At 34.7% G+C, this 144,179-nt stretch overlaps 3 protein-coding genes across 7 annotated transcripts; all 3 read left to right on the top strand.

Annotated features, from left to right (window-relative positions):
- The first annotated feature begins 13,559 nt into the window (after nucleotides 1–13,559).
- LOC138705963 (leucine-rich repeat protein SHOC-2-like) lies at nucleotides 13,560–48,104 on the top strand. 3 transcript variants are annotated; one of them, XM_069834779.1, is made up of 5 exons: nucleotides 13,560–14,011; nucleotides 18,384–19,772; nucleotides 35,041–35,344; nucleotides 38,167–38,295; nucleotides 47,758–48,104. In XM_069834779.1, the coding sequence occupies exons 2-5, from the start codon at nucleotides 18,384–18,386 to the stop codon at nucleotides 47,955–47,957; spliced, it is 2,022 nt and encodes a 673-aa protein (XP_069690880.1). In that variant the 5' UTR covers nucleotides 13,560–14,011; the 3' UTR covers nucleotides 47,958–48,104. The 3 variants fall into 3 exon arrangements, with proteins under 3 accessions (XP_069690880.1, XP_069690882.1, XP_069690883.1); XM_069834781.1 differs by having other exon boundaries at nucleotides 13,573–14,011; nucleotides 35,041–35,329; XM_069834782.1 differs by lacking the exons at nucleotides 13,560–14,011; nucleotides 18,384–19,772 and adding an exon at nucleotides 25,987–27,615.
- A 19,991-nt stretch (nucleotides 48,105–68,095) lies between these two features.
- LOC138705962 (probable enoyl-CoA hydratase, mitochondrial) lies at nucleotides 68,096–104,524 on the top strand. Of its 3 annotated transcripts, XM_069834776.1 has the most exons (8): nucleotides 68,101–68,296; nucleotides 83,995–84,195; nucleotides 87,825–87,949; nucleotides 89,903–90,107; nucleotides 94,099–94,218; nucleotides 95,489–95,556; nucleotides 98,949–99,058; nucleotides 104,383–104,524. In XM_069834776.1, the coding sequence occupies exons 1-7, from the start codon at nucleotides 68,206–68,208 to the stop codon at nucleotides 99,012–99,014; spliced, it is 876 nt and encodes a 291-aa protein (XP_069690877.1). In that variant the 5' UTR covers nucleotides 68,101–68,205; the 3' UTR covers nucleotides 99,015–99,058; nucleotides 104,383–104,524. The 3 variants fall into 3 exon arrangements, with proteins under 3 accessions (XP_069690878.1, XP_069690879.1, XP_069690877.1); XM_069834777.1 differs by lacking the exon at nucleotides 94,099–94,218 and having other exon boundaries at nucleotides 68,096–68,296; XM_069834778.1 differs by lacking the exon at nucleotides 83,995–84,195 and having other exon boundaries at nucleotides 68,097–68,296.
- Nucleotides 104,525–107,949: 3,425 nt separating this feature from the next.
- Nucleotides 107,950–143,548, top strand: LOC138705961 (probable enoyl-CoA hydratase, mitochondrial). The gene is made up of 8 exons (XM_069834775.1): nucleotides 107,950–108,183; nucleotides 122,488–122,688; nucleotides 126,058–126,182; nucleotides 127,300–127,504; nucleotides 130,947–131,066; nucleotides 135,537–135,604; nucleotides 137,400–137,509; nucleotides 143,402–143,548. The coding sequence occupies exons 1-7, from the start codon at nucleotides 108,093–108,095 to the stop codon at nucleotides 137,463–137,465; spliced, it is 876 nt and encodes a 291-aa protein (XP_069690876.1). The 5' UTR covers nucleotides 107,950–108,092; the 3' UTR covers nucleotides 137,466–137,509; nucleotides 143,402–143,548.
- The last annotated feature ends 631 nt before the right edge of the window (nucleotides 143,549–144,179 follow it).

The following is a 144,179-nucleotide window of genomic DNA, read 5'->3' as shown; positions in this document are numbered from 1 at the left end:
AAAGTAATGGGTAATTTCATAAGAAGATGCCAGAAATGTGTTGAAAATGAAGGCAGGCAATTCCAGCATCTCCTTTAATAACGAGTGAGTACATAACTATTAAAGTGCATTAGAATTTATTAGGCAGTTACTAGCTTGCTAAACATTGGGCTCTTGTATTGTCCGGCCAGCGGGAAGCGATAGCTTATTGGCAGAGTGAGACCCTGCCTCAGCTGTGGTGCCACGATATATGGATGACCCAGTATTGGCCTAAAACAGCACACACATATGGTATTATACAGCTAATGTTTATGAATGACATTTATGACTCAACAAATTCGATCTGTGAAGTTCAAAGATAACATCGGGAAAACCTTCCAGATATTAACATTCGAAATTATTCTTTCAATTTCTCCTGCAGGAAGAAGCTTTGGCTTTTCATTTCATTTCTGATTGGCGTATTATTTGTTGCAATTTTCATGGTCATAATGGGTATTAATTTCACTCCTCTTATGAGTTTAAATGCCTGGTTTTGTACTATTTTGTCATTCTGTGTAAGAGTGGCTGAAATAGATGCCTCATTTCCAAGCAGCAAAATCGATTTTCTTTAGGTTCTGTATCTAATTTGTATTTAGTGTACCTTCCATCAGGGGCGGCTGGTCCTTAGGGTTCACCAGGGCCATGCCCCACCAATATTTCGTCCCCCAGAAATTTTCTTTTCACATTTAAAATGAGTAAATTTTGTTCACGATAGTGTACTGGATTCATAATTGTTTCAGTAAATTTCGGCACTTGACGCGATGTGTCCCAGTAAAATGTGAAAGATTGTATGACACTAATTATTGTGAGCTTGGGCCCGCGTCAAATGGCCCCACAACTTGAATCACTTTAGCACTCAATTGCCATGGTGTGCGGTGTGCAATATCGCGTTTACTACCAATGGAAATTCACGAAGTGTTACGAAGTTACCATTACGAGTATATGCTTGGCATGGGCTGAATTCGTTGGCTTTCTGTTCTATTCATAAGAAGGATCTCCATCAAATTCCAAACTTTAAGAACAGGGCCATCAAAAAGTTTTCCAACCAGTAGGACAGACAAGCACATCTTCTTTATAAATAATTCTGCAAATTGGTAAGTTTAATGTTGAATTTGCATTATCATGTAGTTGGCAGTTTTAGTTGTATTGTGCTGAAGTAATTTTTAAGCAGAAATAATTAACTAAAATGATATAAAAAAATCTTGGTGCATTATTTAACGTATACTGCAAAATTTGTGAAATATCTGGCCCCACCAACAAAATTGATCACGAGCCACCACTGCCTTCTATTGCATTCCCATTTACTATTGACGGTCTTTCAAGTGTTGTAGGCCTTTGTGTTGCCTTCTGTTGTGATTCTGTCGCAGTGATTCCATGTTAATTTGGAGTCCTGCATTGGTCCAAGATATTTATATTCATATATTATCTGTTAAAGAAATAAATAATTGATTAAATGGCGATCTTACTCGTGTTAATTATGTAAGCATATGCGGCTTACAGCTGTTACAGCTGCTTACATTGGACAGACAGGCAGATCATTCCAAACTCGATACAAAGAACACATTAAAGCAATAACCAGAGGACACAATACTTCTACATATGCCGAACACATAACTAATGCTAACCACACATATAATAACATAAATACAGACATGGAAATCCTACACATACAACCCAAAAACCAAAAGCTCAACACACTAGAACAATATGAAATATACAGACACAGTAAAACACACCCCAGTCAAATTCTCAACACACAGATCAATTTCAGAACACACACTATTTGATACAACTCTTCATCACACGAACGCACCCACACAACAGGCAGTGAAGTTGAGATAGCGCCGAGATCTAGTAGGCTCTGAGGATGGTGTCGAATAGCACCGAAACAGCTGTAAGCCGCACATGCTTACATAATTAACACGAGTAAGATCGCCAGTTAATCAATTATTTATATTCAAGTGTTAAAAGTAGTGTACGAAAGATTCAACATTGATGTTAAAGAAATGTTTGGTTTAGTGTAATTTAGGATAAAATTTAGTAGTCGGTTTTTGAAATATTTACTTACATTTTATATTCATTGCACCATTCTGATAGATTTTCTAATGCTTCATACATCCGAGATGTTAGCTCACTTTATTTTTCCCTTGCTTGCTAAGTCTGCATAATGCATGTAACACATTCTTGATACCTTTACCGTATATTTATCTGATAGGTATAATAATCATAATCATAAATAAAATTTATCATAACAGTGAATAAAGTAGGACTTAATGCTAATCTTTGAGACAGGTCTCTATGGGGTTGTTTATATTTCGAGAATTTTTATGGAATCTCTATTTGAATCATTTCATCATTTTTTTTGGGGGGGTTTCGGTCAAAATCATTTTAAGGAGAAGTTTCATTTGGTTTACATAATCACAGGCTCTTTTAAAATCAATAAACACTTCAAGAAGGATTTATTTTTTGTCAAAGCAAACCTTGACATTCTGGCTCTGTGTGACCATTTTTTGAAATATTGACTGATCTTTTCAAAATCCCAGTTGAGAATATGATACAATGTTCTTTGTCTCCAAATACGTACCAAATTAGACGAGTACAAACCATTCTTTCATTAAGTTAGACTGAAAGGTCAGCAACTATAATTTATCTGCATTCCCCCCCCCCCCCCCCAAGATAAACAGTATGATAGCTTTCCTTCAGATTGCTGAGACTGTAGTACCTCCAACACAGGTTGAAAAGTTTCAGTATAACTTTGTGTGCACTAGGTCCTACTGCTTGAACATTTCTTTTGAGGTACGGTATTTGTTGTCTGGTCAAGAAATCTTATGTGATTTGAGTTGTGATATGGCTTGTTTTATTTCACGTATTTAAAAATTTTTATTGAAAAATTCGTGAGAGTTGATTGACTGGTAATTCTTTTGTAGTTTTCTATATTCATGTTTCTTTTGTTTTGGGATACAGTACTAGAAGGTGATGATATCATCTAAGACTGCTGCAATTTTTTGCGATTTGTTAGTAGTTTGTTTTTGTAAGTAATTGGCTCTTTTATTTTGTATTGATTTCTTATCTATCAAAATGTTGATGAATTTACGAACATTCCAACTGTCTTTTCTATAGTCTTAGTTATCTACTTTTAGCCTTGCTTCTTCTCTTGTTTCTTTTCTCTTATTAGTGAAGAAAGTTTTTTCATACCTATCAAAAAGTAATTATATTTTGGGATTTCTCTTAGTTGTGCCTTGCAGTTGTCAGGATTATGTTGTAGAATATCTCTGAAATATTGCTATTTATTTACCTTTAGGGAGGAGGTTGAATGGTAGTCTTTGAGTTGAAAAATATTGCTCATTTTCTGGTGATAATTTGACCTCGTGTATGAAGACAGCATCAATGTTGTTGTCACATACCAGTACTATTGGTTTCAGTACCGTAAAATGGGGTGAATAGGGCCGAAGTTTTATTCTTTTTTATTTCTTTGTGTCAAAGATTAAATATAATAATAAGAGTGTTTATGCTTTCATTCATAATGAGTGAACAAATAAACACTCTTATTATTATATTTACTCTTTGACATAAAAAATAAAGAATAATAAAACTTCGTACCTATTCACCCCCTGCGGTTCTATTCACCCCATTTTACGGTATTTCTGCCTTCGTGAAAACTCATCAGCATTCAATTACAAAAACTTCAGGGACATCCCGCACGAAACAGCACCCAGCCAAAGATCTGATTGTGAAGCTATTTTGTCTCTGAAATTAAATTTTACTTTGGGATTCTTTATGATTTTTGATGTAGGTCATTTAGTATTGCTGGTACCCAGGATGCACCACTAGGAGTCAATCTACAATCACTAAAATAAATATAAGCAGGAGCGTATATTGCGGGTGTTCAAGGTGTGAGCTGTACACCCTGTAAATTCGGTAATCTCTTTTTTTTTTTTAAGTTGTTTTATATAATGCAACAACAATTTTAATTTATCACAATTTAAATGCGTGGTAATCTCATTGAAAGTTGACATATATAGTTCAAGACTAATTTTAATTTATTACCATTTAAATATTTTAAATGCCTGCTGGTTGAATGTGCACACTATCCTCAGAACGGCTACGCTCTGCCTGATGAAGTGGAATGAGGTTTAGTCTGGTCGTTCTGCCCGTACAAAAGAACATCCTTGGTTGAGAGTTACTGCTATAATTCTCTGTGCGTGCACAGTGGAGTGGTGGGGATACTTGCTTCTCTCAAGCTCGCAGGTCGTCCTGTATACAGGCAGCTCAACTTATCAATTGTAGCCTTATAAAATATTGTGTTTGATTGCTTGTGTGAATGAATTTACTGTGTTTAGATTTCATTAGAGTTCATAGTTTTGTGCCAGCGCAGGTGAACAATTTAAATTACTTATTTAATGATAATAGCACTTGGAAATGTATACTGTAAAATATCTTGCAAAAATCATTCTCTTCTCGCCCACTAGAAGAGAAATAATTACATATAGTGAATAAGGGTAGACCTACCCCGCCACTTCCGAATTTAGTGCAACAATATAAAACAAAAAGCGGACAATACACTAAACATTTTTCTATTTCACAATATGAAAATTAGAATGGTTAGTGGGTTGTAAAATTTCAAACAGATTATTTTGCTGGCCATGCTTATTGTTTTCTAACAAAAAATGAGGTTTGGAGTAAATATGGATTTCCTGACTTAAATCACTTGTGTAGTGCACAGCAAAAACATTCAAAATCTCAAACTCACGTACAATTTTTCCTGAAATCAAAACTTTTCGGCAACCAGTGAATTGATATGCAAATCTGACTTTCAGGTAGAAGCTCCCTGTGAAGCAGGCTTGAATAATTTCAAAGTACAAATTGTTCTGAGGCCGGGAATCGATCCTGGGACCCTTTGCTTAGCGCACAAATGCTCTACCAACAGAGCTACCCCAGGAACCATACACAACACCGTCACAATTCTTCCCTTTATATCCACACAAATTAAATGGGGATGAGATGCTAGGCGAAGGGATCCAGACGGTGGTGGTGTTGTCACAACAGAAGGAATGAGGCGAATACGTGACCCACCAGCCAATCTTCTGTGTGTATTATTACAATGTGACAGTGGTTATTCAGTTCCAGTGTTTGAGAGTTTTCCTTTATTGTATTGCAGCATATTAAAAAAAGCTGCTATATTAAGGTAAGATGGGTAAGATAGTGATTATGTATTGTTTTAAAAGCAAGAATTATACCAATCGTAACCATCAGTAAACAGTAACAGGTTAATGTAGTGATTATGCAATATCTGTATAAAATTATTTTAGTATTCAGAGAAATGCATCTTTCATTTCCAGTTGTTTTCGAATGCGTGAACTATTTGTATGACGGAACTTACGAGCTGCTAGCATTGGCCAATTGCACGCACGCTCAGCTTGCTGTGAGATGGAGCCACACAGCGAAGAAATCCGCAATGAGAATTCTTTTCTTTATTTTATTTTCCACCCTTATCCAAAGACAATTTTGGATCTGTAAACTGTGTTTTATTCTATATTAAGTCACCTATATTGTCGTATTTTTATTTTTTTGCTAATTTGTCAAGGAAAAAAGTAATATAAATAAGTAATATATCAAGTGAATAAGAATTAAAAAAAGATCCCTCCAAAGTTATTATATTACTCTCTGAGTCTGCTTTAAAAAGAGATGCCGTTGAAAATCCTGTCACTAAATGTCTCTGAGCAATGTTCTTCCAAACTAAGAATTTTACGAAAGTACGATAAATTTGACGCTCTGTAAAATGAAAAGTAATACTAATTGAGAATATTTTAACCCACCATTAGGCTAGTCCAGTGAAGGTCTTTCAATGACAGAAGCACCTTTCTTTTTTTTTTTTCTTCTTAATGCGAGGTCAAATTTTCTGAAATTTTGTCCGATTTCATATGGAACAGCCCATATACTAGACTATGGTAGCACTGTGATAGTAGGCCTACTTTCCATTTCCATGCCAGTCATCTTACTCATATACTTGTACTACAATACAAGACTTTCTGTATCTTACAATATTATCAGGAGCATGATTGCATTGTAGATCTGCGTTTTTGCTTTAATACTGATCTCAGTTTTCCTACAATCTTGTTAATTTCGTAATAATCTGAGATTGTACTTTTAGTCCTATTTAACATCTTTCGTTCAATTTTTCCAACAGTATTTAGTGTGGTACCAAGATACTCAAAATGTTCTTCTTTCTCAAAAGGTTTTCCATTACATACTATGAGAAACTCTTCTTCCTGTCTATCCTGTTTCGAAACACACAACTTCCTTTCCTTTTCAGTTCTTCAATCCATTTCACTACTGCCTGCTGGAGTCTCTCAGGTGTATCAGCTATCAAAATGATATCTGACCTGACTTGTATTTGCTTGTAGCCCTGTAATCAAGGCTAGCATATGTATGTATGTATGTATGTATGTATGTATGTATGTATGTATGTATTCACACTGCAAATGGGCATATACCTGGTGGCAGTGGTAACTAATTACACTCAGTAATGACAATAATAAACACAACTAGTAAAAAACATTAATAATTAATAATAATGATAAATAGTAATAATAATAATAATAATAATAATAATAATAGTCATAATAGTAGTAATAATAATAATAATAATAATAATAATAACAACAAGGAGCATCCTAAATTAAATGAAGCACGATCACTTAAAATAACATTTAAAGTAACTTAAATCTAATTTGTATCTTAGCCCTAAGTTCGAACTAAGACCCACGAGAGTGATAGGTTCATACCTGCACAAGTACCTTTCGGCACTACACTTATTTCGCTGTCAACTCACTCACTGCACTGATTCTATCCTGATTTCACTAACACTTCAAAACCATTTCACTGTTCAAATACTTTGCACAGCCACTATGAACTATAGAACTTCACTGACACAAACATACTTCACTTACACAATAGACTTCACTGGCACTACACACTTCACTGACACAACACACTTCCTCACTGATACAACACTTCAAATAACAAAATATCAATTATACCCTTTAAATAGTGTGTATAATATACTACCGTCTCTTAGTAAAGTCCTTAAGCCTATTTTTAAATAAATTTTTGGTTATTGGTAAAGAATTTAGTACAGGGGTCGTTAGCACAGAGCACGCTGGGGCTAGCCTCTCTTACCCGCGGAAAACGCAGTGCACTATAGTGCTCTCGTAGCTGCTAGCGGGTATGCTCTCTATCTCTCCCTGTTGCACGACAGTGCACACAGGACAGCACCGCGTACCCATTGCACATTTCAGCGAGTGCTGACGACCACTGCTTTAGTAAGTCTGTAGGTAAAGCATTCCAGTCCCTGATAGTACAATTGAGAATAGAAAACTTTCCAGTGTCCGTCCTCTGTCTTCTTTCCCTCAATTTATATGAGTGATCGTTCCTTGAAGAGTAACTTGGCGGCTGCAACCTATTTTTTATTTCTCTCTGGGCAGGCTCACCTCTGTATATTTTGAACATTGCACATAATCGAATTCGTGTTCTCCGGTCCATGAGTGTGTCCCATTTTAATGGTGAATTATTACAACACTTGAGAGCCTGTTTTTTAATTTTTTCCAGTGTCTTAATAGCCTATGTCCTAATCTGTAAGGGTCCCAACATGCAGCATCATATTCCATTACTGGACAAACTAGTGATTTATATGCAATCTCTTTGGATTTATCAGAGCCTTTTTTTTAGTACCCTCATCACAGTCTACTATATACAGTCGCGAAGCTCAATATGTAGTAAAAATGCAAACATGGGTAGTTGCCCACCACTAGGATCGCTACTATCGCCTCATCATCGCAGATCTCTCTCCTACCAGCCGACAAAATATGTTACACTTTCGTTGTCGTGTTCTTTTGGAAAAATTAACACCTTCCTTCCATTATTGAAATATTAAATGCATAAGTTAATTTATTATCTTAATGAAGTATATTAAATTCCACCATAAACTCGAAGATACTTGCAAGAAATAGGCTAATATAATTTTTGTTTGTGCAAAACGAACTGAAATTTACTATAATAGCTTCACTCATTCAAGATTATAGCGATAATCAACTATGAAACCAATAAATATTAATTTGCATTTCTCTTTACAACAATAATAATAGAAATATGAATTAATGGAGTAACTTACGTGTATCGGTACTTGTAGTGTAGGCTTACGTAGTTAACAAAGTGGGATGAGGTTAAGCAATAATAATCACACCAGAATTGGAAATGAAACGTGATCTATGTTTTATTGTAACAGACTTTTTCTACGTCTCTAGTAAAGCAACAAATAAAAATAACAACAAAATTAACAGCTATAATTAAAAAACATATCCTTTGAAGAAAAAAGTAGGCCTAAGCAATAATAATCCCACCAGAATTGAAAATAAAACGTGATAAATAAATTTCATTAAAACAAACTTAATTTTTCTACGTCTTTAGTAAAATAACACATAAAAATAATAACAAAATTAATAGCTACAATTAAAAATATATCCTCTGAAAAAAAAAAAAAAAGTAGACCTAACCTTTATTTCTCTGGAAATTTAGCAGCCTAAGTGACAGAACTTTAACCGGTATCTAATCTCCTTTCGGTTAGACTGAAACATTTCATTGTGAAATTTAAGGATATAATGTATTATAACAGTCACAAAGAACTTCAAATTGACAGTTTTGTTTCTGCACAGCATTCTTGTGGAAACCCAGGAACCCTTCTGAATCTTTCGGAAATCGGAAAAAGGATAACTCTGGCCTATTTCTCTTACTGTTGCTACAATTTATAGCACTACAAACGTCTCCTCCTTGTCCCATATTATTCCAATTATTATATTTTAGCCATTAACATTTTCATTATAACCAATAACGAACATTTCACAAGCATCAATGTGAAATACGCAACGAGCTAGCACTCGATAGAAATACGACACAGTCCAAAGCACAGTCTAAGACATACAGTCACGCAACTCATACGTATAAAATATGCCAACATTTGACAGCTGGCGCGACAGTAGCCCTCTAGCGGCAGGCAAGTTAAAAGTGTGCACACGACATATGATAACATATCAGAAAACGGGTTTTGCGTAATTTGTTTTATATTTTTATGCTATACAGTAAGTGTATATGATTCTTATTAATTTTAATTTAGAATCCTAGAAGAATTTCACACGCAGTTAATCTACAAGTTTCAGAAGCTGAGAATAAACGTAATTCTTTCTGCTCCTTACAACTGAATCATGGAACTGTTCACGTATCATGGTTTGAAATAATATAATTGTTCGTACGTGGATGGTTAATTAAATTCATTCCTGAATATATTTATGAATCATTAGAACTCTATATTTCCTGTGAGAAGAGTCAAAATTAGTAGCTTCAAAATTGTAGGTTACATTGCGTGGTGAACTCCTCTCCCTATTTCCTGAGAAATTAACTATTTTCCATACCGCAAATTCGGGTAAACTCGGCCGCTAAGGTAAACTTGAAAATAAAAAAGGGGAAGATTTAAACCTTAATATGACAGACATTGATTTATGAAGTTTATTATTTTTCATTTCTTAAGAACCGGTATTTCCTTTATTATTTTGAGTGACAAATAGTGCTGATATTATGGTTTAAATGTTTATGGCAAGTTTACCGCATTTTACATTACATTTCCAGTTTTCACACATAATGCCTAATTTTAACTTATCCTACCTATATAATACGTAATTTACATGCCCTTACTTTTAATATGACGCAGGTGAAAACAAATAAATGAACACACAATTTTGTTGAAAAAATTGTGACTTCAATTAACTCAGAAAATGTAGGCCTAATTTTATTTTCAGAGCAGAAGTGGTGTAAGTCAAAATGGGTAATGAGGGTTAAAGTAAACATTCTTTAAAATACAGCGCAAAGTAGCAGTTAATATTGAATTTATTTAAACTATTAGTAGTCAGTGAATAGCACGAAGGATATATTAATTGCTACTTTGCGCTGTATTTTACAGAATATTTACTTTAAATCTCATTACCTAATTTTGACTTACACCACTTCTGCTCTGAACAGTTCAAATAATCACTGGGAATGTAAAATCAACACCAATAGCAGTCATACAAATTATTACAGAAAAGATTGCTTTTTATATTAAATTTAAAAAGGCTCTTGAGAACTTAATACGTCTGCCACATGAATCTACACCAACACATCAGAAATCTATCGACACAATCTGGATTTATTAAAGAAGTGAATATTTTGCAAAAGGATTACAATAATCCATGAATTCTTGAAAAATTAACACCATGATCCCTACTTGAATGCAATATAACGTTCAACTTTTGAAAAATATATAGAAAAAAAAACACGAATACAAAAATTATGGAATTACTTGCATTAAAAACTGTAGATATATTATCCAAAATCGGAATGGTTACACATTTACACATATGATTTCTACAAAAAAATAATATACTGTAACAGGTATTTACTTTGTTTTTATTTAAACTCTCCTTCCTGACATACAAATAGGTAACTGATAAGTAATAATAATGTTTTATAGAACACAATACGTAGGCTACCTACAACGTGGATTATTGGTTATTCCTGAGTTATGATTTTCTCATGGTCTTTAGGGAATCTGAAGAACGACAAATTCGGAGATTTAAACTTGTTGTTACTGCAATTTTCGTCATTGCACACATTGCCTTTATTCCGATGCATGATTAAAACGTTATTATAACATCTCGCATCCCTTTAAAGCACGTGCTGGCTGCCGCTTGGGCGCTAGTGTCGCGAACGTTGGCAGAAAAAGTGTTGAAGTTTCGTGACTGTATGTCTTAGACTGTGGTCCAAAGTCGACCATGGACAGTCTATTGTTTCTAGTTGCTAACCGCTTGGAGCGCATTATCACGAGATTTGCAAAAAAACACCTCAAGCTTCGCGACTGTATATAGTAGACTGTGCCCTCATCACAAAGAGTAACGCCCTCCATGCCTTTCTCGCTGTGTCAGTAACGTGTTCCCCCCAGTCGAGATGGCTGCTAATTGTTATTCCTAGGTATTTACATTTGTTAACTTCCGGAATGGTTTCACCCCCTAACATATACGATGCGATTATTTTATTTCTTTTTCTTGTAAAGCTAATGACTTTGCTATTTAGAGAAATTATTTTCATTTTGTTCGCCATTGCCCAAATGTTTATTCTATTGAGGTCATTCTGAAGAAGAGTAGTATCTTCATGACTTTTTATTTCCCTAAATACGATATAGTCATCCGCGAATAAGCGAACCCTGGACGAGATGTTAATTGGCAGATCATTTATAAAAGCAAGGAATAGAAGGGGCCCCAAGACACTCCCCTGCGGGACCCCGGAAGTAATTTATATTGGGCTCGATAATTCCTCCCCCACTCGTACTCTCTGAGTGCGACAAGTTAAAAATTCCTTGATCCACTGGCGTACTCTGAAGTCAACCCCCGTTGATTGTAGTTTAACCAGTATAGACAGGTCGAAGACGAGCCCCTACCACGCCGTAGCGGAGAAGTGAGAAACATGTTCCCAAACTGAAGCAGCTGAAAGCCGCCATTTGTTGGTAGAAAACGCGCGGGATTTCGAAACCGCTATTTGAATACGCGTTGTATTGCGTATCCGAAAGCTAAATGATTTTATTTACAAGAACAAAACTTCCTTTGCGATTTACCTTTAATACCGTGTTTCTGCTATCAGCAGAGTTGCTACGTTTTCTGCGAGAGAAATCGGGTTATCAGAAGCTGACTTAAGACATTAGACTGATCATCACTTTATAGTTGTTTTCTGCAAAGTAGGGTTCGCGTGCTTATAATGTAATATTCGCCTCCTTGAGAAACGCTAAAATACGAAGGACACAATAGAGTGAATACTACAGGCTAATCGTTTTCTCTTTTAATAACCACGCGTATGTTTTAACCTTTCGCTACTAAATTAACTTTTCTTTATCGGAACCGGTATTGCAAGAGTATATCTGACGATGAATCCATGTTTAAACATAGTTCACTAAACTATACAACGCAGGAATTGTATGTGTCTGTTATTAGTTTAAAATACCATATCAAAACGCTATCTTTTTTGCCACTCAACGCACCTAAAATATACAATGGTGATTAATTGCGAGAGCAGTAACTAAAAGTAACTATAAGTACCGAAAAGGATTAATCAACAAAGAGGTAGAACTAGCGGAACTATTATCTTGCGAGTAGAGTTGCCTTACGGCAATCAGCTGGGTTACCTCACAGACTTACTAAATTTCCGCGGGTTACCTCTATGCTTACAATGCTAAATTTGAATAAATAAAAATATGGGATAATAGAAAATGCAGACTAACTTGTTTAAATAACGTTGTAGGCTGTTATCGCTCAAATCGGGATTTTTTTTATCAATCTGGACTCTCTTTATCGGGATTCAATTAGGCTGTCAGGCTTTCATCATTTTCGTAGGAACTCTGAATGTGAATATTCATAACCACGGTTAATACAAGAATTAATGTTTACTTTTTGCCGTAGGTTAAACTGCTGTATGAAATTAAAAGAAGCAGCAGCACTAGTAGTGGTAGTGGTAGTAGTGGCAGTAGTAGTAGTAGCAGTAGCAGTAGCAGTAGCAGTAGCAGTAGCAGGAGCAGCAGCTGTATAAGAAACTGTTTCATTAATCCGTAACTAAGTCACTTTCAATCACTCAAATTAAATAATTAACGTTTTCTAATTTATACAGTTTCTGTACCTTCAAATTCAGCGAATAATTATTCATGTATGCACTGAAACATCAAATGTCTGAAGAAAATGAAGGATATGAAGTGGATGAAGAACAATAGCAATGTACATTGTAATAACGTAGTTTCAAGGTAACAACTATCTTCGAAATGAGTTGAAAAACTGAGTGACTCATTGTAGGGTAGAAATTTTCTCTTCGGATTGCACCTATCCACTTTCGGTTAAGGGAATCTCTACTCAGAGGAAACCTGAAGCACAAACAGTCATATAAGTATAATAGTTTGTCTTCTGTAACATAATTCGGGGCAAAAATCGTAGTAGAAATTAAAAATTAACTAATAAGTGAAATGTAACATTTCTTCCTTCTTTATCTTTACATCCTTGTTCATTGCTGCAATTAAAAAACAGCACACGAACGAACCTGTACTTATTCAGCTCAACCAAACAAATGGCCGCCCGTCGGCTGTTCAATTTGGGAGCATAACACTAGCGCCAGTGAGCAGTCTAGCGGTTATTTAGTAAGTCTATGGTCGAAGACTCCACATACCCGAACTTCGTTGACGTCATGGATAAACAATGTCGCCGTCTTCAGACATTTGACTGAGTTGTAGCACGAGTCCGTAGATTCAGTTATAGATTCAGTAGCCCTCTTGCTCTGAACTTAGACGAGTAGCGCGGTATCTAGCGAAGAAACTGAGCAACATAAAGATCTCTCATTTTGTCTCTTTATATCTAACTCGTTGCTTGGCGCTACCGTACTCGTTGGTGTTAGTCAAGTGCAGGATGGTCATTGAATAAAATAATTTACCATTTGTACTGTTCTTTATGTGCAAAATTGTTACTTTCTTTTTTACTTGAATCTTTCTCATGTACGAGAAAGTAAAATTTAAAACTCCGAAATTATGTTAGCACGATTGCTATTTGGTTGAAAAGAAGTTCAATTTTTTTCTCATCTCAAACATCAATTTAAAGGATATTTGAAACCTAACTATTTCTCACACTGAAGTTGCTGCAGAGCATAAAGTAGTAGTATACCTTTTGTTTGAAAATCTTGAGATTGTTGTACGTGTGTGTTGTACAGTAATTGTTGACGTATGTTGTGATACAGTATTTAATGTGATATTCTTACTGAAGTAAGAAATTCTCTTTTTCATAAACAAATGCAAATGTTGCCCAAAGGTTTTAAATTGAACTGACGTGTATGTAAAGGAGTGGAACGATAAATATTTTATGTATAACCTCAATTGTGTTTTAAGGTAAGTTTTGCTATATGGAACAAGATACTTTACAGATTTCTTCTGATATATTATTTAGTCAACAATCCGAAGATTGGTTGGAACTTCACAAGTTACATCAATAAGGCAACACTCATGAGGCAACTAAGCCAGGAGATAATGGGTAATGTGCCAGTTCCTTTCCTCCAATAACGTCATAGAACAGATACCGCCCATTTTCCTGAATATTTTTTTCTGCTTTCGACTTTTGTATTGTCCCTTTTTGCATATTTTATCTTAGTGGCATGTAAGTAACACGTCACAGTGTAACAGTTTTTATTGTACAACTCAATGAAACCTGATCACCTGAGTTTGTTGATGAATAGTCTACTTGTTAGTCCGTTCACAGCCTAATAGGATTGAAAATGAAAACTCAGTATATTTGATGCCGTCAACAGATTACTGCAACCCTGCAACTTTACACAATTACGGTTTCAACAAATGCATATACAGTCCGTGTGCGAAGAGAAAGTACTTGACATTTAACTCGTGAGATAAACTCCAGAACATGGATTGCACCCTTTCCCTCTTACTTCAAAATTCCAACCTTGTGCACACAAAATAAATTATTGGCACTGAAAAGTGCCTTTTCGTAAATATAATGATGCGCATTCGACAAACGCAGACAAATCTGCTCTTTTTAGTATTTTAAGACATAATTTGGTAGGTGCAATCCGTGTTCTAAAATTGTCCCCTTAATGTTGTCTATCATCTGATATCTTCTTCCCCGAACTGTTTTCAGTAGACAGTTTCTTCTTAGCCAGTGAGCCAGCCAATTTATTTTTCTTTTCCTAGTCAGTTTCAGCATTTATTCTTTCTTTACCCATTCATTATAGCACTAGCACAGTTTCATTTCTTATTTAGTCTGTCCATTTCACATGCTCAATTCTCCTCCATCTCCACATATCATATAGCCTAATAGGTAATTTTGCAACAGATGTTTGCACAGTTAATGCAAAAGTCTATTGCACTAAAGGTTCATGGTTCGAATCTCGACTCCACCATTACTTTTGAAGTATTTGTTTATCATAAAATAACTTCGCCCATGGCCGAGTGGTTAACTTCTCTGTCTTAAAATGTGGCGACCCAGGTTCGATCCCCATCTGGATCATGAAGAAATTTGTGTCAGACAAAGCAAGCACAACGGGTTTTTCTCGGGTTCTCCAATTTCTCCACGCTATTATCACCATTCCACCAATAGCCTATACTACAATCATTCTCATGCTACAAGGTCCAGAGTCAGGCCTTCATAACAATTGAAAAAGCTCTGAAAATTGTACATAACTTTTAATTGTGTTTAATAAAGATTATAAATATCTTAAAATAATATATTATGAAGTATAAGTGGTGTTAAATGATGTTAAAATAGTAGATCTAATAAGTGAAATAGCATATGAGAGTATAAGAGGAGAAGGAGCACTCTAAATCGATGTAAATTTATCTTCATTTCGTTAGTAACCGTTTGCTTTTTCCTCCTACTCTAAATCCCCAACTTCAAGGCATTCCCATTTAAAATGTTATATTGGCAACAAGCATATAATTTCGAGAATACCAATAAAATAAATGTTTTTGAAAGTTCCCCCCCTCCCCCATAAATCTGCTAAGTTTTATAGTAGGCTAATTGTGCTGATGGAATTATACATTTTCTATAATAAAATTTTTTTCTTAGGCCTATTAAGGAACATTTTTTAGCTTTATAATTTTGTACTCATATACTGATTGATTTAGCTAAGTTTCATAATTTTGTAACGTAAAAAAAAATTCCGTAATTAGAGGAAAATTTATAATTATTAGGCTCATCAATACTGATACAATTACAAAACTTGGCAAAATCATTCATTCAGCTTCACACATGGAAAGGTGCCCATAAAAGTATTCTCATACAAACTTATCACTGATTTGAAGTAAAAGCCCCCTTGTGTTAAGGAGCTGACATTTTGTTCTTATCACTGTACATCTCAATTTAAATACAAGTTCACCTTACCCAACTTGTGTTCTATGCAGAAGAATTCTGAATTTGATATCAACTGGTTATTTTTTGCCACATCTCATGGAAAATACGTTGTAGATGCTATTGGTGGTTTAATAAAGAGAAGAGTTTAGAACCAGATGAAATGCAGATGAGCCCACGCCAGTTGTACGGGAGATTTTTGTGAATGTGCTAAATGCCAGATACAAGCAACGATCATATTTCATATTCCTAAAGAAGAAATACTTTCTGAATTGCCCATTCTCAACGAGGCTTGTGTTAATGTGAAATCTGGCCCACAGATTAAAAAAGTCATTATTTTCTGCCTTTTGATGATCAGAGCATTCTTGTTGCAACAACATCAAAATCTGAAATGACTAAATATGTTGTAAATGTTTAGTCGTCCATTCAGAAATGTCTCGTATTCCGAAGGTTGCACTGTTTGTTCAGAGAAGTCTGATTCAGCAAATGAAGACCCATCTGACTGAGAAACTGAGGATCAACCATGCATAGAAATTTTAAGTGAAAGCTTGTAAAACATAATTTCTGTTGTGTCTGTAAAAGTGGAGATGAAAATGGGGAACTCTTTTTAAATAAGTTTTAAAAAAAGAGACTTTATTTAAGCTTATGCCAAATGAAAGTGACATTTCTATAGTTAGAATTGATCAAGTTTTGAAAGTAAAAAATCGGCCAAAGATTGTTCAGGAAGGCGTGGGATGTTATTACAAATTTGTTTGAACTACTGAGACCTTTGCACTTCTGTAAAAGGTATATATTTTCCCTTAATATACTGGTATCATTATAGAATTAACTTACATTTTTAAAGCTTCATAGCATCTGAAAATATGAATATTATAAAAAAAATTAAGAGTTTTCACAATCTAATACAAAAATGTCTCATATATGTATAGTTGTAATTTTATATAATTAAAAACATCCTGAAGAGACACTGGCAATTAGTGGTGGGGTATAACAGCATTTTGTTGTTGATTTGGAACTGTGACAGCTCTGGAAAAATTGCTGTGACAGATAATGGCGATTTTGTCACAGTGTGATTTTTACAACTTATTCTTGGTAATTGCGATTGTTACGCGTAGTCATATAATCACAGTCACCATCATTTCTATGAGTCACGTGTTGGGGGGGAGATATGATCTCTTTTGCTGTGACAGGTAATGGCGATTTTGTCACACTGTGATTTTTGTGTTCAGTTGATTCATGGCAACTGGAATGTTGCCAAGTTATCCCAAACTATGTATATGGCGACACTTGGTTTGCAACCATGAGACAATAAGTTAGATGTTTAGGTTTGTCGCTATTTTACGAATTGGCATACTGGTACCATACATATTATAAATGAAGAATGACAGTGATGCTGATTGTCGAACATATGGTGAGTGGCATATGCTTGAGTAGCTAAGAGTAGAGTGGGACAATAATAAATCCCAGTTATCTTGTCATTCAAGTTAGTATGAATCTTCTGATTTGGGAGTTGTTGGAGCAGTCACATATAATCACAGTCAACATCAGCAACAAAACCATATCCACCACTACTAATAGTTTACATGAGTCCGGTACAGAACTTTGAGTGTTCCATATGGAACTTGAATTTCTCATATTTTCCTGTATGTTGATTCTGATTATGAGTTTAATTATTGCATTACAAAAACGTTTGACTATTTAGGTATTTGGTTTAAAAAAAGCTGATACCAGTATGCAACACAAATAATTTCAGACAATTTCAGTAATCTGTAGATAGATGTTTTTTTAGGGTACTTTTTTGTCCCATACGAAACTGTTCATTTTCTGATTAAAAATGATTTGAATAAGACATTTCAATTGTGAGATGTTTCATGGCAATAAAACGACAGTTTTCTTGCAGTATTTGTTTTTAATAAGTAGTGACTCTGGTTGTTCTGTATAGAACTTGGAATGGCTGATTTACAGCATTTTGCTGTTCAGCGCAGAGCATTAATGTAATCAGTTGTCGTATGCTTTCCAGCATGCATACTCTCTAATAAAATACTATCAATTGTACAGATAAAAGGAGTCATTTCGTAGAGTTTTGAAGAGAGGCTAAACTCTTTTTTTTTTTTCAAAGCCTTAAGGAATGCAATTTTATGAGTAATGATTTAATTATTTGTTTAGTTACCTGTGTACAGTTTGTATTTCATCTCTTGAAAGCTGAAATATTTTAAGACATTGTCATTTATATGAGTTTGCTTGGATCTTTAGCATATTATCTTTTTAAACATTGCTATTTAAATTGTGACATGCTAAAGGTACAGTAAGTTTGAATTGCAGCTATTTTGAGGGTAAAAAGTTCTAGCCATAAACAAGAACTGTCATAATACACTATTAAAAATCTAGCATCTCTGTTCACAGATGACTTCTTGCAGCATCATGGGTGAAAATGAAGTGTCGTCTTCTAATCATGAAGATGCAGAGTCTGCTCGATCAGGATCAAAAAATGGAATGTCTGTATTACCGTGTGTAGTAAACTGTACTCTTAAACTTGAATCGCAAAATGTGGAATATCTGCAAAACATTGTGTTCAATAATGAAGACGTAAAGAAAATCAAGGAACTAATTCTTACTCACACCAAATTACAAAGCTTGCCAAACAGCTTCTCGCAAAATTTGGGAAATTTACTTCATCTGAATCTTGAAGAAAATAAACTTGATCAGTTGCCTCCCAACATGAGTAATCTCTTAAAATTGCAGCATTTAAACTTATCTCACAACTGTTTGAAATCTTTGTCACAGGACATAGGAATGATAACAACATTGAAAACGCTTCGGCTAGAAAATAACAAACTAAGTGAACTACCAGGTAATTTTTGCTATCTCATAAATCTCCAGCAGCTTTGTGTAGCTGACAACAACCTGAGATATTTGCCGACTGATATTGGCAGACTTGTAAATCTGGAGAAGTTGGATGTTTCAGGGAACAAGATAGAAGATTTGCCAGATTCTGTATCTCAACTAACGAATTTGACATCATTTAATGCTGCAAGTAATAAATTATCATATCTTTCTGAAGGTTTCACTCTTTTGAATAAACTGACAGTATTAAATCTTTCTCATAACATGATGTATGAAGTGCCATACTGCTTATTTACTGGGTTACCAAATGTGTCAATGTTAGATCTATCACATAATTACATAGACAATTTTAGTCAAACACCAAACTGTGTCAACAAGCTAAGATGTCTCAGACTTGACCATAATACATTGTTCAGTATCCCAAAATGGCTCTTTCGAGATTCGTGTAAGCATATATTAGAACTTACCGTTTCACATAACAGATATATGAGTGGTACCAATAACGAAATCTTTATATCAGCAAGTACTCTCAAGAAGTTGGATCTTTCAAATTGTAGCCTTACAACCACAAGTGTTAATTTTTTACAAGTACTACAAAACCTAGAACATCTAAATCTGGGAAATGAGATTGATACAATCAGTAAACAGTCGTCAAAATCAGGAAATGTTTTCTGGGACCTTCCAATGCGTGAACTGAAGAACAGTAACAATCTCAGAAACTTAATTATGTGCCAGGTAGGTCTGGCAACTTTACCAGAAGACTTTGTCCAGTTAAGTGCTTTACAGTATTTGGATCTTTGTTTCAATAACCTCAATTGGCTGCCAGATTCTTTCTGCGACCTGATGAATTTGAAAGAGTGTCATCTTTCAAATAATGAATTGGCATTGTTGCCAGTACAGATGGGAAAACTGAAGAACTTGGAAGTTCTTAGCATGGATGAAAATAAGGTATGTAATAGGCAATTACAAAAAATATAGCTGTTAGGCAGTTTTATAGGTAATTGGTTTTTTAAGTTCACATATTTATATGGTCTATGTTATACCCCGTGTTCAGTTTTGAATTGGAGTTTCCAGCACTTGTTTTAATGTTCACGACGTCAAACCTAACCAATTACAGACAATTTTACTGATTTAATAATTTGTGGTACTTTCGAATGTTTGGGTTTCGCGATTATTATTTAAATTTTTTAAATTATGTCCTTTTGATATATATATTATTTTGTTACGTGAACGAGAAAGTGTTGAAGTTATCTGTTAACAATTCCAGGAAGTTCGATTCCCAATCGGGGCAAGTTATCTGGTTGAGGTTTTTTCCAGGGTTTTCCCTCAATCCAATATGAGCAAATGCTGGGTAACTTTCGGTGTTGGACCCCGGACTCATTTCACTGGCATCACCTTCATCTCATTCAGACGCTAAATAACTTGAGATGTTGATAAAGCGTCGTAAAATAACCTACTAAAATAAAATAAAAAAAATAATAATTCCAGGAAGTTTTGTGGAAGAAGTTGTTGATATTATGGACAATTGGCCAGAAATTCATTCACGCAATGATCAGCATCATAATCATACTGCTCTCCAATTAAATCTCCTATGCAGAAGCAAGTTTCAAGAATAAATTGTAATGCTCTGTTGTAACATTCATTTTGCCCTTAAGAAATATTTTTAAAAATTAAATGAAGTTTGGTTGTAATGATAACATGGATGACATTTATTTCTTGTTAAGATAAAGATCACAAAACAAAAAAAAAGAAAAGTACCCAATATTGGGAACAGACATAGCCTACATTGTTTATCTATGCCAACTCGCTCCGTGGTGATGACCTCATGGATATATATAGAAACAAGTGCTGGAAGCAAGTCCAGTTTTGGACAGTGCCTGGTTCATACGAGGAAAAATCTGTTTTATTTATAACCATTAAAGTAGACGATTTTTATGTTGCACCTAATTTACTCCTTGTATAGGCCTATATCTTTGTTATAAATTATTTATAAGTTTAAATAACAATTGATCTATAAATAGAAAACAAAACAAAAAAGAAACGAAGCAGAGCAGTGCACAGCCTTGACCTAGTAACTTTCGTTTGTAGTAAACGAATTACAAAGTTACAAGTTCAAAGCAACATAACTTGAAACATTTGGCAACAATCAACTGGAATCATCTGAAGGGGACTTAGTGTATGGCAGTTTTTTTTTTTTTTTTTTTTTTTTTTTTACCTAAGATGCAATTACGCAAAAAAGATTGAATATGTTCTTGATAGCGTGTATTTCTTAATAAACTCTCAGTCCCTGTGTTTCTTTCAATTTTGAGAGATTATTCCTAACAGAAAATTTTAGAACATTAGTATTTACGTCATTATTTAATAAGTGAAACTGTCAGGTATTTCTTTTGACCTGGGATAAAAACAAATCTAATTCGTTGTGCAACAGTTTATGGAGGGCCAAGGCCTACCAGCTGACTGCTGACCTCAGCAAAGGTGAAAGATCATCCAACCAGTATGGGGGTAATTTGTGGTTAGCACATGGTTCCATAAGAAATGGGACAGGTCATTTTGATTTGAATCAAGACCTGTGTTGTGGGTAGAGTCGGGCAAACAGCCTCTTACTCCCGCTCGTTCTCGTAGGCGAGACTAGCTGGCCGATAATGCCAGTTCCGAGAATCGTATTCTCGAGATTGGCACTCTCGGGAACGAGGAATACCGGGTCCCGGCCTGTTATCGCACGGCCGACTTGTCGTTATGAAATGTGTACACTGACTGCTGGCTTAATTGCCGCTCATCACTGCAATTCGTGACTCTTTCTGAAATATTAATGTTCATAAAGTAATTTAAGAAGGCACAGCAGTGTGGTATGCAATAAATAATACAGAACATTATGATTGTCGACATTCTTACAGAAGTCACACTATTTTAATGAACTATTTATTGCCTTTCCGGAGAAGCAAAATAATGCAGCACTTTCAGCCGTTACCTAATCCTAAGCTAGTCTAAAACAATAACAAGTTATGGTTGGAGCTATGATATACTTTCTCGCTATCAGCATTTTGTTGACATTCCATATTTAATCATTCGATAGTGTTTTGTATACGCTATAGTAATGGATATCACACGACTGTATTATTATTATATTGCGCGTTCACATCTGGATGTTTCTTTGTAATGCAAGGGCATCTTCATCAACATGGGTAATTATTGCGCTGTGTAAGGACGAAATAAAATAATGCTTATTTATATTATTGTAAAGGACCAAAGGCTCTGACAAAAGATATTTTTGTTTTCCAACTGATAAACTGCTGAATGTGAAATGGAAACACTTTTGCAAGGGGAAGGACAGAATTACGAAATAGAGTAGATCCTTTCACAAATTGATCATAATTACTTACAAATGCGTTTTAAGGAACCCGGAGGTTCATTGCCGCTCTCACATAAGCCCGCCATCGGTCTCTATCCTGAGCAAGATTAATTCAGTCTCTACCATCATATCCATTTTTATATTAGCTTCCCATCTACGTCTCTGCCTCTCCAAACGTCCTTTCCCTCCGGCCATCCAACTAACACTCTATATCCATTTCTGGATTCGCCCATACATGCTAGATGTTCTGCCCATTTCAAACCTCTGAATTTAATATTTCTAATTATGTCAGGTGAAGAGTACAATGCGTGCAGTTCTACGTTGTGCAACTTCCTCCATTCTCCATCCCTCTTAGCCCCAAATATCTTCCTAAGAATCTTATTCTCGAACACCCTTAACCTCTGTTACTCAAAGTGAGAGTCCAAATTTCACAACCATACAGAACAATCGGTAATATAACTGTTTTATAAATTCTAACTTTCAAGTTTTTTGAGAGCAGGCTGGATGACAAAAGCTTCTCAACCGAATAATAACAGGCATTTCCCCCCCCCCCCATATTTATTCTGCGTTTCTTCCTGAGTGTCATTTATATTTGCTTTATCATAACAACAGAGAATAAAAGAGGGTTATTATTATTATTATTATTATTATTATTATTATTATTATTATTATTATTAAATTACCTAGTTACTTTACGACGCTTTATGAACTGCTATAGCTATCTTGCGTCTGAATGAGATGATAATGCCAGCGAAATGAGTCCAGGGTCAGCGCCGAAAGTTACCCAGCATTTTCTCTCAATGGGTTGAGGCGAGAAACCTCAGCCAGGTAAAGGCTGGTTCACAATAAACCGGGAACGGAAACAACGAGAAATAATGTTAAAATAAATATATATAAATGTGAACATTCACAATTAACGAGAAGATTGCCGGAGCCCGGAAACGGGAACGTGAAAGTTAATTGTGAATGCTCACATTTAAATGTATTTATTGTAACAATATTTCCGTTATCGTTGTCGTTTCCGTTCTCGGTTTATTGTGAACCAGTCTTAACTTGTCCCAACCAAGATTCGAACCGGAAGCCGATTGTTTCACAGTCAGGTGTGCTAACCGTTACTCTACAGCGATTATTATTATTATTATTATTATTATTATTATTATCATCATTATTATTATTAGCACTGTTATCATCATTATCGTAATCATTAGGATGATTAAGATTATGATTATCAGGATTATTATGATGGTTATTATTTATTACTGTCTTGTAAGTTATCATTAGGTACCGGTACAAGTATTAGAAATCTGATTAAATCTTAATTTGTTATTCTCGTTCCTATAACATATAGGATAATTATTATAAACCATATAGGCCTATATAATTTTATATTGTAACATGGCTAGAATACAATAATGATTGTTCTGTAACAATAATTTATAACGTGCACACCAATAGAAAGTGTAGTTTTCTATAGTATAGGCTGGTTCACAATAAACCGGGAACGGAAACGAGAACGGAAATAATGTTAAAATAAATGTACAGTATTTAAATGTGAGCATTCAGAATAGTTAATTGTGAATGCTTATCTTTAAATACATTTATTTTAACAATATTTCCGTTCTAGTTCTCGTTGCCGTTTCCGTTCTCGGTTTATTGTGAACCAGCTTTTAATATTTTCATGTTTCATATCATTGTGTTACAAACTATTTTTTTATTTAGTTGTTATAAAAAATAGCTTAATTACTGTAAAGTGTAAACCATCTTGGACTATACGAGTATAGCCTCATTTTCAACTACCTGTATTAAAATACCATTTAATACCATCCGTACAATAACGAGTTTTCAAGCGTTGAAGGGTTCCGTACAAATTCTACGGAACAAACGTTTGAGTCATGAGTCCCGCGCTAACAGGTTAACTCGCCGTTATTCGAGAACCAGTAAAAATTTTGAGTTGCCATCACTTTTAAAAGTAATTTCCATCCTTTCTCAACATTTCTCTCGCTTTCACCCCCCATCTAACGTGAAAAACAAAAAAGTTTGCCTCTTACAAGCGGTGAAGTCTGAACAGATCAATCTCCGTCGAAGTTAATATATTTTTTTTCACTTTCCAAAAAAGATTTTCAGTTCGATTTGTTTTTCTATGCTTTCCTTAGACATTGAGCTATCAATCCAAAAAATTACAGCGCGATTGATTAAGTATTATAGGAGCTACGACATGATATAAGAACCGGGAAGTGTATAAGCCAATGCTTCCTATAGAAGGACGGCCCGAGCGATACTGCTTTCTTATCATTACTACAGTCCAGCATAGACGTCCGAGACTGTCGGGAATAACCTAGTATCGGTAATCTCGGGACCAAGAGAATCTCGTGTTCTCTATCAATGAGTCATTTGGCTACGTTAGGTACTCGCGCACTGGGCGAGACTGCGGTGATTACGCAACCGAGAACGGGCGATAATATGAGGCAGTCTGCCCGACTCTAGTTGTGGGACAAGACAGTTGAAATTTTTAAGGACAAAAATGGAAACACGGAAGGCCTGGAAAGAAGTTTGTGGAAGGCTTACAAAGGAATTTAGAGAATTCAGTAATAATAAAAAGAATGAATTTGGTATTGTAATTTGTTAAAAAAGATAAAAAATTCGTTTAGGAACAACATATTGTAGAAATTCTGTTCCTTAAAGAGACTTCCTACAGTACCAGTGCAACATGAAGTTGAGAATTCACAAAATAATGCATAAGTTAACTAAACTATAATTTTTGGAAAATATTCAATTTTCAACACACTAATACAGCAAATGTAGTACATTTAGAACTTGTAGAAAGCGAATTTTCAACCTCATTGTTACCGCACCTGCAGGGTTTGCTGACATTCTTCAGTGTACTCGTGTAGTTACCAGCATAGTGATGGGTTAATAAAAAAAACATCTCTTTCAAAGGAAGTAAATGAATTGAAGGCAAGGAAGTATTATTTCCATAAGAAATGGGAAAAATAATACTTTTTTACGACGAAGGGGGGAACATTAGATGTTTGCTGTGGCAAAAAGTGTTACTAGCATGGTGAAATAAGAAATGTGCAGCAGCATTATGAAAATACGCATCGTGTGCATAGCTATATCAAAGGTTAAATGTTTAAGTTTTTAAGGTTCAATGAAATTAAATTAAATTCTCTTTTCTGAAACATGCAACTCTTCTTTTTTAAATTATAATCTTAATTTTAATCAATCCATATTAATTTCGACATAATATATGGTATTAAACTTTATCCCTTGACAGATGCTGATTGTAAAGGAAGCACAAGAAAAGCTTGCCCATTTGGCTGATGCTCAGAGAACGATATTTGGTCATCATGCCGTCATGCTCATTACAGGGCTACTGTGAACCACCTATTGCTGATTAGAGGGCTCATTCAAAAGTGCAGTCTTAAACTGTTCGTATCATGGAGTGTATTGTCCAGAGCGGGTAGAATCCAGCATGTGCATTAAATATTCTGCATTTTATTTAGTTCAAAGTGCGTTTGTTGGAAATATAATTCTTTATACTTAATAATGCCTCCATTTCACTGTAAATTAGGAAGTGCTAAAACATTACACAGTCAAACTAGGGAAGTTATTTATAATGTTTATAAATTTACTCAGAACGAAACAGGTCCCGCTTGTAACATAGGGATATATAGAAAATAAAGTGGCTGAAGCAACTGGTGTGTTTGAAAGGTGCGTGCGGAATGTGATACAAGAACAAAAAAAAAAATTTGAAAATGGCGACATGAACTCATTTTCAACACCAGGAAGGAGAAGTCCGAAATCTGTTGAGAAGTGTGAATTAGACGATTTTGATAAATGTGTGATAAAGTGTATGATTCACAATTTTCACATTACCAATGATGAAAGACCAACACTAGAAAAGATCCGTAGGAAACTGGTTGAAGACATACAGTTTAAAGGTTGTGTAAGAACATTAAGCAAGATAGTTCGAGGTCTAGGTTTTCGATGGAGGAAGACAGAAGACATGAGGAGAGTACTGATGGAGAAGCATGACATAAGACTGCCACAAAATATTGTAACTGTTCTACATGGTTATTTAATGACGCTGTATCAACTACGAGGGTATTTAGCATCGGTAGAATTGGTGATAGCGAGATGATATTTGGCAAGATGAGACCGAGGATTCACTATAGATTACCTGACACTTGCCTTATGGTTGGGGGAAACCTCGGAAAAAACCCAACCAGGTAATCAGCCCAAGCGGGAATCGAACCCGCGCCCAAACGCAACTCCGGATCGGCAGGCAAGCGCCTTAGTCGACTGAGCTATGCCGGTGGCCTTATACTTCATATTCTTATAGGCAACATAGTGTTAAAATTTTATTTTATCTTATTATTTTATTAATTTCTTATTATTTAAATATTTTATTGTAATTTTTTATTCACTCTCATACCCTGTACACCTTCTAGGTTGACTAATCAGGTGTTAGGACATTAGGAAGTTTAATAATTTCCATAGCGCATACTGTAAACATATCAATAGAAAACAGTTTTCAGTTATGATATCCTTTAAATGATTCAGACTAACTGGTCGACCATGATGCTTCATCTGGTGTTTTGCATTCTGCGAATTCTGCCACCAGCCTCCTGCATATACAGTAGTATGGAGTAGCCGACTGACCGCACGTGTATATCATGACTCTTAGTTGGTCGTTTGTGTTGAAATGTAGAGCTCTAATAGTGGTACATGCAGGTTTCATCCCAAATGCTTTGTTGGTTTTCAAATCCAATCAAACAGTTGAGGAGTACCACAATGAGATGAATTATAGGAACTATGAAAAATATCTGACAGAGAAATTAGTTCCTAATTTTACATCCAACTCTGTAATCCTGATTTATAATGCCTCGTACCATAATGTCCAATGTGAGCATGCACCCATATCACCTTCCTGGAAAACAGTAATGCAGAACTGGTTGACTGATAAGGATATTCTATTTTCTGCCGACGTGATAAAACCTGAATTGTATGCTTTGGTTAAAGCCTACAAACCCTGCTACATTTATCAAATTGACAGACTTGTTGCCAGTTATGGCCACATGGTTCTCCGACTACCACCATACCATCCAGACTTGAACCCAATTAAAATGATTTGGAATCATATAAAGAATGTTACTTCAAGCTTGATGATGCAAGAAAGTTGCTGACTGAAAAAGTCGCGTCAATAGAAGGAGAAGAATTGTCGACTCAATGTAGGCACGTAATAGACATTGAAGACAAGTACATTGAGAGTGATCTCAGAATGGATGAAACATCTGACCGCATTGTCATTAACCTGTGGGATGAAAGCAGCAGTGAGAGTGTTAGTGATGCCAACACCAGCATGGATGACAGTGAAGACGAAGACGAAATGGGTGGCTTTCACCTTCTTCCAGAAGATTCGGACTGGAAACAGGACCACAGGTAAGACTATTGTTTAAAAAAAATAAAGCTACATTATATCTCCTTTACAAGCTGTGCCATAGGAGGCATGGAGGTAGAGCTCCGTGCTTTCATGACTTCAGCACTAGAATGAGATGGTATGGTCGGCATCATGCTCTGATAGCATTTTATCCCCGGGAAAGACATGAGACTGTTTGATAGGAGACTAAGTGTACCTAGTGGTTCTTTGGAATTCTGTTGTATGAAATCTTTCTTGTTCTTTGGTATAGATATTGTTCATTGATATGTAGGCCTAATTTTATGCAATTAACACCAGTTTAGCACTAAACTTGTCTAAAGGAGCCTATGTTATGGGTATGACATACAATTAATGTAATTCTTAATTGTCCACACCTGTGGAGTAACGGTTAGTGCGGCTGGCCGCAAAACGAGATGGCCTGGGCTCGAATCCTGTTTGGGGCAAGTTACCTGGTTGAGGTTTTTTTCCGGGGTTTTCCCTCAACCCAATTTGAGCAAATGCTGGATAACTTTCGGTGCTGGACCCCAGACTCATTTCACTGGTATTATCACCTTCATATCATTCAGACGCTAAATAACCTAAGATGTTGATACAGCGTCGTAAAATAACCTACTTAAAAAATTTCCTAATTAGAAACCACAGGACGGTAGGAGACTTCAAGACTTCATTGTCGTTACTCTGTAGTCTATATAATACAACAAAGATGATTTCATACTACAGATTAAGGTAAACTGATCATACTACCCCAGTTATCGGAATATTTTAAATAATATTACACAATAATAGTGTTTTATTACATAGTCACATATCAATTATTACACGATTACATATTTCTTATAATATCTTTGTTATTTCGTTCAGTCTTTTCATATGTAAAAAAATTGTGCTTCTGTATTTTCAACAGTGTTATCTTATTGGTCACTGTGCAACAAGGTTTATGTTACATTACACGCTCTCTGATAAATCTCACTCGAAACATTGTCGAAGTCTGAGCCCAGCCAGCAGACGACTGAGAACTGTCGACAGCTTACCAATCGAAGCAGGGCCAAGAGCACCCGAACGTTGCCGAAAGTTTGCACAGATTTCTGCAGGAAGCTCTTCTTGCGCCTCCTTTATTAAACTGGTAGAACTAAAAGCAAGTTTTATGGTAGAAATAAATTGCATACAACCAAGAATAAATCAAATACAGCAACCAGGCCGAAATTCACGAGAAAAAACATTCTTGAGGCAAGCTGTGAAGTTGCGTGAGAAATTGCTAAGGGCAATACATATACATATGAAAGAAGAATTATTAAAAATTGCCTCATTGAAGTAACACAACATGTATGTTCTCAAGAAGAGACGAATTTTTTAAAAGATCATCCATATAAATGATACGTTAAAATTTCTAGTGAGCTTATTATTAAGAAAATACTATTTTGACTTCATAAATTTGAGTTTTTAATTCCTGTTTGTAATAAATGGACTAGTTCTGTTTTCATTAAAATAGCAATGAATTTGTACTGTTGCATTTACGAGCCACCTTTGAGAGGATTTGAGATGGTCTGGTGTTCAAGATGAATGAGCTAGGCAGATTTGCTGCGGTCACTGTAGATTGGCTAAAGATATAAAAATGCCTACCACTGCACTAAAAACTGACAGTAAAGACTACCATTTTCCGCAGAAGTTTTTTTTTTCTTTCCATAAGAGCTATATTATTTTAAGTCACTTTTATGTTAGGCCTACACTACAGTATAAACACAATATATACTGAAATGTTAATCTGAATGTATATACAATATACACATTCCCACAATAAGGATATCCATAACTTTGCTACATATTCCTTGGGATTATCTTGAGTAATAAATTCCAAATCATTCTGTACATTAATTTTTTTAAATAAAACTCTATGAAGAATTTCAGAGGTTAAACCAAAATTAACCTCATAGTTGTTATAAGGTTATGAATACATTTTTTCTTTTACAAAAAAAAAGGTAGAAGAAAATCATTATTTAACATAATTAATGTGTAATTTGAAAACTTTATAATTGTAATCTAATCAAAGTTGTTCAACATTTGGAAGCAATTGTTACAAAACAAATGTAAAGAACCTGAAACAGACTGGATAGTAATATTTCATAATTATATATATAGAAATAATTTTGTCCCACATCATAGCTTCGTGGTCTAAGGTGTTATGTCTCAACTACCATTACAGAAAGATGGCTGATTCGAGCTTTGATAGGGAAAGAAATTTTCTCATGAAATTGAGCCAGCACATGGGATGGATGCCCATCCAGTATTGTAATGAATTTGGGAAGCTATAATAATAGCAAAACCGGTTCTGCAAACCAGTTATAATGGCTGGGGCAGTGGCGGTTTCTCGGGGGAGGGAAGGGAGGAACGTCCTCCTCACATTTTTTTTCTTTTGAAAGTAAATATCAAATTAAATATATGCCTTGAAATTCGAGGAAGATTCGATAATTTTTAAGTTCACAGCTATAAGAAAACCTCGGTTGATCGAGTTTTAAACGACGTGCACTCATGTGCCGCTAGAAAACTGTGAGAAAGATGCGAGATTGTTTGTGTTGAGGAAAGCAAATCCTTTCCTCCTTTCCTGCAGTTAACGCACATAGACAACAGCGCACTAACGGCCAGAGAAAGAAGCAGAGTTTTAAAGCAACCGAATGAACAGTAAGGGAGGAGATCCTCCTCTGAATCAGTGCATGGGCGGGAAATAGAAACCAACTGGTCTTGCAGCAAACTCGCTACCGCTGCCATCTAACGATGCTGCATTCAACCAGACTATAACACATCTAGGAGGAGGCACAATATAACAGTTTTAACGCAAAGCTATGAAAGACACCATATAAACTTTTTTAAACTCATAAATCAAAATATATTATTCATTGCATTTTATATAAGCTACTACTCATGATTTGAAACTTTCGAGGATATCTGAAAGCTGAAGTTAGATTTATATAAAACAAAGAGGAAGTAGTTCTATGTTAGTATCGCAGATCTTTTTGGCCCCTGAAATTCACTTCCATTCATTGTCTACTAGATAGGACAACAGCCAAGTTGTCAGTTTTGTACAAATATATTTGAAATTGAAAGTACTCCAAACTACGTTATTTTTAACACAAAAAAATTAATCAGCCACCTGCAGTTTTGAGCAATAATGGTAGTATGACTTTACAAGAACTGACATTCTTCAAAAGCATGTGATACTGAACTTGTAAAATGTGGCAACACAGACCATGTTAGTGGGTGCAGCGTTCTCGCTTCCATAACAGATTATTTCTCATTCCCACTTCCGTAAAATGGTTCTGGTTATATGTCAGTAGCTAGTCTCTACCAACATGTGTGATGCTGTAGTGTACGCTAAAAATGCTGCGAGTTTGTGAATTTCCTTGTAATTGTTAATTTGTGCAATTATCCACCAATGAATGGAAGTGAAAACATATTTGGACAATTTAGGAAACTCAGTTTACAAGATTATTGCTATACGAAAGAGAAGGCCAACCCTAACACTACCTGGTGTTACATGTATGCATGTAGGCTAATTTGTAGCATGTTTCTCTCAAGAAGGTGTCATTTTGCGCTGTTAACTTCTTTCCTCCTCTTAAATAATATGCAGGAGCCGTCACTGGGCTGGGGGGGAGGGATCATTGTGCTAACCACATATTATTCCTGTAAATGTGTTAATGGTGGCACCATACACGAGGAATGTAAGGTACACCATTACATATAAAGAAATACTGTTGACATAAATATGTATATATCATATCATGTCTCCTGTACTGGTTGGATGATCGTTCACCTTTGCTGAGGTATGTGGATGTGCGGCCAGCAGTCAGTTGGTTGACCTTAGCCCTCTATGGACTGTCTCACTCAGGATTGTTATTACTACTCTTACTACTACTATTATTATTATTATTATTATTATTATTATTATTATTATTATTATTATTATTATTATTATTATAGAAATAATTTAGTAATTTTTTTTGCCTCTTCCCACTTCAAGTAACTTGTAAAATGGCCTGACTTCCTCTTATCTTTATTTACTGCATTAACCCAATGAATTCTCTGATTCCTCCTCTTTCGGCAACATTTGTACAACAACCACATCACAGTAATGTGCAATGAAAAATCCATTTTGAAATAAAAGTAGTGACCAATGAAGTTACAGCATTAATCGGAGTATTGGAAAAGTGAAAGCAAATTGGTCAATTAATTATCAGCTGATTAGGATCAGTGCATACAAAGTTGCCCAAAGTGACTACATTTCAAGAGGACATTGAGAGAGAGATAATTATATCGACAGGTCAGAGGAACTACATAGTAGCACCAATAGTGGTAGTTATAATAGTATTGCTCTGAACTACCAATATATTGAATATAGTGTGTTTTCAATATACAGTACAAGAAGCAGAAGCATTATTTACAGGGCTGAATAGATAATATAGGAAATACTTTTAATCCTCGAAAATAGTAGTTACCCACTTGCTAGTGTTTTGACCGTGAGGGGGAGGGGAGAAAGAGGAAAATGGAAAAATTAGAATGTAAACTGGCCTAATAAATACTATATATAGCAGTACATATAGCATATTATGCTGATGTTAAATAACAAACATTTTCGCCTCCCCCTTATCCCACAGCTGTGTCTGGTGAGTGGGAAATGCCAACAATTTTTTAGAGTTGATGCCTGTATATGTAGCCATTTTTTCAAGAGTAAATTTCACCACTGCAGCACAAATGAACATAAATATTGCATTCACAGAATTCTGGAAAGCTAAACCACAACAATTCTAATGTCCTATACTCTGGAAGTATAGATAAGCTTAGTGTACCATCGAGCAATTGGCTAAACCTTCTACAGATCTTGGTGTTAAAGCAGATCACTTCATATCTGCAAACAGTAACAAGAAAACTATAAAATAGAGGTATTAAAATAGAGTATGACAGACAAATACCACTTGCAGATGACAAATGAGAGAGGTTGCATACCATTGGATCAATATCCAGTAATTACCATTTGTTTGAACCAGTAAGAGCAGACCGTTTGGACCAAGGACAGATTTAGGATGTCCAAGGCGTGATTAGAAATATCATTAAACTTCAAAGCCTTTAAAATTTGTCAGAAATAAAATAAAATCTCAAGATTTCATTTGTTCAGTCATGCCAGCATATTTAATATACTGCAGCTGAGTTGTATTTTCCTTCCACATATTCAGTTAATAGGAATTGATTATGTTTAGTTTTTCTCTGGTTTCCTTTCTTACGATATTTTGTTTGCCTCTCTTAACTGAGACTAACTTTGTGAATGGCATAGTTTGGAATGTTTTTAACACTTCACTCACATTATATTATATATTTGAGTTGGCATGGTATAATTGAGTATCATAGAAAGAATGAAATGATTCTGAGCCGTTCTTTATATATGGATCATCGGCAACTTTAGCAGCCCACAAATATGGTGGAAAGGTGGAGTTTTCTACCTCATATACATGGCTAAGAAGTGATATCTCGTATCTCTGAATTTGCAAGCAAATCAGAAAACTGTTTTAAAAATTAATTTCTCTCAAAATAGATCAATTTTTACCTGCGAGTTCTTCTATTCGAGGACAAAATCTTAGTTAAGTGTGCAATTTATATGAAAATAATAATAATTTAGTTAAACTAAATAACCATTCTTGTAGATATGAGGTATCACTTCTTAGTCATCAATATGTTTTTAACATAGTCAGGCAATGTCATGTCAGTTGTGGGAGTGATTGATACTAGGTCAGGAAATGCAATGATAAGGTAGATATGCTAGCCTATACAACTATTTTATCCACTTCCTAATCTCAGAACCTTTATTAAGATATTTGTTAAAAAGAGACCTATGGCATTGAATTTTACAATAAAAACGTTGAGCTAAGTGGTACGTGCAACATAGCACCTTAATATTTGGAAATTACAATCTTGCAGTAGAATGCACAGCACATTCAAAGTCCATGTACAAACTGTCAGTATTAAGTTCGCGTCCTATTAGCTTGATATATAAAATCTTAACTTCGGACCACATACAGTATTAAGGTAGCATTGGGTTGATTTTGATTCCAGACAGCAATAGATTACAGGAATGTAGAAACTGTTTGTTTATACATGAATTGTATATAACTGAGTGAAGAAAGAAGGCGAATAACAAAATGTACCATCTGCAAAAACAATGTTACTATTGTCAGTGCATTTCAAACTGGCGGATCAAGGCCAAGCAACGGACTCCATTTGCTAGGCGTGCTTACTCCATTCCTGGATCATTCTCCTCAACTAAACTCAGCTGGGATTACCATGCTTCAGTTCACAGTTTTAAGTTCAGTGACTCATGCGTGGATTGTACGTTTGTACGGACCTTGATTCGCCAGTTCGAAATGTGCTGAGTATAACACAAAGTTGACTCAAGTTATCTTTACACATAAACAGAATTATTCTCTTTTCAACATTAACAAAACAAAACTGCTAACCTTTGTGTACAGTGTTACTCTGGTCAATATATAATTGAGAGAGAAGCAAAGGAGCACATGTGACATTAAAAAAATGAGTTAAGTGCATCAAGGTTAAGCTAAAGCATAAAATACTTTAGTGGCCAAGGGATTTATCTCTTAACGACACCGCACATCAAAATTTAAAATTATAACTACACGGAATTATGGAAGTCTTAAACGTTTTCAATCCCATTTTCTCAAAAGTTATTTATTTTCAAATTTATTTATTTAATACACTAGGTTTATACTACATTAAGCATTGTAGCCTGAAAGAACAGAAGCTCGTACTTGGGCGCAGTTCAATTTAGTTATGCAAAATTGAAGTGTGTTCAGTCAGCACAATAATATTAATATATAGTAAAATACAGACCATGTAATAACATATACAAATATAGAAAATACAAAGTACACGAGTATTAGATTACAATTTTAAACCCAGTTAGCTTAAGAAGAGACAAAACAATTAAATAATTAATCTAATTTGTTTCCTAAATCTGTGTAACTAAAGAGCACTTATACCCCTTTGCTTCTGACCCCATCAATTGATTTAGGGTCTCTTCAATATGACGTAGGAAAATTATGTCTTCAAATGGCATACATAGACTTCCTCAGAAGTTGAATATGTTCATGTCCAGTGTCTCGCGCAAGTCCATTTTCTTCAATAGTTTTTTAAAATCACTTTGTTCGGTTTAGCATGCAAACCAACTGACAGATGGCATACCAGAAACCACTCTCTGTGACAGTCATGCTAAAATATATTATGTATTCTCTAAAAATATCGAAATCTATTTTTTGGAATATCACAGCACTTTTTCTTTACCCACAGTGAGAAATCAAAATTGACCATTTTTTTACAGTAAGTTTATGAACATTCACAAATCTAAAATTTGTCATTTTCTTTGCTTATAGCTTCATTTTTTGCCAGAGAGTATGACCAGGCTTCAGCTTCTTAAGTACTTGGATCTATATAGCAATATATTTGAAGAAGTACCAGTGATCTTGAAAGACATGACCAGTCTTGAAGGATTAGATTTGGAGTACAATTGCTTTAATGTACTAGACTCTCTTAAGAATGATAATTTCTTGGAAACTTACATCCATATGAAAGTTAATATAAGATCTCGACTGGCTGGAAAGTCACAGACAAGAATAGACAGCAAACGGCCACTGGAAGTTGAAAATGTGCATCCTTCACCAGGTTTGTATAATATAGGTCAGTGAACATATTACTTGCTTACTTATTTACATATTTACAAATGGCTTTTAGAGAATCCGGAAATTTATTGCCGCATTCATATAAGCCCACCATAGGCGGAGTTATGGGGGGGCACTGCCCCCCCAGACTTGTCTGAACTCTTTTTTTTTTTCTATTAATGTTACAAAATATTGAATTAAAAAGATTTTCTGTTTTTAATGATCAGGTTTCTGTTGTTAAATTGACGAATTAATGTCTCCAGATCATGTGCCTGGACTATAATATTTATTTTAAATTTCTGAATGTATAAGAATTTCTATACCCCATTTGAGGAATGGAAGCACTGTAATGTTTCTTTTGTAACAGCCTACTCATGTGTTAGAAGTCTGCATGTAAAGCAGTCACTTGGAGAAATATGAATAACATACTGCAGATCAATGCAGAAAAAAGAAAAGTGATCCCGGTATAATATATAAACTTAAAGACGAGAGATTAAGTAAAATAATTAGAATTTACATTTCATATGATATCTTCAGGAAGGTATGCTTCAGATAAGTTTCTGTTAGCCCTGTTACATAATGTTATTGATGTATGCATGTGTTTGTGTATGACAAAAAAAAATAGGGAGATTGTTTTAAGTTATGCCCTGTTATAATTTGTAGTAGACCTACAGTTCAAGCCCTATACAACTTGGTCCGAAACATCGCGGATATGGATGTAACATTGTAAGAAATATGCCCCCCCCCCCCCCGAAAATGCCTTTATTAAATGATCATATTCCGATATACTGTTACCACAGTCAAGCTATAACGAGAGGAGAAGATAAATAATATCCCCCATAACATTATTATATCGGGATTCTATGTTTTGCTTTGTCCCCCCAAGGAAACTGTTCTCTCTCTGCCTTTGAAGTCCACTATCGGTCCCTACCCTGAGCAAAATTAATCCAGTCCCTACCATCATATCCCACCTCCCTCAAATCCATTTTAATATTATCCTCCCATCTAAGTCTCGACCTCCCTAAAGGTCATTTTCCCTCAGGCCTCCCAATTAACAGTATATGCATTTCTGGATTCACCCTTATGTGCTACATGTCCTGTCCATCCCAAACTTCTGGATTTAATGTTCCTAATTATGTTAGGTGAAGAATACAATGTGTGTAGTTCTGTGTTGTGCAACTTTTTCCATTTTTCTGTAAATTCATCTCTCTTAGCCCAAAATATTTTCCTAAGCACCTTATTCTCGAACACTCTTAATCTCTGTTCCTCTCTCAAAGTGAGAGTCCAAGTTTCACAATCATGCAGAACAACTGGTAATATAACTGTTTTATAAATTCTGACTTTCAGTTTCTTCAAAAGCAGACTAGATGACAAAAGCTTCTCAACCGAATAATAGATCAAATTCATGATTATAAGAAACCACTTTTTTTTTTAATTTAAAACATATCATATTTCCTTGTGTATAAGATGCTCCATTGTATATGACATGCTGTTAAAATAAGGAAATGTTAACAAATAATTAAATTGAAAACCAAAGAATTCTTCACTGTGTGAATCTTCCATCTCCACCTCTTCAGCAGGCTCTAAGTCACGTTACAATTCATTGTTTTTATATAGAGCATCAAGAGCTTTACTGATCTAATCACAATGATTTGCACAGTGACGCTAGCAGAAATTACACAACTCATAAATGGAAAAGCTAGTGGAAATAAGGAAATCAGTTTGTTTATAACTTGCATAAGACAAATAATGCAAGCACTATATAAAAAAGAAGTACAATATGTATGTTAATACTAATTGAGTATTTCAATAGATTAAATTCTCGAGTTATAAATCTGTCTTTGGTGTATAAGACGCATCCTGACTTTGAACCACATTTTCCCAAGTAAAAAGTGTCTCTTATACACCAGAAAATGCGATAAGTACAATTTATTGTATCCATTCCAGGAATGTCATATGGTTCCTCTGAAGAATCCTTTGGAATATATGAAGCACACTTTCGGAAACACTAGTTAGAACATTTCTGAAGACAGGAGCTTAAAACATTTTGGCAGATTCTGCTCTCATTAAATTATTAGACAAAAATGAAAAGCATATCTTTGGATTTTCTTTCTTTGCTGAACCAGGGCCAGACAGAATTGATCAACATTTGTGAAATATAACAGTCATGAGTAGCCAATTTTTCTCTCTTTTTATCCTCTCTCCTCCCTACAACAGTCTTATCTTGCTACCAAATTTAATCCCTGCTTTTAATTTTTTTTTTTTTTTTTTTTTTTTTTTGCCTTTAATCCAGCTGGTTTCATAAAGGTAAATATCACCCATACAAACAGCCCATTTTAAAATAAATTATTTAAACATTGTTCATTTATGTCATTGTTTAAGTTAACCTTCAGCAATGCACAATCCTAAAATTGTAGTTAACCATTGTTTATTTTATTAAATATGGGTCAGTTTCAATTCACGTCTCAAAACAGGCTACATTGTACTTTATGTGCAAGATTTGGCAACATTGTCTTCTTCCATCTTCCATCCTTTTCTAGTAGAAATTCAAGTTACACAGATTAATCATGTTCGGCTAATCCTTAGAAACCAAACCACTGTAGACTACTTCAATCTTTTCAGTTTTATCACTTTTAAAAATAAATCCATGTCTCTCTTGAATAGAAACACACACTTGGATGACTATCATATTTATGATGATTGTCTCCTTTCAGCAACCACAATCAAAATAATGTTTTACTGTTTGTATAGTCTTGTTGAAACATTCGAATTCTTTTCCATATCAATTATATTAAATAAATGCAACTGATGTGAAGTTAGAAAGGTTTTGATTTGTTTCAGATGAAGGTAACTCTAGTGATTGTGCGGAAACAGACAGTATCCCCCAAGAAACTTTCTATGTGAGTAGAGAAGAAGAAGAAGAAAACTGGGATTCAGCAGACGAATTCAATGATAATTTTGACCCAACATGTAAGTTTAAGCGTGTTCATTTTTCCTGTGTTGAAGTTAGCAAAATATAATTTTTATCGAGTCTCATTAAAATATTATTACCTTGAACTTTTAATTTATGTCTACTGCCTTTTTAGTATATTTACTTAGCTAATTTAACTTTTTTAGATTGAGATAACTGATGTATAGTGAAACCTTGTGAAACATACAGTAAGATATTTTATTTTGGTACTGAATGTTTGGATCGGATCTACACAATGAACTTATTTTAGTTTAGCATTTATTTATGTATTTATTTATATTTTTCTCTGTCTGTCTGTTTGTTTGTTCATTTATTTATTTGTTCATGTATTTATTAATCTATTTATTTATTGATTTAATGATTTATTCATTCATTTAGTTATTTATTTATTCATTTATTTAACACATTTTAAGAATGCGTAATGTTTGTTGTTTAGTAAACTGTCCAAAGACAGGTCTGAACCTCACAAGTGATACCAACAAGGCACCACTTATGAGGCAGTTATGTAGGCCAGGACTGTAATGTTGTCACAAGTGTTAGTACTTTTATGAAGGAGTATAGAATCTTATACCAATGATCATTATTAATTGATCATCTTCACTGAAGTGTTCTACTCCGGGAAAAAAAACCAAAGCCATGCATCACTTTACTATGTCTGTTGTGCACTACATGGAGATGTATCTACAGTGCGTTCATAGCTCAGCCGGACTGTTCTGCAGCAGCCTTGGACTGGGTGAAGATTGGCGTGCCTACCACCAGAGTTACACGTAAACGACCGGCAAGTCATGGTACGGAACACTAACTACTCTGCTAACATTAGGCTTACCTGCATCACAACAGATGTTGAAAGTGATGAACGCAGAACGGTCCGGCCAAGCTACAAACGCACTGTATTTCGTACTAGTATGATAAAATTCATTAATGGCGAAAATGTGGAATGATGGTAGTGAAAACGGGACTATCCTGCAAAATTCTGCTCAATATACCATCTTTGACTGACCACAAATTCCACTTGCACTTGCCAAAATTTTAACCCAGATCCCTATTGTGGAAAACCAATACTTTAGCTGCTAGATGATCCAGAATGTATATCCACCTAAATTAATTTAACTGTTTGGAGAACAGTACAGAGATTTGTACTACAAAATTTACATTTGCTTTCCAGTACACTGTGTTTGACACATTGCTATGCTTATCAGATCTTTAGTTGCGAATTGAAATGCATCAAACAAGTGAATTTTTTAAAATGACTGTTACACTTTTACTACGTCATACTACTTTAAAACGGTACGAAAGGATGTGTTTCAACCAATCATGGCTGTTTATTGCTACAATTTTATCATTTCCCTAGCATTTGTTTGTTTTTATCACTTCCCTAGCATTTGTTTCTTTGTTTGCCAATATTTCAAACTGCAAATTCTTTATGGTACTATAAAACATGCTTTGCGATTGTCGTTTGTTTCCCGCATAGATAGTCAACTGAAAATGGCGTCTCCGTTCAAATGTTTTGGTGAAGCTAACATTAGTGAAATAGAATTTTAGTAAGCAATTAATATATATTTTATTGTATTAGAGTACTTTATTTTTTCTAATCTTTATATACTTTCTTCTGATAGTGTAATAATCAATTAAATCCCACTCAAGTTTTGATTTTCTCTAGATAATATTATTATGGTTTATTTAACGATGCTCGCAACTGCCGAGGTTATATCAGCATTACCGGTGTGCCAGAATTTTGTCCCACAGTAGTTCTTTTACATGCCAGTAAATTACTGACATGAATATTTTTTTTCAAATATTGATGTTAAATTTTAGCCCAAATACTTGTGGAATTTAAAAAAAATTATAGCTTAACTCCTGCTAACATGCTTCGATTTGTAGTAGGTATTATTAGAGATGAAGATTGTAAAAACATTCCCTGAAGATCTTGTCTAGACATCTGTAAGTTTTTTAGTAATGTACGCCCAAACTTCATGAAATTAACATTGTCAAGATAGTCAGTACCTTCTCACTTTAACTAGTCATCAATGTCATCTATGTTTCTATTATCAGAAATTGAATTTTTCGCAATGACAGACTAGAGTTCAAAAAATTCTTAATCAACTATATCAGGAGGTTACAACCAACCAGATTTTCCATTATTGTTTGTACGATAGATAACATAGAGAATTTCCAAGCCTTGGTTAAGAGCATTATCTAATTGTACCTGTGCACAGTGATCCAAAACGTAAATTTAGTGGGACAAAACTAAAACTTCTCTCCTCTCTCAACAGATTTTTATGAAACTTTGTACAGTAGTTACAGGTAGCATATTTGTTTTATATGTAAACTCTCATTGTGTTTATGTAAAAGAAACTATCCCATTATAGGAGATGAATTTGGACAAAATTATCAACTTTTCTCCTATCCAAAAGATTTTAATTAAAATTATACAGTTGTTACAGGTAACATTTTTTTTTTTTGTATACAAGCTATCATTACATTTGTGTAAAAGAAACTACCCAATTATAGGGAGTGAATTTAGACAAAATTAAAGTCCACACCTGTGGAGTAACGGTCAGCGCGTCTGGCCGTGAAACCAGGTGGCCCGGGTTCAATTCCCGGTCGGGGCAAGTTACATGGTTGAGGTTTTTTCCGGGGTTTTCCCTCAATCCAATATGAGCAAATGCTGGGTAACTTTCGGTGCTGGACCCCGGACTCATTTCACCGGCATTATCACCTTCGTCTCATTCAGACGCTAAATATCCTAAGATGTTGATAAAGCGTCGTAAAATAACCTACTAAAAAAAAAATAGACAAAATTAATAACTTTTCTTCTATGTAACATATTTTCATTAAACTTTGTCCAGTAGCTACAGATAACATACATTATTTATACTGCATACAAACTATTATTATTTGTAAGAGAAACTATCCCATTGCAGGCAGTGACAAAGTTAATAACTTGGCTTCTATGTAACAGATTTTCAGATATTATATTGCTGTTTAATGAGTTTATAATCTAATTAAATGACAGTACTTCAGATATGTATGGTATTGGCAGTGAACATGTTGAAAAATATACTTTTTTTTATATTTTGTTGTCCTTTTCGGAGTGGTTTCTTTTCTATTTTTTTTATTATAGATGTAGCATCCCTGCACTCCTCAATGAAAGTTGACTTGCAAGATGCACTTCTTCTTTTGGTCTCTCCATCACCAGTGACTGTACTAATCTACACCTTGTTTTTAAACTGACTTCCAAAAATTATTTTCTTGATCTCCCAACAGATAATGCAGTCAGTATTGCTAGGCTCTAGTACTACATGAACATAATAATCTCCTGGGAAATTTATTTCTGAATTGAAACGTTTTCGGTATTTTAGCACAAGCCTATCACATTTTCTACTACATTGCCTCCAAAATAACTGAAAGTCAGATCTCCGTTTTCGTAATTTTTCTTGCAATAGTATCACTACAGTTCTGTAGTATTCTAATTTCTCCTTCACGTAGTAATTACATAAATCATACTGTAAACCTTTTCTTCTGGAAGAGTTCCATATGAGTCACTATCTGTAATTCCACTCCTGTTTGAGACATCGTGGTTTTCTCTAGAAATAAAAACTAAAGGACTGTTCTGAATTTTTATATAATAGTAAATAATAATTGTTTAATATATGTTATGAATGCATTAAAATTACTTTCGTTGAGCAAACGAATTTAACTCAAGGAATTTAACTTTTATTTCAAGACTAATTCTGTAAGATCGACACATGAAATTATTATAAATTAAGTTCAATTTATTGTTTAATTTGTTTAATATCTTTAAATTAACATCCTATTTACTTTTTTATTGTGGTTTTGGTCCATTTGTGTCGATTTGGTATGGTACCAACTGACATTTTCTTTTGGAATGAGACAGGTCCTGGTTGGAGGATTTTTTTTTGGAAGAAATGACAAATATCTTAAAAGGCGCAAGTGTCGCACTTTGCGGTTCAAAGCCTCTTTATAGCCCTTAAATTTCTCTACAATATACTAAATCTTTATTGATATTTTTTAAGTCTGTTTAAAGTTTTAGAATACCGGTAAAAATAATAATTGAATTTTTCCCCCTAAAGAATACTAGTTAATATCACAGACACACAGCTCTCAGTATATGTATAATTATTATACCAAAAAGTTGCACATACTTTTTACCTTTAAAATCCAGTAGGAGTGGGAGCTTGCTCTTGTTCACATTTCCTCGTTGCCACTAATTAATCTCACAATGACAGTAACAGTTTGATGCCAGACAGCTAAGTCAGCATCTAAACATTCAACTTTGAGAAATGAAATATTATGTTTTATTTAATGATGCTCGCAACTACAGAGGTTATATCAGCATTGCCGGATGTGCCAGAATTTTGTCCCGCAGGAGTTCTTTTACATGCCAGTAAGTCTACTGACATGAGCCTGTCGCATTTAAGCACATTTCAATGCCATCGACCTGGCCCGGGATCGAACCCATAACCTTGGACATAGAAGGCCGGCACTATACCAACTCGCCAACCAGGTCGACTTCAACTTTGAGACTCTGCCATACAGAATTCTTTTAGATTACTTTTTTTTTAAGACTGAATCATGATAGGGTGATATGTGTAGAGCAATATGAAACCATTTTTACTTACATTTTCAAGGATGACTAAAATTATTTTTGTTCTTCTAGATTCGTGATTTTGACCACTGTGCAGTGATGGGAAATTCAGTTCAGTTGACAGATATGTTTGCAGTAGTAGTGATCTAGTTCGATAGTGAAATTAGTTAAAAAAATCTAGTTAATTTAGTTCACTTAAGTTTGCTTGAGATGGAGAGAAAAGCTGATGCAGAGATACAAACAGATAGGAGTAACAGCAGTATTAGAATATTAATTCGAACATTCGCTCGTCATACAGAGGAAATAATCATAATATTTTATGTTTATAGAATATACAGTAATAGTTGGACCTTGTGAGATAAAATTGTATTGTCCCATTATTTAAGCATGTTTATTATGACAATAGTTCAGTTTTATTGACAGTATAACAATGCTGTATCGAAATATTTATATGTTGCGCACATTGTTATTTTATTATGTTACTAATTAGATTAAAACTGAAAGAAAAGCTGAAAATTAATTAAACACTATTTAACTGTAAAGTACACAATCCAACTATCATGCTTCTTTATAATAAGAATAATAATAATGATAATAATAATAATAATAATAATAATAATAATAATAATAATAATGCATGGATCATTCAATAATTAGTGACAGCATTTGAATTAACAACAAAGAAAATATTTTTGGAACAGTCACATTGTTGCAGTGCTCAGAAGTAATCTCCTCCAACATGAAGAACCCGCCTCCACACCTCAGGGAGATGACGGATGCCATCCACAACTTCTTGTACTAATCTTCGAACAGACTGCTCTACTGCTGCTATAATTGTCTGTCTGGTTCTAAAGCGAACTCCTCTTAGTGGTAATTTCATTTTCGCAAAAAGGTCAAAATCACATGGGCTCATATCTGGGGAGTATGGACGATGCTACAGAATTTCCCAGTTCCATCTGTGAAGTAAATTAACCACAGAGGCAGCTACGTGAGAGCAAGCACCATCATGTAGCACAATAAGATGAGAATTCAGGAGATTTGGATGTTTACGGCACACTGTTTGTTGTAAATAGTGTTCCAGAAAGTAACTGTACTATGCACCATTCACACGATTTCCGACAGGAACTGAACGAGTGAGAAGGATTCCGTCAAAATCATAAGCAACAACGGTGTTCTTCTAGCAGTGCTCTTACAGCATTCACTTGCCGATTACGGTCTGCCAGCTCCAAGTCTTTTTATGAACATCTTCCCTCCCACTGTGAAATGCATGTGCCCACCTAGCCAAGGTACGATATGGTGAAATCTCTCTATCACAAGCTTCCAGTAATGCTGTATGGCATTGTCGAGCATTCTTGCCTCCTGCAATCTGAATTTCAATTAAGCATCTTTGTTCGTATTTGCTAAACATTTTAGAGTGCTACAGATAACAGTCTACAAATTAAACTCACTACAATTCCCGGGGGTAAAGACGGTCAGAGCGTGGTGCCGACCACACCACCTCATTCTAGTGCCGAGGTCATGGAAAACATGGGGCTCTACCTCCATGCCCCCCCAAGTGCTTTCATGACATATGACGGGGATACCTGTACCTCTACCTTTTACAAATATCTTATAAATGAAATTATTATCTTCAAGCTTACAGATAACACACATCAGATGCTCTTCTTTTTCACTGTTATCAGCTTGTATCATTTACCGCTGATAGCACCACATACAAACATTGTTGCCATTAATTATTATTGAATGACTCATGTATAAAAGCAGAAAATATTAGCCTTTCTTTAGATGTATTCATTTGGCAGATCACACAAAAAATAACTTCAAATTGAACAAGGGTCTTACATTTTGTTAGTCGAGAAAGAGATGGAACCCGTCATTAAAAGCCTCTTAGAATGTTGCTTAAGCACGTGTATGATTAGGGGAAAGAATGCTGTGTATAAGTGAAATGGCTTTCGAAAAATTGGCGAAATAAAATTTAGGGCATGAAAATCTCTTCACCGATTCTGTTGTGTTTGTCATGAGGCTTTGAGTTGCGAATTTGGGACCTCAGTGGTAGAGTTAGAGCATCCTAATTATTCATACACAGTTATTGTTGTTGTTATTGTTGTTGTTTAGTCAACTGTCTGAAGACAGGTCTGGACCTCACAAGTGAGACCAACAAGGCATCATGAGCCAACTAGGTTAGGAGATAATGGGGTAGGTTGGTCAGTTTCTTTCCCCCTTCATACACAGTATTTATCTAAAAAAATCGGAAACTGTTGCAGTTACCTTACTTTTAAAGAGGATTTCAAATAATATTTAACAGGAAATGTGTATATGTGACAAATAACTACTGTAGTGATTCTGAGTGTAGAAATGAACTTACTGTTTATAGCATTGGAATGTATGGATCCTACTACTTCTATAAAAAAAAAGTTAGGTTACTGGTTTGCAGCTGTAATATGGAGAGCATTATCATTAACATAAAATTTTGCTTTTATAATGAATGTATTTTCAAGAAAAATAATAGGCATATGAAATATGTTTTCATTAGTTTGCCACTCCCTTAAAATTGTACTGTCCTTATTTATTATGCATCATTATTCAGTCTCTAAAACTTAACTGCATTCTCATAAAGGCTGCATCTCGTAAACCTAGCCTTACAGTCTACAAATAGCTTTATTATCCTTTGTGGGTCTGGGCTGGGATTCCCCTTCCTTCAGCCAGAGTGAAGAACATGATTCTCACTACATGCACTGCTGTCGTGGTGGGAAGGGATTTCCGCAATGCATTACTGTCTTTTGAACACCATAATCTAACTTAGTTTGATCCCATAACTTCGAAACATCTCATCTAGTTTGCAAACTACTTCCACAGGGATTTCAGACTAGTTCATATTGATGTTTAGTTCGATTCAAACTAATGGTTTGGAAATTACTTATCACTAATGTTTACTGATCTTGTCTCAGACAAATATGGCATGGTTTTAAACCCAGCCAGAGACAGTGGATTAGAGAAAATTCTCAGTCCAAGCAGGAATCGAACCCTGCGCTCGAGCATGGATTTGATTCCTACTTGGGGAAATTTTGTTGTTTGGTTTTTTCCTAAGTTTTTCCCAAATCATAAGGCAAATACCAGGTAATCTATGGTGAAATGTTGGCCTTATCTCGCTATTACCAATTCCTTTGATGCTAAATAACCTAATTGTTGATGCAGAATCATTAAATAACCAACTAAAAAACTTTCACAGTGGCTCCGTACTAGAGCACTGGACTTATAATCTAGGGGAACCGGGTTCAAATCACTCCACTCTGATTTTATAACGTGTTGGGCAAGCCCATGGTCCAGACAACACAGGGGTTTTCTCTGTGTAGTCCAGTTCCCCTTAACATCCCACCAATTATCCATTATCATCATTCATTACGAGTATAATGTGGACCTACCGCCTGTGGTGCACTCTGAATAGTCTCTGACGAACTAAATGATCTTATGCTTCTTGGCACTAGCGACACACATGAACCATTCTAGAGTCAGGGCAAATAACGACAGGTTAAGGACCTTACAATTGGACAAAAAAAAATCTTTTATCAGATATGGAAATAAATCCCCATATAATGGACTTGCTTACATGTAAAAGATGCCTTTCTTCATGGATAAAGATCAAGAAGGGGAAAATTCTATGTCCAGGCCTGCTGTATCTCTGTTCTTAACTCCTAGTCATAGATCACTTCAGTAACGAATGTGGAGACATTTGGAAGAAAGAATGGAAACATGTTTCTTTAAAATCTCATTGGTCCATATACAGCCTTCTCTATGAAATAACAGAATCCTAGCACATGGTACATAAATTAAAAGGAAGTACGAAGCCATTACCAGTTAAGAAGAACCAATAATTTAGTTAGCAAGTGTCCATCATTTGAAAGCAGCTGACCAGCATTCTTTCATATGGCTAGAGCATTGTCGTTATATGCTGGTAAACCAGATGTGAATATCAGTGGAATTTGTGGTAGATGAAAATGGTGCTTGGTGGTAGGTTTTCACAAGATGTCCCTGTTACCCCAACCGACATTCTACTATTGTTTAATTAATCATTATGTAGTGTTATGTAGTTTACCTCTCATGATGGACAGCAGCAAAAGAACTACAACAATGTTCCATTTCCATGTCCCTCTACTGGAGTTCTGTTCTGTACTTATTCTGTGTTTGCAAAGAACTTCGCAACATCAGTAACAACAAAACAGAAAGTATCATTTTTACACAGTTAATATCGGTCCCTTCTTTGTCCAGACCAACTTATCTATATTCAAAGCTTACAATATTATATTTACAGTATATATTAAACTGCCTGAAAAATGTTCTATCCTTTCAGTTAAAAACTATTCTCATACAAACATTAGTGATGCTACATTTTAATTACTGCGATATTCTACTGACATATTTAAATTCATTCTAATTTAGTCCAAACATTACAACACATTCATAATGCCAGCATATGTTTCATTTGCAACATCCACAAATATGAACACATTACACCTTCCCTTGAAGTTCTCCAATAAATAAGATTACAGGATAGAATATGTATTCATTCACTAATTTTCCTAACCACATCATCAACACTTCTTTTCCAAACTACCTCTCAATATATTTTAATTTCTTGGCATATGACAGCCTAGGCACTTGTTCTAAAAGTGACCGTTTATTATCTGTGCCTTTTCATAAATCAGTTCACTATTCTTTCTCCTTCATAGTATCAACAATTCGTGTCTGAAACATTCTACCCTGCTTCTTGAGGAACTATTGAACAATATTACAATTTAAAAGTGAAGTCACATCTTATTTTTATTTTTATTTATTTATTTATTTTTTTTTTCAGTATTACCAATACCCTCAGAGAAGAAAGTACGGCAACGTCATGCACTTCTTGTGATGGAGTCTTTGTGGACTTCTCCAGATAATTTCTGCCCTGCAGATATTCATGTTCCTCCTGTAAAAACATGGTGTAGACCTAAAGTCATCCCAGCTGTCTCTTGCCAGTCAGTTGAAGGACAGTTCGATGATGCATCATTACCATAACAGTCACTGACTGACAGTCCAATATTTTTATTACAAAACAATGTAGGTTATTTGTAAGTGAGCCTTTATAATGCTTTAAGTATATGTTATTTTCAGAAATAATGAGCGTTTCTAATTTTATGCGAATAAATGTGGTTTCATTGTGAATGGCTGTATTTGTCTCTGGCAACATTATAAATATACAGAGTGTTTTAGCGGGATGACCCACATTTTAATTCATTATAACTTTGTGGTCATGGTGGTAGTCACAAGTCAAGTATATTAAAAACAGTGCCGAAATGTCGTAGCTTTCTGTAGATGGCATCAGTATGACCATTAACTTACTGTTGTTTCTGCATTAACTCGTCATTTCTCATTACGTACTATAAGATTTACATAGTACAATACCACTTGTTTATTGTAAAGAATTACTGACTTAATGATTCTGTTATTGCCACACAAAGGGTTTACCGATGCGAGTATTATTGTGTTCATGATAGTTCTAAGCAGAAGATGACTCTAAGACTTGTAGCTTAGCTGAAAAAAAGAGATTTGTTCCTGAATGCGAAATGGAAGCACAGTCCACTGTCAAGAGTGCAGCAGTGTGCAAAAAATATTTGTGAGAAATTGCTTCACTCTACCTGGAAATCATGGCATTTGTTACAAAAGACCACATACTCTATGGTGATATGCTAAAGAGCAGCTAAGCTCGCAAAAACGAGGCCATAATGAGTGACAGCTATACAGCAGCTGATGGGGCCTGACCATATCAAGCATGTACGTTATTGCAACTCCGTGGAAAAACACCCTGGAATATTGATGATGACATGCTTTGTGAATGAATAATTTAAGTTATTATATAAAAACCTTCATTGACTGTCACAATCTTTGTTGAATCACTTTATTATGTGAACAACATAGACTAAATCAAGTGTTTACAACGACTACTTTCTCCTTTAGAATTGTGTTAGAAAATGGACTCTTATGAACGTGAATAGATTGTGTAATGTGACATAGTAATCTTAATTAAAAATAATTTGCTTACATCAGAGCATGGAAACATTTTTTAAACCATCCAGTGTATAAGTAGAAATATGAAACTGTCAGACAATATAAAATTGCATAACTAAATCCTTTTGGATTCCAGATTAAAAATAAATTTGAAATATCAATAAAAAAGTGAAGACAATTGGACATCTAAAATACATTGCGATCAACAACTGCTCATTTATAAAAATTGTAGAAGTTGATATATGTAAGTTGTAATAAATATGATTATGTAGACAACACAAATATGTAATGTTTTCTAATGTGGCCAGTTAAATGGGTAAAGTCACTGATGTGCATGTGGAAACGTATTCTTTGAATGTAAGAAATGAAAGTTGAAATTAGTTATTGAATTTTAAATCATAAGTTATCATTTTTGAGGTTATGCTGTTAAATATTGTATGAATAGAAACTTATGTGTACACATTTACTATAAAATGGTAATTAGCAATGTTTCACCAAGCCGCACAATTCAAAAACTGACTCTGACAAAATAATGGCCATGGAGGGGGATTCATGTTGAAGAGGTAGGTGAATTTTTTTGGCTAATTTGAATAGGGGTTGGAAACATTCATAAATTGTTTGTTAATTAAAGCTATATTGTTGTTGAAAAACTTAGCTACATAAAATTCTTCAGTGACGTTACGCTCATCATTTGTGGGCTTTAATACCTCCATAGCTTCTTCAATATTTAACAATTCATTATCATTTTCAATTAAATGTGTTGCATATTTGGATTTATTTCTATGATGACGAAAATTTGCTTCGTGTTCATTATACCGATGAAGCTTTATTTCATCTTGCAGGATATATGAGGGGTGTTCCATATTGATTTACGTTTTCAAATTTCAAGAGCAGAACTAGGAATTCTGAACTGTTGACGCATGCACAGATGGTTTAATCTAAAGCTAAGGTTAAAATTCTTCGAGACAATGAGGTTAAAATAAAAAATTAGTCGATCATGAGTTATTTGGAAGGTGATAGTGATATATTTTATGACGAATTAAGTTCGGAAGATGAATATAATTTTACTATGAGAAGAAACTCCGAAGGCCTTGAAAGAACAGTTCAAGAAATGTTCCAACAACGTAAAATTCTGAACTAGTTCTGACACCGTACACAACTGGCGTCGAAAGAAGTTCGGTATTCGTTCGGAACGCGTTCTGAATTGCTTGCTGGAACAAACCTATTATAGGACCTCCCACCCTTCCTTTTTGTGTCTGGCCCACAAAGAAACAGCCCAGGAAGCAAGACACAGTATGCTCATTTACAAAAGATTGAAACAGAAGTAAAAATATAAGCACTGGATTGTTTTGAGGTCGTATTATTGATTATAAGCAGCAGTTTGCCTTCTCTGTTAGAAGACAGATAAGAATAACCAGATGCGAAAGATAATGTGGAGGATCTGCACGATATTTAAATGCTAATACGAAAGATTTGTGACTGCATTCTCACTCAAGTAAAAGATCATTTTGAATTCAAAAGTAATTTTTCTGTAGCAGAATTGTTTCTGATTAAAAACTGTGCACAATATAAAACAAGGTTACCTGTTGAAGACATAGATAAATTTTTACGATGCTTTCGCAATGGTTGACAGAAAGGCATTGAACACTGAATCAGGCATTTTCTACTTTTCGTCCGAATTCTCTCGAAATGATAATATCTGAACACAATTTTCTTCCATTTGGGTTCGACACAACTATTTTATAGAAACAACCGAAACAGTGAAAATATTAGTCATAATGCCAATGACTACCTATGAAACCGAGAGATGTTTTTCATCTTCAAAGTTAGTAAAATCATATTTTTAAGAAATACTATGGGGGAGGAAAGGCTAACCGCATTAGGAATATTATCTGTTGAGAAGAACATGGTAAAAGAAACTCCAGATTTGAACAGAAAAATGGTGGAGAAGTTTGTTAATGAGAAGCACTGGAAGATGAAGTTACACTAAAAGTAAGTAATACGGTAAGTGACTTAATTTACTACACAAAAATTTGTCATTGTTCCTAGTTTATTCATGTTTGAGCTCTCCCAGAATAAAATTCACGAATCGCCACTGGATCCATACATTGGGATTGACACAGATTATGCTTAAATCCAGTATACTCTGAGATACATGCACATTCACTCGGACATTACTCATATTGTGTTTACACGCAATCCAAGTACATTTATCTGATCTGTGCTCAATTGGAAGGAACCTTATCAGTAGAGCCCGGATGTTTAGGCATTTATGACAATTAAAATAGGCAAGCAAAAAAAGGCAATATAAACGTTAAAAAAAAAGACATAATATATTTTAGCAATAAATTTAAATTATTTCAACATAACTCATATTTTTACTTCGTAGTTGACACATGTTGATTTATAAAATACTTTTTTTTTCGTGATTAACTGTCTTTTCACAAACCTTACATAACAAAACTTCCATCGGTTGAAAACACATGGACATCAAATCGGTTGAGAAACTTTTATCATCTAGACTGCTGTCAAAAAATCTTAAAGTAAGAATTTATAAAACAATTATATTACCGGTTGTTCTGTATGATTGTGAAACTTGGATTCTCACTTTGAGAGAGGAACAGAGATTAAGGGTGTTTGAGAATAAGGTGCTTAGGGAAATATTTGGAGCTGAGAGGGATGAAGTTACAGGAGAATGGAGAAAGTTACACAACACAGAACTGCACGCATTGTATTCTTCATCTGACATAATTAGGAACATTAAATCCAGACATTTGAGATGGGCAGAGTATGTAGCACATATGGTCGAATCCAGACATGCATATAGTGTGTTAGTTGGCAGACCAGAGGGAAAAAGACCTTTGGGGAGGCCGAGACGTTGATGGGAGGATAATATTGCAATGGATTTGAGGTATGTGGAATATGATGATATAGACTGGATTAATCTTGCACAGAATAGGGATCGATGGCGGGCTTATGTGAGGGCGGCAATGAACCTGTGGATTCCTTAAAAGCCATTTGTAAGTAAGTAAGCATGAAATTTACTTTTCAATGATTTACTGAGTTTAGGCATTCTAGCTAACTGGCCTTATACCTTCTGTCACGCGACAATAATTGACTCACTCAAATTTCTTTCTCCTACAATAGTAAACATGTGTAGCAAAAAATTATAACAGTAAGATTTGAAAAATATGAAAGCAAACCGTTGAAAATGCTACGTGACAACTATGAGAACGGGACTGATATTTAAAATTATAGAACTGATTGTTGGTATCGTGAAGACATGACATTATATTTGTAACTGTGGATTGTCGATCATTATTCATGTTACACCAGTAGTATTAAAGCACGATTATTAGCAGATTAAGAACCAAAATAAATTACTTGCATTTACTATTGTTAGTAAATTGAGTCATTATTTCATATATTTAAATTTCATACACATTACATTACAATTAATTAGAAAATTGCAAATAAACAAGAAATATTGCTTTAAAATGACAAAAAAGACATTTATTATTGAATTATTAACAAACACCATAAAAAGGAAAAATAAAAATTGACCCTATCACTTTGATTTACCCCAAATCACATTTATATCTATAAAAATAATGATTTACTTCCACCCTGTAAAAAAAAGGGATTTTGCCAAACATCCGGGCTCTACTTATCAGTGTTGTCTCAGACATAGTAGTGGAAAATAAATACAGAAAGTGAAACACCAGTCAAATGTCCTTTCACCCAAACATGGAGCAAGACATAAGCTGTGAAGTTTATAAAGTTGTATGAGAGTGAGAGAGATTGTGGAATGTGTGGTTGGATGATTACAAAAACAAAGATGTGAGAGATTCGACTATAATGATAGTTAATAATTAAAAATCTCAATATGCCAGTAAAAAAAATCAAGACATCTCAAATTACAGGCTAGCAAGCAAAGACCTATCTGCAGTTTCAGTACCCTATAGAGCTGGTAAAGCGTTTTTCTTTTCTATTTTCGACTTTACACATCTCAGAAGTTCCTCAAACTGATCAGTTGTTGGTTTCAGATGGTTTTTGAATGTATCTTCATCTCCATCCTCGACATCACATAGGAAGTTGGATGATGCACCAAATCGCTTGCTCTTGAGAATTCTTCCTCTTTCTGCCACGCTTGTTCTCAGAAACTCTTCCAGCAACATGTCTGCGACAATCGCAATGCCTTGCCACAGAAGATACTCCATTGTTCACAGAAGCTGGTGCATTCATTGCACTTCTACAGACAGACTTTTTTTTACTATCAAAAATGATGCCTTTGCACTCATATTCTGTGCAGGAAAATCTCTTAACACACGGCTGAGTTCATTCTTATCATGTCAGCCCCACATGAGACACCATTTCATTTGTAAAAGGAGACATGTGGTGTGCACTTTCTGCTGAGAGAGTCATGGACCAATTTTCTTTAAAGTGACTGTAAACTCTGATGCAAACAGAGAGATTTTCATGGTCTTGTAGAGCAATTAGATGACCTCAAATTTACACAGGGATACATACCAGCTTCTACGAATCCATAGCACTCATCAACACCTTTATGGGCCATGTTATCTTCAAAAAACCTGTTGTTGCCAGGCTGCCAGACTTGATGTCAGTGGCTTCTTGTGAGGCTATCGTGAGAAGTCTATAAAAGCAGACCATGAACCAATCAGGATCTCTGGGAAAACATCACAACCAAAATAAACAATATATAAATAGTTGTATTGAAGCATGTGTCAGACAACAATGTAACATGCGCAAAATGTCTTGAAGAGGAGAGGGAACACTTTAAGAACTTGATGTACTGATAAGTGATTCTCCCACTATTAACTTCATTTACATGTAGTTATTTAATTGTTTAGTTATTAAGTCGAGTGATTGACCTATTTAAAAAGCAGGGCTTTTCACTGAAACACTCTGCTCTTGCCCTTTTACTGTGATTTTTACATAAATTCGTAGGTGTTGGTAGTGTTACTCAGATGATATAAGACTTAATATACATGCGAACTATGAAGTCGTGCTTTCATATCACCAACAGTGTTCTGTGGCTGTAAACCATATGCTTTAACTGCATTATCACATTTTCATATTGCTAGCAAGATACCTTGGATCTTTCAATGAAATCACTAGAAATGGATTGTTCATCACTGTTCTTTTGGTAATAATTCGTTTAATGATTAATAGACCATGTAACTTCATGCACTAAAAACCTGAAAATGTATAATATGCAACTATGCAGTAAAAATTATTGAAATATATGCAGAAGAAAAGTATACTTTAGAAGTTATTTTGTTTAATAATATGATACAAATGGAAAGAACGTAAAGTAATAATTGTCATCAAGACATTATCATTTTTATTAAATCTATTTTTTTCTATAAATGAATAAAGTACAGTGCCTTTCACTGTCGAGTCACCCATTGCACGGCAGCAGGCAATAGCAACTGATGATAGCCCAGTTCTCAGCAAATCAAAAGCAAAATTCCCACTGCACGGCGGCCAGTGATAGCAACCAATGTTACCCCCTGCAGCCAATTCAGTACAAATATGAATGTACAATGAAAGTGACAATGTACAATTGAGTAAAATTACAAAGAAAATAATCACATATCTTACAACATGAGATGTTGGAAATGTTGTCCTCCTTCATCCACACATTTCTGACATCTTTTTAGGAAATGTGCATTTACACATATTAATTCATCTTCTGAAATAGAGTCAATTCCACGCCTGATACTTGCTTTCAATTCTTCTAATGTGTGGGTGTTCGTTGTATACACTTTATTTTTCAAGTGCCCCATAGATAAAAGTCGCAAACAGTTAAATTGGGGGACTGTGGTTGCCATAATTCCATGCTAATAATCCTAGCTTCAAAAATTTCCTGAAATAAATTTAACGTCTCGTCAGCTGTATGTGCCATGGCAGGGTCTTGTTGGAAATACCTTGACTGGCATTCAGTGTAAGTTACCTGTTCAAAGAATGGTGTGAGTATGTCATTCCTGTATCTCTGTGCATTTCAAAAAAAATATAGGCCCTATAACCCTATATGCATTTACTGCGGACCAAACCCCGATCTTCTCATCATGTAAGGGAGTTTTATGTATAAAATTGGGTTTATCTGCGCTCCAGTATCTGTCATTCTGATTGCCCATGTAAATTGAACCATGTTTCGCCAGAAAAGAAAATTAAGCGTGGGTCAATTACTCCATCATAAATGTTTTGCAAAACCCAGTTACAAAAATGTAACCTTTTTTCATGATCACGTGGCAATAATTCATGAACAACAGTGAGCTTGTATGGTTTCAATTTTAAGAATTTGGTAGCTCGCCATGCTGAGGTCATCGAAATTTCAGTTTCCTGTGCAAACTGTTAGAGGAATTTCTGTGATGTATGTTCTAATCTTTCTCCCACTTCATCTAATTTCTCCTCAGTAAGCACACATTTATTTACTCTTCACTTCTTATCAAGAATAGACCCCGTTTCTCTAAACTTGTGACAAGTTTTCGCACAGTATCTGTATGTGGGGCAGGCACACCTGAATATTCAGTTAAAAATCCCCTTACAAGTTTCCTGAAAGAATTTGTTAACACATACGAATAATACATAAAAATTCTTTGTTGTAATGTGTATGTCGAAGCATTATGTAAACTATAGACTGCACTAATACAGAAATCACCTTTAATACCAAGCACAATAACACTTATAGCACTAATACAAAAATAACATTTCATACGAAGCACTTCAAAGCACGATCACGCTGAAACAAAACTGCTGTGAGACTGACTGAATGACTTCTACGCTCCTACAAAGGGGAGCAGAGTCAAGTCAGCCGCAGTGCCGAAAGCTTGGTTATCAACAGTTGCTATCGCCGGTCGCCATGCAATGGGCGAAACACATACAGTATAATATGAATGGGTGGTTAATAACATATTGAGGAAAGTGTGTCGATAATACAGAGTTAGTCTCATATGAAAACTTATACATTAAGGAGAAATATCCATTGTCATTGCAGCAATTTCATGTCTTCAACAGTAATTCATTCATTCATTCATTCTCACATAATATTTATATTTATTGAAAATTATTCTTATTTTTATCACAGAGAAATTCTGAAATTAGATAATAAATCTGACAAAACAAGGAAAGATGTTAACATAGCACAGTAGAACCTCTATTATCCGTGGTAATGAAGGGGATGAATTGAATGGTTAATCGAAAAAATCGGATAATTCGTAAATAAAAGATTTTCAGAAATTAAACTAAAATTTCATAATTTCCTCCTTGGTGTTGTGTTTAACATGCTAGGTAATGAACAGACATCGGATTCTAGGGCAAATGCCTATTTTGTTTCTTTAGGAGAAAAGTAAAAATAATTATTAATATTTGTGTTTCATGGAAATTGAAAGGTATTCAAAGAGTTTTATAGTGCCCTAAAATGCCCTAAAACGGTTATTAGAGCCTAATTTGTTAATATTCGCCTAAAAATGCCTAACTCACTGTAAAGTTTCGCATTTTACTCTTACTTTTTATAATTTATACATGCATTCACTGCGAAATTTAAGGCATTTAAAAAGTGGAAAGTTTGCTTCACACCGGCCATGAAACCATTGATAAAGGAAACAAAATGTTTTGAATCTCACGACACTCGCAATAGATTTCACCGAATTTAACATGTTTGGAGGCATAAATGCCGACAAAGAACCAACCTTAGTTTTGAAGCAGGCAACAATCACAACATGTGCTGCTACCGATTCAGAGATATACTATACTATAAAAATGACTGTTTTCGGTCTGAAACCGATTAACTGTACTGCCCTTCAGAGTGTGATAAAATCACAATTTTTGGAGAAAGAGTGTTTTTGAAATATTTATGAAAAGTCGTAAAACTGCGAATTAGTAGGGTAAACCATTACAAAATATTTAAAAGAATGGCCATCCTAGTGTTAACACTACCAGGAAATGCAACAATAAGTGGAACTTTGTATTTTTGGCCAATTGAATCTCAATAACAACGGTTCATTTGAATGCTCGTTAACAGTTGCTCTTTCCCTCACCTTATTTGTGTTGAGAAGTTTTGAGCGGTGAAAAACGATATTGCCTACATAACATCAAACTTTTCTTTCATACCTGCAAGCATTGAACAATTAGAACGTGAAAAACAATCTCTTTGTAGCCAAATAGCAATAGTAAAGGAAGCTCAAGTGAACATACATTCTGCTTTGGGCGAAACTGGGAAAAAAGTTAAAAATAAGTGGGACAACGTATTAAATAAGAATGTAGGATTTTCATTGTTGGAAAAAGTATCAAGAGTGATATCGGGGGAAAGTGTAAATGTTCCAGTAAGTATTGATGTTTTTTACTTACTTACTTACAAATGGCTTTTAAGGAACCCGAAGGTTCATTGCCGCCCTCACATAAGCCCGCCAGCGGTCCCTATCCTGTGCAAGATTAATCCAGTCTCTATCATCATACCCCACCTCCCTCAAATCCATTTTAATATTATCCTCCCATCTACGTCTCGGCCTTCCTAAAGGTCTTTTTCCCTCCGGTCTCCCAACTAACACTATGCATTTCTGGATTCGCCCATTGATGTTTCTATTGTACCTAATTTAAAATTTGCGCCTCTCACATCAGTTTCGGTTGAAAGAAGTTTTTCTGCTTTCAGAATGATTCTCAGTGACAAAAGGCAAAGGTTAACTGTGGAGAATTTAGAAAAAATTCTGGTGGTGTACTGTGCAGATAATTATAATAAAGTCTGAGCATGGAACTGAATTTCAATAACTTAAAATGAGTAATCTTGATATCAATAATCATTATTTCATTAGTTTCAATATATTAAATTTGTGCAGCTCTGTTTATAAATATAATATAGTATTCTTTTTTAATGTTTAAACATACTTTTTTGTGCGTATTTTAGTGTATAACTAAAAATTTCAGTGAAAGAAATAAGTATGATACCTTGATGTGCCTAAAATGCCTATTTTCATTAAAATAGAGCCTAATTTTACAAATTTTGAGCTTATTTTAGGCGCCTAAAACTGCAATTTTTAGTGCCTAAAAATCCGATGTCTAGTAATGAATCAAAACTTCAGTGATTTAAGTACCGTTGTCAATGACGGGTTTTAAAGACCAAGGGTGATGGTTGTCTGCAGAAAGATAGGAAAAGTTGAAGTCTCATGTTGTAGATTTACCTACAATTTTATTCTTGTATTTTTGTTAATAAATAGCGCACAGTTGTAATGCCAGTCTTGTATTCTGATGCGAAATGAGCCACAGTTTCTTCCTCAAATCTCTCAATTATTTGTATTTTTTTTTTTAGATAATTAGCATAACATGTTTTCTTTTGACACCTGCGGAAGACATTCTGCATAGTAGTACACTGTACGGCCACTCGAATAGTAAGGATAATGTCTGAATGGTAGGCCTACATGGGTTGGAAGTTCTTGGGGTAATTTCTTTAAAAGCATGTAGTGACTATTTTACAAATTGGGAAAAACACCCCCTCTCACAAGTAACTGTTCCTGTTGCCAGTAACGAAAGCATTCCTACTACATACTGTGTAAGGATAAAGGCTTGTAATAATTAATAACCTTTTGCAGAACAAATATGAACTAACATAACGTACAGCACTTAATTTCTTCTCTGCAATTAAAAAAGGAGCTAGAGAAAGACAATTGGTTAATAGGGTGACTGATAATCGAGGTTCTGCTGCAGGCATTTGAATATGCAAAATAAAAATAAAACGCATTTAAAAGGGAAAACTCTCGAAATATGCATTCATACCAAACAAAGTTGGCTTCGTTCAAACATAGAAACCATGATCGGCAAAGTTACACTTTTACTTTCTTCAAAATGCTAAATCAATAAAAACATGCAATTGCATGAAGTTGTGCGGTCTAATGATTAGTCATAATGACATTTTCGTTATATTTTGTTGTGGAATCAAGTGTTCTCAATTGTGTTAATGAATTGAAATGAATATTATTTATTCTATTTATAAAGAAAGTGAATTATGTGTAGAATATGAATTAATTTAATAATTATGTTCAATTTTTGTTATAAATACTTCTATTATTATTGTTATTTCAAATAATAATAATAGTAACTTTTCTCAAGTTATATATTATGATAGTGTCTTGCTAAATTTTAATGAACAGTAAATTTTAAAGAAATAAACAAGTCATCATTAATTTATTAAAGGTAAAGTTTTACTTTTTATTAAAAATACAATTGACTATTTCGTTGGAAGTAATAAGTAGAAATCATCATTAATTTACGAAAGGTAAAGTTTTACTTGTTATTCAAAATATAGTTGACTCCTTCGTTGAAAGAAATAAGCAAAAATCATTAATTTACGAAAGGTAAAGTTTTATTTTTTATTAAAAATACAGTTGATTATTTCGTTAGAAGAAATAAGCAAAAGTTATCATTAATTTAAGAAAGGTAAAGTTTTACTTTTTCTTCAAAATAAAGTTGACTCTTTCGTTGGAAGAAATAAGTAAAAGTCATCATTAATTTACGAAAGGTAGTTTTACTTTTTATTCAAATACAATTGACCCTCTCATTATTCTAAATTGCTAAATAAACAAGTTCTCTTCAAAAGACTATGCATAGGCTTTTAAAGACTAGCAAAGGCTGCGAGAAAGAGAGTAGCCACAGAAATAGGCACCTCTTTTTGTTGTACTTAAAACTTCCAACATCACAGAACTGCAAGTAGTGTTTTATGCCAGCTACATGAGCCCTGTTATAATGGGACAATAGTGTATTGTATGTTCATTGTTGTATTGACCTGTTTGTATTTTTTACGTATATTGTGTGCTACTTTTGTCAGAATAATTGATATACCGTTAAAAAAACGTCTCCTTATCTAAGATGGTGGAGATAGGCACAAATAGTTAAAATAGCAATAATAATAGACTTAACCATGTTTTGGAGTTTGCCGAAAGTTTTCATTTTATTATGGTTATGGGTTAGATATTACACTCACTGGCAAACAAAGTGGAACATTTCGAAATCTTTAGTACAAACTAAATCAGTTGCATATTCATCAATAGTTATGGTAAAAAATTTTTATGTGCGTCAATTTTAAACTTCTAGAATACAAAAACTTTAAGTTAAACTTTAATAGCGATGTCTGCTATGTAATAACATTAAAAACTTTGTTTCTATGCAGAAGATATTAAATTGAAAATCTAGGAAAAAAAATGAATAATGTTACGCTTTCCATGTGATATAAGTCAGCTATTTTGTGTTTTTATCAAATATGCCTCTCTCATCTCACGAAGTAGTAACTGCAGTGGCACTGGTAGAAAACGGCCACAGTCTTTGACATGTTGCCTGAACGTTGAATGCAGACCCCTCTATAATGCATAGGGCACTGCATCGCTTTTGGGAAACTCAACAGTACACTAGGAGACCGGGTTGAGGCCATAAGAGAAAAACTTCAGTTAGAGATGATTGATTTTTGGTGCATCAGATCTTGCAAAACCAGCACACCATCGCTGTCAAAGCCCGTAATCGATTTCAATTGGCCACGGACATCAACATCAGTGAAAGGACAGTTAGAGGAAGGGTTGATGAAGCAAATCTGAGATCTCGGAAACCTGCAATTGATACTCTGCTGCATGCAGAACAATGCAGAAATCACCTTGCATCTGCAAGGAACCACCAACATTGGACAATGTAGACTGGAGCCATGTACTCTTTACAGACGAGTCCAGATTCTGTGTAAGAGGACCAGATGGAAGGGAAAGAGTATGGAGAAGACCAGGAGAATGCTATCTTGACTGCATGATCTCTAAATGCACACCGTTTGAAGTTGGCTCCATTATAATCTGGACGGGAATATCTACCAACGAGAAAACGGAGCTTATCCTCATTGAAAATGGCTCTCTGGAGGCGACATGATATATTGATGAGGTTGTTCAGTATCATGTGGTTCCGTTCTCGATATTTGCAGGAGAAAATTTCATCTTTATGCATGATAATGCCTGTCCTCACGGTGTTCGGTGTGTGTTGGATTTTTTTGATGAAGTTGGTATCATGTCTCTTGAGTGGCCTTCATGCAGCCCAGACTTAAATGTGATAGAGCACGTATGGGATAATCTAGGACGACGTGTTCGAGGCAAGAGATCACCCCCAAGAAACAGTGCAACAATTGAGGGAAGCTTTACAGCAGGAATGTGGAAACATTGGGCAAGAATACATTAGTACTGTGGTAAGAAGCATGCCAAGCCAAATGGAAGCTGTCATCAGAGCAAGAGGAGGAAACTTCCGCTACTAGGTTGTGTTCTTGATGCGGATTACTCTATCAGCAACAAATTGTTTTAATGTGTGAACAGGTATTAATTCACACAAATTAATTCAAACCTTAATTTTATGATATTTTGTTTTATATATTACGATATTTGTATCGTAGAGTCATTTAATTTACCTCAAAAATCAATTTTGTTTCATAATAATTCATGAAATTTCCATAATTAAATATTACCTGGAAATATTCAAGGTGTTCCGTTTTTTTTTTTCCTGGTCAGTAGTTATATAAATAAGCATTGCAAGTCGAGACATACAGGCTAGTTTCCTATATTTGAATTTCTTTTTCTTTTACTCTGGATTCAACTTGTATAGGATATTAGCCACATAATATGCATTAATGTGTCTGAATAATATTCAGTCATTTAAATTTGGCTTCCAAAATTCAAACAGTCTGTTGGTCTAATAGGTAGACATGGGAATTTAGGGCAAATGCTTATTTTGTTCCTTAAGTATTAGTTCAAACATTTTAAAAATGTGTTCTCATTTCATGAAAAATTACGAACTTTGGCAGGGAAAATGTCTATGTTTATTGTTAGTGCCTATTTCTCGGTTTTAGTGTCTAAAATGTCTGTTTTCGTATATTTTAAAAATTGTCAACTTTTATAATTTTTACTACAGGTAGAATAATACTACTGTTAAACTATACAATGCACACTCTGTCACATCTGTGCTATCTGTGTAGCTGTTACCGACAATCAACATTTTGAATTATTATAAACAGCTGCTTTACAACTTGCCAAAGTTTGTGACATACCGGTACCAGTACTGTTCATTATTTTATTACACGACTCAGTGGACTAGTGTGATGAAGAAAAATGCAGGGTTTTTAGTGCTGAGGCTTGTGAATCATGGACGAAAAAAGTGAAGATCTCCCCGATGAAATTGAAACGAAATATGTAAGTAAGATTAGCCATGTCCTTCTAACTTCTGTTTGTGTAGAGCATTTTTTCTCAACTTACAGAATGATATTGACAGAAGAAAGACAGACAATTTGAAGATTATTATGTATTACAAAGCAAATTATGAATGAAGTGTTTTAATTTTTTGCTACTGTAACTTGTGTTTATTAATTTGTGTTAAACATTTTAATACTGATCAATTGATAATATTTGTGCCATTATTATTTGGTGATTCAGTAATTTAATCTTAATATATGCTAATTGTGGGTACTTGACTTTCCATCATTCACCCATATGAAGCCAGTTGTGTAGACCAATTTACCGACAAAGACGTTGCCCTGGGTGCGCCATAGAAGGCTGGTCTACACTACACCCGTGATGAAATGAGATGATAATGATTTGTTAGGATGCCACAGGGAAACCGGAACTCCCAGAGAAAACTCTTACGGCCTGGACCACATGCTTGCCCAACACTAGTTATAAATCAGTGGTACATCAGGAATCGAACTTGGGTCCACAGGTTTGTAAGTCCAGTGCTCTACCCACCAGACCACTGTAGTGTTATAAAATTCAATATTTTAACTGTCCATTTTATTATTTTCAGCCTAGTTCTCACTAATTGAACCTCCATAGCTTGGCAACAGAATCAATTCTTAGTCCGTGGTTCTTTTGGGGCTTTGTATCCTTCACGCTTTTGGATTCGGGGAAAATTCTTCGTGTCTTTTGATTTGGGGGATTGCCCTTTCAGGTATGTATACATTCAGGGTATTTGTTTTGGGTGATTGGATTCGGGAGAATGGGCGGAAATGAACATCACCATTCCATACCACAGCAATCATCTCTGAGCTCATTACTCTACATAATTTATGTGTCCTTCCTGCCCAATTCATGTATCACAAAGTAAAGTCATATTGTTTGCAGATGATACCTTTCTGCTTTCAAAAATTCCAAAGACGGAACCATGTATAATATCTACTGTTTAAGATATAAGCTCTTATATACACAATGTACAGTATATAAATATCTTCGAAAGATTGTGCTGTCAATTAATCCCACAAAATGTTAATATGTAACTTTTACAACAAGCAACTTTCAACTTCAAGGATATCAGATTATTTCAGTGAAACTTCGGTCTCTGTTACACATCACATGCAGGAGAAAAAACATACTTAGATCATTAAAATAGCGTCGTAATTGTAGCACACCACTCTCGAGACATGATGTGATCACTGATCACTGCGAAAGCTTTAAACCCATCCAACATACTCTAAATACCTTCCTTTCTTTTTATAATGTCACTTGATGATTATGTCAGACATATTCACATACGCAGTAATAATAACGTAATCGTAATCCAGTGGTACCACTGTCTGTGATGTCTCCTTATGGGGTTACATGAAAGATATCAGCTATGTACCTCTAATGCCTCAGAATCTACAAGAGGTGCAACATCGTATCTCTGGTGCTGTAGGTATGTTAGAGTACATGTAGCATGAGTGGACATATCGCCTTTATGTCTACTGTGTTACATGCGGAGAAACACTGAGTGTCTCTGAGATATACACTATAAAATTTTTGAGTTGCTCTTTCTGGTGTAACCATTTTCATGTATATGAGGGCTATTCATAAAGTAACTTCCGTTTATTTTTTACAAACCTGTGAATGACGTTACAGAATTGGGTTACAATACATTTGAAAGTCTACACTCTAGTTTATTTTTCCACATAGTTTCCAGTCACATTGAGACACTTGTCGTAGCATTTGACGAGCTTTGAAATTCCGTAGTTGTAGAATTCAGCCGCCTGCGACTGAAGCCAATCTACGACGCTGGTTTTCAACTCTTTGTCATTGTCAAAGCGCTTCGAGCCGAGCCACGTCTTCATGTGCATGAAGAGATGGTTATCACTAGGCACCAAATCTGGGCTATAGGGAGAGTGATCCAATACTTCCCAGTTGAACTCGCAGTTTGGTCGCAGTACGATGCGCTGTATGCTGCCGGGCGTTGTCATGCAGGAAAATCGCCCAAGAGCTCAACATGCCACAACGTTTGTTTTGAATGGCCCTTTTTAAGTTTGTTAGTGTGTTACAGTAACGCTCAGCGTTAATTGTGGCATTCCTCTCCAAGAACTCCACTAACAAAATTCCTTTTCTGTCCCAGAAGACAGTTGCCATGAGTTCCCTCATGGAAAGTGTTTGACGACACTTTGTGGGTTTTTTCGGGGAGTGAGTATGGCCCCACTGCATTGATTGAAGCTTTGTTTCTGTATTCACACACCGCACCCAAGTCTCATCTCCTGTCACAATCTGATCGAGAAAAGCATCACCTTCTCTTTCGTAACACTCAAAAAAGGACAGTGCTGCTCCCATCCACTGAGCCTTTTGTTCCTCAGAAAGGAGTTTAGGCACCCATCTGGCAGAAAGTTTCCAGTAGCCCAAATCTTCGGTAAGCACTTTGTACAGAAGAGTACGACTAATCTGTGGAAAATCCTCACTAAGCTCCGACATGGTGAATCTGCGGTTTGCTCTAACCCTTTCGTCAATCAAACGAATCAAATCTGCATTCACGATACTTGGTCGACCACTTCTCTCTTCATCATGGACATTGGTTCGTCCATTTTTGAACATACGGCACCATTGTCTTCTTACACCACCTTCACTCATTACGTCTGGCCCATAAACTTCACAGAGTTGGCGATGGATTTCACTAGCTTTACAGTTTTTGGCCACAAGAAATCTTATTACAGAACATACCTCACACCTGGCGGGATTTACGATTGCAGCACACATTTCGACAGCACGTGGCTCAGAGAGGAACAAAGACACGACCTTGACTCTACTGCTGCTCGACGCGTACTGCTTCACAGTACACTCCACCGCAAGAGCGGCGCCACTGTCTCTGTTGTTACGCACGCTATATGAAAACGGAAGTTACTTTATGAATAGCTCTCTCATATGACTATCGATAGTGATGCTATACCCATTTATAATCATGGTGTATATATTAATGTCGTCTATCATCTGATATCTTCTTTTGCCCCGAATTTTTCTCCCATTCACTATTCCTTCACTATTAATAAACTTACAGTAAAAATGATCCTAACACGCAATTACTAGCACTGTATAGGCATTGCAGACTCTCCGTTATGTACCAGAGATACAGTCGCAAGTTTTATGCGTGAATACATCTCTTTGGATGAAATGTTTTTATGCCCACTCACATTTGTCTTACATATCTCAACATTGTGAATTTTCTCTCTTCACTCAATTCCATTCGCGAATTATTTCAGTTTAACTTGTCGACTGTTACTTATTGCTTAATTGAGATTGTAGTCTGATTCGTTATGAATCGTTTGACAACTGCGAACATTCTGTCGCTTCACATTTCCTACTTACACTGTCATGCTCGTGCCTTAACTTCTCCCTTTTCCCGCAGACCTATCACTAGATGACATCAGCCACTCCAACTAAAGGTCACATTGGATACATTGATTCTTAAGTCTTTCGATCATCATTTACTTCACTGGAATATGTCATACAGTAGCGTGCAAATTAATCCGAACAATGTAATTACTTATGCAAAAACACTCAAACGGGATAAAAAAAAAAGGATCTAAGACATACCTCAGTAATCTATGTGGCCTCCCTTGTTCCTAATAACAGCTCTGAGACGATTTGGCATGGATTCCACTAATTTCCCACAAATATTCTTCATTTCTTCATCGCGAAACCATACACCAATCATCTTCTTCTTTGTAGAACAATCCATTTTTTGCATTCTTCTTTCGCAAATTGACCACAAATTCTCAATGGGGTTGATGTCGGGTGAGTTGCCTGGCCAGGGGAGTACGTACCTGAATATTCTTCTGTTGAATTCTGTAGTTTTTCGAGACGTATGGCATGGTGCCAGGTCTTGTTGGAACACACCTCTGCCATCCGGAAATGATTTTTGCAGCTGGGGTACGATTCTGGTTTCCAATAAGTGAATATATTTGTCAGAATTCATCATTCCCTTGATAGGCCCTTCATGTGTAAAACAACCCCAAAACATTACTTTAGGGGGGTATTTGGGTGCTTGTTGGAGATGAGCTGCTATTACTTTTTCGGATCCTTTCCTTACGTAAGAAACACGGTGGCCGTGGACCTCGAAATGAGACTCATCGGAAAAAAGTACATTCTTCCAGTCATTCACTGTCCAGTGTTGATGTAATTTTGCCCACATTAAGCGTTTTTTGCACATAACAGGGGTTAGCAGTTGCTTCTTAATAGGCTTACGAGCCCTTCGTCCAAGGCTTCCAAAAGCCTACGCCGCACTGTTGTGACGTGAATATTCGCCCCAGTGGTAGCCATTAACTCGCGGGTTAAGTCGACAGCAGTTAGTCTAGGATTTAATTTACTTTTCCTGACAATTAAACGATCATCTGCAGGTGAAGTCTTCCTTTTCCGGCCACAGTTTCCTTTTTTCTGGGGTGTGATGGATCCAGTCTCCCTGTATCGTTTTATGATCGAATTAACAGTAGCCAAACCGATGTGACATTCTGCAGCAATTTGCCTCTATGTCATAGAAGAATGCTCTGCAAATTTATAATTTTAGACTGTTTTCGTGGAGTTGTATCCATTTGTGAAGACGACAGAATGTACACAGGATTGCAGTATTAAGTCTTCAACACAACTGAAATGCTTATAAGTACAAAACGACAGGCAAAATGTCACATATTATAAAAAAAATAATAACGACAGACCTTCAACAATGGAATTACACGTACTACAGATGTCAATTAAAGCGGTATGAGCAGCTGTGAGGCCAACAATGACAGAAAATATAAAAATACGTCGTGTTCGGATTAATTTGCACGCTACTGTATAGTTTAGAAATTATAGACGCGACAAAACTCGTCTGAAAATGTGTTGGTCGACTTTCTGGGATGGGACCCTAGTTCCAGACCGAGCAAATAGGTGTATTCAAGTCAAAATAAGTTTGATAGTGGGCTAAAGTTCGTGAAAAATACCGATTCTATTGATGAATAAGGGGTACACTTGGCAGGATGTGATACCTTCACACGAAACTATGTATGATGGAAATACAGTATAATGGGCAGTTGTATTTTGGCTATTTACATACCAGTAACCTGATAAATCAAACCACGTTTCGTCCAACATGAAATGCATTTGGCGATCAATAAAGCCTTGCACAATTTCGTTCTGTAGACAAATCATTAAGAGTTTCTAATCATTTAAAACTGTCTGCTGGGAGTAACTTTAGGACACTCATTACTCTTACCAGTTTAGTTTCAACTGCAACCCATAAACTACTAACAGTACAATCGAGACATTCCAGTTTGTTTAGGAAGCCTACATATAGACTTTCTTGGACCCAACATGTATTCTGCTATAGATGTGAGTACAGTGGAGAGCACACGTGTATGGTTTAGCACACTTTCTGTCTCCCGAAATTCCTTGGCGAACAGTGAATAGTCTGTTATCACCAGTACTGATGTTGTATCTATTGTGGAATATTTCTTTTCATCGTCAAAATCCTAAAAGCAACTCGAGAGTCATTTGCTGCTAAATCCCCATTTGTTGCGTTTATGGTATTTCCAACAGGTTAGTATGGTTTATGACGAAATTCAGCTACAAAATCTGTAACACAAACGTTTACGTCAACAAGTCACTTTTAGCTGGGACACCTGGTATTATATTAGTACTAATTTATTTCATTTCTCAACTTTCTCTGTACGATATATCACCTGAAATGCTTACACAAGGTTTAAGATAGTGATGCAAAACAGGTTAAACTTGTTACACTAGAGAAAACAAGTAAGTTACTGCACTATTTCACTTTTTATCAAGTTTCTCGGCAATGCTATCAGTTTTGATAAAGAACAAGCAAGAAACTTACCACAACTCTTAAAAAAGTAATAAATTACTGGTATATCGTTTTGCCACTTCTTTTAAGAAATGTTCTATGCCACAAGCATAACACTGTAATACAGAGTTCAGAACAAGTTTAAGTATTTTCAGTTTTCTTAACCTTTACCATGGCTCTTGTATCCGGTGTGTCGAAATTACTTTTGGGACGAGCACAGAGTTTGTCTAGATTGGGTGCGGCTGTGAAATATGCTAGTACAGGTAATTATAAATGCAGTAAATACTAGATACATAGTCCTAGTTAAGAAGCATATAATTTAGAATGAAATAAATAGGCTACCGGTATATTAAAAGCATTGTGTTATAGTAGGCCTATTTTAAAATTTAAATAACTGCAATATATGAATACTGGTAAGTTATAACCAGACATCGGATTCTAGGGCAAATGCCTATTTTGTTTCTTTAGGAGAAAAGTAAAAATAATAATTAATATTTGTGTTTCATGGAAATTGAAAGGTATTCAAAGAGTTTTATAGTGCCCTAAAATGCCCTAAAACGGTTATTAGAGCCTAATTTGTTAATATTCGCCTAAAAATGCCTAACTCACTGTAAAGTTTCGCATTTTACTCTTACTTTTATAATTTATACATGCATTCACTGCGAAATTTAAGGCATTTAAAAAGTGGAAAGTTTGCTTCACACCGGCCATGAAACCATTGATAAAGAAAACAAAATGTTTTGAATCTCACGACACTCGCAATAGATTTCACCGAATTTAACATGTTTGGAGGCATAAATGCCGACAAAGAACCAACCTTAGTTTTGAAGCAGGCAACAATCACAATATGTGCTGCTACCGATTCAGAGATATACTATACTATAAAAATGACTGTTTTCAGTCTGAAACCGATTAGCTGTACTGCCCTTCAGAGTGTCATAAAATCACAATTTTTGGAGAAAGAGTGTTTTTGAAATATTTATGAAAAGTCGTAAAACTACGAATTAGTAGGGTAAACCGTTACAAAATATTTAAAAGAATGGCCCTCCTAGTGTTAACACTACCAGGAAATGCAACAATAAGTGCAACTTTGTATTTTTGTCCAATTGAATCTCAATAACAACGGTTCATTTGAATGCTCGTTAACAGTTGCTCTTTCCCTCACCTTATTTGTGTTGAGAAGTTTTGAGCGGTAGGACGTTTTCCTGTGAAGTTTAACGCGATAATGCCGAAAAATATAAGTGCAAAATCTATATTGATCCGGCAATGGCTAACAGAATATTCAGAATTCACTTATGATGGAAAAATAATATTGTGCAAGATTTGTAGCAAACAGGTATGTAACAATAGTTGAAATATATAAATTCTATTAATTTTAATGAGTAGGCCTATAATATTTATACATTGACTGAGCTATCCTGAGGTATAATTCTTTTTAAGACCACTACACTTTAACCTTTTAAATTCCGATAGTTAAAGTATTTGCAGGTCATTAAAATTTTGATTGTTCGAACCCACTAACTTTGTGATAGAAATACGGCAATGCAACAATTAGGATTTTATTTTAATTCAGTTTACTTTACATTTTTAGATTTCGCAAGAAAAGAAGTGCCACCTAAAGCAGCATGTGCAAGGAGCGGCTCATAAGGCTAAAGCTCAGCAAAAAAATCAACTGCAACAAACTTTACTAACACAGCCTACTTCATCCAATCTCAGCAGCAATTTCTATGCTGATTTAACCAGAGCGTTTGTTGCTGCTAACATTCCCTGGAATGCAATTGAAAATCCGGTTTTAAGACAGTTTTTACAAAAATACTGCAAACAAAATATCCCATCTGAGTCGACCCTAAGAAAAAATTACTTAGACAGAATATACAATGAAACTTTAGCTTCCATTCGGGAGGATATAGGTGATTCTTACATATGGGTCTCTGTGGATGAAACCTCAGATCCTATGAATAGGTATATAGCAAATATGGTAGTAGGAAAACTTAGTCCTGATGGACCTTCGATTCCACACCTCGTATGTGTTAAGGAACTTTCGAAAGTGAATAGCCAAGCCATTGCTTATTTTGTAAATAAAGGCCTACAGTCTTTATACTCAGGTAATATAGACGATTCTAAAGTTCTGTTGTTTTGTACTGATGCTGCCTTATACATGGTTGCTGCAGCTCCACTTCTTAAAACATTTTATCCTAACCTCACGCATGTAACCTGTCTAGCACATGGCCTTCACAGGGTTTCTGAAACAATCCGGAATGGATTTCCTCTTGTCAATTCGTTTATTTCTAACACAAAAAAATGTTTTTGTACAGCCCCATTCAGGATTTCAATATTCAGAGAGAACTTTCCAGATATCCCACTCCCACCTCAGCCGGTTGTTACACGATGGGGAACCTGGATTCAGTCAGTGGTGTATTATTCTAAGTATTTTAAAGAAGTGGTCACAGTTATTGATAAATTACCTGAAACTGATAATGCAGCGTGTGTGAAAGCAATGAAAGATTGTCTGAATGACTCACGAGTGAAAAACGATATTGCCTACATAACATCAAACTTTTCTTTCATACCTGCAAGCATTGAACAATTAGAACGTGAAAAACAATCTCTTTGTAGCCAAATAGCAATAGTAAAGGAAGCTCAAGTGAACATACATTCTGCTTTGGGCGAAACTGGGAAAAAAGTTAAAAATAAGTGGGACAACGTATTAAATAAGAATGTAGGATTTTCATTGTTGGAAAAAGTATCAAGAGTGATATCGGGGGAAAGTGTAAATGTTCCAGTAAGTATTGATGTTTCTATTGTACCTAATTTAAAGTTTGCGCCTCTCACATCAGTTTCGGTTGAAAGAAGTTTTTCTGCTTTCAAAATGATTCTCAGTGACAAAAGGCAAAGGTTAACTGTGGAGAATTTAGAAAAAATTCTGGTGGTGTACTGTGCAGATAATTATAATAAAGTCTGAGCATGGAACTGAATTTCAATAACTTAAAATGAGTAATCTTGATATAAATAATCATTATTTCATTAGTTTCAATATATTACATTTGTGCAGCTCTGTTTATAAATATAATATAGTATTCTTTTTTAATGTTTAAACATACTTTTTTGTGCGTATTTTAGTGTATAACTAAAAATTTCAGTGAAAGAAATAAGTATGATACCTTGATGTGCCTAAAATGCCTATTTTCATTAAAATAGAGCCTAATTTTACAAATTTTGAGCTTATTTTAGGCGCCTAAAACTGCAATTTTTAGTGCCTAAAAATCCGATGTCTAGTTATAACTATGTATATTATATCCTAAAGAACATTGTGTCATATTTTAAAATTTAAATAAATTCTGGGCGAATCCAGAAATGCATATAGAGTGTTAGTTGGGAGACCGGAAGGAAAAAGACCTTTGGGGAGACCGAGACGTAGATGGGAGGATAATATTAAAATGGATTTGAGGGAGGTGGGATATGATGATAGAGACTGGATTAATCTTGCACAGGATAGGGACCGATGGCGGGCTTACGTGAGGGCGGCAATGAACCTTCGGGTTCCTTAAAAGCCATTTGTAAGTAAGTAAGTAGTACCGGTATATGAATACTGGTATCATAAAGAATATGGGGTCACATATTAAAATTTAAATAACTGCAGTATATGAATACTGGTAAGATATATATATATACTAGCTGTACCCTTGCGCTCTGCTGCGCTTATTACAAATAAATATAAAGTAATTAAATAATTAAAATAGAACATTGGGTCCAGGGAACATTCGCGTTTGATAGAAGAATAAATCGTTTAATATGCTACTGTACTTAATTTAAATTGTATTTAAATAATTAAAATGCTATCATTTTGGTTCAGAGACCACTCATTTGGTGCAAATATAATTCGTTTAACATTTTTCTAAATTAGTCTTAAATGCATCCTTTCATAAATAACTCCAAATTAATAGAATTGGTTGTGTACAAAGATCATTTTTATGTTAACCTTATTGTGCATCTTTTTGTTTTGTTAAGTTTATTTTATTCACGCCTTAACATCTGTGGTCATGTCGTGTGTTTAGAATGTGTGGATATATCAGCAGGCCGTTTTTACTCTTGTTGAGTTCCTGTTTCTATTGTGTGTTGTAGATGGCTTGTGTTCATGTAACTGATTATAGACTTTGATTAATGTTTTTGGAATTGGTAATTGAGGTGGTGATGAATAATGGCATGTATCTTTCCAATCCGACATTTGCCTTTATGACTAAGGGAAATAATGAAAAACCTCAGTCAGATTGGTCGGCCACGGGGTTTGAACCTGGGACCCCTGAATGCATGTCTCAAATGCTACCACCTGAGCCAACTCGCTCGGTTGTATATCATTGTTTATGCAAATAAAAAAATGAGGTACCCTACATAAATATTATTTTAAGAAACACAGGAAACGAATATGGGTAAATTATGAGCACAGGAATACCATTTCATGACACCTTTTAAAATAACTCAGCTCCAGTGATCTCTATGGAAAATGAGTGTATAAAATTAGAGTATTTTATGTGGACCAAATAAAGTTGCAATAATCAAGTTATACAATATTTCGACAGAATATCAAGTTTTCTGTGCGAACAGATTTCTTTTCATCTTACCTCAGTCCTCATTTGTAGCATTACATCCATCTAGAGAAACTACAAATTTCAAATAGTGAAGGTTAATTAGCTTCTGAGATTACTTCATACAAACACACAAAATATTCTCTGTATATTAATATTGATAAACATCAAGGCCGCCTTAAATAGACGGAGTCATTTGTTTTGATTTCATTGTAGCCATCGTCGTCGTTCCTGCAATAACTCCTATGTCACATATCGATTTTCAGATTTTTGTTCTACTAAATTACTTAAATAGTGATGCAGCAAATAATACAATCTACTATATATAATTTAATTATATTCCTTTCTTTCGAAAATGTAAGAATTCACGATCTCCTATGCACTACTGCCATAGAATGAATAAATTTGTTTTTATTCCTACTAAAAAATTTAATATTTTGCACATAGAAGTTACGGAACAACGACACTATAATCTGAAGCGGCGGTGGAAATGTATTGTATTGTTATTTTAAAACTCTTGTATATCCTTAAATATCAGTCCTATCAACTGGGATAAAACTTATCGGAAATAATTTTTAAAGAAACGTTTGTTACCGGTATGTAACATTTTTCACATAAATCAATTATAAGCGAGATATTTCGGTTTATTTAATTCAGGCCCCCTTATTACCTCCCTTTTAAATAAAGTATTTTGAATGCTATATAGCCTAAAATCTAAGTTACAACGAACTTAATTTATATTCCAATTTTCATCGAAATCCGTTCAGCCATTATCGCGTGAAAAGGTAACAAACATCCAGACAGACAGACTTAAATATCAGTCCTATCAAAATTTTGCCTGGAATAAAACTTATCGGAAATCATTTTAAAGAAACTTTTGTTATGTACCATTTTTCACAGAAATCAATAATAAGCGAGATATTTCGGTTTATTTAATTCAGGCCCCCTTATAACCCCCATTTTAAATAAAGTATTTTGAATGCCATGTAGCCTAAAATATAAGTTATAACGAACTTAATTTATGTTCCAATTTTCATCGAAATCTGTTCAGCCATTATCGCGTGAAAAGGTAACAAACATCCAAACAGATAGACAGACAGACAGACAGACATACAAACAAAAATTTCAAAAACGCGATTTTCGGTTTCAGAATGATTAATTATACATGTTAACACCAATTATTTTTGGAAAAGCGAAAATTACCAGAAAAATTTCGCTTAGTATAGATATATACATAATACCATAAACAATATTGGGTCATATTTTAAAATTTAAATAACCGTAGTATATGAATGCTGGTAAGAATATTGGGGGACCCGACGCTGCAAGGCACAAGGGATAGATGAAGAAGAAGAAGAAGAATATTGGGTCATATTTTAAAATTTAAATAACTGTAGTATATGAATGCTGGTAAGAATATTGGGGGACCCGACGCTGCAAGGCACAAGGGATAGATGAAGAAGAAGAAGAAGAATATTGGGTCATATTTTAAAATTTAAATAACCGTAGTATATGAATGCTGGTAAGAATATTGGGGGACCCGACGCTGCAAGGCACAAGGGATAGATGAAGAAGAAGAAGAAGAATATTGGGTCATATTTTAAAATTTAAATAACCGTAGTATATGAATGCTGGTAAGAATATTGGGGGACCCGACGCTGCAAGGCACAAGGGATAGATGAAGAAGAAGAAGAAGAAGAATATTGGGTCATATTTTAAAATTTAAATAACCGTAGTATATGAATGCTGGTAAGAATATTGGGGGACCCGACGCTACAAGGCACAAGGGATAGATGAAGATGAAGGAGAAGAAGAAGAAGAATATTGGGTCATATTTTAAAATTTAAATAACCGTAGTATATGAATGCTGGTAAGAATATTGGGGGACCCGACGCTGCAAGGCACAAGGGATAGATGAAGATGAAGAAGAAGAAGAATATTGGGTCATATTTTTAAATTTAAATAACCGTAGTATATGAATGCTGGTAAGAATATTGGGGGACCCGACGCTGCAAGGCACAAGGGATAGATGAAGAAGAAGAAGAAGAATATTGGGTCATATTTTAAAATTTAAATAACCGTAGTATATGAATGCTGGTAAGAATATTGGGGGACCCGACGCTGCAAGGCACAAGGGATAGATGAAGAAGAAGAAGAAGAATATTGGGTCATATTTTAAAATTTAAATAACCGTAGTATATGAATGCTGGTAAGAATATTGGGGGACCCGACGCTGCAAGGCACAAGGGATAGATGAAGAAGAAGAAGAAGAAGAATATTGGGTCATATTTTAAAATTTAAATAACCGTAGTATATGAATGCTGGTAAGAATATTGGGGGACCCGACGCTACAAGGCACAAGGGATAGATGAAGATGAAGGAGAAGAAGAAGAAGAATATTGGGTCATATTTTAAAATTTAAATAACCGTAGTATATGAATGCTGGTAAGAATATTGGGGGACCCGACGCTGCAAGGCACAAGGGATAGATGAAGATGAAGGAGAAGAAGAAGAAGAATATTGGGTCATATTTTAAAATTTAAATAACCGTAGTATATGAATGCTGGTAAGAATATTGGGGGACCCGACGCTACAAGGCACAAGGGATAGATGAAGATGAAGGAGAAGAAGAAGAAGAATATTGGGTCATATTTTAAAATTTAAATAACCGTAGTATATGAATGCTGGTAAGAATATTGGGGGACCCGACGCTGCAAGGCACAAGGGATAGATGAAGAAGAAGAAGAAGAATATTGGGTCATATTTTAAAATTTAAATAACCGTAGTATATGAATGCTGGTAAGAATATTGGGGGACCCGACGCTGCAAGGCACAAGGGATAGATGAAGAAGAAGAAGAAGAATATTGGGTCATATTTTAAAATTTAAATAACCGTAGTATATGAATGCTGGTAAGAATATTGGGGGACCCGACGCTGCAAGGCACAAGGGATAGATGAATAAGAAGAAGAATATTGGGTCATATTTTAAAATTTAAATAACTGCAGTATACGAATAGGCCTACTGGTAAGTTATAGATATAGTATTAGTATTAGTATTTATTTATTTAACCTGGTAGAGATAAGGCCATCAGGCCTTCTCTGCTCCTCTACCAGGGGATTACAACTATAATATGAAGAATAAAATTGCAATTAATATTAAATTTACAATTACAATTACAATAAAAATTAAAGTATGACAAGATTACCTGATTAATGAAAGCTAGACAATTTATCATAGAAGTTAAGAACAAAGAACATTTTTGTATTTACTGAATTACAAATTAAACCTAGAATAACAAAATTCTATAGTGATGAAATTACCATATATTGAGATATTTTGTGATAGATTAAGAGGACTATTTACAAGAAACCATACATATGTGTTCTGCCCATGGGCAGGACTTTCACTGATAACCCAGCATTCTCCAATCTTTCCTATTTTCTGCTTTCCTCTTAGTCTCCACACAATGATCCACATATCTTAATGTCGTCTATAATCTGATCTCTTATTGTGCCCCAAACTCTTCTCCCATTCACCATTCCTTCCAGTGTATCCTTCAGTAGGCAGTTTCTTCTCAACCAGTGACCCAACCAATTCCTTATTCTCTTTTTGATCAGTTTCAGAATCATTCTTTCTTCACCCATTCTTTCCAACACAACTTAATTTCTTATTCTGTGCTTCTGTTCGTTTCTCTTCACTTCGTCGTAATGTCCATGTTGTTATATTATATATATATATATATATATATATATATGGGCAGAACACTATGAATGAATGAATATATTATATCATAATCATAAAGAACATTGTATCTTACATACTTACAAATGGCTTTTAAGGAACCCGAAGGTTCATTGCCGCCCTCACATAAGCCCGCCATCGGTCCCTATCCTGTGCAAGATTAAGCCAGTCTCTATCATCATACCCCACCTCCCTCAAATCCATTTTAATATTATCCTCCCATCTACGTCTCGGCCTCCCTAAAGGTCTTTTTCCCTCCGGTCTCCCAACTAACACTCTATATGCATTTCTGGATTCGCCCATACGTGCTACATGCCCTGCCCATCTCAAACGTCTGGATTTCAAGTTCCTAATTATGTCAGGTGAAGAATACAATGCGTGCAGTTCTGTGTTGTGTAACTTTCTCCATTCTCCTGTAACTTCATCCCGCTTAGCCCCAAATATTTTCCTAAGCACCTTATTCTCAAAAACCCTTAACCTATGTTCCTCTCTCAGAGTGAGAGTCCAAGTTTCACAGCCATATAGAAGAACCGGTAATATAACTGTTTTATAAATTCTAACTTTCAGATTTTTGGACAGCAGACTGGATGATAAGAGCTTCTCAACCGAATAATAACACGCATTTCCCATATTTATTCTGCGTTTAATTTCCTCCCGAGTGTCATTTATATTTGTTACTGTTGCTCCAAGATATTTGAATTTTTCCACCTCTTCGAAGGATAAATCTCCAATATTTATATTTCCATTTCGTACAATATTCCCGTCACGAGACATAATCATATACTTTGTCTTTTCGGGATTTACTTCCAAACCGATCGCTTTACTTGCTTCAAGTAAAATTTCCGTGTTTTCCCTAACCGTTTGTGTATTTTCTCCTAACATATTCACGTCATCTGCATAGACAAGAAGCTGATGTAGCCCGTTCAATTCCAAACCCTGCCTGTTATCCTGAACTTTCCTAATGGCATATTCTAAAGCGAAGTTAAAAAGTAAAGGTGATAGTGCATCTCCCTGCTTTAGCCCGCAGTGAATTGGAAAAGCATCAGATAGAAACTGACCTATACGGACTCTGCTGTATGTTTCACTGAGACACATTTTAATTAATCGAACTAGTTTCTTGGGAATACCAAATTCAATAAGAATATCATATAATACTTCCCTCTTAACCGAGTCATAAGCCTTTTTGAAATCTATGAATAACTGATGTACTGTACCCTTATACTCCCATTTTTTCTCCATTATCTGCCGAATACAAAAAATCTGATCAATAGTCGATCTATTACGCCGAAAACCGCACTGATGATCCCCAATAATTTCATCTACGTACGGAGTTAATCTCCTCAAAAGAATATTGGACAAAATTTTGTACGACGTCAACAAAAGTGATATTCCTCGAAAGTTACCACAGTTGGTTTTGTCCCCCTTTTTAAAAATAGGTACAATTATGGACTCCTTCCATTGTTCTGGTACAATTTCCTTTTCCCAAATAGCAAGTACAAGTTTATAAATTTCGCTATATAATGCACTTCCACCCTCTTGTATTAATTCTGCTGGAATTTGATCGATACCTGGAGACTTGTACTTTTTCAGATTTTCTATCGCAATTTCGACTTCTGAAAGCGTGGGTTCGGGTATAAATGGCTCAGCAGTTTGTATTTCAATTTCGTCCCGATCATTTCTATTTGGCCTATGTACATTTAGTAGTTGCGCAAAATAGTTTTTCCATCTGTTTAGGATTGACGGAGAGTCTGCAAGCAAGTCACCATTCTCATCCTTGATCACGTTTACCCTTGGCTGATATCCGTTCTTAAATTCCTTTATACCCTTATATAAATCTCGAATGTTTTTATTCTTACTATTTGTTTCTACCTCATTCAGTTTTTCCTTCAAGTAACCTCTCTTTTTATTCCTAAGTGTACGACTTGCTTCCCGTCTTTCATTGAAATAATTATCTCTCTTCTCCTCAACAGGATCCTGTAAGAATTTCAATTTTGCCTGTTTCCTTCTTTCTACTACCATGCAACAATCTTCATCAAACCACGGTTTCTTTTTCTTAGTTTCATAATAACCTATGCTCTGCTCAGCTGCAATTTTGATACTATCTCTGATATTTTCCCACACGCTATTAACATCTAATTCTTTCTCAACTTCGTCGGAACTTTCTAAAGTGGCAAACCTATTCGAAATTTCGACCTGATAATTTTGCTTAGCTTCCTCGTCCTTTAATTTCAAAACATTGAATTTAGTAATATTAACTTGTAAAGAACATTGTATCATATTTTAAATTTTAAATATACCCTAAATCCACCACTGTGGAGTAATAGTTAGCATATTTGACGGTGAAATAAGCGGGCCTGAGTTCAAATCCTCATTGAGACAAATAACCTGGTTGGGGTTTTTTTCGAGATTTTCCCGCAATCAATTGAAGCAAAATTGCTGGGTAAACTTTCGGTTTTGGAGCTCAGACTCATTTCACCACCATTTATTCATATATTATTATTATCATTATTCATTACTATAGTCTGGATTAAGTTCACGGTGCTGCGTGCTATATTCATACAAAAGCGCAAGTGTTCGGCGACAAATATTCACAGACCAGGAGTGGTAAGCACAGTAAGCCTCAGGCTGAGGTGCAAGCCTTTAGTCCCTCCTCCGTAAAAGGGGGAAGGGAGGCGAATACATCTTATATAACTTATATAGGCGCCAATTATGGGAGTCGAGGTGGTCTGCCCATCCCCCCCCCCTCCCGGAAGAGGCCAACCTCTTCACTGCCAGTGTTCGCTGTCTCCATTTAAATATTATTAGGCTGTGCGTGTTAACAGAAAACAAATAATAAAAAACCGTATCCTTCTTGCGCAGTTACGATTGTTGAAACAAGATGTAAATCTACAAAATATACACCTGGACTATTCCTAGTTTGCAAAAGGAACACAGCTGACCGGTTTGTCTTTATCAGTTCAATGTGTGTGGTGTGCATTGACTTTTAGCTTTTTCTAGTTGGCTTTGATATTGTAATCTGTGAAGTGTTGTTTTTAATCTAAGCTGTATGAAGGTTTGATTGTGCTAAAATTAGTAGATTTGTAGTAAGAAAACTTTAAATCAGTTATTCATATGATGTGATATCTTCAATTTCAAGCAGTGAATCCATACAAAACTGACACCAGTACTGATCAGTCTTGATCCATTATTCCTAAATATTCTATCATTATAGAATCAAAATCTGCTATGTGGTTTTGTATAAATTCTACTGGAGTGACAAAAACATTTTATTTTCACAAAACGAAAGCATCTTCTTCTATAGTTCTATGTATATACAATGCAAGTTAAGTTTTAAGGTGTATCATTTAAAATAATTTTAGTTCTGACACTGTATTTCCCATTAAAAGTCATTGTCTTTGTTTTATGTGCTGAAATTTTAAAATTATACATCTCGTTTATTCTTTGTAACTGATATATTGATTTCTGTAGATCATCTTCACTATTTATTAAAACCTGTCATCCACAAATAGCATCGTCTTAATACTAGAATTAGGAGTGTTTTAATACCGGTACCATTAGATGTTGTTCCATTCTCGACGAATGTCGTCCATATATATTAAAACCAAACTTCGTGAACTACTACAGGCTTGTCTTATATCTTGATTAATTGGAATATCCTTGCTATAGCCTATTCGGCGTTTCCAATATTAATGCTAATTGTCGTGGTTCTGTAGATGCTTTTCAATACGTTTATGAAATGGTTAGGTTAGTCTCTTCTGTACATTATCTGCCAGAATTTATTCCTATTAACACGATCAAAAGTTTTTCATAGTCAACAAAGGCCAAGTGAATTTCTAAATTGTACTCTCTCCGTTTCTCAGTTATTTGTTTTATAGCTTGCATTTAGTAGACTGATGCCTTTGTAGTTCTGACATTTTCCTCTGCCTCCCCCCTCTTTTTTAATGGAGTTATTCGGACTTTAGACCACGAATTTAGTATTTCACACTTTTTCCAACATATACGGTATTCATTAAACTTAGAAGTTTATTATTTAGTGTCTGTCCACAATATATCAAGAGCTTTCCATGTTTCCCTTTTCACCTGTTGCTTTTCTATTTTTAATTATTTTTAGTGAAGCTTATAATTCCTTATTTCAATTGGATCTATCTCTCCATATACAATTTCTTCTTCGTCACTTTCCTCTTTATTATTTTCTTTACTATACCAAAGCTGTGTGTAGTGGTTTATCCATTCATCTTCTCTTATTATCTGTATATTGACTATATCTCTTTCTTGGCTGTTTAAATGTTTCAGTAATTTAAAGGCCACTAGTCTTCTATGAACATCACATTCTACAGTGCTAATCAGTCTATCCCACAATTCTTGGTGGGCTCTTTTTATTAGATTTTTGGTTGTGTTTCTTATATTTTTATAAATTTGTCTTGCTTCATCCGTTTGTTGCTGTAACATATTTCTGTATGCTCTCTTTTTCTCGTTAATTGCATTGTTAATATCTTTGTTCAATATTTAAAAGTCCCAACTTTTTTTATAGATATATATTTTTAAATAATACTATTATATATAGCTGTTCAATCATATACAATTGCGCAATTTAAAAATCGTTTGAGTATTTTCACAAGACTAAGCCATCATATTTCCATGTTATACTGTAAATCTTCTTCATTGAATTCCAAATTTTGAAGCAATTTTCGGAATATCCAGTGTCTCAAAGATTGTGATTTAATTCCATTAACAGAATGCTGACATGTACAGTATAAGTACGGTATATTATTGTAGTGCGATTATTCAAATTGAAGGACGTGATGATGTATTTAAGAATTAATGTTTTAAATGTTCAATTCGAAGACAGGTTAGTAATTCATTAATTTATTAAAATTGATTTATAATTTCATAATGTCAAATTGAAAATTGGATATTACCTGAGAGATTATGGTGATTTTCATAATGTCGTTTAAGGACTGCCTCGTAAATTCCTTACTTACTTATGTATGGCTTTTAAGGAACTCGGAGGTTCATTGCTGCCCTCACATAACCCCGCCATCAGTCCCTATCCTGAGCAAGATTAATTCAGTCCCTACCATCATATCCCATCTCCCTCAAATCAATTTTAATATTATCCTCCCATCTACGTCTCGACCTCTCCAAAGGTCTTTTTCCCTCCTGCCTCCCAACTAACACACTATATGATTTCTGGATTCGCCCATATGTGCTACATACCCTGCCCATCTCAAACGTCTGGATTTAATGTTCCTAATTATGTCAGGTGAAGAATAAAATGCAGTTCTGCATGTGTAACTTTTTCCATTCTCCTGTAACTTCATTTCTCTTAGCTCCAAATATTTTCCTAAGTACCTTATTCTCAAACACCCTTAACCTCTGTTCCTCTCTCAAAGTAACAGTCCAAGTTTCACAACCATGCAGAAGAACTGTAATATAATTGTTTTATAAATTCTAACTTCCAGCTTTTTTTTGAGAGCAGACTGGATAATAAAAGCTTCCCAACCGAATAATAACAGACATTTCCCATATTTATTCTGCATTTAATTTCCTCCCGAGTATCATTTATATTTGTTACTGTTGCTCCAAGATATTTGAATTTTTCCATCTCTTCAAAGGATAAATTTCCAATTTTTATATATTTACATTTCGTACAATATTCTGGTCACGAGACATAATCATTTACTTTGTCTTTTCGGGATTTACTTCCAAACCTATCACTTTACTTGCTTTAAGTAAAATTCCCGTGTATTCCCTAATACTTTGTGGATTTTCTCCTAACATATTCACGTCATCTGCATAGACAAGAAGCTGATGTAACCCGTTCAATTCCAAACCCTCTCTGTTAGAGCCTTATAGCTCTTACATGATCATAAATATCATGACTGCAGAAATCTTTAAATTGTTTTTGTTACAATGTAGTATACTTTTCTTGCCTCTGTAGCAAAAGCATTTCTCAGTTTCCATTTAATTGACAATGAAATTGAATTTCAAGCGAAATATGTGTAATCCTGTTATACTGTAAGAATTTGCGAAAATAGTGTTACCTTTTCATGACAGTTCCAAACTAAACTCCTATCACAGTCACGAACATACACTGTCATTTACTATATAAAATAGTTTGTGTCATACCATTAGGCAGTCATATGTTTGTCATAGAATACCCATAGAAGATGCTATTATAATAGCGAAAGCGCTAGTCAAAGATACGTTCATGTAACCTATGTAATATTTTGTATTTTGAATAGACAGTTATTGAAGGACTTTTGATATTTATTTTTTTAAATTTGTTAACTTGTCGGACCAACATGCCTTTCAAATAGAATACCCTGATATTAATACGCCAAAAAATCCTTTGGTTATCTCAGTAAATTTTGAATTAAAATTATATTTATTTCACTATCCTCATGGGTTGGTAAAATAATATTCCCTCTAATCGTAAGCATATTAATTTTCCTAGGTTACCGGTACATTAGCTTAGGTTAGAACTTTATTTGACTTAGAAAACTTTTCATATAGTCCCTACATATTGCATAAGAATGGTGATATATTCATACTTGTGTTTTAACATTTCATGTCACTCATTCTGCCTATTGTTAGGTAATTGTTATTCCCCAAAATAATTTCAGCAATATTTACAATACATCAGCTCATTTACCTAGCAATACCTCTCAGAATATAATTCAGATTCCAGAGCCATTATTCAAACCTTGGTATCTTTCAAGTCTGTCAGCACCATTTAGATATAACAATGTTGATCTCTCATACTCTGATACAAAACTTGTCCTTCAGTGTATTCTTTTCATTGCAGCACAGATGGTAAAGAAGCAAGCTAGCTGACAGAAATTTACGCTATTCCTATGGTATTTTCTACAGCTCTGCGTCACTTTTTGTACGCCAATATGGAAGACAGGTTTAAAAATTAAATTGAAGATGGAATAATGTTCTCCATAGCTGATAGTCTCTAAATGAAATCTGTTGCTTCAAATGTATTTCAACATGATTACCTTGATTCCCACCTTCATACTGACTGACTGACTGACTGACTGACTGACTGACCGGCCTGACTGATTGATCTAACTGACTGACCAATTGACCAACCGACTGATTCACCAACTTAATGACTGACTGTTATTGTTTTCTGTGCAATTAACATGAATGCTGACAATCTACGTAATTGTCTGTAGCTCTAAAGAATGGTGCTACTCCATTGCAGGAATGACGTGCTGTGAGTTAAGAAATTCCTATTGTAATGTTTTCAGTATCTCTTTTGTGTTCTCATCCCAGTCTATATTTATTATGCATTTTTATACTATATTATAAAGGCATTTATCAGCATTTTTTCGTTATGAGACTGCACGAAATTTTCCGTGAAAAATAAAAGTAATATATTCACACAGGGAATGAAATCTAACTAAGCTTCCCAAAAGATTAATGTAATCTACTGAATTATAATATTATTAACATAAATAAGTTTATATATTGTCATTACAGAAAGGTATCATTTTTCTCTCTCATAACAGTTTAAGAATAATGTTCAGGTTCTCGAAGTATTTTATTACATCAAGAATTTGCTGTTTCAGCATTCTGTAAACTCCTATATTTATTACAATTTAATTTTTGTTTCTCTTTTTGTAGGATCGAACTATGAATTTATTATTGCTGAGACGAAGGGAGAGAAAAAAAATGTTGGATTGATTACGTTAAACAGACCTAAGGCTCTTAATGCTTTGTGTTACAAATTGTTGAAAGAGATTGGTTATGCCATTGATGACTTCGAGAGTGACGATAGGATTGGTGCAGTAGTCATTACTGGAAGTGAAAAAGCATTTGCTGCCGGTAAGTGATGAGTAGGGCCTGGATTCTTAGGTTTTTCTATTTTATTCCTTATCATCAATATAGGTATTTTAAAATAAGGTTACCAGACATCCCCGTTTTCTGGATACAGGCCTCTAATTTTGTTTTTGTCAATGGACAAAAGTCGTTCCTGGAATGTCCCCGGATTTAATAATTTGTTCCCAGATATTCCCGGATTTTCAGTGTTAATTATAAATTTATGAATATGCTGTTGAATATGGTGAATTTATTCACAAGATAAGATATCTGTGGGATGTATATTGCTAAGATCCCCTCTAGAAAGAGAAAAATTTGACAAGCTGATTTATTTTATGAAATTTCTTGCTTGAAGTAATATATGACTTCAGAGAAAATAGCACTTTGGAATAATCCTTCATGGGTTCTCAGTCATGTGAATTGAATAGTTGCTTCCAAGCTTTCGATGGCTAGCTCTGCCATGTTCTTCAGGGATTGAAGTGCCATGGGACCATGTCTAGCTAGTATATAAGCAGTCAATAGGGTTTTCTGTTGTGGGCCAGTCAGAAGCTAGTTCCTAGTCCCGACCACCTGCCGTGTTCTGGTTGGTCGAAGCATGTTAGCCAATCAGGGGCTAGTTGCTAGTCCCAACCGCCTGCCGCATTCTGGTTGGTCGAAGCTTGTTGATGCAGGTTTTCACGCTGTACTCAGCTATAGGTCTCCATCTCTGTTGAAATTATTGCCATCTAGCTGGATTTCAATGGCTTCCTTGATGACCAGGTCCCAATAACCTGATGCCTTGTCCAAGATGGTGGTGGCATCGAAATCAGTCTTGTGGCCCATTTCCAGGCTGTGTTGCGCTACTACCGACTTATTGGGATAATAGTCTTATGCTGCATCCTGTCTGGCCAATGTAGCATTTTTCACATTCATAAGGTATTTTGTAGACACCAGATATCCTAAAACCAAGGTCGTACTTAATTGGTCTCAGTAATTTCTGTGTCTTCGTGGGCAGTTTATGGATAAGTCTTAATCCCATGTTTTCTTAGCATCTGCCAATCTTGCCTGAGGTGGTGCCATAAAACGGGATATATGCCATGCTCTTCATCTCCTCTTGTTCCTCTGTGGGTGGTTTGTCAGAGAGGGCCCTTTTGAGAGCCAAACTGATTTCTCTATTACCGAAATTTTTCTGTTGGAACATCTTGCGTAGGTGTCGGATCTCTGAAAGAAGACTCTCTTGGTCCGAAATCCCTCTCGTCCTGTGCAAAAGAGTTGACAGGACCACTCGTTTCTGTGCTGGGTGATGGTGACAGCAGGCGGTTGGGACTAGGGACTAGCTCCTGATTGACCCACAGCAGGAAGCCCTACTGACCACTTATATACTGGTCCCACAGCACTTCAATCCCTGAAGAAGATAGCAGAGCTAGTCGTCGAAAACTTGGAAGCAACTATCCAACTTACCTAGCTGAGAACCAGAAAGGAATTTTTCCATATCCAACGCCGGAAAAGCCTCACTTTTCTCAAAATGAAGTCAAATTTTTTAATTTTTCTCTGAAAAAGTGATTCCCTATGCACAACTTTATAGGTTGCTTAAACTATCTCTGTGTCTTCGTGGGAGTAATGGAAGTAATGCTTCTGTGAAGTGTTTCAACAATCATCAACAAAAAATAGGTACGGTAAATACCTATATCGTGATATTACCAATAATTGACAAGAACTGTAATTCACACATTTTAACAGCTCCTGAGAGCTTTGGAACTTTAAGCAAGCAAAAGTTGAGGATTTTTAAGAAGTCATAAAAGCCTACATTCAACGCTCCAATTGGGAAATGTAAATATATGAGACATTTAAGAACATCGTCGGTACAGCACTTTAGTTCTCTTTATAAGCATTGATTTATACAAGCTTTTGTCATTGTCATTATTGCGTATGTAGGATCTTTGGATATATTAGTTGCCTGTTGAGATTCTGTTTTTGTCTTACTAGCCGTACCCGTGCACTCCGCTGCACCCGTTAGAAATAAATATAAAGTAATTACATAATTAAAATAGGACATTTGATCCAGGGAACATTCGTGCTTGAGAGAAGGACAAATTGTTTAATATGTTACCGGTACTTAATTTAAATTGTATTTAAATAATTAAATTGCGATCATTTTGGTCCAGAGACCACTCATTTGGTGCAATGACAATTCCTTTAACATGTTTCTTAATTTTTATTACATGCAACCATAGTTTAATGAACATTGACATCATTTAGATTTAATGTGTACATAAACATTACTTTAAGAAATACATGAAACGAGTACTGTATTCAGAATAGCCTATCAAGTTTTCTGTGCATAAGAAGCTATTTTAATCTTACCTGTTCTCGATTCACTCAGAAGTTACTGTAATAACATTATAGCATTATGTCCATCTAGAGAAACTGCACTTTCCAATGGTGAGATAATAATTAATTATACAAATTGGTTAATTTAGCTTCCGATATTACTTCATACAAACACAGAAACAGTCTCTGTAGGCTATGTTTCATAGCTTTCGATTGTTGTTGTCCAAGGCCCCTTACAGACGAAGTCATTTGTTTTTTATTTCATTACACGGCCTTAGATGGCAGTTATTTTAATTTTAAAACTCATTTATCTCATTAAATATCAGTCCTATCAAAATTTTACAAATCGCTTGTGTTCATGTACCTAACTGATTTGGATTTTGTTTTAATATGTATGATATTGGTGATTAAGGCAGTGATAAATCCGATATTTGGCTTAGCGACTGAAGGAAACCGTAAAGAAGAACCTAGTTTGGGATCAGCTACAGAGTTCGAACCAGTACCTCCCAAATGCGAGTCTCAAATGTTATCATCTGAGCCATCTTGCTCGGTAATAGCAGCTTTAATTAATAAGTTCTTATTGAAATTCATAAACTGGCTGTTCTGGAAGTGTTCTGTGTATGAACAGCAATTTGCACTTATATATTTTGTATTTTTTTTTTTCTTTAGCAAGTTGACTCGCTGAATATTTGTAACCCATCTGAAATCATTACAACAGAATTTAACTCTGTGATTAAACGAAATAAAAAGATAAAAATACGAAACTTAACCACGTTAAGAACTGACGCCAAGCATATAAGTCAGTAGTAAAATCTGTATGGATTTCTTTCTTTCTCTTTTTTTTTTTTTTTTTGGAGAAAGCGAAAAAATACAATTCTGAGTTTCGTCATTTGCTGTTGTTGTTGCAATTTAAAGCCTGAACAATACGATCCCATCGAAACATTCATTCTTATAATTAATCTTTCACTTCTATATCATCACCATAACTTATAAACACCTGAGTTTTCTATAGAGTTAGTTATTTGCCACTTGGATCGCTAGCTGTATGTGTGTGCATGTCTGGCAGAAAAAGTGGCGTAGTTCCCTTACTGTATGAATATCTATACTGTGGTACTAGTCGGTTTGAACTGCTAAGAGGTCCCATGGCACTTGCTGTGATTGATATATAACCTAAAATGGTACATTGCACATACAAATGTGAAAATCTCAATTTAGAAAAAAAAATGGAAGTTAACATCTCTGATGTTTCAAGATCTCAATTATGTGTAGACAGTTTTTATCATAGTAAGGAACACTATAACATTTTATGATGGCTTCCATTCCAGGAGGTGATATTAAAGAAATGCTTCCTAATACTTTCTCTACATTTGTAAAGGGAAAGTATGTCAGCAATTGGGATGCAATTACTAGCTGTTCTAAACCTGTCATTGCAGCTGTTAATGGTTTTGTTGTAAGTAATACTCTAATTCATTACAGTACTAATTACTTTATAATGTACATTCTTTGTTGAATATTTCTCAGGAAATACTGACATAAATAGCCGTGACTCTGTATATTGATACATGGCTGTTTGCTATGTTTTGTACTTGTCAATATTGCATTCTGAATTAAACTTTAACTCATTAAATTGCTAGACGAAATATTCTTTAAATCGTGTTTGAAATTCTGCAATAAACTTCACTTCTTGTGATATAATGGGAGCAATTGACTTGATATTAAATTAAGCTCGCTTTTATATTTTATTTATGCACACATTATTACTGCAATAGTTTTGAGGTAATACTTTCAACAAATGAAGAGTAGGCCTACAGGACAAAAAGGATGTATGTCACATTGCTGTTAAGGGCAGGTTTGCCAGATTTTATATCTACCAAGGAGGGACATTATTCTTCCAACATAATATACAGTACTTGTCAAAGAAAGAATGATATGAATATGAGCAGAGTTGATATTTTCATGACTGTACAAAAAAAAAAGTTAATAAAAAATATCCCTTCATATACAGTTGAAGAAACTAATATGAATCTCAAAATTGAATTTTAATAAAGAAAAACATATTGTAGATATATGTTTCCAAGTAGAAAATAATATTTATCTTGCTGTAAGTTACATCACGTTTCTCTGGCGGATCTTATGCCAAATTATTAACTTAATGACTTAGTTAGTTCTGTCTAATAGATTTCCCCAGCTGTTTTTTTTTTTATTAATTGTAAAGAACAAATTCCAAAAGATGGCACCAGATGTGATAAAATATTTAAATTTTAATGTTTATTAATTGATAACAATGACATATAATTTACTAATACCTAAATTCATATTTATTTTGTGACTTAGCATATTACTGCTCCAAACCAATAACTTAACATACGGTATAGTACAGTATACATTTTCAGAGCTTCCTACCTATTTATCACTGGACTTCAGCATTTTCAACAAGCTTTTTTTCCATTCTTTATGCCAACGTCTCTTTTCAAATATTTATAAATATCACATTTATCACCGAATTAGCTATTACAAACCTTGCACTTGCCAAAATATTAGTTTTTTTTTCAATATGAAAATCTACATTGTTAAGAAAATTAATTTAAATTAGTTGTAATTATTTAGGCCAAATTATTATAATTAAATAGTTACTACATAACGATGAAATTGGAAGGATTTTTTGCATCCCGCCTAGAATCGAAGCGGGACTCAGGACTTTTATATGAAAATCGGGACATATGGCAATCCTGGTTAAGGGTGAGACAATGATCTAATTCAGTATATTAATGCAAAATTTATAGCTGTTCCTATTAATAATTAAGGAAAGGATAACTATCCGTGGTGATAATTCTCCTTTTTACCAGGTTTGATAAGAACAACACTAAAGTTTGCAGTAATCTATTGAATGAGATACTGACATCACCCTTAACAGCATTGTGTCATTCATCTTTTTCCCGTGTACTCCTCAAATGTAACTTCTATACTTATTTTGTGGCACACTGCTAGCCGAACAGCTAGAGCATTAGCTTTCCCATGCTGGTAACCTGCTTTTGAATTCCTGCAAGTCCAATTATTTATGATAGACAAAGATGGTGCTTGGTGCTAGGTTTTCGCGGGATATTCCAGTTTCCCTTATTGGCATTCCACCATTGCTTTATTAATCATTCAGCATCATGTGATGTTATGTAGTTCGCCTCCCATGGTGCACTAAGGACAACACTTATAGTGACTAAAAGAACTACAGCTTTGGTGCATTGCCCATAGATGAGGATGCTTGGGTATGTCATATGTCAAGTGTCCGCCATTAGATAAAAAAAAAACTTATATTCAGATGGCCGGATGTAATTTTTACTTTTGTTTACAGTTCCTTATTTTTCATGTTTATTTCAAGTTACGACTTATAGTAAGATTTTCTTTCCAGCTGGGTGGTGGGTGTGAATTAGCCATGATGTGTGACATCATTTATGCAGGAGATAAAGCTAAATTTGGGCAGCCCGAAATTGCAATTGGGACAATTCCAGGAGGAGGAGGCACTCAGAGGTTGCCCAGATACATTGGAAAGTCGAAAGCTATGGAAATGATTTTAACAGGAGTTCCGATTACAGCACAAGAAGCAGAGAAAGCAGGTGATTTAATTTATAAATACAGGCTACTCTTTACGTTCTGTGGATATCACTAAAAATGCCATGAATCTTTCATTAGTACAGTACCGATACTTACAAAATGTCTATTTTTTGCTCCATTGAATTATACCCGTACTTATAATCGACAAATTGATGAAGAAATTATTACTTTTTTCCATACTGGTACATGTAAGATAATTGTCCATAACTTTCACATAACAAAACCAAAGTCTATTAGGTATTGCTGGTTAGAATATCTTACACAGAAATGAATAGCAATAGGACATTAAGTGTTATGTCTACGTAAGTTTCATAGTTAATATACAAACTCTAGCATGGTTCTATGCTTACTTCTTAAAATCTGTTATGTGTAAAAACATGAATAATCCATTGACAGTAAGTAAGATTAGAGGAAGTGTAGGCCTAATGCTATTTACAACTTACTTCTAGAGACATCACTTATTAATGTTCTCGTGGTAATATAGAGTCGAGAAAAACTATATGGGCAAAATTCTTGGGATGATTGGCAGTAGTAACACGGGAAGTATTTTCTTTTAGGTAATCGTAGGTTTGAAGTGCTTCTGTCAAATTTACATACCATCAAGTTGGACTTTTGTCTGGCCTGTTGAGGTGGCTTAATAAAACACCATTATGCTTATAGAAGTACGAAGATTGCTTAACAATGGCCCACACTTTTTCTCAGCCAAAAATAAGGATATAAAAATGCAATTTTAGATTCTTCAAATTTGAAGTTTCCTGCATTTGTGTAGAGAATTGTAAATCATTCTAACAGATACCGTAGTGGATCTATAGTAAATTGTTAAAACAATGAGTCGTAATTGAATTCATTGCGGAGAAAGAACCTGTGTTGAGCATTCACAAGCTCTTATGTGCTAAGATAGTTAAAACTTCAGGAACAAGACAAACCAAGCTCCATGATCTGCCATGTTCTAGACGTCTTGCCAAAGCCACCAAACAAGTATGCTGATGCCACTATTTGTCAGGATCAACGCATCATAAGCTGAAATTGGTCCTAGTGCTTTCAGGCAGCAATGGAAATACTGGTACATACAATAATTCCAGTTATTCATGTTCTCGAATCTTCGAAGTTTTGTGCGAGATGGGTTCCACGAAGTCTCACAGCTGAACACAGAATTGAAAGGGAAACTATGTTGGATGCTGATTGGGAGATTCCGATTTTTACAAGTACAGTAACGAAATTTCAGTGCACCATTTTGAGCTAGAGACAAAAAGACAGTCCTCTCATCTACGTCTCAGCCTCCCCAAAGGTCTCTTTCCCTCTGACTTCCCAACTAACACTCTATATGCATTTCTAGATTCTCCCATATGTGCTACATGCTCTGCCCATCTTATTTTGGGGTTTTGTAACAAGCTTTCTTTTACGGTAATTGGTTGTTAGCCCTTCATCCAACCTCAAGGTGGAGAACCATCTCTTATTGCCTATCCGTGACTGCTTATTCAATATATTTGCTGCTACCCTACATATCTGGAGGCTGTCTCCTCTTTCCATAACCTGAGGATACGTAATGCCGTGGTGATAGGGACCCACAATACATGAGAAGACAACTCTCTCAACCAAAAAACTTATGATCACTATGCTTTGGGACAGTGATGGGGTGATTTTTGTGAAAATACTGCCAAGGGGTGAGACCATCAATTCAGATGCATACATCAAGACAATGAAAACCCTCAAGAGGCACTTTCACTGCGTTTGTTCTCACAAGAATCGGGCAGAAATTTAACTCTGGTATAAGAGTGCACTCCCATGAAAACCTAGAAGCCATCACTACAGTAAATTGGGTTGCACGGTGCTGCTCCATCCGTCCTATAGTCAAGATCTGGTTCTCTTTCTAATTTTCATCTTTTTGAGCATTTAAAGATGTCATCTACAGTAGAAGATTTTAGGACAAGTGATACATGCAATGAGAATGTAGCTACTGGCTATATGAATGGGACATGCATTTGTTTTATGCTGGAGTAAGGCTGTGTAAGTTAAAAAATGTTACTGTATAAAAGTATTAAATTTAGATATAATTAAGACATCCGTTTATATTGTGAATAAATTTCATTATGTACCTTTTTTATCTTCTCAGGAAAAAATGTCGAGCATTTCTTTATGAGGAACCCTTGTGCATGAAAAATATAATTTAAGATACATTAATGGAGGACGAAATGGCATATTCGAATATATTAGGTAATTTCTGATGTATTGTTTGAAGTTTCACACCGAAGTTTGTAATTGTGCTGGAGAACACTCTTTACGTGAATTATTGTAAAATGCATATTGGTAAGATATAATATTATTAGTACTGTTTCATTGGTTATTGGTTGTCATGTAATATATATTCTATTTTAACATACAAGCACTTTACAAACTTAAAATTCTCCCATCACCACTTTACGTCTTGTGCAGTAGCAACGAGGAGATGGATGAGAAACCTCTACAAATCTGCATTGCAATGTCCTCAGATGGCGATATTGCCAGCAAATACTGGAAGGATCGACTGCTAATGGCTTTATTGCTAAATGCAGTGCATTAGACACCAACCAACCAACAATGTAGTGTCAAAGAAAGCACAACAGAACTAACCTTGGAGAAAAATTCTTGTTTTTATTGCATCTGTCACTTCAGAAAGTTTTTCTGCATGGTTTCGCTTCACACTGTGTATATAAATAAGAACACAAGAAGCAGATGAGACTTCTTCAATATTCGAGAGAGCAATATTATAAACTTAAAATATCGTAGTTCTGTTATCCATAAAGTGATTAGTTTACAAGGTAGCCTGTTTTATAATGAATATTGGAGGCTATTTATTTCTTTACAAGAAAATGTTAAACTGTACATATTCTTGTATTTGAGTAATATTTATTTTGTTTTTGTTTTTTGGTTTCGAATGTGGTTAGCAATTCATGCAAGAAGTCTATATTGCTAGTCGCAAAAATTCTGTTTTATTTTGCTTTTCTGTAGAGGTCCTGATTTGTATACAGTAGATGTTTATTGCTGTACGAACTATTCAAATATGATATATTCTAACTTATAACGATGGTCACTGGCATAGCTCAGTTGGCTAAGGCTCTTGCCTTCTGATCCAGAATTTTATTTTGCTTGGGCACAGGCCTGATTCCCGTTTGGGCTGATTACCTGGTTGGGTTTTTCCGAGGTTTTCCCCAAACATAAGGCAACTGTCAGGTAGTCTATGGCGAATCCTTGGCCTCATCTCGTAAAATATCATCTCGCTATCACCAATCCTATCAATGCCAAAGAACCTCGTAGCTGATACAGCAACATTAAATAACCAAGTAAAAAAAAATGAGTTTTGGAATAATATTCTGGTGAAATTCTACAGATAGTATCAGTATTGCTATTATTCTAATTACTCGTTTTCGTAGTAGGAATATACTGTTACTATCTGTAGAATTTCACCAGAATATTATTCCAAAACTCATTTTTTTTTATTTGGTTATTTAATGATGCTGTATCAAATACGAGATTATTTAGCATTGATGAGATTCATGATGGCGAGATGATAATTGGCGAGATGAGCCGAGGATTCGCCATAGATTACCTGACATTTGCCTTACAGTTGGAAAAAACCTCGGAAAAAACCCAACCAGGTAATCAGCCCAAGCGGGAATCGAGCCCAAGCGCAACTCTGGATCAGTAGGCAAGCACCTTAGCTGACAGAGTTACATCAGTGGCTTCCAAAACTCATTACCGAGTGGAAGTACACAAAAATATTGCTTTTAAGGTATTGATATTTACTATCTCTTGCCTAGATCTAATAGCAAAACATGCTGAATTTAGTTTGGGGCTAATAATTACTAAAAGGTCTCTTTATTACATTCCTGTTACTAACAACTAAGAATTGGCAAGTACTGATATCGGTACTTAATTACTATGACTACAAGAGTATTCTAAAATACATGCATACCGGTATTGGGTTATTACACCTAACCTTATTTATTTCATTAGGATTGGTGAGCAAGGTATTTCCAGCTGACCAACTTGTGTCAGAAGCTGTGAAACTTGGAGAGAAGATATCGTCACATTCTCAAATAATTGCTGCTCTATGCAAGGAATCAGTCAACACAGGTACCGGTATTCATCCAGTTTATAATAATGAATTAACTTAATACAGAAGGACTGACATGGAGATTAATCCAAATTTATAGACAGAGTTATAGTGATTCCTTGATTGCAAATTCCTTAAACGTCATGCATGTTATTTAAAATAACACAACTCAGCTCATAGTTACAGTACGGTATAAATATGAAAAGAAGAAATCTTGTTATGACCTTGATTTTAGAACTGGCACATGACTGCAAAATAAGCAAATATCTTTCAGGTAAATTTATAACCAAAAGTAGTTATCACTAAAATACCGAGAAGGGAGATAAATCCTCGCACATCCATGCTAATTGGGACCCCTAAACTCTGGGAAACTTAATCAGCAGATTGATAATTACTTTCAATATCCACAAGATTGCAATGGAAGCAGAGTGACGTTAGACACTAGTCTCTGTTCTATTCGTGATTGTACATACAGCCAGTACTCAGTGTAGTTTTGCGGATTTTGGATGCGTTATTACTGATTTGGTAGTAAAATTTCGTTAAATGTTAGGCTTCCAAATGTGGAGGCATATAAAAGGGTTCTTCTGGTTTCCTGATGTTTTAGTGACAATTATTACAAATCATAGTTTGCCCAACCAGTACCCTTCTGGATTTGGTTTTCTATTCATAAATTACTGTCTCTTCTACCAGTTCTAAAGGCTTGCACCATGGTCATTGAAACCTCCTGTGTGTTTAAATGTTATGTTTTATTTAACGACGCTCGCAACTGCAGAGGTTATATCAGCGTCGCTGGATGTGCCGGGATTTTGTCCCGCAGGAGTTCTTTTACATGCCAGTAAATCTACTGACATGAGCCTATCGCATTTAAGCACACTTAAATGCCATTGACCTGGCCCGGGATCGAACCCGCAACCTTGGGCATAGAAGGCCAGCGCTATACCAACTCGCCAACCAGGTCGACCATCTTGTGTGTCTATATATATATATCCTAACACTGATTTTCTTTAAGCCACAGAACCCATAATCGAATATAAATTCACAATTACAGTTCAGCATTAGCTTTTGATTTGTGATAGATTCTGTGGTAAGTGTAAGTAAAAAGTGTAGTGTAGTGGAGGTTTTTTATGCCATTCTCATTCTTCTATCGCCTCATTGTCAGTCGTATAAGTTTAAAGATTTCGTGGTTTATTAACTGCGTTTTCAGAATAATTTTGAAGAATAAAAACAAAAGCATATTCTCCATATCAATATCACGATGTACAAAATAATAGCTTTTACTTCTTCTTGCAGCTTATGAAACATCACTTCAGGAAGGACTTCACTTTGAACAGAGGACATTCCATGCTACATTTGCAACTGTAAGTTTTTTCTTTCCTCTTTTCAGTTTCAATAAAACATATGCCTTGAGAGATTTATTTAAAATTTGATTCTTCATTGTACTATATATACTTTTAACACTTACATAATCACTGATTAACTTTATAACTTCTTTACTGTGTTAACTTTTTAGGAAATTATCTGGCTGACTAGTTTCGAAGTGTTTGAAGAATAACATTTCGAAACTAGTCAACCAGATAATTTTCTAAAATGCTGTGAAGTTAATCAGTGATTATATACAAGTGTTAAAAGTGTATATAGAAGAATGAAGAATAAAGACGAAAGGAGGTGTTCGACAATGAAGAATGACACTTCGAAACTAGTCAGTCAGGTAATTTCCTAAAAAGTTAACCCAGTAAAGAAGTTGTAAAGTTAATCAGTGATTAAAATTTGATATGAAAATTAGTTGCCTCTGAGAAGTAATTTTTCGGAGAAATTAGCGTATGGGGATTTCAGGTCATTTTATTGTATTTTTGGTCCGGGAGAAACACTAGTCTTTTACGAAAATACTACTGTGTCTCACTGAAGTATAGTGCCTTAAATATTAAACTTCATCTCCACGAAAAATCCCTTATAAATTCGACGATTTTCATTTCCAAAATCTGAACTTCCTGTGCTCTAGTTTAGCCCATTTTTCTTTCCTTCCTACATTATAAATTAATACAACATGACATAAGTTCTAAAATGAGATGAACGATTAATAGATGATTTAAGTGTAATGAAAAGATAGAAGTTAAGAAACAAGAAAATAATATATCAGATTAGAAGATTATTAAACAAATGTTCTTTAATTTTATATCTGTGAACGAAAATAATAATTTGTTTTCTCAAATAGTTTAAAATACCGCTACTTATTTCGTTAATTGAAAAACTAGAGTGAACTATGGATTTTCCAGGAAATCGTACTTATCATTGCCACTATAGGAATATGGTTCATTGATCACATGAGCGGTGCCGGCAGCAAGAATCATGCTTGAGAGAATAGTCATATTCCATTATGCATGGCATTATTTACTGTAATTTCTCTCTTACACAGCATAGGTTGGTACACTGACATAATTATCATTGTAGGCAGCTCATGCATACTTCTTTACGAGTAAGAGCAACACATCAAAGCTATGAATCACTTTATTTAACATTTTTCATGGTTCATTATAACGTGTGAAATTAATGCAGATGATGCTTAGAGGATAAATCTTTACAACGATTTCAGGGGAAACAATACCACTTCACTTTGTTCAGAAAGTGGCCTCAATGAGATTTGAATCTGGATTTCCAGAATATAAAGCCAACATCCTAGCCATTTGCTGTACTGATATCTGTTTACTCTGTTTACTTAAGTATTCATAATATTTATATATAGTGAAGTCATTAACGACGTAGACGGATGGGTGTACCACACTATTATGCACTGCAACCCAAAATGTACGATACTTACAATTGAGGCCTCTAGAGAGTCATAACTCACAATATCCAAAAAATTACTTACTCTTTAATCATTCATAAACTTATATAAAACAAACGATTTTACTTAAAACGGTCATTAATATTTATAGAATTATAATAAATGGTATACAGAGAGTTATTTCCGATCTCTAGAAACGATTTTTGAATGACGTCATGTGCGTCAGGAGCCACACCACAGTTGAACTATGGCGAAAGGTGACAGACCAGTAGTGAGTGATTTCATAGTCAGAGTGCATGGTGTCTCACAGTAGCAATGCCAAAGAAAATCGAATCTTTTTGGGAGGGATACATTACGACCCTTTCCGATGCCAAAGTATAGTTAAGTGAAAATAATAGAATCCTGCAAAAAACGTGGTTTTGTTATTTCGAAGAAAGACATCTTCTGTGTACTTAATAAGACTGATAAAGCTCGGATGGGATTAATTTGTATCATCTTGGGGGTGCGGCTTGTGGTGAGGTGTGAATTTGCTTGCTTTTTCCCCTCTGAAATTAATCTCATCCGAGCTTTGCCAGTCTCATTAAGTACATAGAAGATGCCTTTCTTGGAAACAATGAAACCACGTTTTCTGCAAGCTCCTATGATTTTCACGTAACTTTACTCGGCATTGGAAAGGGTCGTAATTTACCCCTCCCAAAAAGGCTCGATTTTCTTGGGCATTGCTGCTGTGAGACACCGTGCACTCTGACTATGAGATCATTCACTTTTGGTCTGTCACCTCTCGCCACAGTTCAGCTGTCTTGTGACTTCTGATGCACAAGATGTCATTCAAAGTCATTTCCAGAGATCAGAAACAACCCTCTGTATTTAAAATAATTCTGTCAAATGGGAATTAGTGAGATGTAAGTTTTTGCTCAATTGCCAAAAAATGAATCGCTGAAATATCGCTGAAGTTTTTGGATATTGTGGCTAGTCTATATGATTGTGTGAAAAACATTAGTTCACATGAAGTACCTATGCTACAGTAGTACTGACTAAATCCATAATGTTTACATTTGAACAGTGTTCAGATATTCAATGTAACTTAAGGTATAGTCATATGCCGCTACTTTTGCTGCATAACTTTTCTACTTCAGCTGCAAAAGTTGCGTGTCATGTTCAGACACAAACCAAAAGTAAGGTGCAGTGCGCTAAGATACTTTTCGTGCTGTGCAACTCGAAAGCTGCAAAAGTTACTAGCTTATTCACAGAACAGGTACTACTTTTGCAGCTACAGTTAAGTTGTAGTTTTGCACCTCTTTGTTGATACTTAAACCCATTTTGTGATAACCAATAGTGCATTCTTGTAAACAATGTTGGCAATTTTCCTATTTGAAAATACTTTATGGGAAGTTAAAAAATAAATTGTATCATCATCACAATCACCATCACCACCACCACCACCACCACCATCACCACCACCACCACGAATTTCACTTATGAATAAGTTAGATGAAAGAAACAAAAGTTCTTCGGCACTCACTGAAACTGAATTACAAATACAGTATACCAAATTTCAAATTCTCTTGTAAACATGTCCTCAGATTTATGAAAGTTGATGTTAATTATTCAGTAAATGCAAATCAAGCTGTAATAAGCCTATATTGCGTGTAGAAGAAGGTTATTTCTTTCTCCAAAATAGTGTAGACTTTGGTAATGTTCGGTTTCTTCATCTTCGTCTTCTTCACTGCTATCAATCCATCTCATTTATCGTACAAGTCTTCGATTGTAAACCCTAGAGACAGCAAATAAAACGAAGGTTAAGAACTAGAAGATAAACGGCTATAACATAAGATACTACTTTAATACAGGACTCCCTCTCCTAGATACTATATCCTCCACAGCAGTAGAAAAGATGCTCTGCAGTTTAACGACTTGTGATGTTATTATAACGTGTGAAATTAATGCAAAAATATTTGTTTCTTGTAGGAAGATCAGAAAGAGGGCATGACTGCATTTATTGAGAAGCGTCCACCAAATTTTTCCAACAACTGAAAAGTTGGATTAATTTTTATAAAGAACTTTAAATTTTGATACGGGTAAGTAAGAAGAATGGGGCCAGGTTCATTAATTATACATTTCATATTAGTTTTAATATGGTACTAAAACTGGAAAATTTTACAAATCACATTTTAGTACATGACTGTATTTGTATTTTGTGTTTCTTGTTTTTTATTGCATATTTCAGCGATTGTAGGCTACTGTAAGTACCTATAATTTAATCTGTTTCATAAACTTACTGTAGTTGGGGGGGGGGGGAGAATACGCATAGTTTATTACCTATTTGAAGGAATGTGAGAAGTAAAGTGTACTGGAACATTGAAAGTAGTAAATTGTAATATTACGACATGTTTATCTTTTGGTTTTAATACCATGTGCCATGAATACATATCACATTTTTAATATAAACCGACCTGATTAACCAGAAATAAGATAATGATAATAGTACATTGATATGAGCAGAGTAGGCTATTTAAAATACGTATTTTCGATACTTTTATATTTTATGTAAAAAATACGTTTTGGAACATATATTTTGTATGTGTATCGAAAATACATATTGGGAATATTATGTATCTTTCTAAAATATAAACGTAAAATCATTCCTATTATAGATTATGAGACCCACAAAGTAGCAGAAGGTTACCAGTAAGGCTTTAATGACAGCATGGATATCAATCTTATATGCCCGCCACCTTTACCCAGAAATATCCCTTGTACTCATTTATGTTAGAGGCTGAGTAAACAGCAGGGCCATAGTGTGGCTGGAAGATTTAGATCAATGGAGAACATCTATGACCCCATTAGAAATCGAACCCGCGACGTTCCGACTTGCAGAGTCACACGTTAACTGCTATGCTACTGCGCATCCCATTCTAAAATATAGGAAAAACAAAAAAGTATATTGTAATCGGCGATTTCCAATAGTTTGTTCTGCTTTAACTGCAGTCTGCATCAAAAATGAGTTGCTGAACTGTTCGGCAGCCATGTTTCCAGACATACAATGCAGAGTGTTAGTCGGTAAGCCATATAACCTAATGATAATCCATTCCTGTTTTACATCACAGCAGCAGAGTTGGCAACAAAAATAGAAAAAAAAAAACATCCAAATGTACAGTCCCTGATATGAACAGGTGACATGGTTGTGGGATCAAACAATGTTGAACACCTGCAAGCAGCATTTAACACACTGCTAATTAGGGCTAAAGTCAATGGATCATATGAATAAAACTGAAGGATTTCCTTCGAAGCAAGTCCATGATTAACGAAACGAAAGAGAAAAAATCATTTTCAGGAAAGAGGGAAAAATAAGACAGACATAATCAAATATGGAGGTAAAGGTCTGTAAACAAGAAACCATTACAAGTGTACCCAAATGTCTGAGACTAACTTTATAAATACGTGTCACAGTATTCCACACACTACCAAATAACGTAATAAAGACAATATATACTATAAGATAACTAAGATTTGCTATCAATGGACAGTGTATTCTTTAAAGAGAAGCAAGTGTGCAAAGAATGAAAATAAATCGCATTTCACTTCATCACCTACCTTGCCTTTATCGTGACCTTATTCCAATCACAAAAGAGGAAAAAATCGATCTGATGTCAATATCAAATTTTCTTCTACCTAGATATAGGCTAGTTACTCTGAATTCTGCATAGACCAAGAACGGAATAAAGAAGAAAAGTGGATTCATGCCTATGTTGTAAAATATTTTATGCTTAAAAACACGTAAAATATGGTAATATGTGATTCGTTATAAATAATTTATATTACACATCTGTTAGTAGGCCTATATATTGATTATTATTATTTTGATTGACTACTATTAAAATTTAATATACTATAATGTGACTACCATAAGATATTTCCCAGGAAATCTGGACTATACCTAAGTTTGATGTTTTATAGCGTTCTTCTTCTGGACTGACTTGCTTTTTTCTACTGTACGTGTTAAAAAGATTTGTCATTTGGATGGTAAATTAACTTCTTATGCATAAATGCTGTTAGTACTTAGAATGTATTGATATGGTTAAGATATCTCCTTTCGTCCCTTGGGCATGTCCATGTGTATCTTCTCTTTATGTTGTTGGAATAATGTATTTCCAACAATCAATGCAGTTCTTTTACAGAAATTCATCAAATATTCTCCTCTATCATTTCTTTTTCCTAATCCGTATTTTCCAACTGTCCTTCTCCTACAACTGCGTTCCAGTTGCCCATTAGGATTACACATGATCCCTTCTTCTCCTTCTGAACTATCTCTTCTATCTTGTCATAGCTTTCTTCCATTACCTCGTCTGCTAATCCACTACGTGACATATAAACTTGCACTAGCACTAAGTCCATTTTCTTCCCTTGTAGTCTGACCATTATCATTCGTCATATACATAACGCACTAATATCACTTTATCTTTCACACGTGGTCCCAGTAATACACCAACACCATGACTTCCTTTGCACTCACCATTTGAATAAAACAACCTAAATTCATCATTCACCAAGTCACCACAATTTTCCCACCTCACGTCTGATATTCCCATCACATCCACTTTGTTTCTTCTCATTTCTTCTTTCAAGTTTTCCAACTTACCTGCTTGCAGAAGAGTCCTTACATTCCACATTCCAATCCTCAATCTTCTTTTCTTCTCTCTGTTGGGTTGCTTCATAATGTGTCCTTCCCCAGCATCCCCCTTCCAGATATCCAAATGGGGGTATAGTTTACATACAGAATCTTTTACCGTGGAAAGACTCAACATGCCATGTTTGCAGTTTTTCTTGGGAAAGATAAATGCAGTAGCTTCCCGTTGCTTTCTGCACACCACTCTCTCTTTCGCATCTTAAAAAGATCCCAGGGGGCCCCAACGAGGAGGTGAGGAGAGTGGATTTGACTAGTTAGGCCCTCCGGACTTCACCGAAATTCACCACCAAGGGTTAAATATCAGTTATGTGAGGGTTTTTGACTCGATCAGAGACCAGGAAATCCCAATTATTAGTCTTTATATGTATATAAAATGGATATATAAATTATAAATATTTTAACTTTCTTGTTGAGCTGCATTTTTAACATGAGCAGAAGTATTTCATGGTGATTTAATTGCCACTTCTTTCCACATTTCTCCTTTGAAAATAATAGTACAGGGTCCGGCAGAAGAACGGGCAATTTTAGGCAGCGTATATCTCCATATTTTAATTTATACTTCGTTTTTGTTTTCAATTTCCATTTTCCAATTTCATACACAGAACCATTAATTCAGCAATTGAAATAATTGGAAATAGGAAAAACAAAATTTCAATGTTTTCTATATACATTTTCTTGTTCTTAATTCCAAATTAAGGAAAAGGAATTCCACACAGTTGAGGAGCGATAAACCGCGAATAATCTTTTGCCAGTACAATGTCATTTAGTCATCATGTGAAGGTGGAGCAGTGCACAATGTGCATTTGCAATTAAAATCTTTTACAGGAATGACGACAGTTCTGAGACTACTAGGCATGAATTTCATCATTTTAATTTATGGTGCCATGATCCCATCTCATCTGTTCATGTGACTTACAATTTCATTCATACAAAATTCAGGCAGTAGGGCTACATCAATTAAATCTTCGTGATATTCTCAACCAAGGGCTTTTGTGAGGAGATTTTAAATCGTATGGATGAAGTTGAAGACTTCAGTAACACTTTGTGGATGTCTGATGAAGCACATTTCCACCTCAGTGATAGTCACTTAAAGGACGCCTTTTCAAGAAATAAATGGCAGACTGTGTACTTTATGATCTCATATATGTCATTTTGAAAAAATAAATTAAATTCTTGAGGCAATTACCAACTATTTATAGTCACCCGTTCCTCTGCCGAATCCTGTATAAGGCCAATCTGTTGATCTAATTCTTAATGAAAGTGAATGAATTATTAAATCTACTATCTTAAAAAAAACATATAACCAATACCAGGGTTCAATTCTCTTGTTACATTTCACTTAACTGAATTTTTAAATGATAAAAAATATTAAACTCTTTTATCCCAAATAAAAATGTAAAATTTACAGCTCAGTTTTTTTGTAACTTAATATTATGTAACAAATGGAAAGAAATCCATACTTGATTTTATTTTGAAATATCGAGGGAAAAAAGATCTGTAATAAAATCCGCTGCCTCCACATAATTCTTGTATGCATGAACCAGTGCTGTCACTATTAATTCTTACTTAAAAATTTTTTAAGAAATATAAAACCGAAAACACGTAGTACAACTTATCTCTTTTCCACAGTCCACTGCTGTGGAGTAAAGGTTAGCACATCTGACCATGGAAGAAGCAGACCCAGGTTCAAATCCTGGTTGGGGTTTTTTCCGGGATTTTCCCTCAACAAATTGAACCAGAATTGCTGGGTAACTTTTGGCGTTGGACCTAGGACTCATTTCGCAATCATAATTCACATATCATCGCCATCATCATCATCCATACCATAGCCCAGCAGCATGCTGTCCTTGTACAAGAGTGTGGCCGTTCGACTATCCAATTATTTACAGAATAGGAATGGTAAACACAAGAAGCCTCAGGCTGCAATATAAGCTTTTGCATCCCTCCTCTGTACAAGGGTAAAAGAAATCTCTTTTTGACAGTACTGACAGGAAATTATCTTATCATCTGTATCGTGAAACCTTCGTCTCCACCAATCTACTTGTTCATTAAGGTAGTCTACTTCGTGAACTCATTTCTTTTGGCATTATAGAAGTTGCTAAGACCAAATGGACCCAATCACTAAACAGACTGAATGTGACAATGCACTTCGAGTAAAATAAAAAAGCCACCAATCTAATGCCATTGCATGTTTAACTCTATACATTATTGGAGAGTCTGTTTCGTTACCAGTGTGCACACCAGCAAGAATGTTGCCTTAATAATATGAGTAGAATGCTAGAGATAACAACAAGAGTCGTTAATAAAACAATTTTAACTTTGAACACTATAATGAACGGAAAATTCTAAATGATGAAGTAATTACGTAAAATATAACATTTTTCAAAGTAGGTGGTACCTATTCCTAAAATAGGCTACTAGCTCTAATCTGGGCATTTCTAGGCACTTCTGAAGGACCTATCATGGATTTTGTAGGTACACAAATAAAATAGGCAAAAAGGGCAGTGTCGAGCTCTACTGAGAATTTATAGACTCAGTATATTGAAATTTTTAAATTGTAGCAATGTTTTTTCCATTTACCTACTTCTGAGGAATATGCATATATCTCCCTTTTCCATTAGCTCGCCTTTCTTCTTCCCTCTCTTTCTATAACTCTGCAGTTCATCATATCCCCTGACGATAATAGTGCTATTTATAACACTTTTGGCATTACAGGTATGGTAACCTTCAAGTGAACCTTTGGTGCAGGATGAGTGAGTACAACAAAGCTCATGTGGGTATAATGTGGGCTTACTTTAATAAATTCCTTGAAAATAAAATGTTGTATGATTATCAAATAAATGTACTATTTTTGTTAGTTTTGGTGTATTAATACTGTACCTTTTCCCAGTTAACATCGACAGTGATAGAGATACCACAGTCTAATATCATACAGTCACGAAGCTTGAGGTGATTTTTTGCATTTCTCGCGATACAGCGCTCCAAGCAGTTAGCAACTGAGAGTACTAGGAACAATAGACTATGCCAGCACTATTTCGCTTTGTCTATGATGAGGCGATAGTAACGATCCTAATGGCTAGCAATGGAAGTTCAACTGTCATTGGATGCATATTCCCTATGTATTGAGCTTTGTTACTGTATGTACTAGACTGTGGAGATACTGTGTACAGTCTCTCATCATCTCCCAACACTCCTCTTATTTATACACCACATGAAAGAAAATAATTATGGAGCCACCAGCGTAAATTAGGCAGTAGTGTGTTTCCCTGCTGATCCGGAGTTGTACTTGAGTACCTTTACTTTTTAACTTCGCTCTAGAATATGTTATTAGGAAAGTTCAGGATAACAGAGAGGGTTTGGAATTGAATGGGTTACATCAGCTTCTTGTCAGGTGAAGAATACAATTCATACAGTTCTGTGTTATGTAACTTTCTCCATTCTCCTGTAATTTCATCTTAGCCCCAAATATTTTCCTAAGAACCTTATTCTCAAACACCATTAATCTTTGTTCATCTCTCAAAGTGAGAGTTCAAGTTTCATAATCATACAGAACAACCGGTAATAGGCCTACAACTGTTTTATAAATTCTAACTTTCAGATTTTTTTGACAGCAGACTAGATGACAAAAGCTTATTCAACCTAATAATAATAGGCATTTGCTATATTTATTCTGCATTTAATTTCCTCCCAAGCGTCATTTATATTTGTTACTGTTGCTCCAAGATATTTGAATTTTTCCACCTCTTCAAAGGATAAATTTCCAATTTTTATATTTACATTTCGTACTATGTTCTGGTCACGAGACATAATCATGTAGGTACTTTGTCTTTTCGGGATTTACTTCCAAACCTGTCTCATTACTTGCTTCAAGTAAAATTCCCGTGTTTTCCCTAATAGTTTGTGGGTTTTCTCCTAACATATTCACGTCATCCACATAAACAAGCAGCTGATGTAACACCTTTAATTCCAAACCCTCTCCATTATCCTGAACTTTCTCAATGGCATACTCTAGAGCAAAGTTAAAAAGTAAAGGTGATAGTGCATCTCCTCGCTTTAGCCTGCAGTGAATTGGAAAAGCATCAGACAGAAACTGTTGTATCAAGTCCATCTTAATACTATCAAGATGGACTTGGACCGTACGAACTTTGCCGTATGTTTTTACTGAGACACATTTTAATTAATCGAACTGGTTTCTTGGGAATACCAAATTAAATGGGAATATTATATAAAACTTCACTCTTAACCGAGTCATATCATCATCATCATCATCATCATCATCCTTCACGAATTAGGCCTCTGTAGACCTGTTTCGGCCCCATCTAGCAGTCTTCTTAAAGGTCTTCCTGGTCGACGATGTCCTCTAGGTTTATACTGCGTCATAATTTTTGGGATTCTTGAATTTTCCATTCTTCTTACATAATCTAGCCAATTGAATTTGTATTTGCTGATTTTTTCTTCTACTGACTCTACTTCTAATTGTCCTAAAATTTCTTCATTCCTTTTTCGGTCTAAAAGAGTATATCCTGCTGTCCTCCTGAAAAATTTCATTTCCGTTGCTTTGATTCTGTTCATGTCTTTTTTCTTTAATGTCCAAATCTCGCTTCCGTATAAAAGGGAGGGTAATGCTAGTGTATTATATATTTTTATTCTTGTAGATTTTTGTACTAATTTACCTCTAATTTTATTGTTTATTATTCCTAGAATTTGTGTAAATTTGGTAATTTTCTTGTTCACATCTTTTTCATTTTGTTAAGATATTTCACAACCCAGATAATTGAAATGTTGTACTTGTTCGAGGCATTGGTTATTGTGTATTATCTTACTACTGACTGGGTCTTGTCCTAAAAATGCCATTACTTTTGATTTTTGTGCTGAAATTTCCATCCCAAAATCTTTTAATATTTTATTTAATGCATATAATCCTCTTTGTAAATTATCCTCAGAATTGGAAATTATGACTTGATCATCGGCATAGAGTAAGGTATTTAATGTTACAGCATTGGTTATTTTGATTCCTGATGTGTAGATTTGGTTCCATTTTAAAATAATTTCATTTATATAAATATTAAATAAAGTTGGTGATGGTGGACAACCTTGTCGAACTCCATTATTAACTAATTTTCTTTCGGATATACAGTTATTTATTTTGACACTTATTTTGCTGTTTGTGTAGATTTCTATTATATTTTGTAATAGCAAATTTGGAATATTTTTATCTTATAATATGTCGAATAAAAGGTCTCTTCGGACTTTATCAAAAGCTTTCACAAAATCAATAAAAGCTATATGGGTTTCTAAATTAAATTCTCTTCTTTTTTCTAACAATAGTTTGATACTAAATAATGGATCTACACATGATCTTCCTTTTCTAAAGCCATTTTGACACTCCAGAAGGAAAATCATATGTATTTTGTATACATATGTCATATGTATTTTTTAAATCTATGAAAAGTCCACACCTGTGGAGTAACGGTCAGCATATCTGGCCGCGAAACCAGGTGGCCCGGGTTCGAATCCCGGTAGGGACAAGTTACCTGGTTGAGGTTTTTTCCGGGGGTTTTCCCTCAACCCAATACGAGCAAATGCTGGGTAACTTTCGGTGCTGGACCCCGGACTCATTTCACCGGCATTATCACCTTCATATCATTCAGACGCTAAATAACCTAGATGTTGATACAGCGTCGTAAAATAACCCAAAAAAAATCTATGAATAACTGATGTAGGTAGGCCTACTGTGCCATACTCTCATTTTTACTGCAATAAGTTTATCTTTTGAATACAAAAAATCTGATCAGTAGTCGATCTGTTATGCCTAGAACCACATTCATGATCCCCATTAATTTAATCTACATATGGAGTTAATTTTCTCAATAGAATATTGGAGAAAATTATATACGACGTCAACAAAAGTGATATTCCTCGAAATTATCATCATCATTATCACAGGATCAGTTATTCAGTCTGGTCTCCCCCATCATCATCATCATCATCATCATCATCATCATCATCATCATCCATATCCTTCTGTGCTATAGGAACCATTAGGCCTATACTACTCTTCTCTAGCCGGTCCCTGTCGTCATGGTGAATCTGTTCAACTTTGCGCATCTCAGATAACACAATGAAGATTAACGAGCTAAATGATATTTACAGGGTCATATGAAAGACAAACCAATAAAAGTACTATTGGCAACGTCTCCGCGACGTAAGGCAGTGCGACAGTGTAGGCGTGTGGCACATAGTGACAGCAGACGAGCAGTTCGGCAACGTTACAAGTTTTGATCAAGGACAGTAAACAAGATCTTGTTTGTTAACTACTTACGCTGCTTGAGAAATGTTCTGTATGCTACGAGCATAACGCCAGTCATTGAGAGTTCAGATAATAAGTTACAGTATTCCCAGTTTCGTTTATCCTAACCTCTATCATGGCTCTCGTATTTAGTGTGTCGAAAATATTTTTGGGACGAACACAGGGTTTGTCTAGATTGGCCGCAACTGTGAAATATGCTAGTACAGGTAATTGTAATTACAGTAAATATTTAATGATAACTTACGTATTATTTCGAATGATAAAGAAGGAACGTATTATTTCAAATGTTGAAGAAGGAATATTATTTGATATCTTAATAATTTATAGATGTGGATAAGATACAGCACATCCCATAATAATATGCATTTGTACAAGATAGAATGGTCGAATCTTTTCATTAGAATTTATTGAGAAATAGACTCCTAACACTAGGGCCTATATCCAATTACATAAAGGTTAGTGTTGTCGTAGATTTAGTGCATGGTGGAAAATACCAGCCTATGCAAAGTGTTTCATGCTTATATAAGTTTACTAGTTTAAATAGTTCACATTTTCTAGAAATTGTTTCCCCTTTTTGGTCGAACATGAATATTGTTAAAGCACCCTGTACCTATGATAACAGTACGCGCATGTGGGTTTAGAGTAAGTTTGATGGCAGGCCGAGGTCTGGGACAGCCCTGAGATATGTGAAAGGTGTCATCGATTTCCTGGTAAACTTTGTTGTGTGTCGTGATGGTGCTTACTCCTATTCAAGTTTTACAGTACAGAGGACACCATTGGAATGGTATTATTGCAAGTTCCCATTAAATTGCCAGATATCCCAGATTTTAATAGGTAGTCCTGTTATTCGAGAGAAATGTCCTATGCTCTTTATTTGTTCATGAAACACTGCACTGTGTCTCAAGTGCTAGTGCACTGGTAAGTTACCGGTATTCCATTCATACGGCCTGGGTTCGATCCTCTCTAGGTCATGATGGAATTTGTGGAGGACAAAGCAGGCGTAGAGGGTTTTTGTCGGACGATTAACATTTCCCTGTGTTATCCCCTTAATTTCATCTATAAACTTGTTTTGGGGTGAAGTCTGGGGATGGGGGGTAATACAGGTTACCAATGCTGATATAGGAAGGGCTTGGGGCTCCAGGTCCAGAGGCTTATCAGGCTACTCTTCTGAGGGTGGGAGTTGGCTCTGTCAGGACTAAGACAGGTTCACCCACCTATCAACATTGGATTGACGAATACCATCCAGGCCACTTATCGGACTTGAATAATCATCACATTCATCATATATAAGTGAGAAAGGAACTGACCGTCTTACTCTATTATCTACTGGCTTAGTTGCCTCATGAGTGATGCCTTGTTGGTATCACTTGTGAGGTTCAGACCTGTGTTCGGATACTTGACTAAACAACAACAACAACAGGGTGCATACTGAGCCAAAGCAAGCCTAAGTGCAAGGACCTTTTCTGGGTTCAGCCCTTGAAAATGCAAGCCAAGCCATGTCCTCCTTGATGTAGAAATCACGATTCAGTAATGTAGCCTATTGATAAAATGGATGTAGATAGCAAATTGTTAGCACTGTTGGAAAACAGTTTCACTTGTACTTGCATAATGAGCATCTTCTCTAATGACGCTAAAGTGAATTGACGTAAGAAACAAGGTGTTCACTTAGTGTAATTGAAGCAGAGTTGCTTATTTGAGCTATAAGTGAGTGACATCCAAAAGATAATTCACCTGTGCATGCGCTGTCTCTCCCACCAGCAGAATCTGTGAGTTATCACCTTACCACTCCCTAAAAATCATGTGTTAATGGCTCTGGTTCACCTACAGTACAAATGATAGCTCAACCGCTCAAGTTCCAGATCATACTGTGACCTGTTTAGTGATTACTGATTCTGCAATCTGCATGCAAACCCTGCTTATGGTGGAGGAAAGTCAGTTGACATAGGACTCCACCATAATTATTTTTTGTGTGTTGTACACCCTATAATTTTTATAGTATATATCTTCCAAAGATTTTTTCAATGTGAGGATCTTGATAAGTAGATGGTGTGTGAAAGTAACTTTAGTTGTTAAATTGGGTAGGTCTACTGCTAATGAATGTATAAAATTTTATAAAAAAAAGACTGCAAATAACATTAATTTTGTTTCATAAATTGAATTAGGATATTTGCGCTAAGATAGGTGTTTATTGTGGTCTGAGATGTCTGGCAACCCTGTCATTGTAGAGAAAAAATTAAAAGATTAGCCTAGTACAAAGCGAAAATTTCAAGCTCGACAGTATAGGCCAGCATTTTCAATGTGTGGCACACTAAAGGTATAATTTAAAATCCTGCGGCACACTTATATAATCTAAATCAGTGGTTTCCAACCAGGGAGAAATTTTGAGGCTTTTAGGAGGGAATGTTGACCATTTTCATTTTCTCGCGGCAAACCAACAGATCATTTGCCGGTTGAAAATGGCTGATATAGGCTATGATCTAAATTGTCATTACATTAAGTAGTGGTTTAGGGGGTGAGAGAGTCTATTGGGGTTTGCACCAGTGAGAGATCTTTAAGGTCTGTTATCTCATCGAAGTTTATTTGTTTCGGTGATTCTGTGCAAGATTAGATGTTCACATTGTATTTTTGGATGAAAAAATTACCTAAAAGCCTGATTGTTTAAGTAACATGATGTTTAAAGCACAAGAATTTACATCAGTAGGGTCATTCCATAGTGACACACGTAAGATTTTTGAAGTAACTATGATCTTCGCAGGATATTTAATTAAATACTTAGTAATTCATGAAAAAGACATTACTGTATTTTAACATAAGCATTCCTAAATATAAACAAAAATTCTTAATGAAAAGGAATAATTAATAAACAAAATTGATAGGTATTCTTCCAGAATCAACTATAAAAATTACAGGAAACAAAACTCTACGACATATACGACCCCACTATACCATACTGTAAGGAAAAATATCATCTAACGTCGATCGAAGTTATTGGATTACTGATTGGGGCTAGAGGAACCATCACAAAAAGATTCGCGCATTTTTGTAAGCAGTTTGGTCTAGGACAAACTCTTGTCACTGAAGTATCTATGTCTGCAGTGAAGGGATCTATAAAAATCCTAAGAAACCATCTCTACAGTTATATAGATTGAGCTCTTTGCTGTGGCGATCTGCTCACTTAAGTTGGGTCTTGCAACCAGTGCTAAATAGACGACTGCCATCATCCAATAGTTAATAGATACTAGGAAATTTTATGTTTCTTCTGGAATTAATGATATTTTGTTTAGTCTTTTCCAATTATTTCTATTGTGCTATTTCTTATTCTTTTTCTTCTCCATTGTTTTATTTTATTTTCTTTATTTATTTATTTATTTTTCCATTATAACAACAATTTTATGGTAAGCTTTGTCTTCTAGGCAGCCTTCAGTTGGAGGAAGCTGAATAAAATTTATTCAGAATAAATATTTTCTAGAAGTATTGATGTTCTTGAACAATCTTAGAACTTAGTACTACTTCAGTTGATCTCTATGTTTATGTTTGTTGTAATATTTTATTATAATTACTACCATTTAATTTAGTGCTCCCTAAGATCATATGGATCACTTTTAGTTTTAAATTTTAATTATTTTGATATACAACACGTAGGCCAAATATAACTTCACAATGTCACACCCATCCACCTGAAAAGTGTCATGCCCGTCCTGTGCATAATTATTTTTAAAATGTGCAATTATTACAGGAAATATGTATGACATTAAATAACTTTTAGTACAAAAATTCTCAAGATATTTGTTTTATTAAGTTCACAGAGTTTTCTTGTTTTCATTAGAGGTGTTCACTGCAAGTGCATATTTTTGTCACACCCGTCCTCAGACATTTACGATGCTGCTATCTTAAGTATAATTACACAGCAGGTGCAAGGTTTAATTTATTACACTGTGATCCAGGTATGAGACTTGTAGCATGCACTACAAAAAATCGGGGATCAATAAACTAGTTAAAAATGTTATGCAAATGTCACACCTGTTCACATGGAATGGCTGTTATACACTATGCCTACAGTTCTTATTATACAAAACAACACTAGATTACACTAAAATACACTTTCAAATTTAAAATATCCACGGTTGTTTACAACCATATGTGGTCATATTTCCTGTATAATATCATGTGACGAATACATCAATATGTCGGCCATTTGTAGTACTTCCCTTCCTTGAACATCACACACACTTTAAATTCTTCGCCACCACAAGCTTTTGTAAATTCTCTTGTATATTTGATGTCTTTTTTCTTTTACTTGGTCATGTAACGACACTGTATCAACGACTAGGTTATTTAGTGTCAATGGGATTGGCGATAGCGAAATGGTATTTGGCGAGATGGGTCGAGTATTCGCCATGGATTACATGATATTCGCCTTACTGTTGGAGAAAACCTCGGAAAAACCTCAACCAAGTAATCAGCCCAACTTAAATTCTTAAAAATACTATCAAAAAATGTTCAAAATGTATAAATATTTATGATATCAATAGAACTAATATAGGTTAAAAAAGACCTGTCTTTTAGAATTGCTAAATGATACCTAGGGTAAGTTAATTAATATTAAATAAAACGATTTTAAATTAATATCACAGGAGAATGGAGAAATCCAAGATCCTTAGCATTGGTCAACAACAAATTAATATCAGAAATGTAGTACCATACATAATGTGCAGATATTACATCAATTTATTTATACATAGGCCTAGTATGGTGGCCACATACCTACTTGCCATAAAATATACTGTATAAGCCTGTTTTTTTATATCAAATAAATTAACATAAATAATTTTTTGTAAGTTTTTAATGCAAGGAATTAAACAAAAATAAATATTTCATACGAACTTTAGGCATAAATTAAATTTTTTATACGAATTTTAAGTCTACACACTATATTTTTACAACAATTGTTGTTCAGTCAACTGTCCGAACCTCACAAGTGATACCAAGAAGACACCACTTATGAGGCAACTAGGCCAGGAGATAATGGGGTAGTGCGGCCAGTTTCTTTTCCCTTTACAACAGTTATGGAACACATATTTTCAAAAGTGTTTAACCTACAGTATATGTAGGCCCTACATTGAAAAAAAAAAAAAACGCACAGCTGCGTGTGTACAATTATCTAAATCAACAACAAGTAGGCCTATTTGAAATCCCACTACTAATTATGTTTAGGCGTAAAGACTTCCAATAACAACAAAAATTGTAACTGGATTTGAGGATAAACTTTAGTGACAAACATAATATTTTTGTTCGTGTGTCACAGTCATTGCGTTACGAGTGTCATATGTTCTTCCTGTAGAATTTGTACATAAATCAAAATGTTGTCCGTATAAGAAGTTGATTGTTATGTGATGTGTTTCACTTTTACATTTATGAAACATTAAAAAATGGAATGGTTTTGAAGAAATATAAACAATTATCCATTTGAGCGTGATACACGAACTCTCAACCTTTCTTTGTAATAATTGTAATGAAGCACGAAATAATCATTGTATTACGGTTTCTTTGCATTATAATTATTAACAAAGGTCAGCACTTCATTATTATTTGAATTTAATATACAGAAGTAATGATTTATTTGCCTTAAATATGCATTCAAATATGTCATTTCTAATAGATAATTTCGCGCTCTTAAACCACAGACTTATTTGTGCTTTTCTCCTACATACTGTACGTGTTGTTACGCAATCAGTGTTATCAGATTCAAAGATTTGGATCATAAGGGGAAAAAAATGACATATAACAAGCAGAGATTCGTGAGATTTTTCTTTTTCGTGAAAATGTCGCATTTTCATGGAATGACCCAGTAGGTAGCTCATCAAACATTGTAGAATCCATTCATAAATAATTTTTATAGTGCTATAGAGAAAGTAAACTGCACTTCTGAAGAGCAACTTGTTAAATATTACTGAAAAACCAGAAGGCAAATGCCAGAGCATTAGCAACTAGCTATAATTTTTGTAGTTTACAGATGAACTTGACTCAAGCTCAGCTAAAAGATATTGATGACTAAAATTATACCTCTTCCTCAATCTGTCTTCCATCCAGAACCCATGCTTCCTTTTCATTGTGAAGACTTTTCTGGTTCCTTAGTGCAAGCAATAAAATTGCAATTGCTAAACAAGCAACTTCTGAAGACATCATATCACGACTGATTTGAAGTTTGTTTAAATTGCTGTACCATATATGGTAAACGGAAGTTAAAGATATTTTTGTTTTACTTACTATAATAGGTCGAATAATAGGAAAAGTGACTGCAGTAAAACATATATGTCATTTAGCTATGCCCTCATCTAATCCATTCTAACCTGTGATACTCCTCGGCCTCCTGTCACTTAGTTATCCTCTCAACTAACCCATTCCAACCTTGTGACAATTCTCATTCACCTGTCAGTTATCTATCCCGTCATCTAAACCACTCAAAATTTGTCACAGTTCTCAGCTTCCTGTTACTTAGCTTTCGCTGCATGTGCCTACACCTTGGTTTCTACTCTTCTGTCCCCTCACCCTCACTTCACACAGTCATTCTAAGTCCACATAAAACCTGTTGGACACCACTTCTAATCCAGTTTTATTATTTTTCTTGTTCATTGTATGCATATAATTTTTGTGTTCATGGCAAGTAAATGTATATAACGTTTCACTTTTATAATATATTCTTGATACCAAGTATATTTATGTTATATTCTGACTCTTCATGGTCATCTGGACTGTCAGGTGGATGTCCTTGTTTTAGAATTAATAAAATAAATTCACGTATTTTTTTAGCATTTACTTCACAGCTTTCTTATCTCTGTACATAAACTAATAGTCTAGTGTTTATTTTTCACTTGTTAAATTGTATCTTTGTGTGCATGCATGGTTAATTGGAATGGTTTGGGTTACAAAAAAGATTAGTTTCTTCCCACATAAAATACGCCACTCTTTAAATTGAAAGTGCTGGCACTGCCACTGGGGCTCATCCAGAAATTTGAAGAAACTTTTCTTCTTTATTTTTTTCCTCAAATTAACATTTGCTTGCAATGCGTGAATGAAAATTAAAACTGCACCCAAATGAATTCTTATACTTCAGGCTGTTGATGGTATGACCGTCTTATTCATTTTGTTTCAGAATTATCAGTTGAAGGCGCAAGACAATTTCAAATTTAAGCAGCCCACTCAAAACATTTCTTCTAAAACCTTCATGTACAGATAAATTTCAGTAAAATATTAACCATATTTTAAACCTCAGGTGATTATAACGGTTATGATTTTGAGCACAATTTTAATTAGAGAAATGTAATTAATATGATTAATATTATGATCATCGTTGTTCAGAGACTAAGGATGGTAGGAGTGGCCTATAACCTTGTTTGCAGGCAGAGATTAAATTATTATGTGAACAGATAGATAGTGATTATCAAGTTAATGTTATATAATATGTTTATGGAGTTTGTTCAAATCACCTGATCCAAAGATATGTATTAAGGAAGCGGATATTTATGAACTGAAAGAAAACACGTTTAATACTTGATAAGAATAAGTTATTGTTTTCACTAATTTCTTTGGTATGAACACCAAGTATTCTGTATGTGGGAAGAAGAGTGTAATATGATGTAATCAGATCTATTATCAAATTTGTGGGTTTGTGGAGGAATAAACAGCATATGTACCTTGTAGAACTTAGGATGCATCTATGATGCATCTACAAAGTTCAATTTTCCATGCATGTACGCATGCAATCTGAGGAAAATAATGAAAGAATAAAGTTGAAAAAAACACGTTCAATTAAGATGCATGCAGATGTTGTGTCTACATGGTGCACTGTGTTGAACATCATCTTTACCACGAACATCATCTTTACCACGTTATATAATTATACCTATTAATAAATATTAAATATCAATCCAATACTGAGGTCTACTTGATTCTCAAAATAAAATTGTGGTTGAACACTCCATAGATTCTCGTACTTGCAATAATTTTCAATAATGCTAATCGTACTTGCTGTCATTTTCAGCTTAAAAGGTTCAACATCACCAAAAAAAAAAAAAGAAGATTTTCTTATAATACTTACAATATATAATTGAATGTTGTTTCAGTCATCAAACTTATCAAGTGTAATTGAAGATTAACAACCTATGAATTCATTATTCATTAAATAATTTAATTCACTAATGTATTCGACCATTTGTTGGTCATCTTCAGGTAATTATATGTATAATATAAATATAAATGTTTTGAACACAAAAGTCTAGGGAATATAACATACTGTACCATATTACAAATGTGGAACTATACAATAACAATTAATAAAAGAAGTGCATATTAAAAACAAAGGTAAATGACAATATACTGTATGTTACCTTATTCTGTCATATTGTTTGTATAATATTGATCACACTACACCCATATTTTCGGTTTATTCATAGCCACCTATAACAATCAGCTATTGCTAAATGCTGAACGAAATAATGCACAAGATACCCACCGGTGATGGGTAACTATCAATTTCTGCATGTGCTACCATTTTTAGTGGAAAAAGGCAAGCACTATTGAATGTGTTTCGTTCACTCTTGCATGCATTGCTTGAATGTGTAAAGTTGAGGGTTTTATATTTGGTGCTTTAGGGGCAGAAGAAGATAAGGTAATGATATGTAAAATCATTTGTAGTAACTTACAAAAACTCATAAGTCCAGTTTCTTGTCAGTATTTCAACATTATAATCCATTTATCCTGCTGTTATTTCGTGAACCTTTTTATCTTTTATTTTATAGATTTTTTTTAAATTTATAGGCCTAAGTAGATAATCGTAATGTGAAGAATGCTCAGAAAATAAATGAAGTATGCGTCTGTGTTAATAAATAGAATTATTCCTCATCAAAGACCCTGTGTTACTATTTTATTATGTAGTCCTTGATAAACCTTAAAATGTCGTGTTAATGGAACCTAAAACTGTTTTTCAGACGAGAGTTACTATTACTTTCTCATTATACAATGTGTAAAATATTATGATGAAAAGAAGTTCATTTCGAGAATTTCAAGAAATAGATGTTTTCAGCACTCTAGAGTACTGAAAAATTTATTTTTGATATGCCATCTGTCTGTTTACAACAATTTCTCTTATACTATTGTATGGATTCTGTTCATAGTCAATATAATTTTTCAACCGAAACTGGTGCACATGAAATATAACATAGCAAAAAAATTAATAAATGAATTTTCTTCAATTGCTGAGGATACTTTGTACGATTTAGGGATTTTTTTTTTAATGACACCAGAGTTCCTGAATTTAAATTCTTAAGGTACTACTAGATATTCCGCAAATTATGATTTTACCTTAGGCCTAATTTCATTATTTACTTTTACTTTCATTATTCACTTTCATGATTTTTTATGATCTAGATATTAATGTAATAATAATAATAAAAATAATAAATTTAGCTTCCAGACTTGACAAAGCGTACCACATATAATTTAGAAACACATCTAAAAGGTGAAATGATATACATTTGAAATGGTTAGGGAATCGAATATGCAAAATGTCAGAAAAATTTACACCTAAGAAGCGTTTGTGCTCATTCACAGTTAAGAAGGGAGGGGGGGGGGGGAAATATCATCAGATAGGTTAGAATGATTTGAATGCCATATACCGCGGGAAAAATAATAGTACAGATTGATTGGCATTGATATCTGAACCAATCAACAGCCATCGGTTAAGATAACTTGAAATTTCCATTATCACTCCCATACAAATGATTTCTCAATATCTGAACTGATCCTTTGAGGGTACTAATGGCTATTTCCTTCACAATGCTGTGTGTTAGCCCCAGGGTTTTACATTTGTTGGCAAAGAAGGAGGGTATGGTACCTCGTGCTCCCACCATCAGACCTATTACATCGATGTGGGACAGGCTATATTTATCTTTATAGAACGGGATTGTTGGTTCATAGATCCGTTTCTTTTCACTGTCCACCTCATGCGGTTGATCTGCATGTGTCTCAAATCTGATGGTGGGATCGAGAATGTATGCTGAGTTGTTCTTAATGGCAATGATATCAATTTGCCAAACACTTCCTTGCGTGGCTAGTCCCTGCACCTCTTGATGGACCGTAAACCCTACTTCCTTCAGCGTCTCGGCCAGCATAGAATGGACAGCATGGTGACGGATGTTGCGAAGGGCCACACTATAGGGGAAGGAGCCAAGGATATGGGGAAGAGTTTCAATCTCGCTGAGACAGCGCCTACAGTGGGTACCATCCCGATTTCTACCCGGTACAGCTCGGACCAGAGCATCATAGCCTACCATTTTAAGGGCGTCTATCCATTCCGAGAGGGTTAGACCTTTGTGATTTCTTATCTAGCTGTTTGCTGGGGGGAACTCTTTGTTAAGAATCACTCCTTTACCCTTTTGTTACTGTAAGCCTATTGTATTCAATCAGAATTTATTAGAGTCTGGCCGGGCGGAAGAGAAGGCCAACTGACCTTAGCTCTGTTAGATTAATAATAATAATAATAATAATAATAATAATAATAATAATAATAATAATAATAATATAAGAAGGTGAAAGGTAAAGGTATCCCCATAACATGCCATGAAGGCACTTGGGGGGCATAGAGGTAGAGCCCCATGCTTTCCATGACCTCGGCACTAGAATGAGGTGGTGTGGTCGGCACCACGCTCTGACCGCCTTTTACCCCCGGGAAAGACCCGGTACTCAATTTTATGGAGGCTGAATGAACCTCGGGACCGTTCTGAAAGTTTAGCAACGAGAAAAAAAACCTGTCACCACCTGGGATCGAACCTCGGACCTTCCAGTCCGTAGCCAGCTGCTCTACCAACTGAGCTACTCCATAATAATAATAATAATAATAATAATAATAATAATAATAATAATAATAATTTATTAATAGTTCACAAATATAGTACATACACTTAATAATTAAAACTAATCTATACACAAATAGTAATTTCATACAACAATATACAATTTTTAACGCAATTTCTACAATTTCAATATTTAATTTATGTTGTCTTATCCGACACTTACGTCTAGTTTTAGTGCAAGAGTCGACCACTCTAGTTTAGTGTAAAGCTTAATATTTATTTACTTGCTTAAGTTGTAATTCTCGTTTAACTCTACAATGTGCAGTCAGTATATTAAATTATTCATTATGCTATTTTCTTCCATTCCTCTTTCACAACAGAGATATTTATACAGTTCGTATAAGCCCTCTCTAGTTGCCAAGCCTTCATTGCTTAATTTAATTTCACAGTATTTTTTTGACATTCCTTCAAAACTATTAAATTTAGAAATAAAAAAGATTGCTAAGTAATGTTAATTTAATTTCACAGTATTTTTTTTTACATTCCTTCAAAACCATTAAATTTAGAAATAAAAAAGATTGCTAAGCAATTTCTAAGTCCAAAATGTTATTATCAATTAGTCTTGAAAATGCGTATCTGTCAAATTTGAATTTGTTTGTTAATTCCGTCAATTTACTGCCATTCAATAACTCCTTTCTTTTATTTCTTATTTTCTCTGCCATATTAAATAAATTATATTATTATTATTATTATTATTATTATTATTATTATTATTATTATTATTATTATTATTATTATTATGACCTGTGGCTGCTGACGTAATATGTAGCAGGATTTGCTCTTTAAGGTTGTTTTTATCTAATGTAATCTAATTAAATATTATTTTTGGTATTGCTTTGCATGTTTATCCATAAACTTTATGACTTCTTCAAGAAGAAGCTGCATAAACAATCCTAATACATTCTTCTACATTTGTGGCTAATACTCTGTACAAAAACAGATAAAATATCACTGGTTTTGTGAAGCAAATCTATCTTGCCCATTATGAAATTAAGGTTGGAGAATAAGATAAGTCTTGGGTGGGTTCCCCATAAGGTTTGCAAAACTTGTGTAGAATGTCTATGACATTGGAAAGAAAAAGCTTAAACTCTGGTATGGAGAGAGCCGAAAAAGCACCACCACCATAATAAATTGTTACTTTTATGTTGCGAATATAAAAGGCTTCAGTCATTACAAGAAACATAAGTGGATGATTTGGAATCAGAAAGTTGACCTGCGTCATGCAGCAAAGACTTTCCCATAACATTAACTGACTTTTCTTTGTTATGTGTGGAAGAAATGCAAAACTTAAGAAATAAACAATCACGATAAAACAAAACATTGCAATACATGGATACAATAACATAAAAACAAAAAAATATATATTGTAGTTTACATATTAAATCGATTGCGTGTGTTGAATAGATGGCCCGAAAAGGATCTGTTAGCACCTCTTGAGCTTGGGCTTTTCCTTATTCTTCTATCTAAATTAGTTTCTTTGGTCTTTACAAGTTTTTATGCTTTCTTTATTTCTGTATAGAGATTTAGATTTGCCTTGGAGATGTCTTCGTGCTCTGTGTAGGAGTGTGATCTTTCTTTTCTCTGTTCATAGCACTCAGCATCAAACCATGATTCAGCTGTCCTTTGCCTCTTAGGGATGAGCGATGTTTGTGTATATCTGTCTATTCTTTTTAGAGTGGATGACCCTTTTTAAGGAGAGCTGAAGCTTCGTCAGTTGCATGTGTGCTTTCTGGTTTTCAGTTGTCTTCCCTCCAGCTTTCTCGAGACTGTGAGGAACTTTACTGCTTTTTGTTGGCTTCTCTGCTTTGTTTGTCGATTCTACTCATAGACGTTTTCTTAGAGCAGCGCTGTGGTTGGTGAGGAAGAGAGTACTTGTTGTATGAATCATATGAAAATGCAATCTTGTAGCGTCAGGTTAGTGTATATATGAGTACCATGCAGAATGGAAACTTAAGTCATTTAGTCAATCAAATGGCTCATAACACATCACTCAGCCCAATCACAGCGTGTTGGAATACTGGCATTGCTAGCACCTCTCATTGTCTACCATCCGTATTCCATTCAATTTTGAAGCAAATGAGATATACTGCCTACAGAAATAGTAGCAATCAACTGACTAATTGCCAACTTTACAATTCACATCTCGTAAAAATAATACTATTAATGTAGGAAAATGTAAATCGGGATAAATCATGACATATTGTCAAAATCTGGGACAAATTGACGTCCCAAAGAGCCTTCAGAAAAATCCAGGACAGGGGATCTAAATTCAGTACTCTCCCGGAAATTGGGACGGATGGTTGCCTTAAATATTAAGTGAACAAAATAAAGAGAAATACCAGTGACAATATTATAAGGTACGGAGTTGGTACAAAATGCATATTATGTAATGTAGTATGTCCGAGTATAATAAAATGTGTTACATTTATTGCGCTTTTTTATCTTTACTGAACATACACAGATCCAAGGTCATATTCTATTTTGGAATAGGTGCAAACATGATAACATTTAATATTCAAGCAATCTTACTGCTTTGTCAAAGAGCAGAACAAATTGCGATTAATAGATGTATTGCAGTCTTAATGATTTAAAATGTTAAACTCTTCTTAAAAATCTTTAATTACAGGATTTATAATGTTAATTTTGTCATTCAAGTCTGCGATTACCAATAAGATGTTATGAGAATATTGATCTCTTAAAAAAAAATACCATGCGTTACTCAGCTACAAAGAAGTATGGTAATGCTTCAATAGATTCCTTTCCACTGCAGCATAGGCAATGAGATAGCAGTTCAGCTGACATTAATTCTAGCAATTTCTATGTTTTATACAGCCCTTCATCAGTCTTTGTACGTCATATAATAGAAGGCAGATTTAAAAATAAAATTGAAGATCGAATAAGAGACAGAACGTGAAAAAATAATCTAGCCTATTCTCTTTTGCTGGTAGATTAAAGGAAAGCTGTTGTGTTTCGAATGTAGGCTATTTCAATCATGATTATCTCTCACCTCCATGCTAATTGACCGACAGACTGTTACTGGCGTCTGTGCAGTTAACATGGTTGTTTACAATCTGTGTAACTGCCCAGTTCTACCAAGATTGAGACTATTTCATTAAATGATAATGAGAATATAAGAAATTTCTATTTTAATATTTTCTCTATCTCTCTCGTCCTCTAATTCCTTTGTGCCCGATTATTACTATTATTATTATTATTATTATTATTATTATTATTATTATTATTATTATTATTATTATTATGCATTTTTATATTGCATTATGAAGTCATTTATCAGCACTTTTTCGTTATGAAACTACATGAAACTTTTCTTGTAGAGTAATAAGTACTGTCTAAATATTCACACAGGGAAACTAATCTAACCTTACTAAGATACTGATGTAATGTAGTAAATTATCATGTTATTAACTGAAGTAAGGCCATGTGTTACCATCAGAGAAAAGAGCAATGTTTAAATCTTAACAGTTAAACAATAGCGTTCATGTCCTTGAACATTATGTCAAGAATTTTATCTGTTTCTGCATTTTGTAAATTTTTATTCTATTTGCAATTTAATTATTTCTCCTCTCTCTCTTTTTTTAGGATCAAACTATGAATTTATTATTGCTGAGACGAAGGGAGAGAAAAAGAATGTGGGAGTCATTACATTAAACAGACCTAAGGCTCTTAATGCTTTGTGTGACAAATTGATGAGAGAGGTCAGTGATGCTGTTGAGAACTTTGAGAATGACGATAGTATTGGTGCAGTAGTCATAACTGGAAGTGAAAAAGCATTTGCTGCAGGTAAGTGGTGAGCAGATCCTGGATTCGACCTGTTTTATTGTTATTGCATATGAGTATTTAAATAATTACTGTATGCGTTTCACGTGCAGTGGAACAAAATATGTCAATATTATTGGACCTAAAATTGCCTAAAATAACTTAAATTATTGTACTTGACATTGGACCAAAATAGTTTAATATTGTTAGACCTTAAATTGCCTAAAATTTATGTTTTAATCTAAGCCTCTTATTTTGCAGGTTATTTTTGTGAATTGAACAATATTGCATAGCAGGTCCAATGGGAGATGAGGGGGGGGGGGGGCACAAAGTATCCACACATTGATTTTTTTTTCTGTTACTCGCAAATAGGCTACATAAAGAAAGAAACCTGAAAATATAGTCACTTCACAGATGTGCAATAATGCTATGCATGAATTCTTTATTTGCCTACATGCACTTAAGGGGACAGTCAACTTAAAAATTGGAAAAAAAGTGTCATAGAAATGAAAAGTTAAATTTCTACACTAATTTACGTGACAGAACTAAATCAATAGGCAGAATTCTTCCCCTATTGATTGAGAAGTCACAGTCAAATGCACAAAGCCAAAAAATAAAAAATGATAATTAAAAGTGATACTTCAATTAATGATTGATTAAAAATTGAAATATTTTTTTATTTTGAAAAGTATTGGATCTAATGAGCTGAGATTTTGCATGTTACTTTCCATGTATATATTAAACTTTTTCTCCAAATTTGTAAAAGATTGGTCAAATAGGAAAAAAATTCCAAAATATAGTTGAGTGTCCCCTTAATTTATGTAAGGTATAGTGTTCAAGAAAGTCACAGAGTGCCCTCTCATGTAAGGCACAGTGTTGACACTCGAGAGGAAATTAAACGCAGAATAAATATGATAAATGCCTGTTATTATTCGATTGAGAAGCTTTTGTCATGTGGTCTGCTTTAAAAAAACTGAAAGTTAGAATTTATAAAACAGTTATATTACCAGTTGTTCCCTATGGTTGTGAAACTTGGACTCTCATTTTGAGAGAGGAACAGAGGTTAAAGGTGTTCGAGAATAAGGTGCTTAGGAAAATACTTGGGGCTAAGAGAATTTCATTTTCGCCAAAAATTGGCATCGCCTTTTGCCTTGGAACCACAGAATTAGGATAAACACTGTGATGACTTATCACAAAGATAGAAGAGCAATTTTTCCTAGTCCTCTACAATGAATAAGATATTTTTTTGATTTGAAATTGGTATAACATTGTCTGGAATTATCAACAGATAGAAGAATGAATCTCCTGTCCCTTTTCATACATAGTAGACTATTAGGATAACTATTTTCTGGAAGTATCACCAAAGTAGAAATCCATACTGTTAAATGATATGTTTAATTGCAAAATCAGATATATCACTAAAACATAATTTTTTAGTATGAAGGAAAAACGTTTGCAAGGAACCAAGGATTTGCAACCAATATTATTCTTTCATCATACAAATCCATGTGATGTAGTCGACCTGGTTGGCGAGTTGGTAGAGCGCTGGCCTTCTATGCCCAAGGTTGCGGGTTCGATCCCGGGCCAGGTCGATGGCATTTAAGTGTGCTTAAATGCGACAGGCTCATGTCAGTAGATTTACTGGCATGTAAAAGAACTCCCGTGGGACAAAATTCCGGCACATCCGGCGACGCTGATATAACCTCTGCAGTTGCGAGCGTCGTTAAATAAAACATAACATCTATGTGATGTATCTGGCTTTGGAGCATAACAGTGCTGTAGCAATTGTAGAATCATATGAAGATATGAAATATAACATTAACTCGTTTTCGAAAAAAAAAGTGATGTATCTGATTTTGCAACCACACGTCTCAAATATTGGTCCTTGTAATAAATTGTTTGCTTTGTTTGTACATATTAATAATGCATTCTGTATTACATTCGAGACTGTTTAGACGTTGTTTTGAATTTCCAGCAACACTGAATGATAAATTTTCTATCCCTTTTCATATTTTACTTGATATTACAATTACAATTACAATTAGTTTTTATCACAATAAAGCACAAAATTTTGTCCAGTATTCTTTTGAGAAGATTAACTCCATACGTAGATGAAATTATTGGTGATCATCAGTGTGGTTTTAGGCGTAATAGATAGACTATTGATCAGATTTTTTGTATTCGACAGATAATGGAGAAAAAATGGGAGTATAAGGGTACAGTACATCAGTTGTTCATAGATTTCAAAAAGGCATATGACTCGGTTAAGAGGGAAGTATTATATGATATTCTTATTGAATTTGGTATTCCCAAGAAACTAGTTCGATTAATTAAAATGTGTCTCAGTGAAACATACAGCAGAGTCCGTATAGGTCAGTTTCTATCTGATACTTTTCCAATTCACTGCGGGCTAAAGCAGGGAGATGCACTATCACCTTTACTTTTTAACTTTGCTTTAGAATATGCCATTAGGAAAGTTCAGGATAATAGGCAGGGTTTGGAATTGAATGGGTTACATCAGCTTCTTGTCTATGCAGATGACGTGAATGTCCACAAACGATTAGGGGAAACATGGAAATTTTACTTGAAGCAAGTAAAGCGATCGGTTTGAAAGTAAATCCCGAAAAGACAAAGTATATGATTATGTCTCGTGACCAGAATATTGTACGAAATGGAAATATAAAAATTGGAGATTTATCCTTTGAAGGGGTGGAAAAAATTCAAATATCTTGGAGCAACAATAACAAATATAAATGACACTCGGGAGGAGGAAATTAAATGCAGAATAAATATGGGAAATGCTATTATGTTATTATTCGGTTGACAAGCTTTTATCATCTAGTCTGCTGTCAAAAAATCTCAAAGTTAGAATTTATAAAACAGTTATATTACCGGTTGTTCTGTATGGTTGTGAAACTTGGACTCTCACTCTGAGAGAGGAACATAGGTTAAGGGTGTTTGAGAATAAGGTGCTTAGGAAAATATTTGGGGCTAAGAGGGATGAAGTTACAGGACAATGGAGAAAGTTACACAACACAGAACTGCACGCATTGTATTCTTCACCTGACATAACTAGGGACATTAAATCCAGACGTTTGCGATGGGCAGGGCATGTAGCACGTATGGGCGAATCCAGAAATGCATATAGAGTGTTAGTTTGGAGACCGGAGGGAAAAAGACCTTTGGGGAGGCCGAGACATAGATGGGAAGATAATATTAAAATGGATTTGAGGGAGGTGGGATATGATGATAGAGACTGGATTAATCTTGCACAGGATAGGGACCAATGGCGGGCTTATGTGAGGGCGGCAATGAACCTTCAGGTTCCTTAAAAGCCATTTGTAAGTAAGTAAGTAAAGCACTTTATTATATTCTATATGGTTTCAATTCCAGGAGCTGATATTAAAGAAATGCAACATAATACTTATGCAAATAATGTGAAGGGGAGTTTTCTAAGCCATTGGAACAGAGTTGCTAGCTGTACTAAACCTGTCATTGCAGCTGTTAATGGCTATGCTGTAAGTAATAATCTAGTTACTATTCACTGTATATTCTTAATTGGCTGTTTCTCAGGAAATATTAATATATGATACAGAGTGGACGAGGCAAAACACCACTCATCAACTGATGGTCTAGTGGCCTCCGCATGCTATATGGGTAGCCCGTCTCCTGTCAAAACTGTGATTGTAATCTGCGTAAAGATAAACTCAAAGGCTTTTCTTACTGTTGTAAATGCTGGAAATGATGATCTTCTGCGATCAAACACCCTTTACATCTCTTTGGCACATTCCCAGATATTTTCTGTATTTCATTTTGACTTATCAATATGTTTCGTGTTTCTTGTAGGATGTTTTCCTTTATCCTACACTACAACAGCTAAAATTATTGAACCTGAAACTGGCGCTTCAACATGAGCCTTAGGTAACCACAAATGCTTCATCACCTGAAAGCAAGAGCATTACACGGGATTTGTACGGTTTAAACTTCAACAATTCATTGGCGTGTTGGACTGAGGTTTTATACACCTCTACATCCTGAGCAAATCAGCACTAAGATTTTCGAGAACTTTGTTCTAATCATAAATCTATTTCGCCTAATTTTTTTCTCTGTTAAGACCCATTTATCCACTTGAGACTTATTACTTTGAACCAAGCCTGTCTCATTAATATTTTTTATATGTCTGCTTGTTGTTATCTTACCTGGTACAAGAAAATCAGGAAATTGGCGATGAAATTGTCAGAGACACTTTCTCAACGAAAATTTTTACGTGAAGTATTGCAAATAAAAATGCGTTGTTCTGTAGCCAAGAAGTAGAATCAGGATCTATTACAGGAGTAAACAGAGCCATAAAACCCGAGAGCATGTAGCAGCTAACAGCCAATTTGTTTCCTTGAATCACGGTGACATTTCGTTTCATCCATTCTGTATAAATAGGCCTATGTCCCTAAATGAATGTGGATATTATTATATGGTTGTTTTCTATATGTGTACATGTTAATATTGCATTCTGAATTAAATTTTAACACAGGAAAAAAGCACACTTTTTTTTCATTGGAAACTGTGTTAATTGTTTACAATTATCATAATTCTTATGTTTATTTCAAATTATGGCTGATGGTAAGATTTTGTTTTCAGCTGGGTGGAGGGTGTGAATTAGCTATGATGTGCGACATCATTTATGCAGGAGAGAAAGCCAAATTTGGGCAACCCGAAATTGCAATTGGGACAATTCCAGGAGCAGGAGGCACTCAGAGGTTGCCCAGATACATTGGAAAATCAAAAGCTATGGAGATAGCTTTGACAGGACTTCCGATCACAGCACAAGAAGCAGAGAAAGCAGGTAATTTAATTTAGAAATGCTCCGTTTATTACTTGTGCAAATCCCATGAATCTCAGCCAATACTTATAAGAACTCTTTCACGGCTTCGTTGTATTGTAGTCTTAGTTACTGATTTTCTTGAATAACCCACACACTTTTTTTCCGAAATATACAAGTAAAAAATACGAGTACACGCTTTATTCGAAATTAAGTTGGCAACATTGCCCCATTTTTTCCTCCCACACAACTCCTATGGTGGTGGTGCAAGCCATTATCTTCCCATGCGAGTATTTTAATTCTTAACATTGCTAAATGGTTTGTATTAGCAGTACATGTGTCAGGATCAAGTTTAAGTGTATTAAGTGTGTTTGTACGTCTTATATTTTAATGGATAACTGATGCATGGGCATGCATATCATACCCTCTTGTTAAAAAGCGCTTTAAAAAGTATAGCATCTTCAATTGGCTTGATGAACAGACTGTGATTGTAAAAGAATGCTCGGGCAATGACTATGTTGGTGATGATGAATATAGCACAGAATGAAGAAGTTATTAGTAATAGGAGGTATTTATTATAACAAAGCACGCAATATCATACAAAATAAAGGTAGTTAGGGTTACTAGGGGTAGTGAAGTGCATTCTATAACCTCTCCTTCCCAAATCCCATCGTCATCTTCTCATGGTGCAACCAGTTTTACTAACAAGACTTTGGGGACCGAGTCATGGTGGTATAACCATTCCATCTTATACTGAGGAAATGCAGTACTGGTATACATCAGCTTGTCCAGAAGCTGTGAAGTGGCAGTCCCACTACTGGACTTTCCTCTTTCTTGCTAGCAACCAGTCGGAGGGAAACATTATTGCTTACAAGTCTACATATAGATTTAATTGGAAATTTTGTAGACCGGAACACTTCTTCTTAGGATTATTACCTGTTAGGATGATGGTGATGGTGATGGTGATGATGATGATGATGATGATGATGATGATGATGATGATGATGATAAAGGTAGTTAATTTACTGATGCATACTATTAATATTGCAGGATGTCGTGTAAATGGCTGATTGAGTAATATAAACTGACATGCGTGCAGTGTGTGCACATAGGATGAGTTTCAAATGCGTTCTTTTCAGAACAAAATTTATTGTTAACCGAAATGTATTTATGTTTAATTGTTTTTAAATTGTTGTGAATACATTTGTTGAAAGTTTTATTTTTTTAATTGTTGTTTATTATTTCATTTTGTTTTTGTCTTTCAAAAGTGTGCTGCATGGATTATTCGAGAAAATATGGTATCTGGTATGTCCTATTCTGTATACACTTAATAACATGTGGATAGAGATTTTTGCTTTCTTACACACGTGATATTTTGTTCCATCATGAAGTTCATGTAACTAGAACTTTAACTTGTGAGCTACTCTTTGATGAAATATTTCACAATTAATAGCAATGGAATATAAAAATTATATGTACATAAGTTTCATGTTGGATGTCTGCCAGTTAGGTTGGTCAGAAACAATCGAAACGTCTGCATTCGTTGTAGACTCAAGGTCAGCTATTATGTGTCATAACCTGTTTCATATGCAGTTGAATTATGAGGGTCGTGCTTCTATGACACCTTTATTGCTGTGTATGTGGTTCATTGTGTAATATTACGTAATATGGTGAGAATTCGAATAATTTCAATCAATCAAGCATTATAGTGTTTTGAAACACTATCAATTCATGTTTTGTCTGTTTGATCAGACTCCATTTCAGCATCAGTCAATATACCACTTGTGAGTCCCTCATTGACACGGCAGCTGTATGAGCAGTGGCAGAATCTTGTTGGAAATAACTGACAATCATTCCACATAAGAACACTACACTTTCTGCTTGATTTTCGATTCTTCACTGAGCCTGTTTCTTTAAATCTTTCAGTGAGTCGTCTAATTGTTTTGGCAGAAGGCACAGGTCTGCTTGGAAACTTTATTCTAAATTTTCGTCTTGTTTTCGCACACGACCTTCTGCCTTTTATGTACGTATTATACATATACACACGTTCACACAATGAGAATTTGTTGCTAGGCATTACCTAAATACACAATAATCACTAAATAATACACTAACGTTGTACACATGAAGAATTGAGAGTTTAGGACACAACTTCTAAGCACACTGAATGCCATATGACTACTGGAGGTCGATTGCATGGGAGAAACGGTTAGCACGCGGTGGAAACCATGCAGGGCGTGGCTGGCCACTCTTTTCTTGGACCTATGCTAATAATAGCTCTGTATTTGTTTGTACATAATTTCTCTTCACATCATATGTATAAAATATAGAAAGTTCAAAGCAATATTATAAATTAAAAATAATTTATTGTTGTCATATTTCACAATAAGAATCAAGCTGGTTTTTTTATAGCATATGTTGGAGGTTATTTGTAATTTCCATACATGTGATATACAAACATTGGAATTACCAAGACTAAAATTTATAATTTTTCTTTAAAAGAAAATGTTCCATCTGTTTGGTACATATTTTTGTATTAGAATTTTTTCGGAATATGTATGATAAGAACTTTCTTGTGTCAAATATTAACGTACCTTGTTTACATGTTTCGACCTATTTTCGGTCATCTTCGGAACTGGTCGTTGTTGTAGACTGGTTGTAGACCAACAACAACCAGTTCCGAAGATGACCGAAAATAGGTCGAAACATGTTAACAAGGTACGTTAATATTTGACACAAGAAAGTTCTTATCATACATATTCCGAAGTGATACAGTATTAAAAGTTGTGTAATCAAGATGTATAGAATTTTTTTTTTATAATAGATATATGAATCTGGTTAACTTTTTATTATTGCATGCAAGATGTCTGATCTACAAGCCACTAAAATCCCGTTGTAATTTTGCTTTACTCTATGTCCATAATTTTATAGATCCGATGTTCAAAGGTATATGAACCATACAAATGTTGTCGATTCTAACTCAAAATGGACAATGTCTCGTAATTTTTTTGCGTATTGCAACATTTTTTGTAATTTATTTTTCTTCATTGCTATCATCATTGTCATATCATCATTATTCCGAAATTATTTATTGCCTTGTGTAAGTCTTGTCAACAACCTGGACCAAGTGCCATGTTATAAAATTAAATAAATAAAATTGAGTTAAAGTAAATTAAAATATCCAGGAAATATTTTATTTTTATTTCTATATTTATTTGTTATTGTTTTCTCTGTTCAAACGCATGTACTCATTTGTGCATGTGAACACACATTGTATGTGTTTGTGTGTGAATTATTCTTTTGTCCAAAAAAAAAAAAAAAAGAAGAAGGGGAGTCCATATTAATTTTTTTCTCGAATTTTCTGATACTAAAAACAATTAAGAAATGTAATGTACTGTATTTAATTACTAAACCTGAAAAAGTAGTCAGAAGTACATACTTATTTTACTTAACTTTATTTCATTAGGATTGGTTAGCAAAGTATTTCCAGCTGATCAACTTGTGACAGAAGCTGTGAAACTTGGAGAGAAGATATCGTCACATTCTCAAATAATTGTTGCCCTCTGCAAGGAATCAGTCAATACAGGTATTCATCCAGTTTATAATAGACTTGATAAGGAAGGGTTTGAATGGAATTTTCCATAACATTTGTAGACATTGTTATGTCGATTTGTTTTATGGAAGTTCCTTAAATGCAGAGTTGCCTGCTTTCAGGAAGAATCAGTAATAATGGGAGGAAAGCAGGGGATGGGGTTACACAAGAAAACTGTGACTATATGTTACTATTACAAATTTGCATCTACACCAGATAAGCTACCGGTATTATATTTAGATGGAGGTGAAGTCACACATTTTAAGTTATTGCTTAGTTGCCTGTTTTGCACCTGCAGTTGGTATTTTGTAAAAATATTTTGATGACAAGGTTTTTCCTTCGAAATAATATGTATTTTTTTACTAACAGAGAACTTAGCAGTTTTGTGTTCATATTTGCACTAAATTCTATTTTATTTTTTCTCATTAAACTAAAAACTCTTTCCGTTGGAGATTTGATCTGTGGAGCAATGAAAACTGCTATCATCAGCTTGCTTAGCAAAGTGTACTTTCTTGTTGCAAAAATATCTGTTGTCTTGGAAATTTCAAACCAAATTAGATGAACCCTTTCATACTTGTTAAAAGAAAAAGTTTCAAACTGGAAACGACTAAATCTGTTTCCAAGAATTCAATATATTGTGTTATTAGCACTTTTGGAAATTGGTCAATCATATATTCAACAAATGAAAAAGTTTTGGTTCTTCTCTGGAACATAACAGCAACTTCAGCATGCTTTAAATACTTTCTTAATTGGTCACTTTTTTATAATGTATTCACGTGTTTTTGTATAAAACAATCGGACTTCAGAAAATAGACTTCTTCAACTCATTTTCATTCAGAGAAACTTTCTTCATGTAGGCCGTAGTCTTTGCTCCAATGACCAGATCCCCATCACTTTTCTGAAACTTCCTACTAGTAAATTTCACACTAAACAAATCTTTTTCACATTATGGAATTGAGGATGCTTTTGCAAATCGGACAATATTATCAGTAAAAAACTATTTACTTTAGAATAAAGTTGATGAATAAGAAGTTTCTCGTGTTGCAAGAATATGTTTACAGAGTTGAAAAATGGAAGAACAGAATTGAAAAAAGAAAAAGGTAAAGTTTGGTAGATGCCTTTCAAACTGCTCCTTAACTTTCTGAAATTGTGAGCTTGTCTTAGCATGACCTGTTTCACAGAAAAACATTTTCAGAGGGTGCCATTGCTCTAAAACTCTCTACACATTGTAACAGGAATGACCACCTAGTTGAGACATATTTCAATATTTTGTGAGCCTTTTCAAAAAATACTTGTTGACAAAGCTTCAGAATATTGCCTCATTCAGTTTACAAGGTGATAGGCACAGCCTTGCACATGAATGTTTGGATTTTCTTTACAAATAAATGAATTCATACCTTTGGAAACACCAGTCATGTGCTCACATTGTTTCCTTTTATTGAATTCACAATACAAAAGTTAAAAAAATTCATTCTATTTCATTGTGACGTAATTCTTGAATAGTCGGAATGATCGTTGCAATCGCTAGTATCATTGTTCCTATCTGTTGCAAACGAGAAGGGATGAGATTTCATTGTTTGTGATTTTTTCATCTATTGTTTTAGCTGCACTCTTAATTACTGCTCCAGTTTTTGTTCTGACACAAGATATTTTCTAATCCAGAAATATTCTCTTGAATAAATGTTCAGCATGGTCATTGCAGGCTAGAGGCAGATTGTGCTCGACAAGGAAAGCTATTAATAACTACATTTTTCACGGCATTTTTATCTTCATAATTGTTTAAAAAACATATTAAATCCTTATTAGATGCCCTTAGATTCATAAAATCTGTACGAATTTTACTATTTACATGTTTCTAGCAGTAATTTCTTTCACCATGTGCAAACCGAAAAATCACGAAAACTTACAGCACAAAACACATGGGACATAAATTTTGAAGAATGTAGTAAATACGGCCACTCTTTTGTATGTTCTTCTTTGAATTTCTAAATAATCCTCGGTTCCTTTGCAATTTTGTTATTTCTACTAGTCTCCACACTACTACCACACTCGCTCTTTGCTTTAGATACTGTTTCATATTGTTTCCTTTAAAGCATAATCTCCCCGACTAACGTGCTTCTTATTCAGATTTTACTGCTTTGCAATAAATACAGAGAAATGTATAGACTTATAGTACTGTGACCAGAATAAACACAGAAACATTTCTAGTGATAAGCAGAAAAACAACAGTTCACTATGTCTAGTAACTCAAAGCAATGACGAGATTGAAATGAGAGATACAGAGTGTACGCATGACTGATCACATGAACAAACAATAAACGGACCGAAAACTATTTAATTCTTCAAGAACTGCATGTGTGATAATTGATTGATCGTCAATCTTTGTCAGGTCAATCAGAGAATCAATTCAATACATAGCTCAACAAATAGATGATTTTAAAACCTTAATCATATTGCTCTTGGTCTGTAAAAAATTAAATACTTAGAAATAAACAAAAAAAATCGTAATTTTTTACTGACCATTCGTAAGAACGTAATTGTATGAGAAAATTCGTAAGTATTACGATTAATTCGTAATAGTAGTTGGCACTTTCGTAAATATCATGCATATTATTACTTTATAACACAGTTCAGCTGAGAGTAAATTTTATGAATTTAAAAAAATTTCAACTGAACATCATCTTGTTGTGACCTTGATTTTAAAACACACAGATGCTGAGTTTTCATATAATTTTTCCCCCTTTTGGGCTATTTAAATTGTAAAATATGCTGTCCTGGTAGGACTGCAAAATGAATAAATGTTCTTCAAATGGTGGATCAGAGAAGTAAATCTCTGAAAGATTCTTAGTCACCTTGAAAAACAAAAGGAAAGAAAAAATATACGTATATATATTCCATGAATAAAAAAGAAGGAAATATCTTATATCTTATAAATTAGTATAACACTTTTCAATTCAAAGTTTGATAAAATAGACTTCAAAATGAAAACCTCTAAAATGCAAGAAATTCAAATTGAGGAGAACTTCTACATGACTCAAATTGAATTCCTGATTGCACCAGATTAGTTATTTCAAAATTTAGACTCTCACTGACTGTACAAGGAGTGTTCTATTTGCTGCACCCATTGCAGCTGGCCCTATTATGCTAATGTGAATACAAGTATATATTGTTTAGTACACTAGTAATTTTGTTAAAGTTGTAATGATTTATTTATAATGATGTAAATGCAGATTTATATTATCTTCTAATATGCTTTATGATAGGCTACTTTTCAATCTCTAGACACACCATATGGTATAAAGCAAGGTCTCTAGATAGCATTAAAGTCAATATTGGTAATCCAGATCTATACACACTCGATTGCAAACTACTGTGAGTAACTCTCTTTTTAAGGGCGAACGCAAGAGGCAAAAATAATAACTGCACATGTCTCTCCTAACATTTCCTAGAGCTATCTCTAGGAATAGCTTGGCAATCTGAGGCAGGATTGCTAGATTGGTCTACTTTGAAGTACGGTATCGTTTGTGACCAGTTTGTACTGTAAGTTGTTCTAAAATTTTTGAGCTACTGTACTAGAAATTTTTCCAAGCTACTTTTGAGCGAATAACAACTTTTAATGATCTTTGAAAATCGTATGTATTTTCCTCTCATGTTTATTCTGTAGAGATTTTTTTTTTTTTTTTCTGATGTTAAATATTTCCGAGCTTTGCCATACTAGTTTCCTAAATCTGCATTTGTAAATGAAGAGATTGTTTGTCATATACCACTGCTTCCTGCCTGCCTGATCGTGCTGTCTTTTGGATTTTGGAAGAGTTTATACTTATTTGGTGGTAAAGTTTCCCTAAGAGGTATACTTGGAAGAGGATTTTCCTGGCTTTCCAATATTTTAGTGACATTATTAGAAATTATAGCTTGCAACCAGTATATTTGTGGATCTGTATTTCTAACTCTAATTAATTCTTATTACACCTTCTGCCAATTCTAAATATTTGTAATATGATCACTGTAACATCCTGTGTGGTTATATATTCTATCACTGATTTTAAAATGATGACAGCCATCCAAAAAAGATTTATATTTTCTAAAATGTTGAAAATGTTTGGTTTTTATGCCCTGAAAAGGCACTCTTCGGCTTTTTTTTTTTTTTTTTTAATACTGATACCAAATTATAGTTACATAAACTGTTATACTTCATTTTATATCGTCATTCATTACAGAAGAATTTCAAATTACAGAATCCATAATAGGTAGTCACAATACAAATTCACAGGTTTTAATTTGTGACAGATTCTGTGGTCAGTTGTAATTGTAATAGGAAGTTCTTTTATTGCTTCATTGACATAAATAAATGTTGGGAATTCGTGGTTTGTTATTTGCATTTTCAGGCTAATTTTGAAGAGTCAAATCGAGAACAAGATCTCTGTGTTATTATCATAATTTACAAAATAATTTTACTTTTTTCAGCTTATGAAACATCACTTCAGGAAGGACTTCACTTTGAAAAGAGAACATTCCATGCTACATTTGCAACTGTAAGTGTTTTTTTTTTTCTTTTCCTTTCAGTTTCAGTGAAATATATGCCCTATAAGATATTCATATTTAAAATTTGATATTGAATTTATGTTGTCTCTGAGAAATGTTTCTTTCTTTCATCCTATTTGTTTTTCTTTTTTCTCTCTTTCTTCCTTTTTTTCATCCTTTTTTTCTTTTTTCCTCTCTTTCTTCCTTTCTTACTATAAATAGAACGGGATATGATTTCTAAAATAAGGTGGATCAGTAAATCTTTGAAGTAAAATGAGTTATTCATATGGCAGGTACAGTGATAAAATCATACACCCATAAGCTAATCCTTTGTTTCCCATTATCTTTGGTGTGCAGTTGAAGTGAAATGAAAAGAGGAGAGTAATTACTCTCTTCAGACATATCAAAGTACAATTATTTATTTCATTAAGTGAGAAACTAGACTGAACTGTATGTTTGTCCATGAAATCTTTATTGTCATTGCCATTACAGAAATATGGTCCACTGATCACAAGAATGGTGCTGTCAGTAAGAATCATGCTTGAGAGAATAGTCTTATTGCATTATACATCGCCTTATTTACTATAGTTTTTCCTTCCTGTCCCATGATTGTCATTGTATGCATGCGTGCCCTTTATGAGTAAGCCAGCAAAGTCATAAATCATTTCATTCGAAATTTTTCATGTTGCACAACATGGAGGAGGAAGAAAATGATCTTTAGAGAAGAAATGTTTCAAATGTCAAAGAAAACAGTACTACCCCACTCGAAAATCTGTCCTAATATTACCTTTGTTCACAAATGTCAGTCTCAGTGGGAATGGATCTGGATCTCCAACATTTACAGTCAACATTCTAGCTCCTTTAATAATGATGTGGCTGATTACCCTATGTTACTGAGTGTTCACATACAATTAAACTTCACCTGCAAATTTTTATAGGGATAGGGTCTGAAGAAAAATACATGCAAGAAAACATATAGATAACTGAAATGAAATTTAAGGGGACACGGAATTGCATATCTTGACAATGTTAAATTTTATATATAATTTTCTGCCCAAAATCCATAAATTTAGGAGGAATAGCTATTAAAATTAAAACTTGTATATCCTTCTCACCACAAAATCGAAAAATTATAATGGATGCAATATGAGGAGTAGGGTCTTTTTTATGTGGGTTATTTTACAACGCTTTATCAACATTTATGGTTATCTAGCATCTGAATGTTATGAAGGTGATAATGCCAGCGAAATGAGTCCAGGGGCCAGTGCCGAAAGTTACCCAGCATTTACTCTTAATGGGTTGAGAGAAAACCCCAGAAAAAACCTCACTCAGGCAACTTGTCCCAACCAGGATTTGAACCTGGCCCCACTCATTCCACAGTGAGACATGCTAACCGTGATACACCATTTTAAAGATGGAAAACCAAATAATATCCAGAGTAGCCCAAAAAAAATGTATACACCGTTTGTTCATCAGTAACTTTGAAACAAATTGAGATAAAATTCTCATTTTCGGGGAAATTGTAGCTTAATGTTGCTAGTTGGCAATGACCAGATGAGCATGCAGGTGTAGTTCCTAGTAAAATACTGCTGTAAATATATTTTAATGAACAGGTACCAAAACCTTTGAAAATTTATTATTTTATTATTAGAATTTCATACCTCCACCCAGTAAAACAGTGTTGGAAAAAATTTACGAAAGTAATATGTGATTTTCGATATACGACAATATTTTACTGGGGGTACGATATCTTCTGTAGCTGTAGAAAAGATTTGAAATTAATACAGAAACACTTTTCCCTTGCAGGAAGACCGTAAGGAGGGCATGACTGCATTTGTTGAGAAGCGTGCACCAAACTTTTCTAACAAGTGAAATGCTGGTCTAACTTTTATAATGAACTTTACATTTTGATACCGGTAAGTAAGAATAATATACAGTATTATTGTTCATTGTATTCATTTGTTCAAATGCAAATTATTATCTAAGCAGGCTAAGATGAAAGTGATAGCTGCTCACTCAAAAGTTGCATTAACAAAACAAAAACATTTACTAATACATTAAAGATTATTAACATAAATAAATTACAATATTATCTTGTTTGGATTGATCAGTAGGTTTATCTCCATGGTAACCCTTAGAAAGGACAGCTATAACTTTTTGTTCTCTCTCTCTCTCTCCCTCTCTCTCTCTCTCTCTCTCTCTCTCTCTCTCTCATCAGACTTAAAAGTAAAAAATATGAGTGTGCCATGGTCATAAAAACAGTAATGTACTCCATGTTAGCTTTAAAATGACACTAAAACTGAAAAATTAATACAATTTCGTATCAGTTTAAAGTATAAATAATTTAATGAGGTTTATAAAACGCATATTTTTTTCGTACATTTCTTTGTATTTTGTATTGGTTGTTTATTTTATTGAGATTTCAATTTAATTTGTTTCATAAACTTAGCTAGGAGAAGTTGTAAGAATATTTGAAAAATACATACAATAGTCTATTATGGAAAGACGTGTGGAAAGAATCAAAAGTACTGGAGTACCATAAATAGAAAGGTGTAGTATCATGACATACTTTTGGACTTCAATAATTAAGGAAACTGCTATGAATTCATCACTTTTTATTTATCTAAACTGACTGACTTGATCAAGCAACCTCACTTGCTCACCTATGCACTGCACTGCATTGAAAAATGCTATCTTGACAAGCAAAAGAGAGAAAAGTAATATTACAGAAACTCAAACTCGATCATTTATATTCCATATTAATGACAGAAAATTATTGATACAAGTAAGAATTTTGACATTTTCTAACGAGGTGAGTGTTCCTGATACTGATTTTGTTTAACTTTCATGAGATCAATCTATGTAGAAGGAAAAACCATACCCATCCGAAAATTTGTTGGGTGGACCTTATAATATGTAAAGCAAGGTATATGTATGTCAATTCAGTATCATTTAAATACATTTGTTACCAATCCGCTTTTATTTTAAATTATTTTTTTATTCTTTTTTCTTTCAACTATAGTCCTACTCTAAAATAGTCGAGTTCCAGAACTATTTTTTCGAACAGTTCATTCCAGCAGATTGTGAACAGATAAGGGAGAGAAGCTAAGGGCTGCTAGTTCTGAGATATCAAGCAAAGTAACATTTAAGAAGCATGTTCGCAGCAAGTCAAGGACATATTTAAGATAAAGTTTTATGAGAAGTGAACATTTAGAAACCTGTGCTGACAAAAAGGTTGATAAACAGATATTACAGATGGCATGAAAATAATGCTCCAGTGTCACGTATTTTTTTTACTCTGTAATACATTATTTTTATTTTGTATATTCAATAAAAGTTCTGCACAACTTGTACATTTTTCTTCTTGTATTGTAAGAATTTTTATTAGGATAAGTTTGTCTTTTATTGATGCTGTTGAGGTGTGTGTAATACTCTTTTCTTGATATTAGGATGATAAAAATAAATATAAGAATGAAAAAAGCTGACAAAAATAAAACTAAAGGAAATACAGTAGAAAAAAAAGAAAATTAAAAATAAAAAATATTTAAAAAATGAAATAAAAACATTATGGTGAAGGAGAGGTAAGCTCGCACTCTTAACCATACAAATATCAATTCAACACCTTAGTCAGTATACTACATGATTGCTTTTAACAATACCTTCTTACTTTAGTCGTATAAGGACTAAAAAGGAAATAAAAACGCTAATGTCTCAAAATTAAGGCCATTTGACAGGATTTCCGGATGAGTATTATTTTTCATCTTTGTCCACTGGCTGGCAAAAAAACCAAACACTTTAATTTAAATTATAATTTTAAGTTCAAACATAATCTTGAGTGAAGTAATATATGTTTGTCGTTGGTAAGTATGATTTATTGTTTAATTGGCTGCATTAGCTAGTGATTGAATGCATGGTTCCTTCTTAAATATCTTCATATACTTTTCATTTCATCATCTAATAACGAATGAGTGTGTTTTCATGCTGAACACGTGTGGTAGGCCTTCATATACATTTCAAAATGTGTTATTGCTTTATTGCTTCCCTTCGTTTTGGAAATGGAATATCTAAAAATGGCTAGTCTGCCATTTCGTCACGAAGTTTAGTTGAAACAATGCCTCTGACACCTCAAGACTTCGCTATAACTGTTGCACTGATTGATGATGAATGCACCTTTCATTATGCCACTGCTACCAGGTGCACCATACACCATGGTGCAAGGGGCTGTGAAATGGTTCCGAAAAACGCAAAGTTACTCTAGAAGACCTGGATCTGGCAGAAAATGACGACTCCAGCCTGAGAATACTGATTTCTCGTCAGCTAGATCTAAGAAATCATCACCACAGCAGTTGAAGCTCGGAATCAACTACAGCATGTGCAGGGTGCTAATAGGAGCGAGATGCCTTAGAGAACAAGGTCTTAAATCACGACGAGCTGTTATGGGACCAGACAGCACTGAGCTGACCGTCTTCAGTTTGTTCTTAAGCATGCTCATTGGAGCAGTATGTTGTTCTCTGATCGGTCCAGGTTCTCCCTGAAACCTCCAGATGATGGGGAAAGAGTCTGGAGACATCTGTAGAGCAGTCCACACCTGTGGAGTAACGGTTAGAGCGTCTAGCCGCGAAACCAAGTGGCCCGGGTTCGATTCCCGGTCGGGGCAAGTTACCTGGTTGAGGTTTTTTCCGGGGTTTTCCCGCAATCCAATATGAGCAAATGCTGGGTAACTTTCGGTGTTGGACCCCGGACCCATTTCACCGGCATTATTACCTTCATCTCATTCAGACGCTAAATAACCTAAGCTGTTGATAAAGCGTCGTAAAATAACCTAATAAATAAAATAAAAATCTGTAGAGCAGTATGCAGAGTGCCTATTGTCCACAAGGATGCCATTCAGTGGAAGTTCCACGATGGTGTGGGGCGGCATTTCTGTGGTGGTCCAAACAGAATTGAAGTTCGAGTTGACACTCACCGCTACACCAATGAGATTCGTGCTGATCACATCGTCTCCTTTGCTTCACTTATTGGAATAAATTCATATTCATGCACAAGAGTTCTCATCGACATGCAGAGTGCTGCATATCTCAGTATCTTGATGCCTTGGAGATTGTTCAACTTGACTGGCCAGCATGCAGCTCCAACCTAAATCATATAGAACATCTTTGGGATAGGTAGGTAGATGCATTCGAGTCGTAATCCTGTCCCGGGGACCTTGGTGATCTGCAGGTGATACTCGAAGAGGAATGGGACAATTCAAGCAGAGAGACATCAGAACGATAATTGAAACCATGCCCGAGAAATGGCAGCTGTAATTAGGGCTAGAGGATGGCACATCAAATACTGAGTGTTGGTTCCTGTTGTTATTAGTATGGATTTAGTTGTGTGCATCAACATTTTCAGTGAAATTTAGTGAACAGATATTCGGCGAAAAATTTGAGAAGATTTCATCAAAAAGTGCACTTTTTTTTTTCTTCCTTATGATGGTCATTGACTTAAAATTGGTGTAAAAAGTGTGAATTTATGTCATAAGTTCATAAAAGTGTAATCTTTAAGTTGAGTACAATTGAAGGTATGTTTTTTACCTCATAATTAACATTTAAACTTTACTTGTAATAATTTTTTTAAGTGATCGGGTTTTTTTATGCCTGTCAGTGTAGATTGACCTCATGAAAGTTCAACAGAATTGGTTTTCTGTAGCACTATAGACTCAACTAGTAAGTTTTGTAAGATAATATAGAGTTCAGTTCAGCAGTACTTTCATATGAGTAACATTGTCTATCAATAGGTTTATTCCAGCAAGCAATTCAGAATGCATTCCGAACTAATACCGAACTTCTTTCGACACCAGTTTGTGTATGGTGTCAGAACTAGTTCGTAATTTTACGTTGTTGGAACATTTCTTGAACTGTTCTTTCAAGGCCTTCGGAGTTTCTTCTCATATTAAAATTATATTCATCTTCCAAACTTAATTCGTCATAAAATATATCACTATCACCTTTCAAATCACTCATGATCGACTATTTTTTTATTTTAATCTGCCCAGTCTCGAAGCATTTTAACCATAACTTCAGATTAAACCATCTGTGCATGCATTAACAGTTCAGAATTCCCAGTTCTGCTTGTAATCGAGAACCAATTTCACTTGTTCCGAATGAGTTCTGAAGCACGTTGGAACAAGGAACTGGGAGTTCAGTATCGGTTCAGAATCAGTTCTAGTCTTGTTGGAACACACATTGGGCTACTGCGCATGAGCAGGGAGTTCAAAATCGATTCCATGCTGGAACAAACTTAATGCAATTGAAAAAATTAACAAGACATGTAAGTAAGTAATAATAATAATAATAATAATAATAATAATAATAATAATAATAAGCTTCTTCAGGAAATTAGATTTGGAAAATTAGTCCCCACTTCGAATCTCCAGCTGGGAATCAGAACAATGTTGTTAAAAATATGACTCAACCCAAGAAGGCAGAATTTAACTGAGTTTTACATGAGGAAAGGAAGGTGTTTTCTGTTACTGAAGCTAACGGAACAGACGAAAGTAAGAAGCATTGAGCGTCCACCATGTACCTCTCTTTTAATGTCAGTAGCCATTATATCATTTTCAAAAAACAATAATTAAGTTATGGAATAGCTAATTGGTTTGGATTGCAATAAGAAAGTATTGATCATTTGAGCAAGAAACATATTGGTTAAACTGAAGACTAAGTTAAGATTTATCAAATAGAAGTTTCATTTAATCCTCCAGTGGATGGGAAACTCACCAACTTTAAAAAGAAAATCAGAACACCTTCATATGAGCTCATTCTGTTACACTCTACCAGGTCACAAAGTACAGAAGCAGTGAAATTTAACAAAAAATTAAAGAACAGAATACTAACATATTACAAAAAATAATAGCATAGCAAAATCGACACTAAATAATATGAAAATAATACCATAATAGAAGAAAAAGGTAAAATACAGATCTAAAGATTGGAATATAATATAAGCAACTGAGTTAGTACAAATAGTTAACAGAGAAAACGTAAGGAAAAATACAACAAATGGAATGTAATAAAATAATAAAAAAAAATAAGTTTAAATAAAAGCCACAATAAAAAGGCCATGATAATAAATTCATCTGGTGATCAAGAGTTCAGTGTTGGTGGAAAAAAAAAAGGAAGGAAAAGAAATGTATGTTTTTTTTTACAAGACTGTCTTAGAGAAAAGGTCTTATAGTTGAAGGGAATCTGAATTGAAAAAGGGCAATTTTAGTTTATTTTTGAAACTAGATAATCTCCGACAGTCTCTGACATGCTGTGGTAGAGAGTTCCAGAGATGAGCTGCAAAGATGGTGAAAGATGAAGAGTAGGAGGATGTTCTATGTTTAGAATGGAGAGTTTGATATGGTGTTGTGAGCGAGTATCTATAGACACGATTTTGAAAACTATGCTTGTGCTGTCGTCTGTCTACACGCGCCAGAGTTACAACATTGGAAAAGTAAACTTTAAGAGTTTTTCTTTCGATTCATGATTAGCACAAACTAGTTTTCCCAAATATTTGACTTAAAATCTGATGAATCATTTTTAATGGCCCTATATTTTCGACAGCGCATTAGTTGAGAATTTATGGACTTTCTTTGACAGATACAAATATTTTTAATGTACCAATATTTTTCACTTCTGAGGAATATGCATATATCATTCTCTCCCTTCCCTTACTTCCTCTCCCTTTCTAACTCTTCTTTCTTCCCTCCTCCCCTCCCTCTTTGCGTTTCATCATGTCCTTTGTAAAACATTTATGTTATTATATCACTTTTGGCATTACAGGTAACCTTTGAATGAATATTTGATGCAGAATAAGTGAGTACAACAGATAACAGACAAACCTCACACAGCTATACAGTGGGCTTACTTTAATGAATTATTTGAAAATAAAATTTGTATGATTTTCAAATAAATTTACTATTTTTCTTAGTCTTTGTGTATTAATCAGTCTCTCAACACCACCTAAAATTCCTTCTTATTTATACATAATATAATGAACATATGTAAAAGTTATGTGTGTTACAGTGTAAGGACGACTGCAAAACAATTTTTATGTGCTTACCAGTGATAATCTGTCATCTTTGCTATAACAAGCAAGACATCTTTTGACACATCTCCGTGTAGAAGAACCAGCAAATCCTCTCCAGGCAGGGCATCTATCTTTATACATACCCTGTCTCAAAGAAATTTGTGATGCAGATTCCCATGACTGTTTGATCTATACAGATGGATCGCGTTTGGATAAACTGTCAAATCAAAATGCCAAAGTAGGCTGTGCCTTTGTTGCCTACAGGAACGACAGCAAACACACCTCAGCTATCTTCAAACTCTCCTCAGAGTGCTCAGTGTTTCAGGCGGAACTATTAGCTTTGCGAGAAGCAATCAAATGGTGCAGTCAGTCTGGTTACAGCGCTTGCGTTCACAGTGACTCGCAGTCAGCAGTAATATCAATTAATGATAAATATAACACTAACATTATAGCCTCAGAGATAAGAATTTTAATAATGAAAAGTGCCGTCCATATTTGTATAACTTGGGTCAGAGGGCATACTGGGATGGT

This window comes from Periplaneta americana, chromosome 9 (assembly GCF_040183065.1).
Source record: "Periplaneta americana isolate PAMFEO1 chromosome 9, P.americana_PAMFEO1_priV1, whole genome shotgun sequence".
NCBI lineage: Eukaryota > Metazoa > Arthropoda > Insecta > Blattodea > Blattidae > Periplaneta > Periplaneta americana.
The sequence above is the reverse complement of the archived record's forward strand: the minus strand, read 5'-3'. Positions and strand labels throughout refer to the sequence as shown.

Excerpts from the sequence above, each read along its gene's own strand:
- LOC138705963 (XM_069834779.1), top strand. The coding sequence starts at position 18,384 with ATGACTTCTTGCAGCATCATGGGTGAAAATGAAGTGTCGTCTTCTAAT. Across the intron at positions 19,773-35,040 it reads TTAGCATGGATGAAAATAAG|CTTCATTTTTTGCCAGAGAG; the intron begins GTATGTAATAGG and ends CTTTGCTTATAG. Across the intron at positions 35,345-38,166 it reads ACCAGGTTTGTATAATATAG|ATGAAGGTAACTCTAGTGAT; the intron begins GTCAGTGAACAT and ends GATTTGTTTCAG.
- LOC138705961 (XM_069834775.1), top strand. The coding sequence starts at position 108,093 with ATGGCTCTCGTATTTAGTGTGTCGAAAATATTTTTGGGACGAACACAG. Across the intron at positions 108,184-122,487 it reads TGTGAAATATGCTAGTACAG|GATCAAACTATGAATTTATT; the intron begins GTAATTGTAATT and ends CTCTTTTTTTAG. Across the intron at positions 135,605-137,399 it reads TCCATGCTACATTTGCAACT|GAAGACCGTAAGGAGGGCAT; the intron begins GTAAGTGTTTTT and ends TTTCCCTTGCAG.
- LOC138705962 (XM_069834776.1), top strand. The coding sequence starts at position 68,206 with ATGGCTCTTGTATCCGGTGTGTCGAAATTACTTTTGGGACGAGCACAG. Across the intron at positions 68,297-83,994 it reads TGTGAAATATGCTAGTACAG|GATCGAACTATGAATTTATT; the intron begins GTAATTATAAAT and ends CTCTTTTTGTAG. Across the intron at positions 90,108-94,098 it reads ACAAGAAGCAGAGAAAGCAG|GATTGGTGAGCAAGGTATTT; the intron begins GTGATTTAATTT and ends TTATTTCATTAG.